Raw genomic sequence first — 135086 nt, forward strand, 5'->3', positions numbered from 1 at the left:
CAGGAGAATAGAGCATTTTGATTGGTTAGTGACTAGCTGCAAAAGTTATATAAGGGAGGCAGCTGCTCAGTTTAGTCAGATAGCTCCATTGGTAGCTCCACCAATTATCTCAGACCTAATAGGTATGATGAGTTCTACAAACCAAGATCATAATTTTTATAGAGAGTTTTAGTTATCACAAGTAATTTGCTTTAGAATGTTAACATAACCTGGCAACCTGGTGTTCTATTACCATCTTATAAAAATCCTGACAATTATAGTTCCTGACAATGTAATTCCTGACAAAGTAATTGCTGACAACCCCTTGTAAACATGTATTTAGTTTATAAGTCAACTCCCATAGTAGGCTAGCTCTCTATATTAGGAAAGTTATTCCCCTTTAATTCCCTTTATTATTTTTGCCATGGTGACCTAGGGCTTAATTTGCATTTATATCAATCCACTCTTGATTTATCAAACTATCTGTATGCCTTTCTAATGTTAGACCTCTTTTATTAAAAATGTCGGGTGTGCATAGCGCTTAAATAACATCGGGCTCGATGTACTATCATTCCAAAACATAGCGGCATTGTCAGAAGAGTTTTTGAATTTTTACTGTTATAGAAGAAAAATCACCAGAAAACCGAAAAGCAGGTACTCCAAAAGGTATTTTATGCATATGTTAAAGTGTATCTCTTCGTCATATTATGCAAGTAGTCATATTTCACCAGAAAACAGAGCTCTGTTACTGATTACAAATGAAACGGGGTAAAAGTAGGGACCAATTTCTGGCCATATCTGACTCTTGTATAGCTGCAGGTCTGTAGCTCCCTGTCTGAAAAAATTCGGATGGACGACCTGGGAGCTACTGTGCCTCCCATAGTAAAAAACTGCAAAAAATGCGCTAGTTTGGACCTGTTATCCTTTTTTTTTTTACACAAACTCTATGAAAACAAGTAGTACCATTAAATTCTTCAGGCAATTTACTACTGATCTTCACTTACTTGCCTCACACTTTCTCTTAAACATGATAACAAACCTCGGAATATGAAGTTTATTAATTCATGTTGAGATCGAGAGTCGCCATTTTTAAATGTAAACAAACTGCACCACTTCAATTTACAGGGTTGATGATGGTGTTTAAAGTGACGATATCTGTAGTAAAATGTCAGAGAATTTTTTTTTATCAAATATTGGTACAGAATTTGTTCATAAATGAGATTAATCAGTCCAAAACGAGCGCATTTATTTGTGCGCTGTAAATTGCAGGTTTTTACTATGGGAGGAACTGTAGCTCCCAGGTCATCCATCGGAATTTTTTTCAGACCGGGAGCTACAGACCTGCAGCTCACTCTTGTAGGAAACTCGGCTAGGCTAGATATTAGGACTGAAGCCTTCACCACATATCGGAACAGTTCTTCAAAGTTCATGTCTCAAAATTCAGGAGGTCCAACTTTGGTAGCTTGTTAATGTGAAAATTTTAATATTTGTGACTTTGTGTGTCGCACCCTCAAATTTGCTCGACCATTTCATACCTGTGATAAGTAACGTTAACTGTACATGAGAATTAAAAAAACTGGCATTTGGATGAAAAATGCTGTACACTGCCCATCAAAAAACGGAAGAAAAAACATTACAAAATATATTTTAAATTCTTTAATAATGCAGCTTATTTATAATTTAAAACCATTTAATATTTTACTTTCTTTTCACTCATCCTGGAGTAGGTGAACACTTTGTTTTGCTAAAATTGTGGAAGAAATGGGAGTGCTATTTTTGCGAATATACTGAAATACAATGAAGAGAGTATATAATGTTCACACCTTCACATGCAACAGTTTGTGTACACTACACAACTATCGGACTGTCACATGTCAAACACAGGTGATTGTGAGAATTACAGGAAATCAATGGCATTTCGAGAAAAATTCAAAGTATTGTACAGTTTTTCATTTACCATGAATTTGGTGTCCGGCCATGATTCCATAAATGGGGTGTATAATTTATTCCAACATTTTATCCAATTGCTTTGTTTGTTATGATTTAAACCACCAGATATTTTGTACCTTTTGATTAAAGAAATTCCTTTAAATCATTTGAAACCTTTACATCAGTTTGTACTGAACCAGAATAAAGATTCCCTATGATTATGATGAGCAAAAAATGAAAGCAGAATCAAAACATATCTATCAGCTCAGCTGTTTAAATTTTGAAAGAATCATATAAGGATAAGAAATGCAGATTTAATTTTAATAATTCTTTTGAAGGATGATTGAGATGCAAAATTGAAGTGGGGGAGATACACAAATATTACAATTTCAACTGCTTCAAGCACAGAAGTTGAAGCTGAATTTTCAGATATGAAATATGAAGGACTTGATCTCCTCCCAATATTCAGTGATCTAATGGTTCAATTCAAATATCAACCCAAGGCAAACCTCTTTAAAGATTACTGTGCTTTAGGTGTATTCTCATTCTGTTTGAATCTCAATACTTTAATAACAATACCAATAAACTCCTTCACTGTAACTGCAATACTGATTCTTTTGCAGGGCAAATTGATACATATAAAATATGATGCAACAGCAGTTACTACATGTATAGTCATGTCGAATAATTATCTTCTGACAAATACTACGCCAAACTATGTAAATTTGCCTTGCAAAAAGAGCAGAATCTCAGTTATTTTGATAGGATGGGTTTGTTAGATTCAGAGTAAGCGGATCTTCTTTGCAAGTCCCTGCTGATTTTGTGTACTGTAAATTTTTAATTAAACGCGAGGAATGAATATCCGCGTAAAATCGCGAGAAGCCCGTCTCGCAAATTCTAAAATCTCGCTGTTAATTTTGGGACACATGTAAACTACATGAAACTTTGATAAAATTTCGGCAATCGCGATTTTATGTACTCGCGATTTGATGGTAAATCGTTGAATCGCGGAATTAAGTTCTCGCGTAAAATAAGGAATCTACAGTATTTAACTACCGGTATTATCACTTTATCTGTTGAACACTTTGCCATTATGAGGCATACATGTGTATTGTAGTTGAAACTCTCCAATTTTAAAGAATATCAAAACTGTAAAAGTTCGATATTAAAGTGAAATTCTGATATCAGAATGATAGTAAGTTTGCTATTTAAAATTGAGCTGCCAAACGTAAATTTTCAGACTAAGAATAAATAATTTGATGATTTCACAACATTTTTTTAATCATACACGATTTAACCTGCAGTCAGAGACTTGAAACCACATATTTACCAAGATGGCCGCTACAAGGGAGAAAAGAAGCAATGCTGGGAATAAAATGTCCCGTCTGCTGGAAGCAGAAGATGAGGACGAGTTCTACAAGACTACATATGGAGGATTTAATGAGGTAAAACACATACTCTATGCAGGGAAATATTCACCCTCGTTTTATTTTTGCTCCTTTCTCTCTCGTTATCAGTGGGCAAATTTAAGACTGGGCGAATTTTAATGCCTCAAATTATATCTTGGTAAACGCAAATGTGTCTGGGTGAAATCAAGTCGAGTTGAAAATGCTTGCAAGTGCAGAAGGGTGAAAATTTCACTGGGCGAAAATAACTATATATCGTATACAGTACATGTACTAGTGATACAGAATGTCTGTGTACTGTAGCTATTGAACATCTTTTTTGCTTTCTATTTTAAATATCTACAATATTTAATGCATATTTATTGACTTTTATTAACTGGGAAGAGACGTTTTTAATTTTGTCTTAAACTGCTCTTTGAGAATTAACTTGAATATATTAGTGTTTTGAAAAACTGCACTGAAAAGCTATCGAAAATCTTTATTATATCTATAAAAATAAAAAAAAAAGAACCCCACATTTATTTATACAAGATTTTTGTTATCTTTGTGTACTTTAGGAAGAAGATGATGGTATCTATGAGTCTGAAGAGTCAGTTGATGAGGACACTGATTCAGATATTAGTATTGATGAAAACGATGAACTGAAAAGTGACGATGAAGATGAAAGTCAAAAGAAAAAAAGAAGAGTAGTCACAAAAGCCTACAAGGTTTGCCTCTTTTAATCCAAAGAGAAAAAACAGTCAAACCTCGTTATCATGGACTAGATGGGACTGGTTAAAACTTTGATATATATGAGTATTCGAGATATCAAGGGTGAAAATACTTTAAGTGTATCAGTGGATGGGACTTACAAATCACTTCAAGATATCCATTGTATTTGAGATACCAAAGTTCAATTGTATCTTTTAAACTTGAAATTCCAACTGAGTTTTATGATTTGCAGTATTGTAGTGATATGAATGAATTGTATTTACACATACTTGACACGTGTTTTAGGAACCACTACCAAAGAAGAAACCTGAAGAGAAGAAACCAAAGCCTAAAACAGAAAAAGTATCCAAAGTTCAAATCTACCACACACCAGGTTAGAACAATCAAATGAATTACAAATCACATATCCTTTGCAACAAAAATAACTAACTGAAAAAGATTGAACATGTGTATCATATTAGAATAATGGCTACTTTATTAAGTACCGGTATTCATGGCTGTGGCATGGAGTCTTAGCGTAAGAAACTGATTTTTGCTTTTAATTATTTTAGATGCTAATTTACCACTGTCAGTAGTATATTAAGCAATAATCGATTTAAAAAATCTCATTTGGCATCTTCTTTCGTATTAAATTGTGATGCAAAAAACATTTTTAACTCATGTTAGAAAAAAAGAAGCTCAGGAACACTACATCAGAAAAATCTAAGGCGCGGGAGGAAAGGGACAAACAGAGAGAGGCCCGGGCCAAGATGCTGAAGGACATGGCTGCCCACAAGCGGGTGTCAGAGGTCAGGAGGCTAACCCAGGAGGAGCTGCTGGAGGAGGCCAAAATCACAGAGGAGGAAAACATGAAGTCCCTGGGTGAGTGTGCTTTGGGTGGGTAGGGGGTAGAATAGAATAAGGATAAGGGAAAGTGAGTGTGCATTGTGGGGGGGGGGGTACGTTAGAGTAAGGATAAGGGTTGAGTAAGGTGAAATATTTGTACAGGTGAGTGTTTGTTTGGAGAGTTCAAATAGACTAAGACGAAGGTAAGGTGTAGTGAAGTCTGTGTGTGAGTGTTCATTTGGAAGGTCAAGTAGAGAAAAGGTGGAAGTAAGGCACTGTATGATGCAGGTTAGAAACTGTAAGATGAAGGTGAGGTACATTGAAGTCTCAGTCTTGGTGAGTGTGAATTAGGTGAGGGGGGGGGGGGGCAAGGAAATGTGAGGTCTGTTGGTATGTATGCATTGAGAGGGTTGAAAAGAGTATAAGGGGAAAAGAAGAATTCTTGATATTTTGCTGGAGCTTTTGATTGGAATCTTAAAGAGATCATTTTTTTTTCTTCATGGAAAAGAGTTTCTACAATTAAGGTTTTCTTGAAAAACATTTCATAAGAAATTAGTTTGTTCTCTTCCATTTAAAAGTTTCAAATTTTTGAATTATGAAACATGGAATGTTGACAAAAAAATATATGTATATATTTGTACATGACTGATGTATATTTATTTTTCACATATATTTCTTATAAAAGTATGTTGAAAGCTAACGCATTAATAACACCAAAACAGAAATGGGAAGGTCAAAGGTTAACGAATGGTTTTAATTTTGTCGCAGAAGTTGAACAATGTTTATCTTCTATGTCATTAGCAAAATTCATGGTTTTGCCAATTACAGCACCGGCTCATCTATTGAATTTAACCCTAAAGATGATAGAGAGGTTTAGAGAAATTAATTACATTTCCATAAAAGACAGGAAATTACAGAAAAAAATTAAATATAAAGTATTAAATTGTTATTTATTTTTTAAAGATGTATATAGCTGCAATATTGTGGACATGCAAATTTTAATAACTTTAACATGTGTTACTCAATTTATTTTTTTTGCACACACTGTTTCATTTTATCATTGATTATTGACCATTTTTGCAGAAAACTATCAAAGAATGGAACTGGAGAGAAAGAAAAGCCGAATTTCCAAACAGATACACAAGGGCCCAATCATTCGTTACCATTCCTTGACCATGCCTCTTATCGAGGAACTACCCCCAGAGCCAGAAATCAGTGTGGATGAAGACAACAGGTATGAAATTACCTTTTTTTTAAATAAAAGAATGAAAAGAGCTAAGTTTTGTTTAATATTTGGGATTTTTTTGGCCAACAAACAAGTTCATTGTGGAGAGAGTTATCTCTCTTGGAATGGAATCTGTTTAAGGTGGCTCGACACACCAATGCATTATTTGATGGATCAATGAAGAATTCTCTTTGAGAAATGATTATTCAAAAATGACACCTATATTGGCCTCTGATTATTTTATATGAATTTTTTTGTATTCTTTTTATAGAAACCGGAAACATCGTTTTAGCTGCGAAAAAGATATATCAGAGCTAAAAAAAATTTATCAATTAATGCACAATACAATTATCTATGAATGCATATCAAAAACGGCCAGATAAACTTTGAAATTTTTTTGTAAAAAAAATATTTATGAAAATGAAAATAAAGGATTGTAGATATTTTTTAAATCTATGGATAAAAACTGCAGATAAACTGTTACTCGCATTTAACAATTTCTGTACAATCATATTTCAACAAGAAATTGAAACCAAATAGTGAAATTAAAGTATAAATGGAAAATTTTAAAATCGAACCGATCCCGATTGTAATTAAACTGATCCCGAACGAAATCACATAAAGTTAGAATGAATCAGAATTTTGCAAAAATTTCAGGTTGTTTAGCTGTCAAATGGTTTCGTCATTTACTAACTTTATAATTCATATCAATTACTTAGAAAAAAACTGCAGTTTATTTGTTAAATTTCAATTTTAAAATAATTTTGATCGGGATCAGTTTTTTTTCAATCGGGATCGGTTCAAATTTGATAAATAGCAATTTTTCCAAAATTTCGCATTTTCATTTCAATTTCTTTGTAAAATATCATTGTTTAGTAAATAGTTTATGTGACTATATGTTATTTTTAAAATTTTATCCATAGATTAAAAAGATATTAAAGAATTACAATTTTGATTTTCAGAAATATTTTTTTAATTAAAAAATTAAACACTTGACCAAACGATCTTTAGCATGAATTTATTTATAATTATATTACACATTAATTGACAACAAGTTTTAAGCATTAATATATTCTGTTTGTCAGCAAAACAGTTTTTCTTATTTCACTGAAAAATACAAAATAATTTGTATAAAATAACTGAAAGCCGATATTGATCTGTGTTTTGTGGAATCATGTTTCAAAAAAGATTCTCTATCGATCCATGAAATAAAATTTTGGTGTGTCGAGGAACCTTAATATCAGTTATCTTGGTATAGTTGGGATATTGAGATAATGAATCTCAATACATTTTACAGATAATACAGGTTTTTCTATGTTTGTTGAAACTTTTGAAACTTATATTTAACTCAAGGCATCACATGGGGTATAAATGTACGAACATAAAACAAATTTTAAACATATAGAACTGCTTTACATACCTGTAGTAGCCTAGGAATGTAAGAACAAACATATATTCATGAGTTTACAGGTGTAGGAAGATAATATATTGTTGTGTTTATTGTTTAAAAACTGACATAATAATTTTACAGTATTTACACAAACATATATGTATTTATCATGACTATTCACTTTCATGGAGTTATCATTTTTGGTAAAAAAAAGAGTTATCTTTCTTTGGTTTGTGGGCATATGATATATACAAGCGATTAAATAATGCCACAAGCATTACACTGTATTTCGAATATTGATATAATTTTTTTTCAATCAATTTCAGTGGTGAAACACACAGAAGAGTTGATGAAAACGAAAAGTGTTCACGGACATTTGTAACATTTACAGACGAAAGAACCTTTAGGGACTATTTCTCACAGAAAAAGCGTAAGGTTCCCAGCAAACAGTTTTGTCCGGTTACCAAGTTACCAGCTAAATACTATGACCCTGTGACACAGACACCGTTTGCTAATTTACAAGCTTTTAAGTGTATTCGAGAAGCTTACGCCCAACAGTTGGCGGAGGAGGCTAACCAGCGAAAAAAGTAGTTCTAATAAAAATTTTGATATTATGTTTTTTTCAGCCTTTTTCTCTTTCTTCAATTTTTACATTTTATATACTATGCAGAGTTGACACCAACTATATAAATGCGGAAATATTTACTAATTAGATATTGATATTCATATAGAGACTTTTTTAGGGTACAAGGTGTTGTTAATTGCTATGCAGCATATGAGATGATAAGTTTTTTTTTTTCCTTTATACTCAGTATATATCTACCTGTTTGATACACCGAGTACACCTTTGGCAAACAAAGGTATTGTTCTAACAGGTGACACGTGCGTTCCTTAAAACACTGGATGTTTAATTATGTAATCAAAAATCAATTTAAAACTTTAATATACATCAAAGAATTTTAGGAGATAAAATAATGAAATATCTCATAGCTATTCAGTCTCCAAGATTTCTGTTGAGCGTTTTCCCCAAGACTATCGAAAGCACAATTATTTCATATATATGTACCAGGTTTAAAGCTTTCATGAATGTTAAATGCTGAATAAGCGTTCCTATTTGTGATAGTGAGCAATATCCTAAAATAAACCCATGATATCTACTGATCCAGATAAAATGTTTTGAAATTGTGTGTGAAAGTTTGCAGCTACTTGTTATTTCGGATGCTATCCCTGGTTTTTATGTGACGGCACAATCGTTACTTGTACTTTTTTTTTCTAAGGAAACTGGTTTATGACCAGCGTAATAAAGATGTACATGTATATATTAAACAAAAATTGAATAATAGTACGCGTATATATTCAATTTAATGAGACTAAATCTCGAGGGTATGGTAACTTTATACACCCATGCGCCTGTTATGCAATTGGCAGACGTGGTGCACTTCAGCGAATGATTTATGAGTTGAAATCGAACGCACTCTTCCTCACGGTGACTTTCGCTTTCTGAGACTTTCAAATAACGAGAGATGAGAACTGATCGAATTTCACTTTCAATGGAGATCTTAAAATAAAACACATCATAAATAGATTGCTTTTTGTACTGGATAAGTACATGCCTATATTTCACGGAGATGTCGTTTTGGGACACGTTTATTATCACGTGACAGAAACAGCTGTTGGTTATCCGTGATACAACTTTTATTAGAATAAGGATAAAATTGATTTTTTTGGTTGCAATGAAGTTTTAATAGCCTAATTGTAGTCTAAATATTGTCCATATTTAAAATAATAACCAGTTGTAGGGTGATATTTGATATTCCTCCCTTCCTTCCTTCCTGAATATATTTCATCACGGACGTACATGTACATACTGAGTACATAAAATCATTGGAAATTTTCTTTTTGTTATCATAAATAAATTGCATAAAATAAACTTTTCAGTGAAATGCTGTTAATTTTGAATTTTCAAAAGCATTCTGAATATCAGCATTTACTTCCCCCCCCCCCCCCACAGTTTGCATATTTACAATGTGTACATTGTTGTGATTCTGGCTTCAAACTGATCGATTTACGCATGTCTCCTCTGCATGCCATATATATTTGCAAGTAAATATGATTTTATGGCTGATCTAATGTAAATATCGACCAAGAGCTTGTTTAAAAACTGCAATGTTTTCTTTGTATTTTGAATAAGCCATCAATTTAAACTATCAGTATGTTCATGGGAATGCATGTTTATGTGTACAGTTTGTGAATTGAAAGATGCTATTAAGATGATTTAAGATGTCGACCCTTGTGTGCATCTTGTGCATATATCGTCTGGTGAAAGAAAAAAAAAGATAAATAGTTTCACCTTGATTTCGACCATCTTTAAAGAATAATTATATAAAAGAGCTGTTGAAACGTAATCATTACTTTGAAACCAGTTCCCATGTTTCAAGGTCGTTTCAAGTCCGTATGTAAAATGTAAGGCAACGTAAGCATTATGTAAGAACTTCATGACTTTGACACAGATTTTAATGTTCAAGGTCATTTGATGGTCATAATGAAATGTGTGAAACGCAAGGTAACGTAGCCATGAAATTCGAATAACCTTCCTCTATTGCTCTGTATTCCTACGCAAATTGAGATTTTTTTTTTACCATGTTTCGAATTACCAGGACAGGCATTGGATTCCAAGCACTAGACAATAATGTACCCCCATTTTTTGCACTGTGTTTGTGTTATTTTTCTCGTAAACTTTTCAATGTTGTTCATGAAATGAAATGTTTATGCAATGAAAGTAAGCATGCGTGTACGTTTTAGTTTGTTTTGGGGAAAGGGGTTTGGAAATAGCGAGCAATTTACTAGTATATTGTTCATAGTGTTTATTCACGCACAACAATGAATTTGAAGCCTCCATTGTTTTTATTTGATAATTAAAAAAAAAAAGCATGAGAGAAATGATATAACATTTTAGTTTTAGTATAATTTTTTTGAAATATCTAAAACGCTATTTACTTGTGTTACTAAATCGTTTGGTTATTCATTTTATATATAAAATAATGCACTCTATGGGTACCTTATACCAAACCTTTTCATTTATAAGTTTGGAATTAACCTATTTTTTTCACAGGTCAATGGTACCTTATTTAAAATTTAACTTGCCAAAATAGTTGTTTTGATCGATTTTGTTTTTTAAATTGGCACTTGTATATATAATTTTTCCCTGTCAAAACCACTTCAACATTTCAAAAGAGAATTTATGTTCTTTGTTAATGTGTTACGCTTAACGTTATGCCTTTCAAGATATGTCGCCTAAAAATCTGCCAACACAGTATCAATTAGTACAAGTGCTTAGCTTGAATAAATCTATCAATTTTAATATGCAATCATAGCTAAAGACAGAACAATATCCAACAGAATCTTTTATCAATATGATAAGGTGCTTTGGTACAGTCTTTTAAATGGAAAATCCATTATAGAACTGCTCTTTCTCAAATCTCTCCCGGAAAAAGAAATAAAAATCCCAGTTAATTATTGCAAGACTTTTTTATTATTTAGATAAGGAAACAAACCCTTTTCAAACACAAATCACTCTTTTTAAAGAATTTCGCATTCAGTCACACACAATTATCTTACACAATGAAATGCAGTCCATAAACATGTAGGATGAAGTTTCTTTGCATGCATACAGACATACTAATATTGATATTTCCTGTTATAATGTATTGTGGGTAAAAAAAAAAGAGGAGAATACCAAAGGCATATTGCATGGCTTAACATATTGCATAAATATTAGGTTACATGTGTTCAAAAAATAAAAATAAAATAAAGACACAACTTAAGTTGTTTTTAACGAAAGACGAAAGATTTTCTTTTCTTTAACAGAAATGAGATCTCAGCATATAAAACAGCAGTAATCTATTAATTTTGTCACAAACCTACAATGCACATATATGCAATTGCATAGAGTTTTAATATGCTTAATGAATATTGCTACAGACGTCTAAACTGAAAAAAAATGTGACATCATCGAAACCACAAACAGGACTATCTCGAAACAAAATCAGGATCCGTGATCGGTTTAAATCATAAAGCAATGGAAGGAGGGAGAAAGAAAGAAAGACAAATAAGTCCCTTTAACACACAAATATACCCATAGCGTGTTCAAGGTTTAACCGAGAGAAAAAAAATCAACAATGTACACAAAAATCATCACAGGTGTTCAAAGAATGAAAAAAATATAAATGGCATTATCTATGCCCATTTTTTCCCAATCAGGCTTCCAATATGAGATCAATGTATGTATTGGTCCGCGAGTTTTATTATCACATGCTAATCCAATTTCAATCTAGTCTGTCCCCGGCGTTTAACGCCCAAAATGCAAGGTACAAAAAAATCAGTTGCAACTGAAATTCTTCCTGATCAGTTTAAAACACAAATGCAGACAGAACTAGTTTACACACGTTTGGCAGGAATGCTTCTTCCAACATTTTCCAAATCTCTATTGCATATCAATATAGATGTACGTGGCCACACCTTTTCCCCAATAGTGCGTGGTCCGTAACGTGTATCTTCCCCCATGCAGCTTACAAGTATAGCACCTTGCATGTTGTTGATAATGCATGTAGTAAGGGGACGGTTATATCAAGAGTTTGAGACAAAAACGTCCTCTTATGTATTGCAATAGTAATCTCTAAACCCCCCCTCAGAGCAAAATCAAACCACTGTACAATAGATTTCTCTATACTATAGAAGGTTAGATTCGTTTTTAAAACTACTGTTAATCTAGGCTAATTAATTAGATATTAATTAATTATTATGCACCAATTCAGTAAGAAAATCGGTTATCTGTCTGAGATCTTTTCAATGTACAAACAAGGCACTAAAAAGAGACTATAAATTGTCTATAATAATAGACACGTATAGGCACACTGTCTACACTGCATGGCTTGTATAATGCCTATATTAAGGTTTGACTGATAAATTTTCAATAAATTCTCCTTTGAAAGACAAACGGGACGTGATATTTTGATATCAGAGGCACTTTTGATATATTAATAATATATATCCAGCTGATATCAGAAAGTCGTCTTAAATATCCGCTCCCTCGATATCCACTAAGTTTTTGAGCATCGTTTTTGCGAAGACCATTCGCTGCACTATGTCCTTGCGACAGCCATCTTGGATGATTTGCATCATGCAGTAGGTGTTGGCAGTTCTCTCGTGGTCAATATAGGTCACATAGTAGTCATTCTTCATGTAACTCATTATGATTTTGGTGTGATCATCGAAGAAATTAACCTGTAATTATCAAAAAATAAATATCACAAAATTACACATTGCAGGTGAGTAACTTCAAGTTACATAATAATTGAAAATTTATGCATGCCACGTGACTATTGATTCAAAGTCACGTGACTTAATGTGATCCTATATAAACCGTTGCTGTACCTGCAGGGTTCCATCACTAAGATAGAGGACAATGGCTTTGGAGGTTCTGAACCACTTCTTCAGGTAAACGTTCCCATACCAGGAATCGTCCGAGTCTTTGGAAAGCTCAACATGACCTCCCTGAAAAGTCAAAGAAATGGAATAATTAAATGTACATTTTAAAGTTTTTTTCCTGAAATGGTACACTAATTTCATTTCAGATTTTGATAAGTACGATTTAATCTAAAAAAATAAATATGGCGCTAACCTGGATAAGGTGTTCGTCCATGTAGCGGGCAAAGTACAGAAGGAGGGTGGTTTTCTTCTCCAATTCCTCCGGGACACACTCCACGGTGTATGATGACGACTTGTTTGTGACGTCAAAATACTGAACGGCCCTATCAAAAGCAAAAATATACACTGTAAATATGGCAGTGTTGGCTATATTTTCGTAACATAAGAAACTGACATTTTAATTCTTTTATTTATTTGTTAAAAGTCAAAATTGTTGTTTTGTTCAGTTATAAAAAAGAACTTTTGGCTCATTGTCAATGAGATTCATTCTTTAACATTTTCCCATGAATTCTTTTTTAAACGAAAAAGTTTCCTGTGGCATTCCATCTTCACGCCTCTTTCAATTACTTTTTTTTAAAATGTAGAATTTTTCTTATTTAGAAATGTTTCCCTTATTCACTTGCTTTCTCCATTTACCGGAAGAATTTGCATTTAAATTTCCGCCCAATATATAAATTGATAAATATTTGGAATAACACTTTGACAATAGTATTTGAATAATGTATTAACTAGAACGTAAGAAGATTTTGTTCAGGTCATCAAGTGGTCCCGAAACCCAAAACCACAGGTATTTCGTTATTAGAAACACAAAGGGTATCTATCGCAGAATGCATTGATGACAGAGCTAATAAACAAACAATGGCATTGCGGAAATAAATTTTGTCAACTCGGTAGCTATAGCCACATGATACACAAATAGTAACCATAAGGAAATTACCTTCCATCTGGTGACATCACGATTCTGGAAGTATCGTTAAACAGAACACCTATGACGTCATTGGAGAGCTGGAATCCAAAACCGTACTTGTTGGAATAATCCACCCATTTGGTCACCCAGACGATATTGGAATCCGATATGGATGAGGGATTTTCACGGACATCTGAAGTATAAACAAATGATAGTAAATGTACTCGTCATTGTTCGATATCGGGGGTTTTATAAAGTGGGTGCGGGTCGGTAAGGTAGTTGATGGTCATTATACCTTTGGGCATGTGTTCCAAGCAGGTGTTCAGAACATCAAGCAGTGTGACTGCTGAGCGAGGTTTCGGAGATGATTCTACAGAAAAAAGCAGTGAAAAAATTATATGGTTTTTTTTTATTAAAAAAAGACAAGGGAAAATCGGACACACTCATTGATGATCAAAAATAAATATGATTGACATACCTCTACTTGGGGGTGATTCTGAACGGTTGCCTCTCTCACCGACCATTTCTCTGACGGGAGACTTCATGGTCGGGAAAGAAGTCGGCGGAGACACCGTGATGGGGGACTTGACTGAGGGAAAAGGGGGAGGGGAAGCGATGCGCTCTGCTAGCTGTTGAAAAGAGAGATTGAAACAGTTCATTATTTTGCAAATTGCAAACATGACGATTAAACCTAATTGATTATAATTAGAAGTTAATAGGTGTGATAGATATTGATGTATTGGGATTCAGATCGATTTAATGATCTGACCTCAGTTGTCTGTCGTTCATGTCTGGGATCAGTCTGGATTTCGATGTTTCGGAGTGGTGACGTCACACGTTCCACAACATCCGGTTTGTCTGGGACAGCATACGACTTTGGTCTGCAAAATCAAAATCGTTGATATTGTTGATATTGAACACTTAAAAAACCCAAAACAAACAAATCAACCTGCTCATAAACGTCATGCAAGAATACTTGTAGTATATTAGGTATACAAATTTTGATTGTATGTTTTTGTGTTATTAATCTTAAGTTTTTGCCGTTTTTCCCAAACGGCAATCTAAATCATTTACGGCTTATAGACGTGAAGTTTAAAACGTCTGTAAAATTTTTTAATGATTTGGAGGCCATGAAATGCAAATATATATTGACTTTAATGTTGGCATGATTTCGCATGGAAAGGTTTGCACTTTAACAACAGATGTGTGTTTCATTTTTCGGGTCACTCAAATGGTCACGTTTGTTTTATGGAAGCTCGAAAGACGGGATAATATCTCGTACCAATAAAAATAAGAGCTTTTCAGAAGCTCTTTACGATCAAGTAACAGCTGCGACGGAACAATTATAGCCGCAGAAATTATCTGATATTTTATGTTCAAGGTTCATCAATGACGACCAAATGATGGTTTTATCTTGGCCAGGTAAATATTGACTCTCTCATTCATGTGCTTTGAAAAACAATCGAGGTTAATTTGTCGCGACCTCATCGACATTTTCCATGTACCCGTTTGACCAAAAGGCTTTTTCAGGTGCTGTCAGAGCATGAACAGATCAGAGTGGGTTGGAGTTGGTTCCAAACCCATCGCTCTTGAAAAATTCAAACTTATTAAATTAACAAGAGATCCGAAATATTAGACCATGGACCCTATGTGGCAAACAAAATTTTCCCCTCTGACCCCCCCCCCCCGCCCCCCCCCCCCCCCCAACCAAACCACACCACACCACAAACCCGAGGGGAATTTCTAGATCCATGAATGCAGAGCCACGCTTCTGAAGTTCTGACGCTTTCGATCGTTGCAATGACTTATCCTATCTTGCTTAAACTATGACAAAAGTCATTGGGGTGTAACCACAGAGTCAGGGCTAGAGGGATACCGGATACCCTGTCTAACATATCATGTCAAAGACTACGCGACAGATTTGAAAGTACGTTTGCAGCAAATGACAAGAATGATAGTCCTGGGAACAAAAATGTTTGTGGGGTAGAGGGCAAACGTGTAAATATGCTTAACTTATCTGTTTCTAATCTTCCTAATCGGATGAACCATGTGTATAAACATGCCTTCAAATAAATGTAATGTCAGCGCTTGTTAAAATTGTCTGCATACTTTTAAATGCTTTAATTATTGCTCTCTCTTGTTCTGCAGAGCATTTCTGCAATCTTCCTGTACAAAGAAACATTTTTATCTTATTAACGTTCTTGATCGCTTGCCCACCATTATTTTTTTTCTAAATTTTTTAAACCGCCAGGAGAAGAAAAATGCAGACGCAGGGAATAATGACATTTACATTTAAATTTACCAACATTTTTATAAATTTATGTCACGATTACAGAAAAATGATGTTCGATATATAAATCATTAATGGTTTGATATAAAAGCCTTTGCTCAATAATGCCAACTTTGATGTTTCGTTAATGTTCCTGAATTTAAAAAAAAAAAATGAAATTAGCATATTAACCTGTTAAACTTGGTGTACACGGGGAATTTTGGCACGGTGGTACAGCAAGAGGACGGAAGAGTCCTAGGCAGGAGACCAGAGCTGAAGAATTCGTGGTTAGCGAGCTCGTTAAGACTTGGTCTAAGTTCGGGCTCGTGATTCAGGCACTGGCGGATAAAGTTCTGCGCGGGAACTGACATGGTTTGCGGGAGGGTATAATTGTTGTTCGCAATTCTGACGTAAGTTTCTTTTAGGGTCGAGGTTTCGAAAGGAGGTCGTCCGACTAGCAAGGCATATCTGAGGAGACAAACACAAAATAAATCTTCATCATTATGTTTTCAAATACAGCACGATTTTTAAGTTTTATGATACGATCATTGAAAGAAATCGTGATTTGAAGTGTTTCTACTTACGCAACACATCCAATTGCCCAAACATCTGCTTCATAACTGTGACCGCGTTTCTGCAGAACCTCTGGGGCAATGTAATTAGGAGTTCCACAAACAGTCCTTCAAGAATAAAACAATATCTTGTGTTACTAGATTTATTTTTTAGTGTTACTCACCAGTTATCAGATACCCTATCAAACAGATTTCAGAAGTGCATTCAGGAGAACAAAAAACCTACATTTTCTTTTCGCCTTCGTATGTCATTTTTGTGGCTAATCCAAAATCTGCGATTTTGAGTTGCATCTTTTCATTCAGCAGCATGTTGCCCAGTTTCAGATCACGGTGAATGATGTTTTTGCTGTGGATATACTTGACTCCCTCCACCAGCTGATTCAGGTAGTAACGGACTTCCGGTTCCGCTAGAGTTTTTCTCTGCTTCAACATGTGAACCAGTGACTGCAAAATAATAATAATTCATCGTCAAAGAAACTGACTTATTTGGGTTTTGTGTTGAAAATAAAATATCTTGACTACAAATTAAGTATACATCCAAGATCACCTCTCCTTTATCAAGTCAACATTAAGAGGGATGGGTGGTCGAGGCCATTTTTAGACTATATTAATCTCCCCAATTAAAAGAGTTCTGCAAAAAGCTATAGGTAAATATTAAATTTTTTAGTGAATATTTTAGAATTTTTTTCTTTACTAAGTTCATTTTATAATAGATCATGGCTAAGAATATAATTTTTGTTCAATTTTTAAGGCAGATTAATTAGGGATCAGGGAGCTTGCAGACCTCTAAAAAAAATTCAGAATTGATGTTCATTTGCCATTAACAACATTTCAAAAGAACCACCATGAGTTTGCAATTCCAGATATCCTATGCTCGATATTAAAAACTAAGACTGGTATCTTAAATATGCAGGACTATCAGCAAATTAAACATTGTGGGGTATTTGTTGCACCAAGATCAGTAATCTTTTATACTTCACAAGTGTTTCACCACACACAGAACATATTACAAACGATGACAATCCGGGCACAGCTTTTCAGAGAGAGATATTTAAACCTTTATCTGTAAGCTCTGCACAAAGCAAAGACTGCCATGTTGAGACAATATGTGATATTGAACAATTGACTGCATTTTTAATCTTTATTCCAGAATGCGCAACAAGATGAAAAAAATAACAAACTGTGAACTTCCAATTACTATTGAACTCTGAGATTTTTTTTTGTTCGTATTTTTTATTATACTTCGTATTAAATATATACCTCATATGAAATAAACCTTAAAAAGATAGATGGGTCCCTTTCTTAATATACAATTATTTCTCGGTACAATGAATATATATCGTCTGCGTATATTATTAACAATGCCGATTATAATCTTCGGTACGCCATTACAACAACAAGGATTATAGAAAAGAGAGTAATATAAATTTTGAAGGTCTTTGTTGAAATATGAAGGGCATGTAATTAGGATAGAGAGGGGAGCCATTGTTTGCTGAGCACACCGAGTTTATTGCCATCTTTATCCCACTTCCGAACAACGTTTCTAACTTTAAAAAAAAGTGTTTATCATTTTATAGATGATAATATTGTAGTAATTTATTAAAGTGTGTTCTTATGGGATGAAGAGGACGTTGTTTGTGTTTGGGCCCTGAGAACACAGACATTTTTATTTAATATTGCTGAAGCAGAGAAAAGGGACAGGGCTAATGACAGGATAGAAGAGGGTTCCACTAATGACAGGGTGGGACGTGATGATGTTGCATTCTATACCTTTCTACTGCAATTCTCCAACACAATGTACACATTGTCTTCGTCCTCAAAGTAACTGTGAAAGCCCACAACATGATCATTCGACAGGTCCCTCTGCAAATCGACTTCTCTGGCAATCTGCAAGACAAAGAATAAAAAAGTTCAATCATACCATCTTCCCCATGACCCCCCTTCTAGAGGCACTTTGTGTTACAATGTTTTGCACACAAAAACCCTCTTATAGAAGCAAAGTTGTAATTATACAAATGAAAGGTCTCTTTGTTAATTTGCTTCTCGAGGACAAAGTAATGAGACAAAGTAAATTTAGCATACACGTTTTGCAAGTCGCCATGATCTTAAGGTAGAAACGTGTTTTGTTCCAATGGGTTCTATTTTAACTAGAACTGAATATCTTGTTCTTCATCTGTCAAAATCACTATTGCTTATGAGGTGTTTTTTTGCCTATTGTAAACATGGTGATTCGTCGGGGAGGTAGAGCTTTATTTGTTCTTTTTTTTTTTATTCTTTGCCATTGTAATACTTCATTGCAGACGACATAACACCGAAGTTCAATAGAGAACGGATAAACGGCGTAAATCAACTCTAAGGTGTTTTTGTTCGACAAATTTTGTTTTAAAGACCTACAATACTGACTTTCCGGGTACACGGGTCCATATCAAATGACTTCGGGACAAAAAAAAAAACCCGAGAGCCTGCCATTACTACCGACCTGCTAAGTATAAAGATCAAAATTGATTGGGCCACAATAAAGAAATTCGAGAGCAACCGTTAAGAGAAGAAGTAAATTGATGGATTTTGTTTAACTTCAGAGGCAGTAAAATTCTCTTTAAAACCTCCAATTTTCTGTACTAATGGTCAGCAAAATTTTGTCGAAACGTTATGTTAATGAACGCGCCTAGCAATAAAAGATAGCTTAAAACAGCTAATAAACACGGATTTTACCGACCGGGATGAAAAAAAAAAAATTAATTTCCCATAGCTCAGAAGTAGGTTATTCTACCTTAATGGGGACCAAGGGAGTAGAGATTTGGGGTCTGTAATGGTAGTTTTCTGTACAATGTAGAGCGGTCATCATTACAGATACAAATCGTTATTACCGTTTTATGCGGTTATTATTGAATAATGATATGTGTCTTACAGCAGACTAAATAACATTTCCATGTAGAACATGCGTGGTCAGGGTCCATAAAAGACGCGATATTCTGTAAACATAGCCGGCCTACTCGTATACATTCCAAGTGGGTTAAAGATTTTTTTTGTTGCATTATACATGGTCAATCAATAATGTCTCAAAAAGTCCATAAGAGAGATGAATTAAATAATAGTATTTAAAGTGATTACCAGATTAGTAAGTTTTAAAGCGGCTTGTATTACACTTTTTTTGCAAATCCTTTTATATGTAATTAGTATACAAAAATGGGATGGGGGGGGGGGGGGGTTCGATCGATAGCAATGTAAGCAATATTAGGTCTAACCCTCTGTCTCGTGTATCTACCGGAAGGCATGTTACCAACAATTGCATGGGAAAAAAAGACTACATTTGATGGGCATCAAAGAAACCCTGTGTGACTGTATTATGTCTAACAGCCATTAATTATTCAGAGTATTGGGTCTAACGTTCGTGTGCGACTTGTACAGAACAGGTATAGAAGTAGCCATAAAATCAACCTGATAAAAGTCAAAATGTAAATAAATGACCACTGGACATGCATGTGTGTATCAATAAAATATGAAGAAGGGGGGTTAGTGTGGCCAAAACAAACTGGCATTACTTTATTGTAAATGAATTGTAAATTTAAAACCATCTTCTCCCATTGTCTTTTTTGTTGAAGATTTTTATGGTGCCTTGCAAATCATCTGCAAACTTTGGCGAGGAACCAAAATGTTTAAGAAGAAGTAAAAAAAAACCCTTTATATGTATCTATATAGGGGTAGAAGAATCACTTGTAACAATTTTTCCTGCAGTGTTTACGTTTGACAGTTTCTTGTTTGTTGACATCGACCGGGGTAGTAGCCCCAGAAATCAAGTTGTCGTCTGTTACTTTTAAACTGATGAATTATCGGGGTGACCCGAGGTGGTAGACACCCCGCTGTTTGCTCAATAGCGGCCACCTCGCGCTCCAAGGAAGATTGATAATGGCTTTCCCCCTGTACAAATATCATCGTTAAGAGAAGAAAAAGAAAAAGAAGTCTTCACGAACGGCAGGCCGATAAAATGAGAATACGGGTACACACAACACAAGAGAAGACCCTAATCACTTTTTCGGGGTGGGTTGGACTTCCGGGCGAATCAGGGTGACTCATTTTAAAACTTTCAATCAATATTTTCAAAGGATTCGGGCTTTGTTTGTCCGATTCATTCAAGTTGGTTTTGGGATTTCAATGAAATCTCCGGCTCTTCAGTCCACTGTGTTCCCGAGAGTACCCTTTCTATTTCATTCATTTTATTTGATTAACACCGTTACCCAACATTTCTGAGCATGTCTGAAGTAGCTAATTCAGCATTCATTTGGAGGGGGTGTTTTTGCTTTCGTCTTAAAAACATGCTACTCAATAATGGTCCCCGTGTTACATTTGAATTACGCCTCGCTTTTAATTCTTTTATTCAATTTTACAATTACACAGATTTCCTCAAGAGGTGAAACCAGCTAGAGTTGTTTCATTCATAAAATTAAAAAAAAAATCCCAAGAACTTTTAGAATTCTTTTTATTTTCCCGTGAAGCATTACGTTTTAGCATTTCATGTCTGCAAAATAAGCTATAAAAACGGAAGTCTTTCTTCTGTTCTCTTTTCATTCCTTTATCAAATTTTACAATTGCAGGTTCCTTCAAGAGCCGAAACCAATAACCTATTCATTCACCAATGAGCCAAAAAAAACCTCTTCGAACCGTCAGATTTTTATATTTTTATTCTATGAATCATTACTCTTTGATTTCTTCTTTCTTTCCCCCCTTTTTTGTGGCATTAAATGCATTTTTTTAGGAAAGAAATCTTATCAAAGCACCATGGCCTTGGACATATGTATTGCGCTATTCCACTCCTAGCTAGATAGGACTGATAAAATCATTACGTTTCTTCTGTTACCCTCCCTCGTAAATTTCTCCAGGAAATGAACTTTCCCGATTACTACGACAGATGGAAATATGAAGTATTGCATCTTCTGGATAAGTCAATTGAGATAGGGAGGAAAAGCTGCCGATCATCTTGGTAACTGGAATTAATATACAACCCCCCCCAAAAAAAAAAAATCAAAAAATCGCGGCCCGTTTATCTGCAGATTTACTGCAAGTGTATTTAGGTCATTTTCGAACGATAAAAAAAATCTGTGCACTTTCATTTCAGTAAAATTCGAATTTGTTTTCAATGGTTTTGCATGGTATGCAATTGATATGAATATATTTTATAGTACGTTACGGTTATCAGAAAATATTCAAGATTCAAAAGCATGTGCTAGACTGCATGTATTCTGGGTTGTGCTGAATAGGGCTGGAAATTAAAGTCAAGATGCATACCTTTTGTCTCTGATGAGGTTTAGTGAGTCGCTGCTTTGAAATGATCTTTCCAGCGTACACTTTATTGGTATTCAAATCCAGAAGTTCGTAGCATTTTGCAAAACCACCCTGTAAAGACAATAAAGCAACAATACTTTATAATTGTCGTCTAGCTTGCATCTCTCTCTCTCTCTCTCTCTCTCTCTCTCTCTCTCTCTCTCTCTCTCTCTCTCTCTCTCTCTCAGATGTGATATACTGTATCAGATAAATTAATCAAATTATATGCTCTGATTGATAGTAAGATGGTGGAAAACAATTAAAGGATAAAAGCACTATCAAGTGACAAAACTATCTACCCTTTAGCAATGTCGTCGCGGAAATCATTTAAAATCTTACGCATTCCTCAATTTTTTTATCAGCATCTACAAATAACAGATCCGTTTTGGGTGTCTTTTTTTTTTAATTCAAGACTGAGACAATTTTGCCATTGATTGTTAAAATTCCTACAAAAATCTCAGCCCTCCCAAAAAAATCAATCACAGACAACAGATGTACGATTCATCAAAACATTCTTGTCATTCAATAGCAAGACCCTGGTCCTCGTCAAAACTTGCAGGTGTCCCTACTCAAATGTTCATAGTGTTGCATGCTGGATATAAAAAAAAATATACCTCTGTCACAAAACAGTCAGACAAGAGGAAAACAAAGGCTACCTATTGTTGTCCCAACAACCCCCTTAATTTGCTTCCGAGTTATGTGTGCACCGGTATGTAAAATGATTAAGTGAAGGAAATTCGAAACGGTCTTTATCTTGATATTCATTACAGATTTTTTTATTTTACTTATATATATCGTTTCCTGGATCGCATGAAAATATCTGACGAACATGTATGTATAGTATTGTTTTCAAGAGGGAAAAGATGACTGTTCGGCTTAATCATAGGGAAAAAAAATTACGAAAAATGCCACGAAAGCATGGAATGCACTTATATCGGAGAGTCAATCTTGCCAGTCCGTTCTTAATGAACTTAAAAGACCATGTAAATTGTTTCTATTCCTCGGTTTCCCTTTGTTTTTCCAGTTGATTATGTTCGCGTGACATTCTAAAAGATATTCCAAAATACAATAAGGATACCGAAGTCGGATGGGCCACCCGTAAGCAATAAACAAATCCCTGGGGATGTATGCATGCTCGACAATGCTCAGATGGAACGCACCGATGATTAGTCCATACTTTTGTCAAAGTCAGCTGATTTTGTCAGCACTCTAATTAAAAGGTCTGGGAGCATTCATTAAGGGTTTTTTTTTTGATAAGTCATCGGTTTAGAATTTTTTTTATTCGAAACATTTCCCGGGACTGCGAACATGCTGCTGCAAGCGTACGTTTCACGGATCATAAAGATGGAGCTGAACGTCAAGAGATACGGAGAGTTTGGGTTTATCATATAAATACCATAAAGCTAATATTTTGGGAAGAACTCCTAGATCAGTGGTACATGTTTATATATTTGATATATAAAACCAGATAAGCCAACGTCGTGGTACACGGATAACTCATCATATGAGATAGGATCAAAATTTTGCAAAATCTCAGGGGGCTTCTGAGTAAGCCGTATCTCAAACTGAATTAGCCCTCCTCTCTCTCTCTCTCTCTCTCTCTCTCTCTCTCTCTCTCTCTCTCTCTCTCTCTCAAAATTCTTTCGCGAAAACAAAGAAGGTCAAAAAGTCAGTGATAGGTAAAATCGTTGTTTTTTTCCCCATTACTTATGCAGGAATGTTGAGGTGACATTATTGTCAAGGCTTTTTCTCCCCAGGTAAGCAATCGATACTATTTATAGCACTGATGAAATTCGCAACATCAAAGTAAATTACGACCAAAAAAAGGCTTGAAAACAAAACGCACATAATTGCAACAAATACGAGCAAAAGCAACACATAAAAAAAACAATTTTTCGCTTTTATTCTATTTCTGCGTAAACAAACTTTTAAAAACGTTCTAGGTATATAAGCTTTTCTATTTCAATGGTTAAGAGGTTTACATTTAAAACGCGAGTATTTCTGTTTGATCGCGGTGATCTGTTTTTTCCCATGGCCAGGTATGGGTTTAGACTTTGGATTAATGTCTATATTATACATGTATGTATATATCGACTGTGGTCTATTATGAAGATATGCCAAGAATGTGTATGACTCAAATTTCAAACAAACTTGTCTACCACATAGATTTAATCACACGAGTCCATTTTCCGTGGGTGTTAAACCCCACTTCATCAATATCCCCCCCTCCAAATTATGCACGAGGAATAGTAAATCAAGATTCAAAGGAATATATAAAGCCATTGGTTTTTATCCATTAATGCGTTTCAATAACTTAAAATATAAGGTATCTGTTCTTTGAAGTTGTTTTTATTTATGAATTTCCTTTAAGATCTGAGCATAAGCATAATCTTGGCGCGTCACGTATCGCTTCATACGGGGAGTGTATAGTATCTGTCATTTTATGAATGAACCAAATCTCCTTCATGCTTGTCTTGTCCCAGTATGTGTAAGGTACACACTGTTTGTTCGTTAGGAAGAAAACTTTGTCCTCTAGCTGCGAATTGTTGTAAAATTCCAGATGAATATATCTTATAAAATACGATTAAAAACTGAAAACGAAACAACTTCTAGGCATACGGTACGGGCTTCCTACTTTCAAGAGAAAAAGAGAGAGAGGGGGTGTTCGAAATTTGTAAAACAAATTCAAGTTTACAAAGCACGGCTGCTTTTCTCCTTCGCTATGACAACACGTCCTTGAGCACCCTGCTTTGATTTCGTAAGTGTATAAATTATAAGCAGCTGAGTTTCATTTAGATTTATATTTTAAAAAACATTCTCACGACCCCGCGTTCCTAGGAGACATAAAACATTTGTATATTTATTATGCAGTATGTTTGAAGGGCCTCGGTACCTCAAAAAATCAGGCAAATGTCGGAAGAAAATTGGTCGTGTCTTGTGACAATTTTTCTTTTCAAGAAGCGTCTTCCTGCGGTTTTTGGCATTTCGATTACAAGAGTTTTTCATGCCCATTTCTCTATAGTTGTGCCATTAGAGATATTTGGGATCCCTTTATTTCCATGCGGTATTTCAAAAATTGCTTTATAGCAAAAATATAATTAATCATATTACCTATGTACATATACATTGGATATCTGAAGTCACTTATTCAGGGACAATAAAAACCACGGAAGTGTACGTAAATGCTAACCAATAATTTGTCTTTGATGGCTTTATGAATGAAAGAACCAATGACTGTATTAGGGGATCGGGGTCCACTGGCACCTGAATAGGTCCGCTGACTCAACCCCGTCTTTTCCATTGCATGCCACATCAAGCAGCCAAAATATCAAATTAATAATTCGATACGTTTTCATGTTGGTTTTGATTTCAGTTTAATGGTTGTAAGCTTTTAGCAAATGAAGTTTTCTTTCAACACCCAAATCGACTTCTCTGCCGGAACATTCAATATTTTTTTTTTGGTTGTACGTTTTACGAGTTTCGATTCCAATCAGTGGTAATTCATACAGATAATGTTGTAGAAATTATTTATCTTCGTCATTTCAGGTTAATTGCTTGAAAAAAAAACCTCTCTTCGCGGACCAAGGATGATAGGATGAAAGTCGAAAATGAGTTTTGTCTATATTTTATGGCACCGCTTAAAGGTATTTTTATATCCGCGACTGCTCTCTAGACTCAGTAAAAACTTAGTGTTTAATTGCAATATCAAAGAACTTCTCGACTCCTAAATGAACCCGTGTAAACTTTCAACAAATTGCTGAAGATTTCGATGAAATCCTTCTCCTTTTAACTTGTTACATCTCTATGGGGTTTTATTTTGGGCTAATAGCTCTATCCAAAGTAGATTTATAAACATGTAAGTTAGTACATCCCCAAGGGTTCTTGTATATAGATATTCACAACACATAGCTCTAGGCCACCGACGGTTTTGTAAGGTATCTTAAGGCCATGGTGGCGAGTCTGTGTAATTTGTTATGAGAACAAAAACAAGCTAAGGTGACAAATTCGTCAGATTTGGTAGGAATATAAATCGATTCTTAGTTCACAAAAGAAAGAGAGGCATAGAAAAGAGAAAAATAAAAATGAAATTACGCTCCATCCTAAGTTCTTAGATAAATATTAAAATTCAGAAGTGTCAAAAAGACAAAGGAAAACGCGTGTTAAGTATTGAAGCGATTTCTTCTCTCAATGTAAGCTTGATCTCTCCCTAGAGCAACAAGTGGACAATATTTAAAGCGACTTAACAATGGAATTTACTTATTACTTCTTTATTCTTCATATTTTCTTTCTCTTTTCTTTGTTATACTAGAAGAATTTTGAGCCGGTCCATTGTCCCACTTGACTTACTCTTTGGCTTCTTTATCCCTTTGTAATAAGAAAAAGTTTTTTATATACATTTTTGCCACGAGCTAAGTTTATACCGAATTCTTTGTCAGATGATGTGTATTTCTCCATTATTTCAATTAGTATTATCATAATCACATTAGTGGGCCCTGGGTCTTTCTAAACTTTCTTGCTGACATTGCATGGTTAAAAAAACCACCCAACAAACTCAACTTTTGCTCTTGACTGTGCGTTTAAATCGATGATCTAGTTTTGACAAGGCCTTATCAACAGGGTTAAACAAATTTTGAAGAAACCACTTTTTTGAGGTCTTATATCCGGTGCATTTATCGTTATGAGGGCGCCCCTAGAAGTGAAAAATGGATTTAAACAAAACTGTCTATGCAGAGATGCACGTGTGATATCAATATTTTGTCTTGGAAAAAAAAGATTCGAGATAAGCTGTGAAATATGGGGATTCTTTCTTTTTCATTCAGATACATAGTTTACTTCGGTACACAGTATTTAAGTGTTATCAAACTTTGATACAAAAACAGTTTAGATTTTTATTGTCTTTTTTTATTTTAGTTTAGCAGGAAAGTTTTAATATAATTGATATACATGTCGGTGCAAGGCTTTCAGATCCGAGAGATAGGAGTGTCTGTTCCCAGAAGGGCGAAAGTTCGACCCAACTCGCTCCCTAATTCTGATAAGACGTAATCTTTGTCTTGCACAAGGTTTGATACAAGGTTGTAAAACTTGGTTGCCGTTTTACCGTGTGTCCTCATTAAAAATTGAACATTTTTGTTGGTTGTTGTAGTTTTAAAAAACGTTTTTATGTCTATTGCTTTCTAAAGCATTTACATAGCGAATCAATTATTTTAAAGAGCAGTGTCTAGATTTGCTTGACTTGAAAAACCCAGACTGAAATAAACTTATTTTTTTATCCTCTCTCTCTCTCTCATTCTCTCTCTCTCTCTCTCTCTCATATATATTTACAAATTGTCTGGTGTCTCGAGATCAGTAGTTAATGTATAGGATATACTCAACAACAGTCAACACACGGTTCTCCAAATCAATATAATTCAGGGGAATATCAATCGACTCACCTTCCCGAGCAGTCGGCCCCTGATGTAGGTTGTGTCTGACGTTGGGTCGTACACAATGTAGTTGGGATCAAAGTTGTTGATGTTGACTTTGGTATTAGCATCGTCAATCTTGACCCCCCCATGTACGACGAACGGGGAGGGGGCTCGTGCCTCCTTCATTTGCTGTAGATGGGGGTAGGTGAAAGCTGTGGGAATCTGAGAAAACTTCGGGGGTAGTATATCCACCGACATTGGCGACGTCTCCTTTTTGTCGTCTGCTTCCACCCCGCTACCTTATTTTCATTCTCTGGACACACCGGAACAAAATTGGAATTTTTCTTTGGGAAATTCCAACTCTAAAGTCCAAGCTAGTTGGCACACTGTATTATTTTCACACGGTTTAAATCGTTGTCAAAAATCTACTTCTGGATGTATATATGCGAGGAAAAAATCCAACTGACAGACCGAATCGGCGGCAGCTGCGACAGTTCACAATCAAATCACCACTGAAAAAAAGAGATCAGAACTCCTATCAATACCCACATATGTTTCAGACTTGCCACTACTCAGCTCTTCAAATTGCAGCGCCTTGGTGAGATTTGAACTTTGATGGAGTTATCTCAAATCTCCCTCAGTTCAACTGAGATTAAAAACAAGCAACACGTATACAACATATAGAGAGAGGAAGAAAAGAAAAAACACCCCCTGACAGGGGTCTGTGGGGCATTGACTGTGTAGTACAGATTTGTAACACAGTGAGAAATTCACATAGATCTCGTGCCCGACAAAGAACTCTATATTAACCGTTATGGCATGAATCATTTACCTTGTTGAGGTGTTGTTCGGCTTTTAAAAGAGATATAGACCCAATAAAGTGTATTATTTTTCTTACCTGTCTGTATCATAGAAGTTTTAAGTCCATTCCTATAGCGTGACTTATAAATACTCGAGTATATACTACTAAACGAAGTACTAACACAATGTGCTGTTCACACACATCCGTCCCATTTGACTTTCATTTCCAAAATAACAATCGGATTTGCGAAACAGGTCAGCCAGGTTTACTATAGTCCACTTGAGCGCTGTCATGCGAGAAGAGGTAATGATATCTAAAATTAGTACCTCACCTGTGTCTGGAAACGCCCCCTTTTCCAGGTAAAATTTATCTGTGCAATTGCAATTACGAGTTTTTGCATCAAATGCAGCCTGATATAAGATACATCTTAAGTATATGATTTCGTTAGATGAAAAATTCTGCAGAAGATATTGATTTTTTGCCGTTGTGTTGTCATTGTGTTTACAATAGCTTACTTCGTGAGATTCCGTACCCAGACATATTTTCCATATAAGGAAATTTTCGCCACCGAACGTTAAATACATACACGCCTATTTTACATTATCATGCATACAGATACAAGATATTACACAGGTGTAAAAATAGACCCGACTATTTTCGAAGGATGACAACATAAAGAAAAAGTCTCTTGTATCTTTTTTTTCTGTTATAAATTCATAATAAACTTACGATTATGTAAGCCTTATTTTCTTTGTTTACATGAGTATTTTTAGCCTGTCACAGTTATAATTTTCGTGTCTCTTTATCTTGTTGATGACATAATTGATATCTATAGCCTCTGGTCTTCGGTAATTAAGCTATTATTAAGCACATTTCATGATTAATTTTCTTTGTGTTTATCATTGTATTAAAAATTCAGTTTCACAAAAAGGGAGAATTTCACCATCCATGTCAATGAATAATTTCGAGCGGTATTATTTACAGTAACCTATCAAATTGACTTATTTTTAGAAAATCTTTTAACCTGCATAAGAAACCAATGTTAATTATTTAAGGGAAGGAAAAAATTAGGGAAAATATCTTTTCTTATTTCCTGTTCGATGTGGAAGACAACGCAACTATCTTCTTCCTTAATAGTCTAGAAGAAATATTTGGAAGTAATTCGAGGTTTTTTTTTTTGGGGGGGGGGGGTGTTGTAATGAAGTTTAAACTATTTATCACAATAGATTGACTTTATCTATTCCTAAATAGTTTATAAGAAATATTTAGTAGTGATAATAATTTAAAGTTTTTTTTTTGTTTTGGTGGTGGTTGGGGGGGGGGGGGGGGGTGAAAATTTGTTGCATTCCTCTATAACAACGTAACAAGCTAATCCAAGCTTTGTATAATATCATATCCATCTAGCCTTGCTTTGCTGTATGGCGGACCGTGATTTGAGCATGCCCAGTCTTTTTGATCACCTGCTTACCTGTCAATACGACCTCATTGATTTGATTGATTGGAAACACTTATGAAATTCTTTTACCTGTCGTTATATACCTTTATCCAATGTGAACAACTATGACACACTGTTACGCCAGCTTTTTCTTTCATATGCTATGACACCAAGAGAAGTCTCATCACAAACATGGGGGGGGGGGGGATGAATACGCCAAACATGCAGTTTACAGCGCGTGCTGCCACAACGCAGAGGATATAGAAAATCGCGTACTTGTAATACTTTATATATTAATTAACAACTAATATTACAAGTATAAATACAATTAAATTTATGTATAATTCATATTATCCTATCGGCAAAAAATGGAATGGTTTACTATACCCCCCAGATACAAAGTGAAAGTACTTTAATTAAAACATATTTGATATTGTTCAAAATCTGTTACAAACTGTGTTACAAAGAGCCAATAAAACAGAATGTTGTTTGCAAACATATTTCTATATGCATGACGTATGTTTAAAATTTTGAAATCAAATAAAAAAATATATAAGAAAACCACTTATAAGACACCTGGCAGAGCGCATGCATGCAGAGTTGCACGTGATATACTTGTATGCGCATACTTACTGTTTGATGCAATTTACTGTTGTAAATCAACTCCAGCCAGACATGGCCAGAAGACAGCGGAAATATGTTAATAATAGCGTATAAGTACACGCAAGTCCGGTCCGCTCGCGCGTGATTTAGCGCGTGTCCTGGCCCCAGATCCCCTCTGAATCACAGAAAATCCGCCATCCTTATCCCTGAGGGGGAAGAGATCGCTTTACACACACACAAAGAAAATTAATAGGGATCAACTTTTCAAAGTCGTATTACTCAACGTTTCAGCTCCTTACGTCAAGTAAGCACTTTGCTATATGGTTGAAATGCGAAATCAGAAAGTCATTGTTATTATAAACCGAAATCTAATTCTCCATTCCACCAACGTGCCAATTATTTTTTCTTTCTCACGTTAGTCATTGAGGTAGAGAGATGACCGAAAATAAAATGACCACACAAAACTTAACTTTTTGGCATAGGGTCTGAGAAAGTAATAATTTTCAAATTGTACAAGTATACAAAGTGAATCATTCAAAATATGTACTTACAAGTCCGTATCAGAAATGATTTATCTGGAAGTGAGATTTTCTATTTTGCTATAATATGCTCAATATATTTTGGAATTTTTAGAGGTTTAAGAGGCTAAAACCCTCAGTCACGTGTGTGTAGTACTTTTTCAGCAAATTCCTGATTAAGAGAACACTAATCCATACGATAATAAATTAGAACAGGGATTATTCCAAAATAAACACCCCGTAGATAACAACTACATCTATTTACAGCCGATATTTACAAATATAATTTCCTCTGCATCATCGCATGCATACAATTTCCGCACCCATCAATACTTTCATCCATACCAATCTTGAGTCTTTTGAAAACTAAAGTAGCATTCAATATCTTCAAGATTAAATCCATGTCCCATCCGTTGACATTTAAAATTCATTTAAAAGTTTGTACAAATCTATCGTTTTTCAATATGAAATTAAAAAGCCCAATTTGTTTTAAAAGGGAAATAAAATTGGGCCATTTTTGGTATCTCTTCCATTTATCAGTTTATCTCATGTGTAATTTCTATCTTCGACCGTAACAGAGGTGCATTTGATTGAAACTCCTCTATTTATTTCTTGATTTGAAGTCATTATCCTACGTCAAACACACTCAGATTTGGGAGTCCAGTTTCGTGTTCAGCTTTTAAGGACTCGATCACCAGACAAAAACTATCAAATTCATCTCCTCCTAATTCTTAGCCAGCGTTTGTTGCGGACCATTCACATACAGAGCGAAAGTCGATTTGCGAAAATGATTATGATAATTAACTTTTCATTAGAAACCTTCTCTGAATGGAAATATGTCATCCGAGACTTTTTGCTCTTTCGACAAAATGGGTGTAGATTTCAGAAGCTTAATAGGACACTCGAGATTATCGTCAATGTGGGAAAAAAGCTGGATAGAAAAAAAAGAGGGGCAGAAGAAACATGGTTTGCCGGTGGTTTAACACAGCCACTCAATTAGCTTCGTTTTTATGAAGACATGGGCATCCTCCTTGCGCGAATACAACGGAATCAGTCAGAAAAGGAGGCGATTATCGGCGGTGACCCGCGGGAATGTCAGGGACCCCAGTGGGAAAAACTTGTAACGGTTCTTTCGTGAGAACGAAACCCACGGGTATTGTCCGATCCAGATTACCATGACAAAGGACCACTAAGGAGAAAGAAAAAAAAACTGTCGACCAGTGCGGATTTTATTACGCTTTCTCCCCCCACATACTGAACATATCATACAAGAAAAATATACTTGAACGGACACGACCAAAACCATCCATCAACTTTGGCCAGCGCGGTAAGCGATGTCGGTCCATTTGGCGGAAGACGCAATACTTAGTCCTAAAAGCCGCTGTTAATTACAATTGACAACATATAACAAATTACTATTATATCGTAACCCGATGACAATACCGCCCGCGGTCAGATTGACAAACTAGATTATGAAGCAGATTAAGTCATTTCAATTAAAAGGTCAGACGCGAAAAGGTAAATTGTGACAATTCACACTTGCCCCGGTAAATATTACTTCTGTGTTACAATAGTGTCGCACAATCCGCCGCGGTGGGGAGGGTTACTGGCTTTGTCCGGGCCTATTAGTTCCCAAAACAGAGATTTAGTTGCTTCGCTTTGTATTGACTCTCCAAACAATCGGTATAATTTTATATGGGATAAAATTGGCAATGAAAAGTAAACCTCTTGGTAATTAAAACACTTGTCACTATCGATTGAAAATTCCAGTTCCATCGAAAGTGATACCAAAGTTTACTTCAACAATTGCGTGTTTATATTAACCAAACTTTCTCCCGACTTTGACGCACACCCAATCCTTGCACACCTTTCAATTGTCGGCATTTCTCTTTAACTGCATGTCATATCTTTCTCTGAAAATTGATTCCAGGACCGTCTATATTCATTAATACTTCATTAATCTCGGAGTTGATATTTTTAGCACTTTTAAATTAATCAATGATTCAAAACCCATAACAAGCGCATGTTTTATTCTCTTTTTATTGGGTTTTTCTTGGTCGCACATATCTATGCATCAGCAATGGTGACCTCGACCTCCACTCCGGGTTCGATACTGATGGATGTCTGAACGACCGTCAAGGAAATATCACTAGTCTTATCAACGGGAGACAACTTCAACCAGGGTGACAACAATTTCATCTACTGTATTTAACGGGAGATAACTCTTACTGAATAACTAAACAAAAGAATCTCCACCTATCTCATATGCTTACAAACTCGGGGGGAGAAACTTATCATAAAAACTGTGTGTCTTATTTAGATAAGTTCCTTCACAATTTCAAGAAAGATCTCATCAATCATGTAAATGCTTATGAAATTGATTAGCAATTGAATCCCCAAACTAAAATGTTTGTAGTTTTATTGGTGGATTGAGAATAATATTCACGGAAACCAGGAATGCTCAATGAGTTGGCTCATGGGAAATATGCATTTGTGACAATGGCCATAGGTTTTAACAATGAGAAAACTCCATTAAATGGCAAATCTATCAGCATTGTTCACATTTGAGCTTCATAATACCCGATAACTGATTCTAATAACCCACAATATGCAAAGAGATTAAATGCATGCAGTGTATAGAGAACAAAAGGATACAATCTGCTTGACAATCTCGGAGGGACTGTGCAGATCGATGAGGCGCTTGTGGATGCGCATCTGGAATCTATCCCAGGTCTTGGAACCTTCTCCACAGGGCGTCTTCCTGGTGGTGATGCGCAGAACCTTGGTGGGCATGCGCACTGGTCCCTTCACCTTCAGGGACTTCTCCTTGGCTCCCTTGATAAGATCAGCACACACTGAGGGAAAAAGAAATATTTCATATGAAGTACCATGAAACTACAAGATAACAAGGTCTTTCTCAATTCTTAGACATAAAATTAATAGTGATTAACCCTAGGATAATGAACAGAACTTTTATTTCTAATTTAGAGCCCAGAAAAGACAACTATGAAATTTTAACATTTACAAGTGAAAAGATAATGTGTCCCAGTTTACCAGATTTTTCAAACCACACAGTAGGAATTTAATCCTAGGGTGTTTGAAAAATTTCATGGCAAGACTGAGGTGTATTAATGTCACACGCCTATGACTCATGCACCTTCGATAAACAACCGGTAAAGTTGCTGGATATCTGTCCAAGACAGAAGTCCCAAAGGTGGATCTAAGGAGCGTGTAGTCAAACCAGTGAACATTCAATAGAATTCACACCCTATATAGTGTAAAAAAAAATTTTTTTAAGTCTTTAATCTGTTGCAACAAACCCTTTTATCAAATCTATTTTGCAAATAGATTTGTTATCGCAGTTTTTAAAGGTTTGTCTCTTAGTACAAAGGGTGATAATGAAGATGGAAATGATGCAACCTATTGAACGAAAAACCATTGTAGATCTGGCTGCATTCTGGCATTCACATTTAAAATTTGTAAATAACCATTACCCTTTTCCAGACTCTTAACATTCCTGCTGGTAAGTGTAATACGAATTCTATGGATGGGGGCCTCATCCTGTGGAGCTTTGGAGTCTTTAAAGTGGGACTGCAAATCAAAGTGAAATAAATCGGTAAAATGGTAAATGTTCACTGCTATTAACCCCCCCCCCCCCCCCCCACTTCAAAGAAGATAGTACATTTTCGCTTGATACCATATAACCCTCAAACAAGACAGTAAGAAATTAGTTCATTAAAAGTGTTCTTATTATATACCATTGTTGTATATTCTGGCCGACTTAATCAAAGATAAATTATCGGTTCTTTGAACAGAGGTGAGCCAGTCGCTTCTTTTCAACACGCGTGGTCGATGTAAAAGGATCCGGAAGTGGAATGCATCAGAAAAGCTAAAGGTAACAACAGGTTTTTCAGATACAAACTTCGAAAAGAATTAACATAGCATACGTTTAATGTATGAAGTGTTTTTCTTGATTATTAAATATGTTTTAGCAGTATTTGATAATGTATTTGTCTTGAGAATCCCTTTCACTGAGTAAAGCAGAAAATATGGTGTATTAGATATGCTGAACACCCCTCTCTTGGAATGGATTAACATCAGAAAAGTTTAAGACGGATATTTACGGAAAATACTACGATAAAAAATGGTGATTACAGCACATATTTTTCTTGTGTGTATATAATTAGAAATGTTACCTGCTTACTATGCATACCGTCTTGATATTAATTAGAACGTTTAAAAATAAGTGAAATTCAATTTATTATGACAGTGACGCACGTCCCTTATTGTAATTAAACTAAATCGACATAAAATATCTCTAAACTGCTAAAGGTGCTTTATGTCAGTATAAAAAGTATGCACATCGTCTCAAGAAACGGGTTTTGTGTCCACTTCTATTTCCATTCTATTTTTGGGCAAATAGAACGGACACAAAACCCGTGGCTTGAGACAATGAAGTATGCAATGAGTATAGATATAAGGCAAATAACCCATTCAAATATACCCTTTTAAGTTAAATTCTTATTAAATAAAAATGACGAGATTTTTTATAAATTTTATGGTGTTGTTGCTATAGCGCTCTCGAGCGCTACGTTACATTTCTCAAAGAACTCATGTAATGCTTCTTAAACAACCCAGGCCAGTATGCCATATTACTTACAGACTTAATTATTCTTGGTAAAATCTGAGAGTTCATTTCGAGCACCAACAAAAAAACCCACAAGAAATATAGCATCCTACGGCGTTAAAAAATTGAATTTGTTTACAACCAATCTCATTGAAATTAGATGCCAGTTAGATCCGCTCGCTTTCTCGCTAAGCGAAAGGAGGGGGTGGGGGGGGGGCAGGGGATGTAATAGCAGTGTTGTCATAAACACCTATTTTACCATTAGATTATTTAACTATATCTATCTGATTTTTTCGGTAAATAATTCAGCCAATTAATCTCATAATCCCTACCTTTTTCAGCCGGGCTCAATCTTGTATGATATCATGCGAGAGAATTTCAGCAAAATTACATAGTTGATCTCAAACCTTTCTCTGCGTGTATAAAAATGGCTACATCGCTAGCTCACCTCTCCTTTTTCAAAGAAAAACTTGTATTGATATACAGGAGTACGCATTGCAACCATTCATACAATGTAAATGACAGATTACGAGATTAAAACCATGATTATTACCTATAATTCATGCTCATCATCTTGTCTACGTTCAATTCATCGTGTAGACAGTAACAATTCGTCAAACACTGATCGTCAAAAGATAGGGACAATTGCAACAAACGATAAATACTGTACAACCCAATAGTCCAGGATGACCCGATCGGTGAACACTACTAATTTCTAGGCTAAAATCACAGGGGCCAAGCACAGGCACTTCTTTCTGAGAAAAGTTTTTACCCTATAGTATAATAATAACATTAACATGTTATTATTATACTATAGGGTAATTTTTTTTCTCAGAAACAAGTACCTGTGGGGCCAAGCCTGTTTTAACATTAATTTCAATGTAACCATAAATAAAGAAAGGGGTCGAACTCTGACCCAGATAAAAAAAACTACCAGCTCGCTTCAAAAGCCTAATAAATCAATTATTTTTTATAACACTTGCAATATGCATGTATTTTTCAGAAAAGTAATGATACACTCATGCCGAATTTCAAGTTGATGTGTCTTAAAATAGCGGAGATATACGTCATAATGATTATTCTCTCGAAGTCGCCAGTTTATATTTACTCGAACATTTACCGGTCCAGGGCTCACGATGGGATTTTGCCTATGAGAACAGCAGTACTAGTATTGCAACAAGTCGAGAAACATTCGTACTAATCTTTTAAAATATCACATCAAACACACGCTACTTACATCCTTATATAAGGAATAAGGGATCATTCTTTGAGTATTATGAGGTGATAATTTTGGTCGGGGAGTGATCAAATCCAATAAAGCCCGAAGGGCTTTATGATAGATTTGATCACGCCCCGACCGAAATTATCACCTCATAATATTCAAGAATGATTCCTTATTACTTATATTTATATAATTTTAGGCCATCGTACGAATAAATCTTTAAATATAAATAACAAACCCCGCCTCAATTTTGGCGTCATTTGTATTATGGGTTATATAGTACAAAATCGATACGTAGTGTTATCACAGACAAAGACACTGGATAATGTAAATATATTCCGATAAAATTCCTTAAATACTCTCCAAACTGAACTTTTATTCTGCAGCCACATTGGATAATCAACTTGTTAAACACTATTATAGCTTATATTGCTGACAAACCGATTTGCAAATCAACTTCTCTTTTACACATGAATATAATGAGAGAGGACTTAAACAGGTACTGTCTAGTGTCCAATCCATTGATGTATCTATTTGCGTAATAAAATATTGGTTAAATTAAAACACATAATAAAAGTGAAAGAAATGAAATCATGCAAATAAAAAGTTCATGTAAAGCAGAGAGAGAGAGAGAGAAAGAGAGAGAGGAGGGGAACTCGGTATATTGTTGCAATTAAAAATTAAAATACTTATTTGTGAAATATAAAAAAAATTCGCAGAACCAAAAATCCCAATTTCAAAACATCAATTCTAATCTAAGACCAGAGACATCAATAACATGTTATTTATATGTCTCTGCTACGACGTTGCGCAAATTTATATCTTTTTTATAATTTTTTTTTAAATATAAACCATTTAATTTTTATGTGCTTTTACACTTTCATCATTGGATGCCACAGACTACTGACTTTGTTCTTTAACAAATTTGTGAAAGTAGGAAGAATCCTCATAGAATGGACTGGCTTAAAATTACGACAATGTACGTATTCAGGGGTTTCTTCCAGGCCTCTATATGTTTCAAAATTGAAAATATGAGTAAGATATTGCCAGTTAACATTATGAGTTAAGATCAGAGGTTACAATAAGAGAAATTGGAAATATATTGCGTTTAGTCCGTCATCTATCAGTGACAATTCATAATCCAATAATATCCGATTGTATTTTTTTCCTCTTTTTATGACCGAATTTGTCATGTTCCACGTTTGTAAGATGGCGACAAAGGTAAGAATTATATGTCAACAAATCCCGGTAGATTGCCGTATATCGTGTATTTAGGTCGCCTTTATCATTTTCCCTGTCTGATAGACATCGAGTTTAAACATTTAACTTTACAGAATTGATTCTATATAAGCCACGCTCAGTGCAAATTCGGAAAATGACAATTATGCAGAATTGAACCAAGTTGGTACTTGACGCGAGAAAACTTAATTACGACAAACATAACTATATTATGAGTTCCAATGTTTTGTTTTAAGTGTTATGTGCTAAAGAAGGAGCAATGCATGATCAGTTTCAATTTTGTTTTGATTTATTTCCTCAATTCACTATATTATATATAGTTAATTATTGGAACAAACCACTGGTCTCTTAATTTTTATCAATAAATAAATTTGTTTAATGTATGAAGAGAGAGATATATACACTATCTATATATACATTCATCAGGTTTATTATATTTATAGGTAGGGTATGTTATATATCTCTCTTCCCATACATTAAATGGCTTGTTGATAGAGATTCTGAGGCCTGTGAACAAACGGAGAAATATGTATCCTATTCAAATTGTTACACCCCACCTGCACCAAAGGGGTCCGCCCATTAAAAAAAAAAATCTGTACATGTGTAGTGCAACTATTTTGAAATAAAATCATTAGCCCTGAAATTGATGCTTTTTATGCCCCTCCTCGAAGAAGGGAGGGCATATTGCTTTGCTGCTGTCTGTCGGTCGGTCCACCAACAGTTTCCATTCATTTTCTTTGCAAAGGATGCACATATTGAAGTGAATTTAGTATACGGGTTTATCATAATAATATCTAGGTCAGTATGATTTTGGGTACAATCAAGCAATTTTCGACAGAGTTATGCCCCTTGGACATAGAAAAATTTCAATTATTTGCAGTTTTTGTTCATTTTCATTGCAGATGCACATATTGTAATGAATTTTGGTATACAGATTAATCATATTAATATCTAGGTCAAGTTTAATTTTGGGTACGATCAAGTGTAGCATTTTTGTTTCTGTTGAGTTATGTGCCTTGGACTTAGAAAAATTTCAATTATATGTAGTTTCCGTTCATTCTCATCACAGATGTTTCCAAGCAAGGGGGCATAATGACTGCAACAGCTGTCCATTGATTATATTTATTGCCATAATTTGAAACTGAGGAAAATTTTGAAATCAATTTAAAAAAATCAATTTGATAGCAAGGAACCAAATTTATACACAACAGGATTGCGGTGGTTTTTCTGTTTTTTTAATAGGTACATGTACCTATGACATTTAAATTATTTCTAACTATTTACTGTTCTTCTCTTTTCGGTTGAGAAAAGTCTCTGATTTAATATTTTATAAACTGCATAGCTATGAGTGAATACTGTAAATGCAAGAATAAAACTTATATTAGCTCTTGAATTTTTTTCTTATCAATTTTCTTTCAATAAGTACTGAAAAAGGTTTATGCACATCTATATACATGTAGTATATCATAGTTCTGTTAGCTATTCAAATAGTGTATTACGATGAAACAAATAATTTACCCAGTACACACTATTACATCTGTATAGGCATTGTTTTAATTGCAGGCACATTTTATATAACTAAGTTGTAAGAAAATAAGGTACCTTCAGAATATTTCTGCAAATTTTTAATACAGACACATATTTTCCAGAACATGTACTCTGTTTTGCTGTTGTTCCTGCCCCTCCTTAGCGTTTGCTCGGGTTTTTATGTACCTGGTGTTGCACCAAAAGAATTTCAAAAGGATGCCATTGTTGAGGTCAAGGTAAGAGATCTTCAGCTATTGAACTCTAAATGATGTCGTGAAATCTTTTTGGTTTAATTATGTTCATTTTTCCGTCATGTATTTATACAATAACTATGGGATATATATCTGTAGAATAACTCTGTAATGAAACCACGTAAAGCCTCTGAGTTAAGGAATAGAAAATGAAGCTTTTCTATCGGATGAATGAAACTTGATAATATTTGCTCCTATTAGGCTGTGAAGATGACAAGCATCAAGACCCAGCTGCCTTATGAGTATTATTCTCTGAAATTCTGTGAACCCAAAGGAGAGAGAGAATACAAGATTGAAAATCTCGGTTTGTTCATACATTGTAGTACTTCATATTTGTTCTAAATCTGTTTAAACTTGCTCCAAGAATCATTGCATGGAGACCATTTCAGTGTACAGGGTACTGTCAATAATGTCTTCCTTCACCACATCATTATTTTTTTTTAAAGTTTGAAACGCAATCTTCACATAGAGCTATAAATTTTTTGGAACTGAAGAAAATATAGGATGTTTCTTTACACCCGTGATAAAGTTGTGTCTGAAATTTATCTCATCATCATGTTACATATTGCTTACAATATATTTACTATTCAACTTCATTTTTAATTTGCAGGTGAGGTTCTCAGAGGTGACAGAATTGTCAATACTCCTTATGAGGTAACGTTTGTTTAGCATTTTAAAACACACAAAAAAGGTTTCCTACTCTAATCCTGTCATTTGTGTCTAAGAAAAGTGTATGATATATGTGTTTTTATTTCATTGTCTTCAGATAAAAATGGCCAAGGATATGCCATGCAGAGTTCTATGTAACTCTATCAAACTCACAGCCAAGGAGTCTAAACTTATGGCAGAAAGAATAAAAAAGAATTACTATGTGCATTTGTAAGTTGTTGAACATGCAGACTAATAATGGAGTTTTTTTTTTTTTTTTTTACACATGTAGCTTGTTATTTCAATTTTCTTAATAAATCAGATTAATTTGCGAAATGGCTCTTCCATATTTAGTGCAATGATAAACGTACCGATATGTTGGCAACTGTTATGAAAGATACTTTAACTTCAGTGTTTTGATTTCCAGAATTGTGGATAATTTGCCCTGTGCTACACAGTTTAAAATGATGGATTCCGACCAAGTTCAGTATGAGCATGGTTACAAGTTGGGATTTGTTAAAGATGGAAAGGTAAAAATAGAAAAAAAATTAGCAGAGAGTTTAAAAGTAGGTGATAAAAGTTTCAATTTGTATTGTCTGTGATAAGGGATTTATTAAGATGGAAAGGTTAAAATACATGTAGAAAAAAATTACCATTGAGTTTAAAAGTCGGTGAGAAAAGTTTCAATTGAATTTGTCTGTGATAATTAAGCAATTTTTATAATGTTTTAATGAGATATTTGAGAGAGTTTTATTGGACTGTCATTTTTTTTTAATATTACAGGTGTATCTGAACAACCATTTGAAAATGTACTTGAAATACCACACTGATGATGAGTAAGTACTGGCAGAAAAGACAATGTTTTGAAAGATGTATATTACAATTATTATTGAGATATGTATAATAATTAGAATAGGATTTTGGAGAGAAATTGAACATCAGACCTAAAAAAAAAAAAAATTGGCAGATAATTTTAATTAATAATTTTAACATGTATGAGTTGATTGAAAAGGGTTTGAAAAAGAACTTTTTTAAACAAAAAATATATTAATTATTATTTAGTATAGTTGTAAAATGATTTGTTCATGATGTTATTGATTTTTTTCAATTTTTTTAATTTATCTATTAAACAGTATCGACTATCGTGTGGTGGGATTTGAAGTTGAACCTAAAAGGCAAGTTTGAACATTCACTTGTTGTCATAGAAATTTTTAAAAAATTCGTTAAAAAAATGAGCCAAAAATAAGCAGCTGTAACCAATGAAACATTTTGTAGTATTGTGCTAGATATAATGATAAATTTAGTGATATCAATGTTAAATTTGAAAATGTTATTTTTTAGTGTGAAATTTGGAGAGCTGAACACAGATGCAGATGGAAAGTGTGACTTTAAGAGCAACAAGCAAAACGCAATGGTACAGCTGCAAGAACTGAATGAAAACGGTAAGGGCAAGAAATATATGCTGGTTTCCCTTCTTGCAATTGATACAAGATTTTCTTGTTCCCTAAGTGCAGTCCAAAGGGATACCGTAATGTATCGTGTATAATACGCACTCGTGTATAATACGCACCCCCCAAAGTTGACCAAAAAATAGCGAAAAAAACAGCAGGTCCTATGTATAACACGCACCCAAAAAATGGCGAAATCAACGGCCGCAATTTCCCCCAAAACAATCGATGTTTCGTGATAATTTTATAATCCATGCGCAATTTCTTTAATTTTGTGATCGGAACATAGCACAATGATGAAAATCGACGGCCGCCATTTTTCCAAATAACTATCGATGTTTAATGATAATTTTGTAACCCAAGCGCAATTACTGTAATTTCGTGATCGGAACATTGCCCAAGGGATATTAGAGTCAAAGTTCTTACAATTTTACTTAAAAAGGACGGCATGATTTACATGGGCAGTATCAAATATCATTAGACACTTCATAAAACAGTGGAAAAGTTGAAGATCATCATACATAGGGAAGAACGGCAACCGAGCTTAAAAGTTATAATGTTTACAGATATAAACCAAAACAACATCAAGAGAAATGATTTAATTGATTAATTATAGTCAAACTCATTGATTGTTGTTAAATAAACAGTCTGAAGAAACGTATGTATGTCGTATATCGTCATTATCAAGTCGTACAAATGATCGATGTATTTTTAGCAGTGTCTTTGTAAAGCAATAACGTTTAACTGCATAACTGGACACGAAGTAATCAAGTTTAATAAAATCAGAATAATCGCTAATCTTCATGCACTTGAAAACACCCTGTGAAGTCCGACACAAGACAGGTGCATGCTTCTGATACCGGAAATTGTTAAACAAACATTGACCACGCGCCGAGTCAACAGGTGATTGCTTACGTAATGGCGAATACACTGGCGATATCTAAACTTGTTTTATGCAAGAAATAGTGTTGAGAGTGGATAAATATTTCAATACATGGAAATAAAACTAAGAATAAGGTATTTCTGATGCAGTAAATTTAGTATTTAGTATACACTCATACAACTTGCATAACGCGCTATATCAGCAGAAAATATACACTCATACAACTTGCATAACACGCTATATCGGCAGTCACGTCTCCCGAGGTATTAAGAATTACGGCTTGAAAAAATGGGGTAAAATTTTAGTCCTATGTATAACACGCACCCCCCACTTTTGATCAAATTTTGGCTGAGAAAAAGGGGTGCGTCTTTTAACCCCAAGGAACCCCAAGGAAACCCCAAGGAACCCCAAGGAAACCCCAAGGAACCTCAAGGATACCCAAAAGAACCCCAATGACAAAAATTGATAAATTTTAATACCCAAGGGTCTTATTGGACTTCAAGGGTCACCTCTTTGTACCCCAAGGGTACCCCAAGGAACCCCAAGGAAACCCGTAAGAACCCCATGGAACCCAAATGATAAAGTTATTAACCAGTGATACCCCAGGGGTCTCATTCGAATCAAAGGCTCACCCCAAGGTACTCCAGTGAAAGAAATTAATAACTATTTATACCCAAGGGGTCTCATTTGAATACAAGGGTCACCTCGTAGTACATGTACCCCAAGGAACCCCAAGTATACTCATTAGAACCCCAAGTAACCCCAATAATAGAAATTAGTAACTAGTGATACCCCAGGAGTCTCATTATACCCCTGTACCCCCACAAATGAAGTTTAAGGGGGTATATTGGTTTCACCCTGTCCGTCCGTCTGTAGATGCAACTTTGTCCCCCCTATAGAATTTTTTACTACTGCATGGAACAGTCTGAAAATTTGTACATATGTTGATCACCATCTGAAGATGTGCACCTGTAATTTTTTTAGGATCAGACAAGATTTAATGATTTTATGGCAGTTTTCATTTTCTTCATTCCATATATTGTTCACTGATGTTGAAAAGTAAGGGAGGTAATCTTTACAGATTTTATTAATTAATTTATAGCATTAAAATACCCTAAAATATATTTATATAAATACATTCAAATGGAGGTTTTTTGTCTTTATGCGTTAACTAAATTTGTCTTTTATAAGTATTCTATCAACTGACAATGGCCAGAATTTTTGTTTGTCAATGATAAATTCTTAGGAGCTGGCTGAATTCATTTGTCCCAAGGGGGCCATTATCTGAGCCATGGTTTAGATGGAGCATGTGTGTATGGAAAATTGATAATCTGTAAAATGGGCAGTGGCTTTGGGGCTAATTTAAAAGGAAATAAATAATAACATTATTAAAATAAAGAAGTGAACTATTTTTAGAAGTTGTTTAAATTTATTAGTCATGCAAGTAAATTGATGAAGTGACCCTATAGGGAATTTAATTTAAATTATAGATTTAAAATTACTGATATGATTGTAGTGTTTCCGCAATTTTAAAATTGTTTGTAATATTAAATTTTCTTTCTTACATATTTTTACATAGTATGGTAATTATGGTAATGTTTTGGGAGTTTATTAAATTTAACAAGCATGTCAAAGAAAATCATATATAAAGTCCTATGGGATCAATTTTCTGATATGGAGTTCCATTGTACCATAGCAGAAAGTGAGGAAAATTTGAATCATTTAACTGCATCTGTTAAGACTCTAATTAGAAAGATATTCAAAGTTTTATCAACAGAAGAGCATTGCTTGGCTACCGGTATTTCCATTTACTGCAAAGGGTGGGATTATTGTCATTTTGTTGGTTTTTCATTAAAACAATTAAATAAAAAAAAATATCATCAGATACATTAATTTGTAAATATATTACTGTTATACATATGTATTTAAAGTGATAAGTACCCCAAAGAACCCAAATGAATCCCAAGTATACCAATGAGAACCCAAAGGATACCCTTGAGAACCCCATAGATACTTCAATGGTGGAAAGTAAATTTGATGACCAAGGCCGGTCTCATTAAAATTCAAAGGGTCACTCCTGATACCCCAAGGATACCCCAATTATAAAAATTGATAACTATTGATACCCCAGGATACTCATTGGAGTCCAAAGGTCAACTATTGGTACCCCAAGGATACCTGTAGGAACCCCAATTGCAAGGTACCCAATTGATAGAATTTAATAACCACCCCAGTGGTTGTACTGTAAAACATATTACTAATTAATACCCAATTACTCAATGGAATATCATAAAAACATTTGGGCAACCCAAGGAACACTTGTGATACCCCAATACATACTGGTATGATAAAAATAATGGCTTCACCATCACTGTTGCAATATATTTACCTACACCTACATCTCCTTGTTTATTGGTAGACAACCCTTGTGAATTTTGGGTGTCTTCCCACTTTGCTATAATTCTGAAATTTTTATGGGTGACTGATTTTAGCTAAGTGGGAAAGGTGCTCAGGTAAGGGTTTCAAAGAACAAAGGAAATTAATTACAGGTAAATTATAGTCTGTTCAATTATTGACCTTAAGCAAATTATTAATAAAAAAAAAATAACAGGCAGTTTTTTGAGATTATGTTTAAAATGAAGTAAAAAAAATTAATTAGATACTTGTAATAGAAGTAAATTTTGATAATTAAAAAGGGTTTGTTCTATCATGATTGATCGTACAAGCTAATTTTTATTATGGCTTACGGCCATCTAGTTGCCGGATGATCTTTACGGCAAAGAGTTCAGTTATCTGAACATGCGCGACAAAAAATAGTTCTATTCGAATGTTGCAAAGTTAACTGTTTGTTATTCATAATAAATATCTTTAAGCAAGATTATACTTTCCATATGTTATTATCACTTATTTTATTGTAACCAATATTGACTTTATTTAAATAAACTCGAAATCTAACGCGAATGAATATTAACTGCAGTGTTTTCCCTATAGTCTGTCCCAAGATTTTTTGGATGCAGATTTTGCACGATTACTCGATAATTATACATATCACTGAGTTAAAAAGATATCCATTCAATAATATGAAAAATTTCCAAGACATCTGCTATATTCATAGTTTTTCAAAGTCTAACAGTTAACCTACACAGCCAAAAATTCGATCCTTACGGGAATTTAACATTGGAGAAAATGGCTACCACTTCGGCAGGGGCCTGTCATTATTCACATAAGTTCGTGTCTATACGTAATTTTACGTTTGTGACGTATGTAACGTCGCGCACGTTGATCGCGTTCACGCTTACGTTCGGAAAGTTTCTGTACTTGCCGTTTAATTTAACACATCTGCTCCGAGAATAACCAAAAATATAGGCCTAATATAGTCTGCTTTTGACTTTAAAAAAAAACCTTAAAAACAAGAAGAAGAAAAAAAAGATGCCTATGATTAAGGGTGGGAAGACAGTCAAGTGTATGGAGGTAAAAATTTTTTCTTGCAACTCGAGTTTTTCCGATTTTATTGCAAAAAGGACTTCATTGTTTCTATTTATTCTACAGTATACACATTAATGATATCAACGTAGCGTAATTTGAAACCGTTTAACGGTAAAATCTTCCATCCAAATGTTTTATTTCTCCATTATTTCTTTGAGATTAATACAGTATTTTGAAAACACATAGGCCTACCTTGAAATCATCGTTGAAACTATTCCTTATCCTCAGAAGAACAACACAATTATCATATTTTAAACGTCCATAGCAATCCAAAAACAAGACCATATATCACCACCTGGACATAACACTGCAAGATTTGAATTTCAAGTTACATCCTCAACGTTTTCTTTGCCGTTTTTGCATAGAGGTATGCATCACACAGTGTCGCCATGCTTTCCGCTATGCATACTTACATGTATTATAAGCAAACAATCTTTTCCCAATTATTTCAGATCCTAACAGTGATAAGTAAATGTAAAGTTGTTATTTCGTTCAATCTTCATAAAAACGTTTGCACCCGCAGAGAGCGTCGCTAACTTCGATCGACATCGATCTCAGCATGAGGGAAAGTGTTTAACGGTTAAAGAACTGAACTTATGAATGAGGTATATTGAAACTGGGAGTATAAATCGGTAATAAATGCATAAATAGAGGGGCAATTACTACTTGTTTTAATATAATGTGCCTTCTTCGACACCTCCGCCATTATCGAATGTTGGGGATTTTCCAAGATCTAAAAATAGCACAATGTTCCCTCAATGGTGTTACCTTGGTTGTGCTATGATTGAAGTGTTTATTTGTCGTAAAAATATTGGAAACTTGAGACCAAATGTACTGAAATAAGAAAACAATATACAGTTAAGCTTGATTGCAAGTCATATACGGAAGCGATGTCACATTACTATAACATAGAGACATCGTATAGTATGCCTCTGAAAATGACTTTGTATACATGTCATGTGAAGAGAGACTGACTGCAAATTTTAGTTATAGTGCAGTAATTAATTTTAATTAAATTTGGTGTCAAAACAAGTTTGCTGTAATTGCATAGTTCTGCCTGTTTCTCCCCCCCCCCCTCCAAAGAGTTTATCTCTGTACAAAGGGAAAAAAAATAAAACAGAAGGTGTTAGAACTGCCTTGTGAATCTATATTTCTTATAAAAGCTTGTGAAGGTCAGCCTCTTAAAAAAGTAGAGAAAAATATGAACAATTATACATTTATGAAATACAAATAAAATGGAATAATACTTGTTGGTGTAGATTTCATGAGAATTCATTAATTATAGTACATAACATGCAGTACATTTCATCATTTGGTTATATTATTTTTACGCGCAGTGATTTCGCGCTGGCTGTGGCGCTGTTACGTTGCACCGTGCACCAACTCTCGCGCAAGTTCATAGTGCGTAGGATTACAAGGTATACTGATATTTGAGAGCATGTTGGTTTTAAGTGTTTTTGTGTCCTATATAAAGTTGAATGAATTTACAGTTAATGTACTTCAGTCGTTGGATAAAAGAAAGAAACAAATTGTTTCAAAGTGGAGTTTGAGTCTGACATCATCATTATTATTTTATGCAGTCTATGATTTTCCTAAAAGCAATGGTGGTTTCAACCAATTGATAAAAGAGGCATATAGATTTCAATCCTGTCTGTTTCGGTCACTAAGGTTCGATCAATCAACAAATGGGGCATGTTGATATCGGTCCTGTTAGTTTCTATAGATCTATGAATTACATGTAGCTATAGTTACTTTTTATAGAGCTATAAATAAACTAAAGTTTCCGTAAGAAATAGAGGGAATCATACTCGATCCATGTAAATATAGTCATATCAAACCCGTAAGCCATTATGGCCCTTCAGGCCTTTGATTTCATGTAAAATTACTCAATATTCATTCTTTTGAGGAGAAGGAAAACTATGACATTACTACCCCTTCTATGTCCCTTATCAAGAACCTTGAAAAAATAAACATTATATGGTTCAAGTTTTGGGCTGTTGATTTTAATAATGAAAAAAACTATAAATGTTAATTTTATAAGAAATGCAGAGGAATTATCACGTACATCATACAATTTGGCTATAGTGGTTATGATATAAAAGAATTAAATGCTCAACAACATGCATGTACATTTAGGACTACATTTTCAGACTGATGGAACTATTTCAATATTTTACCCCTGATATTCAGAAAAATTCTTGTAAAAGGACTATATATATGATATGGGCCTAAAATGGCCCCCTAAAATGAACATCATCATTTTTTTCTTTGTACAGATATATATGTGATGTTTTTACATAATGTTCATTTTGATTCAACTGCCCAGAATTTAGAAATATGACATCGTAAAGACAACCTTTTCCTGCCATTTTTGCATTTTTAGCATAAAACAGCTTGTTTTCAAGCAGTTTTTCTTTCAGAAAAAATAGAGAGCATGCTTGAACAAACAAAATATTTTAATCAGAGATGTATCTAGCCAAGGCTAATAAGTGACAAAAAAAATTTCCCTGTTCAAGCATGCCCTCTATATTTCCCATTCATAAAAAGATAAGAAAAATGTAAATTTTTGACTGATTTTGATTGAAATATAGAAATAGCGTCACTTCTGACGTCATTTTCTGCCAGTGAGTGCAAAAAAATTAAAAAAAAATAGGTGAAAAATAAATTTTACATCAACTCTTCTAAAATATAACATATTATTGTACCTGAAACACTTTCAAAAATTGCGAATAATGGGGGCCAAATTTAACTCATATCATATATATAGTTCTTTCGTACTTCAAATCACCATCTACCAGTTGAAGTGTGAAGATGGGAAGGTATCCCATTAAATGAAAGATTTTGTCCTCTCTGTTACAAAAAACGTATAGCCGATGAATTTCTTTATATTTTAGAATGTGATGCAATATCACAAGTCCGAAAAATTTATAGACAAAAATTTTTCGGCTAGACCAAATGTGTTTTAAAGTATTACATATTAGGGTATCCTTGGGGTTGTATGGTGTATCAAGAGTTATAAATCTGTATGATTAGGGTATCTTTTGGAGTTCCTTGGGATTTTTGTGGGGTTCCCTAGGGTTTATAGAGGTTTTTAGAGGCGTGTCTGGGATACCAATGAGTCCCCAGTGGTATCAAGAATTTTTAATTTGAATTATTAGGCTATATCCTTGGGGTTCCATTGGGTTCTATGGGGTATCAAGTTTTATGAATCTGTATTATAAGGGTATCCTTTAAGTTCCTTGGGGTATCCATGGGGTTCCGTGGGATACCTAATGGTGTCTGGGATATCAAAAAGCCCCGAGGGTGTATCCAGAGATATAAAATTGTGTTATTAGGGTATCCTTGCGGTTCATTTGGGTATCAAAAGTTATATTACTGGGTATCCTTGGAGTTCCTTGAGGTATCCAGTCAGGGATAACAATGGGGTATCTGTATTATTACTATTAGAGTACTATTAGGGTATCCTTTAGGTTTCTTGGGGTACCCATGGGGTTCCCTGGGATACCTTGTGATTTGTCTAGGATATCAAAGAGACCCAAAAAGTATCAAGAGATACAGTGTATCCTTGGAGTTCCATAGTATATCAAGAGTTTTAAAATTTATATAACCAATACATGTATAAGAGTATCCCTAGAGTTCCTTGGGGTATCCGTGGGTTTTGTCTGAGATACCAATGAGTCCCTACGGGTATCAAGAATTTAAATTTGTATTATTAAGTTATCCTTAAAGTTCCTTGAGGTATCCTTGAGGTTCTGTGGTGTATCAAGAGTTATGAATCTGTATTTGTAGGGTATTCTTGGAGTTCCTTGGGATATCCCTGGGGTTCCCTGGGATTCTTAGAGGTGTATCTGGAATACCAATGAGTCCCCAGGGTTATCAAGAGTTTTACATTTGTATTACAACTTATTACGGTATCCTTGGGGTTCTATGGAGTATCAAGATTTATGATTCTGTATTATTAGGGTATTCTTGGAGTTCCTTGAGATATCCCTGGGGTTCCCTGGGATTCCTAGAGGTGTATCTGGAATACCAATGAGTCCCCAGGGTTATCAAGAGTTTTACATTTGTATTACAACGTATTACGGTATCCTTGGGGATCTATGGAGTATCAAGATTTATGACTCTGTATTATTAGGGTATTCTTGGAGTTCCTTGGGATATCCCTGGGGTTCCCTGTGGTTCTTAGAGGTGTGTCTGGAATACCAGTGAGTCCCCAGGGGTACCAAGAGTTTAAAATTTGTATTATTAGGGTATCCTTGAGGTTCCTTGGGGTTCTATGGTGTATCAGGAGTTATAAATCTGTATTATTAGGTTATCTTTGGGGTTCCTTGGGGTATAATTGGGGTACCAAGGGTAAGGGGTGACCCTTGCACTCTAATGAGACCCCCTTGGGTATCAATAGTTATTCATTTCTGTTATTGGGGTATCCTTGGGGTTCCTTGGGGTTTCCTTGGGGTTTCCTTGGGGTTTCCTTGGGGTTCCTTGGGGTTAAAAGACGTGCCGGAGAAAAAGTGCGTGTTATACACGCGACATTACGGTATATTTTATTTCATAATCTTATTATAAATTCAGCCTTGTTTTGATAGTTTTATTTTTTTTTTAAAGGTGAAAATGAGATATAGGGGATATATTTTATTTCATGATAAATATAGCAATGTTTTGATTGTTATTTTTTTAAGGTGAAAATGAGATACTGTACACCTACGATGTAAAATGGGAAAAGAGCGACATCCGCTGGGCATCCCGCTGGGACATCTACCTGACCATGAGTGATGTACAGATTCACTGGTTCTCCATCATCAACTCGGTGGTGGTCGTGATTTTCCTGTCAGGTATGATGTCATACATGTATATTCATTTACCTGTAATGAAATAGGAATGCATACTTGTACTTCATTAAACCAGTTCAGAGATTGTTCTGAAAGATGAATGATGAAAATGATTTTTTTTTTAATTTGTGAGGCTTTTCAATTCAGTAAGAGTACTAATTAAATTGAGTTTTGTATAGATATGCCATAGTCTGATTTGCTCAAGAAAGAGTGGAAGAGATAAAAGATTTTTATTGAGATTTTATTCTTTGATTAAAAAACAAGAAAGAAATATTTATGGTAAGAGGTCTATGCAGAGTGTATGAATATGTTTGTGTATTTTGTCCCCCAGGTATATTGACCATGATTATGGTTAGGACTCTGAGAAAAGACATTGCTAGATACAACAGAGATGATGATATTGTAAGTGAGCTGATTTATCATGAGTTTTTAGATTTAAAAGGCAAAAAATTAAATTTCAAATAATTTTTAAAGACCACATACCGGTACACAATAAAGAAGGTGTGTGATGTGTGATTTTGATTCTTCATGATATTACTTTACCTTCATTAGGAAGAGACTTTGGAGGAGACAGGATGGAAACTGGTCCATGGGGATGTTTTCAGACCCCCCAAACACACCAAGACCCTGGCCTCTCTCCTGGGGGCGGGGATGCAGATCTTCTTCATGGCCCTCATCACTATATGTAAGATTTCAAGTGCTAATTCAAGCATGTTCAAAAAACATTTTTTAGCAAACATTTGTGTAGAAAAATATTCTAAGCTTTAAAAATTTCGTAAAATTTTGTTGTTAAAATGTAAAGCAAAAGTGACGAACTTGTTTTTCTTGACATTTGTGTACATACACGCACATTGACTCCCTGTGAGCTCAAAGCTTTCTTTATTGTCAAAAAACCTTAAATCTGTATGGCAGATATTGACTCGGAAATAAATGACAAATTCATTTTAAATGTTGTACATCCTTTTTATTACTTGTATATTTTAAACTTAGTGCTTTAAGCCTCATAATGGACATCAATCTTTGCAGTCTTTGCCATGTTAGGAATGTTGTCCCCTGCATCTCGTGGAGCTCTAATGACAGCTGGCATTTTCCTATTTGTTTTCATGGGGTAGGTTGAGATTTTTTCACACAGAAAATCACCAATAACCTTTATATTTCAAAGTTTCTTTTTGCCCCTGTTAAGTTTGAGATGAAAAAGTTTGAATGTATCATCTATTTTCTGCTTGAATTATACTCAGAACTTTTTTTAAACTTTAGAATTGATCCTTTTTTGGGGAGGGGGTGTTATCAGTTCTTTAATCAGTAAAGCATATGTGTATATATAAGTGTATATTTTGATGATAACATTTGATAAGAATATTTAATATATTGTTCTTATTTCGAGAAAAAAACCTTTTTTCCTCATTTGGCTTTTATAAATTGAGGCTCACATTTGTTTATTAATTGATTAGTGTTAATCCAAGTCTATCCTTTTACAGGGTTTTTGCAGGGTTTGTGTCAGGCAGGATTTACAAAACAATGAAAGGACAGCAGTGGAAGAAAGCAGCTTTCCAGGCAAGATTTTATAATAATTTCTTCCTAAATTGCTCATTTGCTCAAGATAACTTGTAATTTAAGAACAACAAAATGATGTGTACACATATAATAATGATTACTGCGTTAATTGCAGCCTAATGCTTTATGGATTCCAATGTAGACATTTATTGGAATTGTAGTACATGTAAGTTTAATAGCGTTAGCTACCCCATCTCATTCTTACATCTTGGTGGTCGACAGTGTTTTATGGCATATGTGACAATTTAATCAGCATAATTATGATCCTAATCGAGAATGAAGCAAAAACATCTTGATTTTTTTTTCTTAGATAAGAAGACATTTATTATTTATTTCTCTTTGTAGACTGCAACACTGTATCCTGCAGTAATGTTTGGAACAGTCTTTGTGCTGAACTTTTTCATCTGGGGAAAACATTCGTCTGGTGCTGTAAGTATGCTCTTCTTGTTGCAATTCTCTCATTATGATTAAAAAGATTTTATTTAAGCATTAAATGCTTATTTTTGGATGTCGTCGGTCCTATGACACACCAAGCGGTGCAAACAAATTGAAAACCGCACGTGAGCGTTTATATTTGTGCTCATGACACATGAATTAGCAAAGTGTATTCATAGAAAATTGAACGTCGTAGATTTCCAATGCAAACATAAAGGGAAATATACACGGAATGTAGATATTTGTACGTGAAGGCCTGAGATATTTTTTTGTCAGTTGATATATCTACATGGATTATTATTTGTATTGTGACTTCTTACAGCTACCATTCACCACCATGCTAGCCTTGTTGTGCATGTGGTTCGGTATCTCTGTGCCTCTGGTTTTCCTGGGATATTTCTTTGGATACAGAAAACAGGTTTGTGCCCATTCACATTCTAATGGTGTGTGTGACTTTGTCTGTGACTTACTTGCCAAATGTTTAAAATTAGCTTTCTTATCAATTCAGTCAAGGCTGTAGAAACTCTGAATTGTAAACACTAAAAATTTGGCTTTAAGAATTGTATGTAAAAGATAAATGAAAAAATAAGATTTTAATCGATAACTATTTAATTTTTCTTCCTTTGTAAGATTGCAATCAGTGGTCTTGAATGTCTAGATCTCCCCTGAAAAAAGTTACTATGTACATGTATCTTTTCAGTGCTTCATTGACTGTTACATATTATGTTAATAAGAAAAAACAAATTTTGATCAAGTCTCATGGAGAAAAATTATCTTATAATAGATGTAAAACAAACATTCTTTCACCATCCATGTACATGTATCTCTTATATTCAGCCCTATGAGCACCCAGTGAGAACAAATCAAATTCCCAGACAAGTCCCAGAACAGCTGTGGTACATGAATCCTGCACTGGGGTAAGTGTAATTAAAATAACAGAAGCTGTTGCAGTTGAATATCATTTCAAAAGGTCGCAACTATTGAGTGTTTTAATTCCCTTCTATGCTGATATTTAGGCAAATGAGATTGATAGAAAAGCATTATAGATAAAATATCCACCAAGTCTATTAAATCTACACTTTCTTATTTTTTTGTGATACGGACAGCAAAGTCCATCCTTTTACCACTAGACATTTATTTAGGAATGTTGATGCATATAAACATCCGATCAAAAATAAACATTTATTTGTGGATTTAATTTATAGTATACAATGAGAAACTGGATGCTAGTGTTAAAACTTTATGGGTAAATAAAATGTCTATATCTCTCTTTCAGAATCATCATGTCAGGCATCTTGCCCTTTGGAGCTATGTTTATAGAGTTATTCTTCATTTTTACAGTAAGTGGGATTATTCCTATAAATGGAATTTATGGCTACTGCAATTTGCCTTGATAAATGCATGAATGGGGTGAGGCAGAGATGGTCCATTTGACAGCTATTTGAAATGAGCTCTTTCTGTGTGCTTTGCAGGCAATATGGGAGAACCAGTTTTATTACCTGTTTGGTTTCCTGTTTCTTGTGTTCATCATCCTGGTCATCTCGGTGTCGCAGATCTCCATCGTCATGGTCTACTTCCAGCTCTGTGGTGAGGTAAGTAAAACCTAAGATATAATGTACAAATAAAAGCCCTCATAGACACGTATGGGTGAAGTTATGGTCATCTTCCAGCTCTGTGGTAAGGTAAGTAAACCAGACATATAAGGGCTGGGTAAGCATAAGAATTAATGTAACAGGTAAAAACCCTCATTGACATGTATGGGTGAAGTTAGAAGATATAAAGTGATGCAAGGTACATTCTTGGGTGTATAGGAACAGAATTGTATGTATGGGCGATACAAGAGTTAGCTGGAAGCTAGATATGAATCTGGGAAATGGAAGGGATGGATTCTCTCAGAGTTTCCATTGTGTTATTGGACCCAAGTTGTCCAATTTCATTGTACTCGATAATTTTTACAGAGTGCATGTGCTGATTGGCAGTCTTAATAAAATTGTATTTAGTTATCAAAGAATACTTGTATTACACATCAAAATATTGTGTATGAATCAACAAGTATTTTATTATTTGAAAACTTTAGCGATAATTTATGTTGGTACCATTTCACTCATCATTGAAAATGGAGAAATGTTATCAGTTCAGAATGCACTCACAATATAATGGTATGTTTCCATTTCCTCTCCAGGATTACCATTGGTGGTGGAGGTCATTCATCGTATCGGGAGGATCTGCAGTCTATGTGTTTGCATATTCAATATTCTACTTTGTAACAAAGGTAAGTTTCCAGTCTTTTTTTTTAAAGTTTGTCCCTCGTACTCTCCATTTTACATTTTGAAATCTCTGTTATTCATATAATTTGATTTGCATTGCAAACTCAGCTAGGCAAACATGCTATGACTTAGTAAAGTGCCGGGATAAAATTCATATAATACATATGTAAAACAGATAACATCTTAATAGTTTGAAAAGTGGGGTTAGGATATACAATGTATGAAAAAACATTTTATATCCAGTATAAAATGAATTTCTTTCCATATACATGTACCTTCATTTACATTTAAGACAGACTTTACATGTACATTTTTTATCAAACATTTTCTGGGTTTTTACAGTTGGAGATCACAGAGTTCATTCCCACGCTACTGTACTTTGGCTACACTCTCCTGATGGTCTTCACGTTCTGGATTCTAACAGGAACCATCGGATTCTATGCCGCTTATTTCTTCATCCGAAAAATATATGGGGCCATCAAAATCGACTGATATTGCGTGGTTTATTTAGTTCTAGATAACAATTTTTTTTATTTACGGTAATTTTTTTTCTTCTCTATTTTAAGTCTGACCTATTGTACCTGATTTTGTTCTCAATTTTTGGGAGACATTACGGGGTATAACAGTCATGACTTGGGGATCATAAGAAGTGTGGGGCGGATCAAATGAGGTGGCTGTGATTTCTGTCAACAGTGTGGAAGGATCTCATCCTTCAGACGAAGGAGTCTCTTGAATGTTAAAATGGATTATCTACGCTCATTAAGCTATGTGTCTATATGTGATATATCAGTATATATATATATTGGTGTTAAATGTGTGAAGTAGCCTTTGAAAAAATGCACTGCGTTTGTGAATGTTATTGAAAACTATGCTTTTAAAGAGGTGGAACATTGTTATTATCCCCTCTATAGAAAAACTGAAAATCTGAGCAATTGCCAGACTTTTCCACCTTAAATGCATCTGTTGCAGATCTTATACATATGTACAGGAATATTAATGTTTGACAACGATTTCCTTGCATCACATTATTGATATCTAGAACACAAGTACATACTTGTATGTATTTTTGAGAAATGAGTGTTAAGGCATACTTATTTGTAGTTGTCATGTGTATGCACAATGCACATGTACGTAGATTTTGTGAGTTTGTGGCATATACTAATATTAAATAACTGTTGGGGCCAAAATACACTCAAACCTTATCCTCTTATCTGTGGGTGATATTTTTTAAATCTGCATTTAGTTTTCATATAATGCACATCCTTGCATGTATTTTTCTTTCAACCATGCACATCATGATTTCCTTTAGTCTATATACAATGTACTAATTATTTTAATTAATGTATTTTGAAAAAATGCAAAAAAAAAAAGAGAGAGAGAAAGATTTGTTGAAATATCGACAAAGAAAATAAGAAGTGTGAAACAGAGTATATTTATTTTGTGGTGATTTGAGAATGACTTGGATGAAAGTTGATTGATGGACTTCTGGATTACCAAACTTTGGAGAAAAAACTCATTGACAGATTCAATCAGAATGAATGTTGAGATAAGCTAGTACAATATTTTAAAAGGGGCAAATTATATGTACTTAGCCATGAGTTTGTCTTATTTATTATGTTACCTGTGCATGTACAGTGTAATTCTTCTTAAGTTTGTTTGGGTGTTTTCTACATACCTATAGATAATTAAAAAAACGTTTTTTGTCAAGTGTATGTGAAGTTTTGTGTGTGAATTTGTTCATGTATAGATATGGAGTATCCCGGCATTGTAGTTTCAATTAACATAAACATTCCCTTTATATATTACATGTAATACCAATGTAATAGACAACTCACATACCAATGTAATGGACAACACACATACCAATGTAATGGACAACACACATACCAATGTAATGTACAACACAAGAATACATGTTACATACTTAGTATTAATCTTGGCACTTAATTGAGAAATCCTATGACAAAAGACCACAAACCATAGTCATTATTTTAATACCGGAGTTTCATGCGCTAGTATAGGTATTCATTTTTTCTGTCCTCTTTATATTTGTTTATTATTTTTTGAAAAGAAAACACAAACTGATAAATCTATGAACATTCTGGTATTTATCAATCATTTGTTTGTGTTACATAGATTATATTTTCACTATTATTTTTGTATGTGTTTTTTTTTTTATAAAGAAAAGCATGACCTTTGCGTGAACATCTTTTATTGTTGCAAGTGTTAATGTATGAAATGGATTGTTATAGATCCACCTTGGGGTTTTTGTTTTCTTCATGACTAAGCATCAATATTATTGACTTTCCTGTGTTACACAAATGTAAATAATGTTAGCGCTTTCATTTAAGATTTAAATATTAAGGAGTGTACATGTATGTATGAATAAACAAATATGTTTTAATTGTTTTATGGTCACTGATTCGAGCCTCGCATCGACTTCTGTTCCAAATTGCTCCCAGGTTTAAGAGGGCTCAACGGTCGTTGACATTTTTAGACTGCAATAATCTTCTTCAGAAGAAGAGCTCTATATAAAAATATAGAAAAATATGGAAATTCGAAAGGTAGAATATATGAATTTTTTCTTTACTAAATACACGTAGTAGTTTATAGCTAAACAAATGATTTTTTAAAATGTTAGGTAAATCTGATGGTTAGTTTGTCGACGTCAAACCCCCTTAAATTGGTCTAATGTTGCATTCGAATCTGTATCGTCTGCTTGCAATTTTGTGGAATTGAAATTGGAAATCTGCTGGGGGATACATAAAGTGTAACGGCAAAAATCAAGCAACTGGGTCAGTGATTTAGGTCATAATAACTTCTGGCCAGACAGTCGGGTAATTCACGTTAGAACGAATCTTGCCACTACATGTATATTATTGTCAAATTCCTGCAAGTTAGAGTTGTCAAACTTGCTCTGTAATACAAGATTTTTTTTAACACAGATAGGTGTGCGATAAATTCAAGTTATGCAGTACATTCCATTTTAAGATGTACCTTGAATGTTACTTAAATACTTTACATTGACCTGCGCATTACATGTTGTGTGTACACATATAGCGTAGGAAATATCTATTTATGTAACTGTTGAAAGCATACAATTTTTCATTGACTGGGTTTCTCTATTATGAATAGCACATAGACATTTACTTTGTTAGACTCTTAAATGTTTTACAAAAATTAATACATCATCGTTGGTGCTCTGAGTTACGTTTGCAGGGGGTTGCTTCAGCAATGGAAAAGTGTTGAATTTTAAGAAGTCATTGTTTGCACTAATCTATATTTAAAAAAATAATAATGATTAAAATCATCCGTTAGATGAGACTCTTAAACATGCTGTACACCAGTGACAGTTAGTTAATTATGAACAGGGGAAAAACCCCAAACTAGGCCATGATTGTAAAAGTGCGAGCGTCTGCAGTATTGCAAAATAGTAACGAAAATTGACCCCTTCCATTGTCCCCGCTTTAGCTTAATAAGTTTAAAGCTTAAACAAAGCGCTAGCTGTATTCGGCAATCGGAACGAGTTATCAAGAATCGCCCTTGGATTCGCGATGTACAGACTCGAATCAAAGCGCAAAAAGTACTACAGCATCGAAATATTTCTTAACTTGAGATTTCCTTTGAAGTTTTGCCTGAATCGACTGCCTATTAATTCATTATCAGAAGAACGGCGCATTTACTGTCCAATATTGGTTGTCAAACTGCCTTCATTATCTGGGTCCCAGGGGCAGTGATTTGGTCTGTGTCTTGTGTTAGGAACGTTAGTGTTTGGTCCCCGAAACAATTAGTTTATGGGCAAGCCGGCACAAGTTTGGACCATTAGAGAGACGCGAAATTGGATTATTGGTTTAAACTATAGTTCGATAATGAGAACTGTTGATAATGATGTGTTAATACACCGCGATTAAATAGAAATACAGAAAGAAGGACCATTCCTTGAAACTTATATTTACTCGCCAAAAAAACCAATATTTTGGTTCAGTGTCCCAATTTTACGAATTTTAGTTTTGAAAATTGGTTCTGGGAGTCTTCAAGATGATTCATTCAAACCTCTTATCTGACATCTTGTCGATTCATTAAAAGTATTTCCGTGACAAAAATACTTTGTAATTTTTTGCCGTTGACAGAATCTTGCGGTTCTGCAATCATATTAAAGAACAGAATTTTTTTTTTACAGTTTATTTTTTATTTTAAGCATATTTTTTAGTGACCCAAACTGGAATTTCCCATTTAAGGCCAAAGCTTAGAATTGTTTGCCACAGGCATAAAAAAGTGTTTCTTTTCGCAATTTTTTTTTATATGGACAGTGCTGTATGTAATGAATATAGCATCTAACAAAAAGAATTATATTGTTTAAACTAAACAAAAATATTCTTCAGATCACTGATTGAGTCCTTTAAAGTAAAATATGGAGTACCGAAGATAAATTTGGCGGCACATCGCACGCGAAAGTAACAAAAATCATCAAATTTTAAAGAACTAAAAGTTATATATTAATTCATTTCCGGGCAAGCGCCATCTTTACCAATCTCTCACCAGAGGGCGTATTACGCTTTGCTCAAACGAGTGAAGCTTGCGAAACGCGCCCTCTTGTGAGAGATTGCATCTTTACAATTCTATGAGTTCTTTCTCATATCATTTTAGTCTCAGTATTCGCCACTCGGAACTACTCGGGTGTATAGTGCACTCGACAATAATAGTTTGTATGGAGCGTAGCGTAGCCGAGGATTGTCGATTGGGACATTTGGTTAAGCTCAACATATTCAATGTATAACAGATATATGGTTAAACGGTTTACATGTACATATGTGTGTTTGTATTTATCCAAATTCAGTAAACTGCGCACTCATTAAATTTTTTGTATTTTTAAAACTTTATCAAAGAAGGTTATTTGTCCTTTAATAAAAATGAGGAAAATATTTTCTCAATAAATAATTATTTACTAGGAATTATACCCTAACATCACTGTATAAGCCGCGTAGATGAACGCCATAAAGATCGACCAATATACAGGTATGTGGATGGGATGTTCGATCTGAACCTAAGTCAGTTGAAATTTGAAGTTTTTTTTTTTTTCATTTGCTAATCAAAAGAGCAATCAAGAGAAAAAAAAACAAGAAAAAAAGACCGTTTATTTTTCAACAAGAAAAAATATCTAGTCTGGTTTTCCAAGTGATGTGTTAGGGGTGCATTAAACAGCAAAGGGCCATTTTCATTACATTTAAGGTGGCTATGAAATTCAACAATTAACAAACAACTGAAGGTGAATTTTTTTCAAACAATAAAACGACCTAATAATTGGTTTGTCTAACTTGAGAATGATAGTAAATTATTAGTCTGAGGCCAGATGTTAAGGTGTTTCACTTTATAAATGGAAAGTGAAGAAACAACGCCTGCTTTTCAGACGACAGGATGTACTTATACGAAGTGGGAAACAATTTACAGAGTAAGACGGCATTAGAAAACGACTCACGCAAACTTTAAGAGAATCGGACTCGGAAATCGGAAATACAAAGTACAGATAAGCCAAAATCCAGAGAGATTTGTTCAGTAAAGATGCCGTAACAAAGATAACGAATAACGAAATCCAAGATAATTAACTCTTTATCTGTTCATTCACCGAACGATTATTCTGATCAGTAAACGACTGTCAAAATGATTAAAACAGTAGAAATAATTATCAGTCTCTCCGTTATTGGTGACTCGATCCAAGTGATAAGAAAACAATATTTAATACTAGCAGATTATCTTGGCAAATTCCAGTGTTTACAGAACAGAATGGCTAATTTGTTTAATGTACCTTGATTGTAATAAAGCAAACTGACACAAATCAGGCACTAGTAATTAAATAAGACAAAAAATGTGTAAATCTGTCACCACCGAGAAAAATATCTATAGCCCAGCCTCGAATTATTAGTTCGTTCTAATACTAATAAAGCACATTAAAGATCTCGCCCTGTATTGCAATTATGTTTGAAACAAGATAGGATCCTAGATACACTCTGATGGTGTTTGTATTGTGTTAATGTATAAAGTTTATGAAACTTTCTTGCAAATGAAAAGAAAAGTACTAGTTTTGCATTGCCAGCGATATACATCTGAGAACAGTCTCATTAAAATCAAACTGAACTGAGAACTGAGTATATGAGTTTCAGATTATGCGGGTTTTTCAGTATTTGATTTTATGGGACAAAAATATACGATAAACTGAATTTTCATGTTCTAGGCTCGCTGGCTTATATATGCTAGTATACGGTTAAATAAGATATCAGACGGTAAATTCATAATCATCATAAAATTCCTCTTTTGTTTTATTTTTGTTTGTTTTGTTTTGTTTGTTTGTTTATTGTGGGGGGGGGTCATGCAGGTATGAAGGTAACAAACAATGCAGAAAAATATTACCCCGGCAGATACTTCTGTAATTTCTTTCTACAATGATCACAATCTTTATTGCACATAAGAACCATCATACAAAGCAATTTTCCTGTATAAATTTAAATTCTATTTCTTACGTTAGGTGCATGTGTTTGTAACCTATATACAATTGAAAACTTTGTTCGGTACTTTAGCAGTTAGAGAGCTTTCGGAGTATACACCTTATATAATGATACCGGGTTGCAGAGTTTCCCTTGAATCACAATATTTAATAAATCTAATTTAAATAATCTATCGAAATAAATATAGTTGTTTTGGTTTACCCGCTAAATTGTATTTTTTTTTTCATCTTCTCCTTGGAGTGTTATATAAAACATAATAAACTTATTTAAAATAATATTATGTCGATTTTCAAGAGTTATTCATGAAGGACTGTCTCGGCCGGAATTCATTAAAAAAGTTAGACAAAATATCAGGCAAAAAGCATATTCGAAGAAAACGTGGACAATTACAAAATTCAAATTTTTGGGACCACGTCTTTCAGTACTCTCAGTGCTTTGATTTTCCCCATGATATATTTGGAAGTGTGACGTCAGATCATGCTCTCCATCTAACCGAAGTTTTTATCAATCACGTAACGTTAAATATGATTCTATGCATAATCATTTTCAAATAATGTGAGAAATAAAACACCATTTAAATATTAATTGAATATTATTAATTAAAATAAATGTAGGTTTTAGAATGTTGTCACTTAATCAAATGAATACTGCTAAATAATGCATTTTTAATTTTTTGAATGTTCGCGTATCAATTTATTCTGAACACAGTCGGAGTAATTTGTAGATGTAATGTTTTGTATAAATAGATTGCACTTTGTTTATCTTCATGTGAAAAATTGAATGTTTCATTTACGTATACCATCTATAGGTTTAAAATAATACATTGTTCATCTTCACGTATATTTTCAAAAAAAAAACAAGATAAACAAAAAAATTCTGCAAATATAATTCAATTCCGTGTAGGATGAAAAATAAATATAAAAAAATTTCATGAAAGTCGGTTCGAGGATGAAAGCAGGGCAGAGTTATACATAATGTCATTTGGACATACAAATTGCTGACCAAATAAAGAATGATTAATGATGTCAGGGACACGATTAGGCGGCTCTTGACTACAGTTAGAGAGAAAATCGCAACTCAGACAACATTACCAAAGACTGCTCCTCAGATAAATTTTAATTTTCACACAGAACTGTCGACCAGACTGATCATCGGTAATCGCGAAAGAAAATAGGTTGATGTCTATATATATATATAGTGCTTCTTTCACAGTACTAGTGTCTGCATCTGTGACGTTTTTGGGTTTTTTTGCCGTTTAATTGAATACTTTTGAATAGAAGATTACAATTATAAAATTCAGTTAAACATATGCATGGAATTTTATTTATTGGTTAGTAATCAGCACAAATTTCGAAAGAGAATTGATTTTTTTTTTTAATGAAAATGTACATACATGTATAATGAATTGACCTATTCTAAAATGATATGAGGACGAGATGTGTTAAAATGTATAGGTGGCGCTTGGCCACCTATACATTTTAACACATCTCGTCCTCATATCATTTTAGAATAGGTCAATTCATTATATGTACATGGCCACCTATACATTTTAACACATCTCGTCCTCATATCATTTTAGAATAGGTCAATTCATTATATGTACATTTTCATACAAAAAATCAAGACAGGGCGTATCTGTTTGCATGAGAAAAAGGTGGAAAAAATCGGATGGAAATAACCTTGAAATTAGACAATAATTAATCCGTATCTTAAATAAAGGCATTGTATTGAGAGAGAGAGAGAGAGAGAGAGAGAGAGAGAGAGAGAGAGAGAGAGAGAGAGAGAGAGAGAGAACAATTTAGCGGGTAAAAATTGAGGAAGTTTGTTATTTAAAAAGAATTAAAATCACGGCGCATTTTTAGTCTATTGGAGTTTATGTAAGAACTAAGTTATAAACGTAAACTTTATTATAAAAGCACAGTCAATTCTACGAAAGACGAATAGGGCCATTTAAAAAAATATTTTTATCTCGTAATTACGAGATAAGATCTCGTAATTACGAGTTAATCATCTCGTAATTACGAAAAAAGATCTCGTTATTACGAGTTAATTATCTCGTTAAAACGATTTAATTATCTCGTTATTACGGGAAAAGATCTCGTAATTACGAGAAAAGATCTCGTAATTACGAGAAAAGATCTCATTATTACGAGAAAAGATCTCGTTATTACGAGTTAATTATCTCGTTATTACGAGAAAAGATCTATTTAAAATGTTGCGTTTCATTATTCTAATCTTTTTATGTAAAGTGTATGAACTACTGCAATGTCTATTGATATATACATACTTAGCATAATCATCGTTTAAAAGCGTACGCATAATTTGATATAAAATCGGATCAAGCAGTTTAAAAGAAATTTCAGAAGTAGCAAAGCAGATTGATTAATAAATTCATCGAACTGTTTATCAATAATTAAGAAGGATACGTGTAATTTGTTTTCAGACTCCAAAATGTTAGAATACAAAATCAATTATTTTTAATATACATGTACGTTGTGTATAAACATATAAAACACAAATTCGGGTAAATCGTGTATATCCATATCCATGACTGAAACTATAAAGTCATTAAAGTTATCTGTTACTTTTACGACTATAGGACTACCTGATATTTACTTCGTACTGGGATTATAATTTATATAAGTTAAATAGTAAAATTACATGAAGTTCTTTCCTTTTATTCATATAAGATAAAATGTCAAATCCAATAATTGATATGTAGAAATTAATGAAAAATGATCGATGTTACTTTCAAATATTAATCAAAATTGAATAAACGTTTCTTGAATGAAAAAGACTGAAAGGGTGATCCAGTCGAATTCTTTTCAGAAACGCACCATTTTATGTAGATCTTTTCTCGAAATAACGAGATCTTTTCTCGTAATAACGAGATCTTTTCTCGTAATAACGAGAAAATTATCTCGTAATAACGAGATCTTTTCTCGTAATAACGAGATAATTTACTCGTTATAACGAGATCTTTTCTCGTTATAATGATATCTTTTCTCGTAATTACGAGGTCTTTTCTCGTAATTACGAGATAATTAACTCGTAATAACGAGATCTTTTATAGTTATTACGAGATCTTTTCTCGTAATTACGAGATAATTTACTCGTAAACGAGATCTTTTCTCGTAATTACGAGATAAAAATATTTTTTTATGTGGCCCTATTCGGCTTTCGTACAATTCTTACTCACAGCGAAAACATTTATTTGCAATATTTTGAAAATCGAACACAACCTTATGCTTACATTGTAGATTCATTCATTAAAGCATGTCATTACATTCCCGAGAATACAGTATGAAAAATTGAATTACGCATCACATTGCGATCTTTTAGCACTTAGCCTTTTGACAATACAGATCTAAATCTTAATCTCTTTCTCATACTAGTGCCTGATTTACAATATTCTACAGTGTTTCACAATAAATCTGCTGCAGCATTCTATAAGCATGTACAGAACTTCGTCCAATCCTCCCCATCCAACATGGTTAACCCCAATTTTCCATTTGAATCTTTGATCAATTGTATGGCCAATCGTTTAGGTTCTCATGTCAAGATGGATGGGAGCGCTGGCGTCAAGGCCGCATGGAAATATAATCAAGCAATCCTCTTGTATGTGAAGTGTAAAGATAATGAATCGAACTGTCACATTTTTCTCCTGTTGTCTGAATCTCTTTCCGAAGGACACAAGAATGAAAGATAAAGGAAAAGGGATTTTTCCGCTCCTCTCTTTCTCTAACGTCTTCGACAGAGAAAGTTATGTGAGCGGATGCCATCTTACGGTGGGGGAGGCAAGTTCAAAAAGGAATGAACGCAAACGGAGGAAAATAAATTTAAAAACTAGGATTTCATAGACAACCCCCCCCCCCCTTTAAAAAAGGCTAAGGGCGGAAGGGGGGTGGTCGGGGGTGATGTTACTTTTTTCATTTCGACTCTCAGCTATTGGCTGTCACTGGCGTGGCATTTTAATACACGCTCTGGTAAATTAACACATTGCCTAGTGTCGTGCAAGAGGCGAAGTTATTTCAGCAGCAGTAGTTATTTTGAGACCAATGGTAATGTTTCAAGTTGACCGACTAATTTATCACAGAGAATTTTCCTATTCCAGAGAGAGAGAGAGAGAGAGAGAGAGAGAGAGAGAGAGAGAGAGAGAGAGAGAGAGAGAGATGATTATCTGATGGTTTGACTGTCATCGGAAGTTCAAAAAGTCAAGAACTTTTGATAAGCACTGCACCCGGTAACAGTTAATTGTTTGCGAGGAAACTCATCTATCACGTAGTGTTAGTAGAATTAGAGTATTTGTCTGATTGCATTGCATAGACTACAAATCTATTTTCGATACATAGGAATTATGAATATTATTGAAAACCATATTTCTTCCATGACATCAAGTGAATTAAAATGAAAAAAAATGTTTTAAAATGCAAAAAGAATGCTAGAGCAATCGCATGAACAAAACAGATTTTTCATTTTCTTCAAACTACATGTAATAGTTCAGAGATTGCTACAAATTAAAGTTGCGTACAGCACGTATTTTACAGTAATTACGTGGTTTGATAGTTTTGTTAGCAGTTTGGGAAGATAATTACTAGCTAGATTTCAACTGATCTCACGAAATTTATTTCATCCCGGTTGATTCTTTCAAAATTGATGAAAAAAAACCAAAATAAATAAATTATAAAAAAAAAAAAATCGCCTGCGGGATGAATGACTAGAATTAACATCATTTCGGGAATTTTATTTTCAATTTTAATTCGGTAAACAAATATTTTCATGCAATTTCATAACTACAAAGCTAATTTAATTTAAACATTACAAAATTTTTACAAATATGATATTTTGTTGATTGAAACTACACTTTTCCCCATTCGTTATTTAATATGAAGAATGGGTACAATATTACATAAATACTGTCTACAGTCTCTGATCTGAGAAAAACAAGACAATTTGTCATCCAAAGTAGATACCGTCAAAGCCACTTACATTAAGACTTCGACTGACGTCAAAGACTAGGCCCACTGACTTGATAAATTAATTAAAAAGACGACAGATTTTGGATCGGCTGGTGCCAAATAAGAGATCTAGTTGGGGGTATTGGTTTATCTACCATGTGTGTGTGCTACCGTTCAATAAAAAAAAAAGTCCGCACTGATTTTCCGACGTAACGTAAAATGATGGAGATGTCATTGAAGAGTACCATCATCTGCAATGTGCCATCTCGTGGCGAACCATGCGGTCCTAAGGTTAATTAGATGGCTGTCGATTTATGACAGACCGGATCCGTGATAATGCCAGTTTGGTGACAATTCGCGATGCTTTTCTCTCAAGGCACTAGAGCTAATCTTTTGATGTTAAATACATGTCGTCGGGTGAACGGATTTTATTCTTAGATAATTCATTTAAAATGTGTCACTGTCTGTCAATGTCTGTGATGGACAAAAAAGTCATGCAAAATGAAATGACGATTTTTTTTCAACTGATTTTTCCTTTCTCCACATACACATACAAGGGAAAGTTGTTCAAACATGAAAAATTGTTGCTCGTCGACATTAAAGACTCTATATCATACATTGGTGACGATAGCCAGCTGGAAGAACAGATGTTGTCCGTTCTTGTTATGACCAAGTTTTGTCCGAATTCCTTGACCATCACATTCGGAACCATCGCTGTCAACATTTAATAGTCAAGTTTCATAAAAACTCCCACGGTCGGATTTTCTGCGATCTATGCGACACTTGATCTATGGCTATATACTCGATTCATGGGAGAGACAGGGTGTGGAAAAGAAGGGGAGGGGGTCTGAGAGAGGAAAAACTTGCATACACAAAAAAAAGAGTCGTAAAAGCGAAACTTGTATGTACGAAAGGGGAAAGGGAAATGTTGAAATATTGAAAGGGTTGCTGTAGTCGTAGAGCCATTTTAACAAGACCGTGAGCTTTTGGTATGGTGCAACTTTCTTGTATCAAAACAAGTAGAAAAGACACCAGACTCGGACAAAATACATGTATGTACAGCAAATCAAGCCAATACTGAAATAGAAAGGCCTACGTCACATTGCTGTTTAACACAACTACCGAAAATCCAAGGTCTTGTTAAAATGGACCTACAGTTTGTATTTGTCACATTGCAATTTTTGTCTCATCATTATGATAGCACTAAATACACTTGCTGTTTTTATCAATAGTGATAAATGATTTCATTTTATCATTGATTTCATTTATAAGTGTAAGAATATGCCAAAAATCCAACACCAGACTTGAATACATATCCTTTCTTTTTGAATTGCACTTCTTGACCACTGAATGCATCGTTTATCTGCAAAAGAGAAAAAAAAATCCTGGTCATTGGGTACATATAAGGATTTTTTTTTTTTTTTTTTTTTTTTTTTTTTTTTTTTTTTACAAATTTTGATAATCTTTTCAGAAAGTAAATACTTCCTGAGGATGCGGATTTTTGTTGTTGTTGATTTATCTATTGCTCCCAAGGACACCATAAAACATTAAAATAATTGTCTCAGCCTTGATCTTTTTCAGTGGTTACGTCCCCTTGTAAAAGTGCGTTTTAAAACAATCCTATAATTCTTTAACCATGTCTATTGAAAACAAAGCATGCAAATCATTGCTGACGACATCAAAATACCTAAGTGATAACAAAAAACAGATCAAGCTTATGGGTAAAGTACATTGTAGTTTCGAAAGTGTTAAAATTCTTGTTCAGTTCCACAGGAGATTTAAATGGCAGACTTTGGCAAAATGCAATTTGGTAACATGGTCTTTTGGTTTTGATATGGTAATCTATCGGGTAAAATTGTACAGATTTGTTACAACTAATGTAAAGTTGAAAACTAAGACCATTGATATTGTTAGTAATAGATTTTTGATAGAGATAACTTTGCTGTTAAATATATTTATTTTACTTAGCAGAGCAGTATGATGTTGACTAGAAAGAATAATATTACCATGACCAGACTACGCCCAGGTTAAACCGGGTCCGTAAGACATCTGTCATTTTAACGATAGAACATTTCAGCTAGATGTTGGCTTATCATTAATAAAAGTATGTATTTCTTAGATAATAAGTTATAATGCAAACCATAGAGATACATGTCCATTAAATTATCTGACCTTTTATTAAAAATGTTTTTCGTGATAGGGGATGGGTGGGTGTTGTGAGTTTAAGAAAAGAAAAGACAGGGCACTTGTTACTTGTAAGCAGTAAGGAGAAAACATGCTGTCATATCAACTCCAGGTATTTTAAAAATAAAACTTTGGTTTATATGCACACGTGAGCGCAAAATGATAATCACTGATAGGAAAAAAAATATAATCATTGACATATTGTAGAGAGTGTATTTTTAGGTTAGTAAGGAGACCAATAGACCCAAAAAATCTTTCAACGGAAAGCCAAACATCCTAAGGTCTCTCTTAATGAAGTCAGACTTGACACTTCCGGAATCTGGAAAAAAAATTTGAATGATGGGTTTCATAGACGAAGTTATTCTTGTTTTCATCGATGTTTTGGGCTTTATTTCTTTAATTGCTTCTTTCTTTCTACTGAAGATTTTGAATGGCTACATCTGAATGGGGCTTCTGACGATAATGCGCTGGTTATCTGCCGTGGAATACAATCACATGTTATGCAAGGCTTTCCTTTGACTGCTTCAATAACCCAGTTAATCTTTACAACGAGCAATGTGAAGAAAAATCAATTTTTATTTTTTGATCAAACCTTTTTTTTCTTTAGCTTCGTTACCTTCCTAATGACAGGTCCTTTGTGGGCTCCCGTCATTTTAAAAATCTTTTTCTGGACCGTTATAGAAACATGCCAAAAGCTTACAAGAAATTGCACATTGTGTAAATGGAACATGCAAGCCCGTTGGAATATTAATTATTGCCATTCAATTATTTTCAAAACCTTTGCAATTTTTAAGGCAAATGTTACATCATGAAGTAATCATTTTTAAATGAAAATTTGCTATTTATAAATATTCTTTTTTTAAGACACGTGTTTAATAGGTACGCTTTTGAGATAAAGAATTCTTGTCCAGCTGGTCAGACCATTGATCATATGAGCATATGGGGATTTTTCGCAAAAAATCTTAGTAAAACATTCAATATTTTTTTAAGTTTAAAGTTTTAATATATTTTTTTTCCTGCTGCAGAACATGAAAAAAAACCCACCACATTTTCAACATTTCCTTGATAAAACGCAATAAATAGACATTAAGACAAATTTTTCTTAAAAAAAGAGCTTAAAACTATCTCGTTAAGGAACATAATAAAGCGTTACATAATAGTACCTATTCCTTCAAAAACGGTACAATTATATAGAAGATGCTGGTCCACACTTTAAGACAGTTTATACGGTCTTTAGTTTCAAAAGACCATCACAGCTGTCGTCATTTAATAAGTAACAAATTGACACGACATGCCCATGGGCCCAAATGATCACCGAGCAGAAATGCAGCGAGGAACCATTCGCACAAAAATACGATTTAAAAGCTGCGACTAATGCAATCGAGCGACGGAATACAGGGTAATTTTATCTAGATATGATGGATTTGGGTAAAAGGGTCAGTTCCCCGAGGTTAGGTCGCACGCTCAAGATCAACTGCTTAAATTCCAGATTTTCGTGCTTCCGCATCCTTCGGTAAATTTCGATACATGATCCTCGCCCCAAGGATCTGGAAATCTGAGTTTCACAATTTACATTTTGTCCCTTTCCTTTCTACAAGAGGGAAATGATTCATAAAATTGGTTTCGTACACCAAGAGAGAATAAATCAACAGGAATAAAATTGGGCACATTGGTCGTAAACTATAAGCACTAGTTATTCAGGTGGTCTGCAAAAAGTTTAGAATATCCTCAAATCTGTTACGGTAAAGTTAACTTAGTTCGCAGTGTGGCTATATGATATGATTACAAATATTTATCTTAATACGAAAATCTGACTTCAGTATTAACGCGTCAATCATTTGTTATCGTTATAACCGTCCTTGAGGATGAACAGTTACATAATTGGCATATTAATCTTACAAGGCTACTATTTCGCAGAATAATCATGGCTAAAATCTGTTTCACACAGCATTGAGGCTCTCATCGCCAGTTCCAGCAAACCTCTAAAATAAGTATCTTACCAAGATTGGACGTTATCTACAAAAATTTATATATTTCATGTGTATATTCGTTTTAAACACAACTGGCTTAAACCTGCATGGTCCGATATTTTTTGTTATAACAATATCAAATAAAACTTACATACCACCCAAATATTGTTGAAGAAAGTAATAGACTTTCACCTATTTACACCTTCAGAATCGGCCTTCTTTCAAAGATAAAAGTATTCAAAGTAAATAAAAATAATTTTTGTATTTGAACACAAGAAAAACAAAGAAAGCAAAAGCATCATGGGTGTGTTTAGGAAAAGGAAACGTTTGGTTTCGTTCCCCTGAGTGACTGGGTTTATTCAACAGCAGACTATATATCGATTGTTAACAAAACAAAACTATACTAATATTTAATTAAATACATTAGTAAAGCAAGAGGTCTAGGGGCCACAACGCTCACCTGAGCAACAAAAGCTGATCAAATCAGCATTGCAGTATCAAATTCAAAATATGTTGACAAATACTGATAAGTACTGAGTATAGTATAATATCTGGCACAAAAAGTTAAAAAATCTGTTCAATTTTTATCCACACAGTTTATGGTATATACGTAGCCCCTTTCGTTGTTTTTAGTTAGTGAGTGATTTTTTTCTCTTTATTCCTTTGTAAAACTTCATCCCCCACTGAGGCCCCACCCCATCCCGAGGGACCATGCTTTGTACAAACTTGAATTAACACTACCTGAAAATGCTTCCACGCAAATTTGAGCTTTTCTGGCCAAATGGTTTTTGAGAAGAAGATTTTTAAAATAAACCAACAAATGTTCAATAATTATAAATCATTCCCCCATTATAGTGTATGACCTTTCATTTGAAGTAATCTGAGTCCTCTTCACTTAGTGATACTATGTGTCAAGTTTGGTTGAAATCGACCCATTGGCTCTGCAGAATAAGATGAAAATGTGAACAGTTTACAACAACGACAACGACGATGACACCGACGACAGACAACGGACAAATCTTGATCAATAAAGCTCATTTGAGCCTTAGGTTCAGGTGAGCTAAAATATAAACATAGGTTTATTACTAATTTGTTAAAAAAAAACCATTTTTGAAATTTCATATCCTTTATTCATAGCAATTTTAACAATACCCGCAACTCATAATAAGGAGCAAGATAACGCGGTGCCCTTTTATTAGCTAACCTGAACCGAAGGCTGACCTGTTGTCCATCGTCCGTAGGTCCGCCTATTTGTAAACTATCCACAATTTTTACTTCTTCACTAAAACCATTAGTTCAAATTTAACCAATCTTGATACAAAGCATCCTAATGGGAAGGAAATTCAAAACTATAATATCATAAAAGGAGAACCCCTTTTTAAAAGGGAGATAATTACGAAACAGTAAAAGTAATGTATGTGTCTTAAAAAATCTTCTTCTCAAACACCACTGCACCAGAAATGCTAATAGTTATACCAAAGCTTGCATAGTTAAAATTCTAAATTGTTAAAATCGTGACCGCCAGACCAATACGGGGGCCCAAGAGAGGTTCACAATTTAACATAGAAAAATATTCAGAAAATGTTTTAAAACCTTTTTATCGAGAACTACGATGCTACAATTTGTGAGATTACTATGAAAGCATCTCAGATAGTGTAGGTTCTGAATTATTATAGTGAGGGGATTCTAAATTGTTAAAATAAAGACGAAAACCTTTTAAAAAGAGAAGTAATTACTAAACAGTGAAAATGGGGTATATGTCTTTTTACAAAATCTTCTTAAAGACGTTGTTTACTCAGGGTTTGAGTTCTCAAATTCAGATTGTTATAAAGTTCAATATCATGAGTAAAATTTGTTCTAATCACTAAAAGTATTTATGAAATGAATTATTATTGACAAACCATTCTATATTTTTACTATATTATGGAATTAGGCTCAAACAAAGTTGGACTTTTTCAAAACAGAGGAAATTCGGACTAAAATTTTCAGATTTTGTTTTTTACTTAAATATTTTTGGTAGTACTGTAATATTCAAAGTTAAGATTTTATGTGTTAGTGAACATAATTTTGCATATTTTCTGTTGGTTTTATCTCACTTTTTCGTTTAGATATTTGAATGGCACACACTACAAAAATATTGAAAAATGCTTAAAAATGATAAAAGACACCTTATCTCAAAATTTTGGTCATTGACCTCATATAACTTTTATGCCTTCAGAGTAAGGTCAATATACCTAGTTTAATGCTATAAATGTTTTGGTATTATCATCATTCAGTTTTTTAAAAAATTAAATCAAAAAAGTGTAGGAATTTGAAAACTGATAGAGGAAATTCGGCTGGAATATTCATAAAAATTGTGAATGAAAACTTAATGCTTTGTGTCTGTTTAGTGTCACTGCCATTCATAAACTCTATTTCATTTTTAAAAGAATTTAGCAATTTGAATTATTTTCACAATTAAGAAAATCTCAATCACAGTGTTAAATTTTCGGGGATTTTTCTTAAATTTTCAAAAAATATTCAATGGCCATTACCTCAAAAAGTAGGTCATTGACCTACTTTTTTGAAAGTGAAAAATAGCACTACCATGATAGGTCTTTAACACACAATAGATGGTTTTTCATTATCATCAGTTGAATTTTTTTTCATTCTGAGTAAACGTATACCTTAAGGATGTTGGCACCTGAAATACTAATCATAGTAATGTCAATCATCCAAAAAACCACGTGGATATAAAGATGGGGACCTAAAATGTTCATTTATTTTATTTGTGACCCATGTCACCTGCCATTTTTCGGAAATATAGGGCCCTAAACAGATATGATAATGTTCCTGAAATTTTTGCTAAAGTTTGACATGGAAATTGATAATTTGAAGAAATCTAACAAACATTTATAGTTTAACTATTATTGAGCTATGATTTTAATACAGTATGAAGTTGAACACATGTAGTGGCTATAAAAGTATAATCTAAGTCAAAGTTTAAAAACTCTTGCTTTACTGGTGGCTTTAAAGGCCAGTACATAATAAACACAACAACAGATGTTACAAAATTTTGGAGTAAGCAAATTATAACGCAAATAAAAAGAAATATTGTAATGTCATCTTTCCAAAATTTTGCATACAAATAGACTTACATTTAATGTCTCATTTAAAAGTAAAACAAGTAGGGGTCACATTTCAAAATTTTTAGATAAAGCATGAAATAAGCTAATTTAAGGCAAAAATTGGGGTTAATTTTTTCTTAACTTCTATAAAATATAAGCTAAATATGCCAAAATATATCGATAGAAATATCAAAATATTGTTTAAATATGTTTTTAAAACATTATGAATATATCATAATACACAAACTATTTAGAGGTTTGGGGCGCTTCCCATTAACATTCCCTCGCCGGCGACGTTATCGGGAAACGGTGACGTTAATGGAACGGTTGGCAACGTCACAATGATCCAACGAGGACGATTGCAGTTTAAAATTGATACTTATCTCAAAATTTGGTCTAAACATGTTGGCTATTTGCAGTTTTAATGTTTTTCGCTGAAGTAGGACAAATTGTAGTTTTGGAAATACTGGTTTTGTAGAATATGACAAGTTGCTGTCCTTTAAAAAAGGACTACAATGCGTGGACCATTTGCATGTGTTTCCAACGAAAACGTGAAAGCCTTAGGATTATCATAGATTCCACCGACTCTAGCCCTCTGCTTTTAACAACTAAATTTGTATTACTTATACAAGTATGTATAGCCCTGACTTTTTATCTTAGAATTTAAAGGATTCATACTTCTAAAATAATTATGATCTATCTGTGAATGAAGTTTGCATGTATAGTATCAGGCATTCGGTGAATTCTACTATTTGCGCACACATTACGATTCGCACTACTTTGTTAAATATGCAGTGACAGCTTTGTGTAAATTAAAAATTTCATATTTTGATGCATTTTTCTTGAGATTTAAACTTTTATAGTGACATAATTATTCAATCATACTTAAATGCTTAAATTTTTTTCGGAAAACAACAAAACATTGCAAATTATGCTAGTTGATGCATGTTGTAGTTTCGGAATAACATTATTTCATAATACTGATAGTTCATATCACATGCCAATCATTACTTTGTTTCTGTACTGTTTAGCGACGACTTTACAATTTCAGCGCCTTTGAACTTATGTGTGCGTATGGCACGGAATCCCGATCCCGATTCAGATAAACGTGTGCTAACCTGGTTCCCTGAGCTACCCATTACGGACTGGAACCAGGCTAGCTCATGCGCTGGCTGAATTTTCCCCCATAGCATCCGGTTTAACCTCGCTTACATATTTTCTGCGGGGACCTCAGGGTCCACGCAATAACCTCGACGCCATATTGTTTCCTTATCGGCAACGGTATATTGTGTTGCCACAATCCCTCGCCGGCGCCGCGCGTTCCAGCAATCGGCGAAGAAGGCAACACCGGCAAATCCGGCGATGCCGGTTAAATGGAAAGCACCCTTGGTCTGCACTGAAAAAAAAGCAAAAGTTACCGTACTCTAAAACTAGTGAATTGAGAAAATTAATCATTTCCTTCTTAAAAACCTTCCGCCTCAAAATATAGTCCCTTACTGAGCTCTGTAACAATTTAATTTTTGTAAAACAATTTTATTCAATAAAGTTTATTTGGCATCGTAAAATATGAATATACTACTAGAAATAATATGTGATGCAGAATTTTTAGACTGACGGGACCCAAAATGGCTACCCAAAACCTAAGAAGCAAACCTCTTTAAGAGCCACTGCACCAGAAAGGCCAACATGTACTTATTAAATGAAAATGATAATCATGATTGTATATATTTTCTAAATCTGGATAAAAACTACAAGTCAAGTATCACTCGCATTAAACAATTGCCATACAAATATATATATTTCAACAAGAATTTTAAACGAAAAAGTGAACTTAAAAATATTGGAAAATATTATATTAGAACCGATCCCGATTATTAATAATTAAACTCTTCCCGAAAAAAAAAATCATATAAGGTTGGAATCTTTCACAATTTTTCAAAAACTCTAAGGTTGTTGATGTAAAATGGGTTTTTTACGGATCTTATAATGCATAATTACTCGTAGTAAATTGCATTCTTTTTGTAAAATTTCAATTTTAAAAAGATCCGATCGGGATCAGTTTTTTTTCCGATCAGGATCGGTTCAAATTCAATAAATTGCAATTTTTCTAAAATTTTATATTTTTGTTTCAATTTCTTTGTAAAATATTTTTTGTTTGATAAGATAAGTGCTTTATATTATATGACTATTTGTTATTCTTTAGATTTTATCCATAAATTTAAAAGCTAAAAAAGAATAAAAATTTTAATTTTCAGAAATATTTTTTAATAAAAAAATTAAAAACTTGACCAAACTATCTTCGGCATGTGTTTTTTCATAATTATATAACGCATCAATTGAATTCAAATTAAAAGCTCTAAAACACTTTGTTTGCAATCCAAATAAATTTTCCCATTTTACTGGGAAAAAAATGCAAAAAAACCTCATGAAAAACAATTGAAAAGCCGAAGTTGGTTCCTGTTTTCAAAAAAGATTCATTATAGATCCATCAAAAAAAATTTTGGTGTGTCAAAAAAGTATTTGTTACTTATGTAATAAAGTGAAATAAAGTATAGTCTCAAAATATTTGATCAGAAAATGTATGCATTATGTATACATATACATGGACATTTAACACCTGAATTATTCCACCAGTCTCTCTCGTCCTGCAGTGGATTTGTTGGAATGTTCTACAAAACCAGCTCGTGACTATGTTCTCGTTTTGAAGGCTAAATCCACTCTGTAATTCTGGCCTCTGAATAATCATAATTTGAGCCTGACACAACTGACATCTCCTAAATTGTGTGGAAATTATCAATTTGAAAAACAAAGAACAACCGAAAATCGAGCCTATTTCCACCAATTTCCGAAGGGGATTGAGAGAACAAATGATTTGTGGGGGTAACAATTCAAATCAATCCTGGACAAAAACCGGTTCTTCATTGAACCAACGGAAAAAAGCGTTTTGCCAAGTCTTTCAAGCTGTACTTTTGATTCGTGCAACAGATGTCGCAGTGCATTACTAGAAGGTGAACACGGTAATAGCTAGGTAGACCGGTGGACAAACCCCGTAAAGAAACCAAGCAATTGCCAGACCAACAAAACGTTTAATAAAGATCAATTTCCCTCGCTTCTGCATCGTGTAGTTGCAAAACTGTTTAACAATGATACAACATGATGTTTATTATAAAATTTGTCAGTGGGACTATCCAGAATATATAACAATTTACACGTAAAGCGCCATATGCCAAGAAATAAATCCCTTCTCAAGAAAACAGCAGCCTGTGTAACTTAACTTTTTCTTTTCTCTATTTCTCTTTCGTTCGTGTAAGCTTTATTTTGAACACAATCACCATTGATTGTTGTAAAAAAAACCATTATGATACAGTTGATGATGTTTTATGCTGTGGGTTTTTTGTATCGCGTTTTTAGGTTTGGGCACTTCAATGAGTTTTGTGCTGATTGGGGATTAGGTGGTGATCAGCAAGAAATCTAATGAATGCCATTCCTATAAGCTTCGTAAAGGCGACGCCTAAACATTTGGTTCGCACTCAATAAAGGTCAAACACAAGGTTTTACATGTATCCATTCATGAACCCAAAAAACATTCGCCATAAAACATTCTTCTAAGGTGGGAATTATGTTTGAAGCTGTTCAGACTTCGGGAAGGGGTGAAACAAAACTTGGAATATCTCAAACAGACGAAAGAAGCAGTCTAAAATATGTAATAAACGATTTATATAGTTACTGATTTACATAAGATGATTCAATAAGAGTTCTTCATTAACCCGACGAGCCTTCATATGTTCACAAGGCTGAGTGATGAACAAATTACCCATCAAATATTCCTTAAAATTTTAGATGTGGGTTTTATCAGCCATAAAAAGAAATATTTCTAATGCTTCAGTTTAAATTTGAATATTTTTTTTTTACAGTTTTCCTCCTAAGAGAGATTAATAAAGTGTAAAAACATTAAAATAGCCGTGACCATATATATGCATCCAACACTCTTACGTTTAGAGTTTCATGATGTCAAAATGTAATTTTGGCAAAAATAACATGGATAAAAATTTAAATATATCAAAAAGTCACCGAAACGTTTTCCAAATAACTACGTTTAATATATACACATGTCAAACAATACACATATAAATTCAGATGACTGACATCACACACAATTCACAATTCCTCATAAATTTACGTATATACACAAAACATTTCTATACTGTACTTTATATATAACATTAATTTTGTATCAGTGTTTTTGTCTTTGTATATAAACACTTGGATTAAGATCTGCACGTTAATGGTCGGGATATGTGGATAACAGTACTTGCTCTGTGCACGAGTTGCTATTGTGGCGGTGTGTATATTGCGACGCACAACTGAACGTGGATACTCCGCTTTTGTAGTGCACGCTAAACGCCCTCCTTCTCTTGGTGCAACAGCAAGCAGCAGTAAATTCTTTTCTAAATTTGGCTGAAATGAAAATTTTAGCGAGACTCAATATCAAATTTATTTTCCCCCCAATATTTGGCTAAATTTTAAAAAATTCACAGAATCTCTCCCTCTCCCCTAAATTTGGTTGAAATTCAAATTTTTACAGAAAATCAAATTCATTTCTTTTTAAATTTAGACCAAAAATACTGAATATAATAAAGAATCTTCAAACAAACGGTTCCATGATGTGTGTATCAACATGCTTTGTTAGACATTTTAAGTTAAAATGTCTTTTTTTTTTCTTTTATCAAGCAACATCATATGCCTGATCGCGATATCTGCTGATATATACGGTTGTAATTCACATTTTATATCTACATTGTATAATCAATTAAGTTGTAGAAGGTTTGGTTATAAACCTTGTTAATAGTTACTATTTCACGCCTTGCGGGAAGATTTTCATACATTTATTCTTTCATAAATAATGGAGCAATATTTCATAGTTCTACGGTACTGAAACTGATCGAAGTAACTCCAGTCGACTTCCTTTAACGCATGTCCAATACAGGATGTATCGTATACTAAAACCCAAAAGCAGCAAAAAGCCAGGTCGCTCGCACGATATCATAAGGTCAAGATGATGCCAAAATGAGAAGATTTTATTGAGATGAAAGAAAATATAGCAGTGATTTTCCATCTGTTCAATATTGGTGTCTCCTCATTCTCAAAGTGAGCATCTTTTTCTCTATGAGTCATAAATTCTATCACCCTAGCAACCCTTTTAAAGCTTGACAACTTAAAATATTGTAAAACCCCTTTAGTATATAGATTTCTTTTTGTTACTCACCGCTCATGAAGTTATAGATAATTGGGTTTATAGAACTGTTGAGGTATGGCAACCAATGTGAAATCATCGATAAAACCTGTATCATTCTTGGGGCTACGAATCTCAGAGCATCTGCATATCTACAGTAAAAAAAGAATGCAAAAATAAATTCGATATTTAGAACTACTAATAGACTATGGTGTAGATTGAAAAATGAAATGTCATATTTAATATATATAAAAAAGAACGTCCAGATGATTTGTCTCTTAAATCGCAATTAGTATTTTAACATTCTATTTTTAAATGCATGACATAGTTTTGTTCAAAAGGTTATGCATATCCGCCCCCATTGTTTAACACATGAGAGCTACAAAGAATATTTCAACGAAGGTGGTCGAAAAAAATTTCTCCTATTGTTAGAAAAGTAGGGGGGAAATGTTTGACATATATTTAAATTCTTCAATCAAACTTGTAAGTCTAAATTGTACACGGGGAGGAAATTCTCAAGTAATTCCTTCGATTAAGACATATCGATACAAAATATTTTCAAATTGAAGCCAATGTGCCTTCGCTGCCAATAAATAAGCACTGATGATTTTCGCGGATGTTGATGAAAGCGTTTCTTCATGAAGAGTGCAAATGCAATTGGTTTAACATACGCAGAGGTAACCTTTGTTGAAGTATTACGAAGGGCCTTTGGAGAAGGAATCAGTTTTCCACTTATCAAGACATAAATTCTCGCCATGATTGTGTGGCGAGTACCTACCTGAGAATATTAAACAGGTGAACAGGGAAATAACAGACAGCAAACCCAATTACAACTGTGATGAGCATCTTGGCAGCTTTTTTCCTCGACTCAAGTTGTTCCTCCGCCCTGTTGACATTTCCATCCATCATAGGTCTATTGGCTAGAATCAGCAAGGGAAAAAGCGCAAGTCAGTCACATACTAATAGTACATACCAAGAAATATCAGAGAGAGCATAAATTTAACCTATCAATATTCGACGGTCTATGCAGAAGGGCTTTAGGCTGTTTATATCTCACCAGTCCTTTTATTGAAACACGCAAAATAAAGAGAAACCCGTAATGAAATACCTTTTTTAAGAAATATTTTATCATTTTTTGCAACGTTTTTTGCCTAGATAAATTGTTGAAATTAAATTCATTTCTTCATTATAAGAGATCTTAGCAATTTTTTGGCTTCCTAATGCATTTGTTTTTAACATAATTTAGGTTTTTACGTATCTCGAACAAACTAAAAATGTGCATGGCTTTTTAGTGACTTACATGTTAACTGTTTTATAAGTGCGTTTCCAATACAAATTGTAGTATTGATTTTTTATTTACTCAAACATTGCTGAAATTTTTGTACATTAAATGTCATTTGTAAAATTCCTTTAACATTCAAGCCCCCCCCCCCCCTTGAAACACAACTTAAAAGAACACCAATGGAACTATTACAGCGAGCATGATTATTCTAGATAGAGATGCCAATCACAATGCTGACACGTATATTGCAAAATCATTCAACAATTTAGTTTCAAGCTATCGTCAGAGAGCAGATGGACCTCTAAGGTTATCTGTTTCATTGCCACCGAAATGAACAGCAAACTACCGGACTGCAATTCATGCTGTCAATATCAAAACCATCGGCTGCACGTGCCAAAGGGAGCAATATGGTGGCCGTTTCGGAAGTAAACTTACACACATTGTAAAGTTTTTATCCCAAACAGTTTTCCGCAAATCTGTAATTTTCTATCGTTTTTCTTTCGTGTGCCTCAACAAATGTCAAACAGGTTTTTATGTATCTAATGAGATTACACGTGTCAAGGGGAAAATATATGGCGGTTACTTTTCTTTCGTGTATTGTAGGAATAAGTAGGAGCAAATGGGAGAAATCGAAAATCTGACCAAGCCTTTACGTAAATCTTTTTATAAGTATCTTCATATTTCAAACAGAGTTGGTTATATATTGATCATTGTTAGGGCATTAACTATATCTTATATACAATGTCTCCGTTTCTATTTCTTGCAATTGATATATATATATAAATTGTCTGTGTGTGTGGTCTGTTTAATTATTGTAAGGCCGGATCGAAATTAATTAATGAAGATATATATATAATGTATGAGAACAAAAGTCGTTTTTTCGTCATATTAAAAAGATATCGTCCTATTTTGTTAGGTGTCCATATAGGTAAACTTGTGTTAAATTTTCCAAATCTAATCTCTTCCAGGATATCAATTAAAATTAAAGGAAATAAAGTTTATGTATTCTTTCAATTATCAGTAATTAGTATTATGTAACTTTATCATAGCTACTAAACTCTACCCTTTAATAAATATAAACATGTACTTTAAACTCAAGACATACATAATACCTAACCTGTGACCTTAATACTAATTAGTGTATACTTGCACAAAGGTTTTTTTTCTATACTGACATCAAACTTACTGACTAAAGCTATTTTATAATTGCTTTGAACTAGAAACACAGTGTACCATTTTAGTCACGTGTTTTTCTATCGTCAATGAGGGGAAAAAATCATATTTTGCCATATTTAATGTGTCGTCTATGAAAACTAAAGTTAACTTGTTTTATGTATAATGAATGCTGCTGATGTAAATGTTGTTTTTCTCTTATGTCCATTTCACGTAGGCTGGAACATTACAAATCGTCAGAAGTCTTTGAAATTGACGTCAGTTTAAAACTTTTTCCCTTGAATCCAAGAGTATGTGTGGATTTACAGAACAAATTCCCAAGTGTATTGATCGAAACTTAATGACAAATAACTCCATACACCATGGGCACCCATCCAAGGGATGCTTGCTTTCAAAGATACTTGAAAGTGGGTTTTTTTTCAGGATTGAATATTGTGGATGAATTATTTGTGGCCACGGACCAATTATGGTGGAAAAAAAATTCCGGAAAATTGCAAGATGTTTAAGATGTATTGATATCATAAAAATTGACTTTGTCTGCTGTAATTTTAGGAATTGAGAGGTAGTGTATAATCCACCAGAAGGAAATCTTGAGAGAGAGAGTTATAGAAAAAAAGATTGATTTCACTAGACGATAGATAATTTGGCCATGGCTAATGGAAAAGTCGAACCTCCAGATAAAACTGTTATAACAATTAATATCCTTCAATTTAAATAGACATACTGACACTGGATCTTCCTCGTTACTGCCAGGAATAGTTTGAGTGCCAAGAACAAAATATGATCTCAAACGGTTTTGGAAATACACAAGATACCGCAGATTACTATTTAGTTCTGACAGGCAGTGAAGCATAAAACCACAATAATTCCGAAATACACAAATCAAACTTTCAAGATTTAGATAATTGTTACGTGTATATTGTAGTTTTCTTCCAAATGACAAATTTTTTTTTAAAAAATCATTATATGTCGATCAATAATACTTCTGTAAAAAAAAAAATAGGGTAGAAATGACTTCTTTTGGCATTGACTTTTTTTCATATCCTTACAATTATTGGTCGTAGAAATTTTAAAAAAATGCCTGATTAATGTTCTTAGAATAGATCATCATACTTTAATATATAGCTAATAATATATAACTTTGCCATCTTTTATATTATCCATCTGTAGTTGCAATGGGATCCTGGGTTCCGTTTACTTATAACCTAAAGGTTTAAATATGGATACTGAATTCTCGGCATGGTAGTTGGTGTATAAGTTTAGCATTATTTTTTCAATTGCAGAAAAATAAGCACCCACTGAAAATTACTATAAAAAACACGTGTCAGAACATTTGACATTATTCATTGACATTATCCATTATTTATTGACATTATTCATTTATAACTAATGAGGTTGTTTCTGGAAAAAAGTACATTTCGAGTAACATGCAGTTAAAACTGAACATTTTATATTTTGCATCCAGATCAACAAGTAGGTAACTATATATAATTAATATAGAATTGGAAGAAAGGGGGGGGGGGGGGCTCGGAATTTTCCCAGACGAAAAAAAAAAATAATCATCGCCAACTCTAGACTTTGCTACACATCACCCTAGCTTCTGGACAGTACAAACGTTTGCTGCAAGAAAGCTTAGTATTCAATTAAATGCAGGCATGTTCAGCGCTCCTCTGTACGCAATTACATATTCTCTTTATATTAAACCTTTTCTTAGTTGAGAGGATAGTTCGTCCAATACGGGAAGCCCATTTTCACAATTAAGGAATAAGGAATCATTCTTTGAGTGTTATGATGTGATAATTTTGGTCGGGGCGTGGTCAAATCCAATAGAGCCTGAATGGCTTTATTATAGATTTAATCACGCCCGACCGAAATCATCACCTCATAATATTCAAAGAATTATTCCTTAATATTCATATTTATATAATTTCAGCAATTGTACGATTGAATATTAGAATATTTACATATTTTTATGATTTTCATTTCTTTCAGTTATGCAAACCCCGCTTGCGCCCCAACAATTCGTCGTTTGAATTTACTGTACTGTATATTACAAAATCGATGCGTAGTGTTATCACAGAGAAAGACACTGGAAAACGTAAATATTGCAGGATAAAACTATTTGCTTACTGGTTTGGGAAGGGGGTTGTTAAACAAAAAAAAATGTGTTTTACTTGAGTTATGTATATACAAAGTACGTGTATAAACAATGTATGCTAAATTTGTTATTAAGGATTCGCTTGTCTTGGCAAGTACAATGATAAACAATTGTGCATTTGCATGTTCATTGCGATCAAAGTAACCATTATTTATTTATTTATTTATTTGATTCTTCTCAGTATGGACCAGAAAGACACAATGAAAGCCCCAAGAGGAAAATACCTACCTGACTCTATAGCACCTGGAATTTTACCAGTCCACAAGACTACTGCAATCATGCTGTAGGTGACAGTCATCAATACTAACGGAAGTAGGTACATCAGTACAATAATGACTGATTGGTATACCACCTGGTTCGTTTTGTCTGACCACTGAGGTCCACAAAAGATCAGTAAGTCTATGTACTGACGCTTTACAAAGCGTGTCAAGTCTGCGACGATCACTTCGGGTAAAGCCAACAGAAATGCAATGATCCATATAACGAGAATGATAATTTTGGCCCTCCTTTTGGTGCTTTTGAAGCGAAGCGGATAGCAGATAGCGTACCAGCGCTCTACGGAGATGGCACTCAATGTAAAAACCGACACAGCAACAGACGTCGTCTGAAAAACACAAAAGAATGGGAAAAGAAAGCTACTCAAATCTGTAGACATGTTTGTAAGCCTTTTAACATATGTAGAAGAGACTTGGGTCAGAAACAAAATCTAACGATTATTTTGTGTTGAAATTGACTAATGATGATTAACTATTACAATAGTTAAGTACATGCATGTAATTTTGCAGTCAAACCTTGAAAATGAATAGATTAATAAATACAAGTGCACATTTGACCAAAATAATAGTAATGTATTTTGAAAGCCCTCCCCCCCCCCCCCCCCCCCAAAAAAAAAAAAACACCAAACAAACAAAACCAAACGTCCCTCCTAAAAAGGAAAGCAAGAAGAAAAAAAGAGAAATCACAACAAAATTAAAAAAAAAACCCAAACAGTTGCAGTTATCATGTTCAAAACGATCATACAATACGTGTAAGTTGCTAATAATTTTGAACACATTTGTTGGAATCTGATTTTTCGGAGGCTATCTCAACATAAAGGGTGTAGAGACAAGTCGCTCTCTGTTTGTTTCCGGAGATTATCAGTATTTGTACAGTGCATAAATATTAAAACAACTTCAACAATAATGACTGTACCCCAAAAAAAAAGTCGTCGCTAAACATGGGCTGAAATATCGGAAACATTTTTCGTGTATTATTGTGGTTAAAGGATTTTTGTTGGACGTAAGTCAATATCGGATGCCCACAGGAAAAGTTCATCAGAGTTAACGTTGTAGTTTTAACAATTAAATGACTATATTTTAACACCTCTTGGAAACTACGAGTGCAAAACCAAATGATGAAACATGTTGTTTTTCTATCAATTTCGATATTATATTCCCTGTTATTATGAAAAAAGGGACCTGATCATTCTATTACTGTTACGGAAACTGATCACACTTTAACACCCCTTGGAAAGATAATATGTGGTTTTATTACAGAAATGAGGAAAGCCAAACAATCAAGGGTTTTGTTTGACGGAAACAATGATTCCACCGATAACGGTTTGCACCTTTGCGTTTGATACGGTTGTAAGAATTCCCAGGCCAGAAAAATCGCATTCGGATTAATATATAATTACAAAAATATATTTACACGTATATCCCGCATGTATCTGGTTTATTACTCATAATTGTTTTTCTGTCTGTTGCATTCATTCCATGCTCTTTGAGCCCCGGTCGATAGAACCGTAGAACTATCAGCAGGTAATTTGCGTATTTGATCTCTTGTCGCTCATTAATGATGAAGATTTTGTTCAAGTTTTCGGTCTGCTGTGAATGCGTAGGAATACATACTTTACGACCGAAGCAGCTCCCCTATACGGGAGTTTATTACTCCATGGTCTAGCTCAAATTAACACACTAGAGAAATTGTAAGCCATTTCTTGTAATGAGATGCATGACGAGAGAATGTAATAAAATTCATCACATGAAATTTTAAAATGTCGATCTGGCTGGATGGTATATTAATAGATTTTTTTTCACGAAGGAAGATTATAATTAATTTTTTATACTTTATTTTAATTATTTCTTTATAAGCAAACTAGTTTTGTGTTTATTACCGATATAATACTTTTCAATATATCAAAAGAATCGACCACACAAAATGCCCCTTAAATATTTAGACACAGCTGAAATTTTCAAAAAGAATCTTACGAGAAAAAAAACTATAGAAATAAAACTGTAAGCTTTACAGTTGGTTAAATTGCAATTTATTCTTCTCGTTTCTGTACTATATTAGTATGTTTTAGGGAGTTCCGTATTTCAATAAGTTATTAATTATCAATTATTATCAGTATTATCAATTATTAATATTAGTGCTTCAGAGATGAAGGACTGACACGGAATTGCTTTGGGCTTTGTTTTGGGTTGATTTATCATTATGGATTCAAATTGCAAAATACGTGTCACATCAGTAACCTCATATATATATATATATATATATATATATATATATATATATATATATATATATATATATATATATATATATATATATATATATTGATATTTAAAGCGGATTAGAAGGAAGTTATACATCTGTGCATTTACATATCATATGTTAGTGAATCATGATTGTCGTGCACTGCCTTGTAAAATTGATACATGTATCTATATCATGAAATATATTTGAACACCTATTGTAAAATCCATACGTATTTTTTTCCCTTTTAAATGAATATACATTAAATTATCTCCACTCGTACTACAGTAAAAGTCGCTTTCCCTCCAAGTTTACCTCAATCAGATCTTGCACGGCTTGCTAAGATCTAGCATAAGGTGTCTGCACTGGCAAAAATTTCGTTTCTTTTTTCCTACGTCTTTTTGAAAGTTGAAAATGGTTATATGCCTTAACTAGATTCATACTTTAAAAAAACTGACTTTCACGAGCACAATTCCCACAAGAAGCATAAAATTCAGTTCCATTTTATGCTCTCAAAATCGTTTGTTCTTGAAATTTCAGTGCAACTTAAAAACCCTATATGTGAATCACGACATCAATAATGGATAATTTTGCCAGTTTTTCCTAGATACAGCATCTTGTTTTGTTTCCTCTATATCACATTTTTTTCTTCTCGCGTTGATGATTTCTGTTTTAACTTTAACATTTTAGAAAGCAAATATAAAGTTTTGCTTCAAATTACTAACAAAATTTTACAAGCATCAGGCCTATACCATTTTTTTTATCAACTTGTGAAAAAATTGTTAAAAATACAGCTGAATACAATGTACAGTGTCTCCAGAAAACCAAATCATTTTACGTAATGATAAACATTATGAATTCAAATCCGATTATCTTAAAGCCACATCACTAGTAATCGGGCTCTAACGGTTAAATATGGTTCAAATTACTGGATAAAGAGCATGGATGAGCTTGGCAAAAAAACCAAAACAACAAAAATCAACTAAAAAACAAAAATAACAAATCCCTAAAAACAAAAATCGAAAAACGAACGTCCCATTTCAGTAAAAAAAAAATTGTACTGATCTATTCGAGTTTTATAGACAGAGTTTCCAGGACTATTGGCACCATTTAGCGTGCAAGAACACTATAATCCAAACCAAAGCAGTTCCAGGTCGGGTTATGATTTTCAATAGATCTGGGGCAATGCTTTGCATTGTGTCTAGAAATAACCGCCCCGCTTCATGAAGTTGCACTACTCTTCCTTGCAGTCTATTCAAAAAGTTTAATTTTGATGGAGAGCAAAAATTAAACACTTTGTTTATGACTAACCCCACAACATAAAAAATGTTTATGAATAACATTTTTTCTTCAAAATAACTTTTAAAAAATAAAAAAAAAAATTATCAAAATGAGGTCATCTGTATTACCGTTTAGTGCGGAGTTAATTAAATTTCACATTCCTGAACATATCCCGGATTTAATGATTCTGGGTCTGTAGTTTCTATTGGGAGCATCATGATTGATTTGAATTTGTAAACCCCTTAACCACATATTGGGATGTGAAGACATACAAATTGGCTTAATACACTAGTAATAAGCCCCTCATATTTTATCGTCTTGTAATCTTTTTCATGTTCAACCGCTTTCAGACAAGACAAGACCTTATTCCGAATCCGAACCCAAACATCATGAGAACCATCATCAGGAAATTACCTCCCTTGAGAACAAAAGGATGTTTCGCCCCTCAAGTTGTATTTGAGACAATGATTTTTACACAGAAACATACTTACGCTCTCTTTAAATTGTTTCTTTAGCCCTATATGTGGTCTCCACTTGATTCTCTTACGATTCGATTGAAAACCCCCCTGTGGTATTTTGAAGATTTCCTCAACCCGACATTTATATGCAATTTTCACGTGTCAAATTACTAATAGATACGCGATGTAAGCCAAAGACGGTTACAACATTATTCAACTGTCCATCTGTCTGTCCGGTTTTGGGGGGTTATTTAAAATTTTTTTTACTTCAATGTTTATCTAGTGTTTGCCGGGATAAATCAACGAAATTCATTTGTGATAAATCGTTTAGTCACGTCTTGTCATCAAAGGGGGTTCGGTCATAGTTTCGTTTGTTACTTGCTGAAAAAAATATTCTGTAATCTTATATAAAATGAGTAGCGAAAAACACAGGACAGTTATGAATCTCCCTCGAAAGATATGTCCAAAATGTAACTTATACAATACATAACCTATGTTAAAAAAAAACAAACAAACAAAAAACAACACATGCATTGTTTGCATATCCAAGAATCTTGAGTTCCATGCGTAATTCGATGATTTTATAACAATAGATTAAAACGTTTAAACGCTCAAATTGGAAAGTTTTTGAGCTGGTTAATAACGTTAAGACTTTTTGAGACATCCCCCCTCCCTTTTCTTAAAACCCTTTTCCTTCTCTTCATATTTTCAAAATCTATAAGCTGAAACTTTCAATGAAACATTCCAGGGCTCATAGAGTTTTACAGGCTTAAACCTATCGAAAACAACTTTTTATTGCTTCAGCATAAAGCTGTTCGATTTAAATTTTATTTTTGAATTTAAATTACGCGCACTCAATGATTGCTGCCATGCAGTTTATATAGTATATCTTAACATTGTTTTTACATACACTGCCACAGTGCAAACAGCATGATGCCTTGTCGATTTTACAGCTATCATATTCTAAAGTCTTAGCCGAGATCTTTTATTTTTATCCAAGAATTAAAAAGAACCGCGAAGAATTGACAAGAGTGACAGATTGATTGACAGCGAACACAAAAACAAACACTTAAAAAAAACTTTATTTATTTTACAACGATTGATAAACAAGTTCTACAACTTATATTAATATCTCTCGTTGGCACGGATGTTAGCGCGAGGGGGTCATTGGTGTGGGAAGAAGCCGGAGTACCCGGAGAGAACCCACGTGTCCAAGCGGGCGACCGCCAAACCCTATCACATACGACCTCTGTCGATCACGGGGATCGAACTCGGGTCGCAGAATACATTTGTTTGATATCTGAAGTGTGAAAAAAAAACCCGAATTAGTAGTGTATGAATTGTTCGAGTTGATTACGAAAAAATCCAAATGAGCTAGTAGGTGTTGTGTGTGTGTGTTTGTGGGTGTATAAAGTAATTGTACAATATCACCTCGATCACGACAAAATGAAATGTAATATTACAACTGATCTTTGCTGTAAGAATTGTCCATCACATTCTGTAAGTCTTTGACGAGGTCATCCACAGTTCAAGCTATATCAAAATCAAATTTTTGGCTAGCGTTTTCATATTCATTCAAACAACATAGCATACAAATTTTACTACCCTTGTCTTCGAAAGAATAATTTTTTTTTTATTAAAAAGGTTTTACGGTTGTGGAATGAAAAAAATTACAAAATCTAACCTTCGTTTTATTACAGGTTCGAACTAAGCATACAAGTGTTTCTAGACGTTTTTCAGTTGAGATTTGAGAGTTGAGAATTGAGAATTGGCAACATTCGATTTGACTTCCTGAATTCGATATGTACAGTGTATTGTCATTTAAACACGTCACATTTTGATGAACCGAGAAAAAAATCTTCCATATTTACTTATATAAGTTGTTAATTATTGTGGAATTCGTTCAATTTATGCGATCGTGTAGTCTCAATTGGATCAAGGGGGTCTCTCACACAGAGTAAACAAAAATCCATTTCACCGATGACGATCTTAAACAGATGAATTTTTGCGCAAATTCAGCAGAGAAAATTCGTTATGATTGTCTTGGGATTCGTAAAAAAGATTATATGTTACGTAGCTAGGAAAAAAAACCTCTTGTTTAGTGTTGGTAGTTACAATGACCTTGGTTTGACATTTCTGAAAACTCTCTAATCCGTTCTACGATGACAATTTATGGTTTGAATACGTAATGGTTGCAATTGTGAATGGTCTTAAACAGGATATTAGGTTGAATGTCACAACATTCCAAGAATGTTTGATGTGTCAATTTCAAATCAATCAGATCCTACTAATATAAGAAAATGTGGATGTTAACATTTTACAATGGAATAAATCAGCAAAAAAAGACAAATAATTATCCCCAGTCCAAAGATTGGTAGGGGTGGTGTTATTGGATAAATGTTTTCTAGTGTGAAATGTCACGCGAGAGAGAGAGAGAGAGAGAGAGAGAGAGAGAGAGAGAGAGAGAGAGAGAGAGAAAGAGAGAGAGAGAGAGTTGTTTAAACGTCGTTGTCATTTTTCAGCCTATATGATAAATTTTAAATCTGATACAAAAAGAAAAAAAAAAATTAAGGACAGAGCCAACTTAAAATCTATGTAAATTATATAATGTCTAATTGCTTTAATGAATTAAATATTTGTGCACATTGATTGACATGATCTAACAATTAGATGGGTGAACTCGGAAGAATGTCATCAGCTAAGCTTGTTGACAGAAGAACAATCAAACTCACTGCAGAAGCGTTCTTTAGCTCCGTGAAATCGCATCGCTAGAGATGAACTTGTCTGATAAGTCTTGCAAAGTACATAGTACTAAATAAAAGAGAAAAAAAACACCATTCGGTGTTCATTTGATGCGGGAATAAACACTCCCCCTTGCATCTCCATGATAGCTTAGGTCAACTGGTGTGGTAAAGGTTTTTTTGTATGTATTATTTACATAAGGACTTCTTAATTACAACTCTGTCAAGCTTTTGTTCTCCGAAACTGCATGATGGTAAATATATTAATGACACAACCCAGTGGTTTTGTTATTAAGGATTCCATTATGCAAAAAGGTCTTTTTATTCCAGTAGGAACAAAAGTTATATGGCAAATATATACGACCATAAGAAGAATGTTGTCTCCTTTTCCATCTTCTCCGCACTTAAAAGCAAATTAAGACAGTTCATTAGTACATTTGAACATAAACATCTCTTCTCTGACGAGGAAATTCGGTTAAGTCATATCACACAATTTCAGCGTTAAACTGTTAACTCAAGGGCAAATTTATTTCTCTTCTTTATAATTGCCCCTCTCTTCCATCTTTTTCCGCATATAATATCAATATCATTTTTAGCTCTTATACATAATTTTAGTATGCACTATGATTTTTATGGAATTTCTCATCTTTCCTCTTAACTATTCCTTATTAATGACGCTGATGTCATTGCACCTTAACTGGAATATCATTTGATGACATCATCAACATGCACTGACGTCGTGCGTACCTCGAAGATATAAACTGCAGTCAGGATGAATAAAAAACATTACATGTACATATTTCCTTCGCAAAACGATTTTTATAAAAGAGCAAAAATAAGAAAAGGATCGAAAATTGGTAGTTTTTTTTTGTTGTTTTAGATGATGTGCAAGGCAGAGACTACAGGTGAAACGGCGCACCAATAATAAAACACTTGCAAGTACAACAATAATACAGTAATCCGTGCAAGGTGTTGTTATCTGTAACCAAGAGGGGAGGGTGAGTGTATTCCATGCACCATCAGGGAGGCAGGGCTGGCGCATTCTTTTTACCACACACTGCTTTTATTAATGTTGTTTTTTGTTTATTTTTGCTGCCCACTGTCATGTAATGGCCGTCATCTATTTATTCTAACATACCGCGGATTGTCGACACATTACCAATGTAGCGAAAGCAATTTGTTGCTCATTGAAATGTTGAGACCCTTAAAAGCTTCTGTTTTATAGATAGGGTTTGCAGAGACAAATTAATTCATACACGATATAACTTACGGTATACGTAATAATCTGTTTCGGCTATTTCAGATTGTATAATAGTAATTCTATGATTTTGGAATTGCCATTACTTTTTATTAAAGTAATCATTTCAAGAACAGTGATATTAATTCATTCGAAGTTTGAAAGACTTACTTAAATTTTAGATAAGATAGTTAAGATAAGTGTTTTCTTGTTCAACTATGGTAGATGGTTTGGATTATGATGAAGATATTCACACGTACAGTTCATGTACTAAGCTAAATTGGGATTAACAACCCTTTGCCCTGAGTCATTTAAGGTCATTCTAAATACTTCATATAACAATTATTATTTTACGCCTATTTTCACGGAAATAACAAGGGGATTCACACCTAGAAGAATGTGAAAATAATAATGGTGAAAAAAAAGCCATCTGACGACATCCCTTTGTTTATTAAGACATGTTTCAATTGCATTCGGCGAGAATCTTAAATGAAGCACATCTTTTGATACACAGCGTGTTTATTTCATGCGTGAAAGACGATTAGTACATTCTGAAGCTGTCACCAGAAGCTGTCACCAGCTGCGTTGTCCGATGTCAAAACATGTACAGGTGAAGGTGCGGCAAAAAAAGCATTTTCCCTGGAATTATTTTTTTATTTTAATTCTAAAGAGAAAAACATGTACTTCGAGGGGATAAACGTATTTAATTGGTCAACTGCAGCAATTTTTCTTTGAGGAATATTGTCTGATTGCATACAATTAATGCTGTTAAGATTAGACTCGAAATAAAAGGAAATCACAATCCCATCAGCGTCTATCCGGCAGCAGAAAATGATCTCGGTAAATAGCGAGATTCTCGTAGGTACGTCTAATCAACGAAGGAGTGTGCTTAAAACCCTCGTAATTAGCAGACGTTATCAGAAACGGTGAAAGCATTCAGAAGAAATGAAGAAAGAAATGTTTTAAGGTCTTTATAGCCGACACAGATCAGACAAAAAAATTCTGATATCATATTTATTTTATTTTTTATCTGCTTAATCTGTTCATTTGTGGAGGCATGCTTTCTAGATGATATAATAAGGAATTTATGTGGCAATAATAGGAACAGAAATATGTGAGATATTATAAATATATACAACACCTGAAGCTTTCAAACTGTCATTAAACCTATCAGATATATCATTACCTTATCAAATGTTACAGTTATATAGATAAAAGTTGCATATGTTATCATGTGCGGTTGTAGCCAACGATCTTTTTTTTTTTACCTTGCGAGATATGTCATCCAATGTAAACAGTTCACTCTACTTTCTAAACAGAAATTTAATTTGCTGCAAGGTGGATTAGCAATAAACAATACAATCTTTGCCAAAAATTACAAATTAAATCGTGTAGGATTTATGTTTCACACCAGCATTTTATAAATAGATCCAGCGGCATCATCCACATTGTCGATAAGAAGTTGACAACATCCACCGGTTATTAGTTGCGAAATGGAAGTAAAAAAAAATCTTTATTCTTTCCGATAAATCAACGTATCGAACTTATCATGTTTTTCCCTAATTCTTTTAAAAACTGTCCATGTTCACTTAGTGCACTATAAATCACTGAGCTTTTTGAAGGCCTTTCATATTTCAATGGTTCTTTGAGTTTGACCTTTTTCTCAGGACAACCTATGAATACATTTTCTTAAAATTTTAATGAGCATTGCTGATGCATGATTTAAAACAAAAAAAAAACTGTTTCACTATTTTCAAAGAATTGTACTGTGACATTTAATGTATTCCTGAATTATGAAAATGATATATTCTTTTCTAAGTTGTGCATGGTGACTTCTAACCAATTCTTTCATGTTATAAATGATTGACATCACGAACATCGTGTGTTTCTTCGTCAATTCTCGCCAGAACCTCGTTAATCTTTCTACAAAAACTGGCGAAGTCGTCATTACGTTTGACTTCAACCAAATATCAAAACGAATTAAAAATGACATCCGGGGCAAAAATGATAAAAATGGACAATGCTTATGACGCACTGTGCGATATTGAATAAAAGCTCCTAAGCGGAGAAATATGCTGCGATAAGTTAGGGCTAAGTGGATTTTCAGATACTTAAAATAAGCCCATAAAACAACCATTTCTGTGATCTTGTATTTGATTTATTTGCCCTCGATCGTTGGATTGTAAAGCAAACTCTACGAAAATAACATATTTATGCATACCTACTATATGCCTTCTTTGGATTGAGATAACAAAAAATTATCATTGCATGACTAAACGTATTGTGAAATAAAAATCGTTTAAAGTGCAGCGATGTTGATCAGTGTAATTACATTTGGTTTTGTCTTAAGCAACTTGACGGGATAAAGAGGTTTGAGCGTTACTGAGGAAACTCGCTAGTAATTGCTTTAAATTCCTTTGTGACGTTTTAGAGTCTCGCATGTACTCTACACTCATGCGCGTCTAGTCTTTGGTTTTCTAAAGTAAATTAAAAAATGTAGAACTACACTCTTTTCTCGTAAAAGTCTAGTCTTTTGGTTCGTAAAGTTCATTACAAAATCAAGAGGTTTTTTTGTTGTACATGGCGGGTGATAAATGCTTTATACATGTATGATATCTTAATATTCTTCAATAAGGGACGATGCAGTAATGGCTTAGTGCGCCTCTTCTTGGTACATGGAACATAAATTACATGCAATAGTTTGTTCTATCTTTTGGTTGTTAGATATATTTTAGCGTGTTAATGCCTCTTACCTGCAAGAACAGTGCTATTTTGCACATAGCAAATCCAAAATACCAAGTTTCGGTGACATCACTCAGAAGTGTCGGCGGTAGGCAAATGATGATCACCGCCAGATCAGCAATCGCCAAATTCACGATGAAAATGTTTGTCACTGTTCGCATGGACCTATTTCTCCACACCGCGAAACAGACTAGTACATTTCCAGAGAGTCCCACTATGAAGGTTATGGCGTACAGTATGATGATGCCCCACTCCCAGTCGTCCGGAAAAACATAGTCCTCCAAATAGTCCAGGTACTCTTCGTCAGGGCGACAGAAAATGTCCGTACATTCAATTGGAACAGAGGAATTGTCACGCGTTCCCGATAGGTTGGCTGGAATATTTGTTAAGTTTTCCATCATTAATTTTTCAAAGTGTTCTTTTACGATGAACAGCGCAATGGCATCCTCCGTACCCACATCAGTCTATAAACATCAACATATTATGAAATTAAAATTCTTATCTATCAAAGATGAAAGACTTATATAAAGCATAGGTAATCGCCGCACATGAATTTCATATAAACGAAGCACTTGACATTCTGATACACATGCTTTGATTTTTTCCCTTCTGCTCGTAATTAGTTATTTTAAAAAACAAATCTGATACTAGAGGACATGCGTTTGTTTCATAGGTGGTATCTTCGCGGAAGCTATTATCACTTATAGTATGTCCCTCTTCGCGAAGTGAAACTGAGCGAGAGATGGAATCAACCTCGAACATATGTTAGCCCCGAACAACATGTGGTTAGCGCAATCCGCATTCCCATTGGATGGAGGCATTCGATACACTGGTTACTGTAATAGGGTATTATGATATTTAAAATAACACAGTTATCCGGCCAAGTAATCAGCGGAGTTAAATAGTGAAAAAAATCTCATTCTTCGTGTGATAGATCGATTTTACCGATTTCTTTTAGAGAGTTGAAATGTTTCTGCTCTATACGCCGGTCTCATGGGGCTTTGGATTTTTTCTTGATCTGGGCCAATTAGTGGGTACCTTCATTCACACGTTAATACAATATGCATACGTCGACGTGGATTATGTATGGCGACTTCACACGGCAGAATTCTACCACTATCGCATATAATTGTAGGTGGAAAAAAATGAAGACCATTAATTTTATTCCCACTGTTACCTGGCGGTCAATGTTCATCAACGTTAAAACTTTTTGAAAAAACAAACAAACAACATGAAATAGACTATTTCTTCGAAGCTGCACAATTCGTTTAACTTTCACGGTTAAAATAACGATGCTGTTATTATGTATTTTATACCTATATTTGAAATACATTGAGGCTTCAGATATCCGGACGACAGATATCGGGACGCTTCCAGACGTACAAAAAGTACTTGACATCAAATACTCATTCATAATTTCATCAACGTTTAGGGCAGAAAAGGGTTTTAAAATGTTTTGCAAACATCTGTTCAAGAAAAGTGATGGCCTTTGAATTTACGACACCGATATTTTCGATTTATCACTTTAATATAAATCTATACCGCCCGGATTTTGAAGGGACCGCCCGATATTACTTCCACCACTATTATCTATATCTAGAAAAATGAACGAATGATTGAATGAACGTTCTTTAAAATTAATTTCCCCCGTGTTCAAAGTATATAAAGTTTTCAGATAGAATATATTAATGAGTTTAAAAGTGATTATAAATTTCAAGTCCAGATAGGAACAAAGTTCGTGTAAAAAAAGTTTAAAACATCAGTGGCAGTATATTGATTTTATATCAGGTACATCAAACCAGGTTCTCTCTCTCTCTCTCTCTCTCTCTCTCTCTCTCTCTCTCTCTGAGAGATTGATTTCTATGTAATGTATAATAATTTGTTCATATAATTGTTCATTAACGGAATCCAGACAGTTTCTGATAATAAAAACCAAAAGAGCTATTATTCAAGACACGGTGTTGTAAAGTCCCATTGATGATAACTCTGTAAGTATCTTTATCATAGCAGGGTGATCACGTGTATAATTTCTCTCTTTGATGAAGCATGAAGCGTTGACAGATAGACATATAATTTTATTGCAGCTTTAGCCTTAAGTATGTGGGAATAAAAAGACAAGAATATAAAAACAGTACCTTTTCCCTCGTGTGATTCAGGCTCTCTTTCATGTTGATCATTGCGGAGGCATTCCGCTAGTCTCCGTGCTGAACAAGCGCTGATTTCGAGCGCAAGTAGTTCAAGAAAATAAACCACACTCAGTATTGGATTCTTGTATCAAAATGAGCTTTGATTGCGATTCTGTTTCCTAACTGAGTAAACAAGCAGACAATATCGAAAAAAAAAATCGCATAATAGTTAAATGACGGGTATAGATATGAATCGGAAGAAATTGTGCACTAATTCTGTTTAAAGATATGCTTTAACCTGCAATATTAATATGCGTTAATAATTTCTGTACGTTTTGCTCTGAAACAATGCGTTCCGAACAATGGCGCTACACGGTACTGGTAAAGTTTAAAAAGACACAGGTACTACCAGCTGACACACAGTCAAAAGATTTTGATACAAACATGTACTTAAAAGAGTTCAATATTTATACCTAATTAGCTTTCGAACCGAATTACGATTTTTTTTTTTTGGATTTTTTTTTACACAGAATACGACGGCACGCGCTCGTGAATTAAGAGGTTCAATACCAAATTAAGACTCGGTCTGGACACAGATTTAGATGGTGTGGGGGAGACACACGCGCGTCATCACTACCCATGCCAAGGAAAATGTTACATCTTACGTAAAACTTACAATCAATCGGTCACGAATGATCTGTTTTCTTCTATCTCGGTCAGGTCATAAAACTTTGTGTCTTTGTATATACGTACTTGACAGCACTGCACTGGTATCTTAGGGGCCAGCTACGTAAGCAATTTTAAAAAAAACCTCTTTTTTTTCAAAAGCACATTTTATGTTTCGGTCAGGGTGATTATTGGAAAAAAAGTAACTATATCCATCTCAAACCAATTCTATGTGTATACATGTAGTGGGCATTGAATAGCAATGCATGTTGTATAACTAATACTATAGACATTGTGTCGTTATATATCAATAGTAAAACTTCACCTCAATGAGAATAAGAGATTACATCCCCCCCCCCCCTCCTCTATCATCTAGGTTACGTAAAGTAGTTAACTAATAACTCCGATAAGGCCACATAGCATTCCAGGATAATGAAAAACCATCAAACCTCCAAATATATTACGTGCAGGAAATAACAAATTAATGTAATGGCGTTGAAAATTATCATTTTAAAAAGAAACTTATCCCTACGCGTGGCGATGATATTTGTAAAAAAATAATTTATTTTAAACAACTTCAATCAAGCAGGGTGTCTAATATCAATAAAAAATTGATCTGATCTCTTACATACTAATCTACCATCAAGCTCCCTCACAAAGACCATGTGAACATATCACTGTTTAAACCCAACACTATAAAACTCCGTAGATACCCTCTCGTTCTTTTCAGTCGAAGCTATTGCTAAAAAATAAAACATTTAGATGTGAAGAAAGCCTTGAATTTTCCTCCTATTTATTCAATGGCATCTGTAGGTTTCCTTATTAATTTTTTAAGATTTTTGGCCTTTGATCAAAGTAATTAACTTTTTTCATATTGCGGTTCAGTTGAATGGTTGAATGCTAGCATGATAATTCTGGTCTGCGCATGAAACTCAGACAATTCACCGTAGGAGCAAACTGACCTAGCAAAAGTTGAAAATCTAGATCGTCGGCAGTTTAAATATATATAACTAAGAAGTTAATTTGATTAAAGATCATTACTCAATTAAAGGGGAGATAACTTATATAGCGTATAGTATTACAAAGTATTCACACAAAAATGAGTTTTTACAAATGTTTATCTAATGTTTCTAAGATAAAATGTTTTATAAAATTAAATCAAATAGCAAGTACTTTTTTACTAAAAATATAAACATATTATTCTAAAACTCTGTTATTTAATATTTTAGAATTGTCTTTTATTTGCTGAATTTCTAGATTTCATCTTTTTTTCTTCTTTTTTTTTGGCGGGGAGTGGGGGGTGGGGGTTGTGAATCTGATATGTGATGGTGTAGCCTAATAAAAACAATTATTTTTCTTTATGTATGAATTTTTATTATTTTTAAATTCACTTGTATATGATTTTTCTTTCTTTCTTTTCTTTTTTCTTTCTCTCTTTTTTTTTTGAATTCATTTAATCATATTGAATTCTGTCTTTAATATGGCTCTTGCTGCTGAACTGCAAACATATCGAAGAAAAAAAATTGTTTTTGGTAAGGGACTTCTATCCATTCATCAAAACTAGTCTCTCGGATTGAGCAAAAGGAGAGAAAATTGGCGCCGGGTCCTTTATGTCAATTTATTTTGTCCTAGAAATCGTTACGTTTTTTGAATAACTTCTTGCTGTTAGAGAAAAGAAAAATCACGAAAAATAATCAACAAATTGATAATTACGTCCAGCATTTTGATAAGTAAATCCGGGCATTATTGTGATTATTTTCCTCTAGCATTGCGTGTTTTTCTTGAGAGTAAGTGGAAGTGATTTTTATTGGCAGGCGGGCGAATTATTAAATATCCTCTAAAAATGGCCGGCGGCAGCGGTTTTTCGGGGTTTTTCGGGTTTTAGAGAACATGCTAGTTATAGAAGTTGTGTTTGCTGATTGAACTCTTCACCATTGAATCATAATTATCCATCGTTGTGCATTCGATGCAAACACAATCGCTTTCCCAAAATCACGCGAGATATTTGTCAACGGAAATTATGGACTTTATAATGTTTTTTTCTAGGTATAAATCTCAGATGTCATGCTCAGCAAATCTTTTTATTTATAAACGTTGACGTGCATGTTTGCATATCTTTTTTAGAATGTCGCCATTGTAGTCTGCATTGAATATTTTTTATGCAACCTGCTTCGAAAAAAGTGTTTGACGAGTACAAATGATGTCTTTAGGCCATAACGTTGATTTGTTATGGGCAGACGATTCTAAGCTTATTGACTGCTGCTTTCCAAAAAAACCCCCAGAAACAAACAGAAATAATTAAAAGCAAGAAAATGACCTTTCTAACCCCCAACCCTCCAAATTTAGACCTGGTCCGCTTACGCCTTAGCTAGTCTCCCAAACAACAATTAAGAATAATACTTGCGATGTTAAATAAAGAATGCCTTTACAAATTAATTCAAACTGCAAAAGCTAAATAAATTCGATATTGTCGAAGCATATCTTACCATATTAAGTATATATATCCAGGATTACTGCGTAGTCGGTCATGAAGAACTTTGCACGACACATCGCAATTTCATCCTTTAAATATTAGTATATATAGTTATAAATCACGTAAATAGAAATTATTAATTCAAATCAAAATTAAAGGGTAAAAACTCAAAACAATTTGCCATTGATACTCGAGTTTTTTGGGTGGAAAAAATGGTTTCTTTATCGGGTGAATGCTTGGGATAATTTTAACAGATAACCTTGACCCAGAATCGATCGTAGAAATATGGCATCCGAACTTACTATGAATTATTATGATTTGTTTTTGACGGCGATGTTTAGATCGATGTAAAATTATGGGCACGAAAGACAATGAGAGAGAGAGAGAGAGAGAGAGAGAGAGAGAGAGGGAGAGAGAGAGAGAGAGAGAGAGAGAGAGAGTACAAATGCATAGTAAAATTGCATTCTCTCACCAGAGGTCGTGCTACACAAGCTTCGCTTACACCTCTGATAGTCTGTCACATGATCAAAACAAGCTTGGCGAGCACATGGCATTGTTGATTCGCTTCTTCTGTACAACCACCTTGAAGGGAAGTTATCGACGGGCGATGACTTTGAGGACACTTTAAAAAACATCACATGAGATGACAGTGCTGCTGATTTGTGTAAAATCATCGCTGAATCGGTAGCGTACAGAAACTGATTTTTCAAACATCTGTCAAACTAGATCATGTGATCATATTTTAATGTTTACCTCCGCAAAATAGTTCTCCCAGTAACGTTGAAATAAAAATAAATAACGGCGTCAAAGATTTAAATTTAATTATTCATAATCATATTCATAGACAAAAGGAATAATTACATAGACTTGAATTACATTTTGCCCATCGTTTAAGTTTGTTCAAGAATCTTGTACATCGGGCGTTGACAAAGGTGTAAGCGAAGTCTGTGTAGCACGACCTCTGGTGAGAGAATGAGTAAAATTGGTCAGACTAATACGGTTAGAAGAGAATGAAAATAAAGGGGTAGACATTGCTATAAACCATAAATCCACACAGTATTTTACAAAGCTTTAATGGCGAGACAATCAGCGTTGTATTTGTCTGTTGAACTTGGTTAATGGTACTTCTGTTTGAAATACTTGCAAATACATCCTTGTGAGGTGCTTAGAAAAAAATGCAGGTCAATTTGGGTTTTCAAATGGTTCGAACACTACGGCGACAGATGGATCAACATTTGTTTTCAGGTCTCGAAGGTCTTCATTTAGGCTTTATACAACTTGTGGTGGTGATTTAGATTCCAACAGAAAGACCCAAGGCCAGTATAGCAACCATTGACATCATTTTGCCGCATTTTCTCGTAATCGTTGTTTTCCTTCGTTTCCTCAAGGTGGCGTTTTATTTTCAAGCCACCCCCCACAGCTTAGTTTTTTTGTCTTCCAGATTTTGGTGGCATCCAGGACAATAACTTGCAAAATCCGTGACCGCTTATACGATTGTTTTTGCACGAAGCCAACGGACAAGTACTGGATATTGTTTTGAGGTTTTGTATAATTATAAAGGATTTATGGGCAATGTTAAGTTCGAAAGAAGCTAGAAAGGGACTGCTTCAAAGTTAAGCCAGATTGGTACAAGGCGTTTGTACATGCTATTGCGTTTGTTTTGGTTCATTACTGAATTGATAGATTTTGTACATGGCATGTTATGTGGGCGTAGGGTAGTGTCGTTTCAATTAAACAATTAAATGATTTCTTTGTTGTTTCATACAGGATATAACGGATGCAGATATCGCAGAAAAAGTACATAAACCTTCAAGATTTTATTTGTGTGTGCCCTCATTGCAACTGTTAAGACCCGTATGGATCAACAAAGGAAGCGGGTTTTTTTTGTATTTACCTTCAAAGTATTCAAAGAAAGTGAATGAAAATGAGCAAAATATTTTATCATTTATCAGTTTATTACGTAGATGAAAGATGAAGTACATGTCATGTAGTTGACCCATTGGTTTTAAATATGAACAAATATTTAGCATAACATTGACCAGCACTCCTTCAATAGAATAATGTCCTGGTGAGAGTTATTTCCCTTATCAGAGGGCCATTTTACCTTAAAACAAAATTCAGGCTAGATAGAAGACGCGTGACAAAAATGAAAACTCCACATTTTATATATGCAGAAGTCCGTGTGATGTGCATTTCTTAAACTGTAAATCTTTTCTTTAAAAATGAAACATTCATATTCTCGATGGGACTTGAAGTTCCATGCAATCTCGCACCCCTTTTTTCTCTTTTGATCCGCAATTGGATCAGATTGCTTTAAACTGCTGCGGGTTTTTTATGACATGCTTTCGTTCAATAATGTGCTTAAATGAAGTGAGGGAGAAGCCTATGTCCAAAAACATTTTAAATCAGACAATGCACGCTTTGATCGAGTCTTTAAAGTATTAAGTTGAAAGCATTACTAGATAGGGTTTTCCTCTTAATGTCTGTGTATTTCCTTGTGTAGCAATTTTGTCCCCGAGACACGGATTAATGACTATTTTATGGACCGGGCCGTTCATTATCTGATTTATTCTTCCGACCAATATCAGGAACATTAAATTCAATATCGTTACTCCAGTTTCTAGCTTTTTTAGAAAACTATATAGACCAATAAATACGGTAAATGCGTGTTGATCAATTACACAAGGAATCAGGAAAATATATCCTTTTTCTACGAAAGCTGCTGATTAATTTTGATCACCAGTATGGGAGAATTAAGCTATGATGTCATTTCCTCTTCCGATCTTGTAAATATGTGGATTCTGTTCTTTAATTACGAGCCCCTCTTTCATGCTTGGAATTCCTTTTAACTTGAATACATAACTACCAAATTGTTCGAAGCGACTTTTCTTTTCAAATTGCAAGACAGAGGCGTTAGCAAAACAAAAATTGACGTAACACAAGTACTTATTTGGAAGGTAACACTTTTTGGCCCTGAAGTATTGATGTGCTTATAATGCCTTTATGTTATGCAGAGCCTCTCCTTTACGATAAATTAGTAACATTTGTAAAAACACCTTTTTTGTCGAAGATTGGATATAAAAATATAATATATTAATGCACATGGCTTAGTTAGACCATATGTTGCCAGTCGTTTATTTTAAGTACAAGCTTTTCATTTTACTCAATATGTTTTTAAATATGGTACAATCGGTCTAAATCTCTTAAATTAACAAAAATTGATCTCTCGCCTTTTTGCATTTCAATTTTATCTAGACATAATCACTTATATGAACTGTTTATTAAATAAAAATTATCATTTGACAGTTGTAGTTGTTAACTTTACATACTTAAAGTCGAGAGGCCTTTAGTCTAAGATGGTGCCAAGTAAAAGACTTGATTTCTTTGCAATGTGGTAGAAATTTTTAAAAACTGACTTAGCCGGGAAGCGCCCATAATTTCGTTACGATGTTTTTCTACGACTCTGTGGCATGCATATATAACCACTAATGTACCGATAGATATCCGGTTAAACGTCAGTTATCTACGTCATGGTCTCATCACTATGTCATTTATTGTCTTTAAATCATCATGAACGAGAGCATCACGATTGTTCCATGTCTGGCGACATGTACGGTCAATAAGTACAAAAGTAAAGGACAATTTTCATATAAACAAAAAAGTAATAACTTCGTACGAAAGGAAATGTGAGGGATTCTAAATCACCCGATAATTGTCTCAGGGAGACAAGTAACACGTCTCCTTTACAAAAGAGTTTCCGAAACGTATTTTGGGGGAAATTCGGGAGGTCATGTTTTCTTTGCTTTACTTAAAATATTTCGATTAATTCGGATAATTATGTGAGTTTTTTTAATTGTTGTATATATAAGAAACATGAAGTACGATTCTGGCATAGCAGATACTTTTATGACTACATTTTTAACCTACTTGTTGGATGCATTAGAACATACATGTACATGTAATACTAGAAATAAGAATATGCTATGCCCCATGGTATCATCTTTTGATTTTAAAAGTCATTACATGGAACTATTGCCGTGTGTTTGTAATTAAGTTAATAGTGAAACAAATTAAAAAAAAAATATCTTTTGACACAAGTTGAGGAGAGGTTGAAGTTCGATCGAAGATTTTCTCTCCTACACTTAACTCTACTCAACAATTTTTTCACCCATCTCTATATACTGGGCACCTATCAAAGTAAATGGCGTAATATTGTTCGGATAAATAATTAAACAGTGACGACAATAAATTTAACACCGCATTACAAAGGAAAACAATTAAATTTATAGATCGATTTTCCCGCTTTTTTCTTCCGCTCAGCAGAACAATAAAAGCCTCACGCTAGTAGAAGAGCATTTCGTCACTTTGATTTAAAAAGTTAAATATAAGATATGAATAAAAATCAATAATGTGTAAATGATACTCTTAAAGTGTCAACAGATGTGTTTGCATTGCTAACGGGGACTTTGACTAGCTAAGTTCACGTTTAAAAATACACAATAATTAATAGTGATTAATCGTTACCAGAACGAGGGCGTCTGCTTGTGATGGAATGCATACGACAAAGCTACCTTGCCAATGACCATCAAATATCAACTTTAAATTCAAATTTAACAGAATTGAAATACTAATAGTATTCATTTTTTTAACATACGTCTGTTATGAAAATAATTAGGGGAGACCAAGGATAAAAAGAATATCTGCAGAAACTGCAGATGATGCAGTGATCATGCATTGTTTTGAAACCTTAATCAAAAACAAAAAAGAAGATTGCCACAACATTTTTTTTAAATAATCATAAGAGTACATGTCTGCAAAGGACAACAGCTTCTTCCTTCTCCGAAATGTAACGAACCGTTTTTTGATTTCATTAAATCCGACCATTTGTTTGAACCAAGTTCAATTTGAAACATTTGCCGTAAGTTTCATCTTCTTTTAAAGTCTACAGACTGCTCAGTGGAAACTAAAAAAAATGTTCCACAATCTGGCAAATAACAGTTTTTATTAGAATGAAACAAAACGTTGAATAACAAGCCATTAAACACAACAGGTTATGAAAGTTCTGATATATGGCGTCAATCGCCAGGAAATTGATTCGAGGGGGTGAAAAAAGATCACCACTTCTTTTCTCCCCGCAAAACTCGCCAGATGTCAAATTTATCATTTTGCTTGGTTTTAAAGGAAGCATAAAAATTATACTATAATTTTAAGAAACAACGTAAAGAAATTCTTTAATTTTACCGACTTCCTAAAAATACTTTCAAAGTTTCCCCCTCAGATTACATGTATTATGATAACGAGAGTGCATTGCATCGGTTTCAAATTGTAAATCACAAAACAATATTTCGATTGAAATGGGAGTTGGAAAATTAATGGGTTACTGGTGCAGTGGTGCCTTCATCGTTGAATGACCATGCACAAAATATATCGAGGAGGGGTACTGCATCTTATGACAACGAATTTATTCTTATAAACGGACAGAATACACTGCATGCGCGTAGAGACAAATAAATTTCAAGAGTTTTGTGGTATTAAAAAATAAATTTTCTTTATTCTTTATTCTCTTCACTGAAAGGATCTTCTTCTTTTTTTTTTTTTTTTTTAGAATTTTACAGTTTAGCAGTTACCAGTTTTTAATATTTTAAAAAAACCATTTACATCAATATTTGTTAGGAAGAATTATTAAATGTATTTTTCAAAGATATGGAAGTTACCAAAAATTTATATAAAGTCTCTTTGATATTTTAAACTCACATGGCTATCAAACAACTGTTTAAATGGGCATCTGAAAAAAACTTACATATTCGACAAAAACATAGACTATAATTGTTTATTATTTTTACAATAAATTTAAATCAATGTCATTTTATTGTATGTTTTTTCCATATTCAAAAAAGAAACAAAATTTACTTCAAAGAGCAATCATACGATCTTTTACATTGATAATTTAAGGTATCGTTCAAACTTCCATAAACTATGAATTTGCTTCGTTTATCAAAATTCAAATTTATTTCCATCCAAGGTCATATTACTAAAACCCGATACTTCACAACCATAATGTTAAAAAAAAAAATTTGACAATATTGTCAAATATAAATCTTATATGCAATCAATTGACTTGATTTGTTTTCTTAAATTGTCAATTACACGTACACGATACTTGGCTTTTGCGGCCTTTGTATTTACAATTCGGTGAAATAACTAGTAAGCCAGTCAACGGTTGATAACTCTTATAGGCCAATAAAACGACGGGTCTTCGATTCACTTAGCAGCAAAACATCAATAATTGGCTTTAATAAATACATGTAGAAAAAACAAATTCAATTTTTTTTTTGCTCAGGTTAAAAACCTTTATCCTTTTTTTAGGATGTAATCCCTGCGGACCGTGCTCTTGATGTAGCTCAAGTTTTAATCACAAAATAATTCAAGCAATTTCAGCCTTTAAATTATTACTTATGACACCTACGAACGATGTAAAAATCATTTATTATATAAAGGGTTTGAATAAACGTTAAGATTTTTATTTTAAAAAATATAATGCATTTAAATTAATTTAAAAAAAAAATAAAGAAATGTGGACAAATTAATTTATGTTATATACATGTATTAAGGATTTTTTCATGGCTATCTGAAACACAATTATCTTTGCAATATTTATTGAATGTAAAAAAATTCTTAAAAAGTATATGGACATACAGTTTATTCTTCTTTCAACAATTCAAGGTTGTTTCTTGAGGCCAAGGTCACAGAACCAAATAAGCGCGGAAACATCGGTCTGTTTCGACAACGTTCTAGTTTTAATGGATCAGTCCTGAACGGCATTTCATTGAAATCAAAATATCAAATGTTACTTTTAGCAATTTCCCTCTCACAGAAATAACCAACAAAGAAAATTGTTTTGAAAAGCAAGGATTGGATTTCAAAACACAAAACGCAATCGATAAAATGAGCAAAAAAATGACATCAAACTAGTCTCACGCAATGCAGCGGCTCTATAGAATTTGAAATTTGTTTTTTTTCTTTCAAAAATGTCAAACTTACAGTTTTACGCTTGCATAGGGACCAATTAAATCAACCATTTTACGTAACTGAAACTATTTTTTCAATCTTGCATCAACCTGGAAAATGTGTTGGTTTATACCCTTAAATTGGGTCATTTATTAGGTGATCTATTTTTGGACAGTTTGTTCATCCCAAGATCGAATTCAGTTTAAAACACATTCTTTGGAAAACATATAACTTTACAGCATTATAGAATCAGACAATATCATTCATCAAATGAAAAGATTTTGTAATATCAAGAGCTTTTAAAAATTGTTTTCAACACTCAAAGAATGACCTGAAATAAAATCAAATCAAATCGAAGTTCAATGTTTCTTGATCTAAAGATGAAATCTTCATAGTCATTTTTTTCTCACGAATCCAAGATAAAAGATAGAAGGTATGAATGTTTTGGGTCGGTTTTCATACTTGGTGAACTCAAAGGGCTTTGTCTGATATAGTTCAAGGCAAAAAGACCATAACGGTTAGCAGATATATATATATATTTTTAACTTTTCAATGTTATTATGGGTCTTTAGTCATAGATATACATTGTAGATTGACTCTCGTGTTGTGCCGAAGGTTAACCTTGGGAATTCCCTTTCCTGCTTCTGTTAAGATAACTTGGACCTTTAGTCATAGATAAACATTGTAGATTGACTCTCGAGTTGTGCCGAAAGTTAACTATGGAATTTCCTTTCCTGCTTCTGTTAAGATAACTTGGACCTTTAGTCATAGATAAACATTGTAGATTGACTCTCGAGTTGTGCCGAAAGTTAACTATGGAATTTCCTTTCCTGCTTCTGTTAAGATAACTTGGACTTACTTCTGGTAAACGCTCAAGAAAACGATACTAGTAATCTGTACCTGTATACGTGTTCAGTATTGCACGTTTATCTAATATCGCACGGAGAACGTGATTGGGATAATCTGCCCTAAATGGCAAACGCTTTTCCATTCGATATTGTATTTAAACTATCAGTTGCCATTTGTTCGGGTTCTCCGACGACAACAACCATCCGGCAATACGTACAGCAAACAACCTTAACAGTGAGCTATAACATCCAATCATACGTTCTCCGCGGTTCCTTTCCATATCTAGAGCTAATCAAAGAGAAGTTCTTGAAGATGGGCATCTCATATCTCTCTTACTTTCATCAAACAAACTGTTTGATTCTTTTCGTATCAAATATAAGGTACATTCTCTATAAGATAAGCGAGATAACTCTCATTGTGATAAATCATCATTAATTCTTCATAAAAGCGAATACAATGGATTACAATTAAGCCAATAGACATTGTAAAACCTCAGTGCATTGGTTATCTCTCTACAAGTGGATAACCTTGTAATTGAGTCACCTTTAAATTTTTCTCTGACTTGCTTCTAATTCCAGGAGGGTATGGTGTGATTGTTGAAGGGTGTGTTGAATCTAACCTTTCGCATTCTGAGATTAAGAAGAAAGAATGAGATAACACCTTAAAGGATATAGTGGCCGCTTATGTAACATTTCATTATTGACACCCGTCCCAAATCGTTTCAACCACTGTAAGGTTATGAAATGATACTATCTTCTATATATCGGCCTTAACTGTGTAAGTTAATTGAAATCAATTTCGCATATTTAGTTGATAAAAGTAAAAACAAGAGGCCAATAGGCCTTAACCCTCACCTGAGTACGATAGCCCATACACAAACTTGTCGAGGAGTCTCATATATGCATTTAATTAAGTTTCATTTTGGAGTTTAAAAAATTATATGATTGTAATGAAGACAACCTGTCTGCCTGAAATCAAAAAGGACTACGAAACCTATAATTTTAGCGAAAATTTTATAAAGATCATAATAGAGTGCATGACCTGATATTGGAAAGGTTGAAAATAATTTCCCCATATTTGTTAACTTTCAAGATAGGTTTTAATATATATATATATATATATATATATATATATATATACTGTCGCATTCAGTTTTATTTATTTAAGTATTTTTTGCTGTACCAAGGCTTTATATATATATATATATATATATATATATATATATGCTAGTAGACATGTTTTATTAGAACAACCTCCCATTCCCCATCCCCAGGGGCAGACGGAAACTCTCCCTGTGGGCATTTAAAAAAACCATGAAATAGAACAGCTATATATAACATTAAAGCTTAAAAATTCTATTGTACTACTGTTCCAAATTGAGATCACATCAGGTCCAGCATCTGATTTTTCATCCTACAGACTTTCACAATGCATCATCTGGTATTAATACAAAAATCATTTTTACATGCACTGTTTATTAGTGATTATGATTAGCCAATTATTATTTTACTGTTAACGAGTCTATTTATTTATTTCAAGACTTCAAAAACTGTTCTTGTTTCAATAAATAAAAAACTAGCATAGTTTTCATGATCATACATCTTCTTAATTACATTATATTTAATGATTAATGACTCCGTTATGAAGAAGTAAAGGAAGATTACTTCATTATGAAGAAGCAAAGGAAGATAACTCAATTGAATTTCACAATATCTTAACTTTGATACACAGCTTCATTCTATCTCTTTTTCTAAATACACATGTATGTGAATCATCTCATTTCTTTCATTGAAATTCCTTAGCAAAATGAAATAACAAGACAATTATCCCCCCTCCCCCCCCTCTCCCAGCCATAACACTTGCTTTACATGTTGGTGACATAAAATATTATAAAAGATGACAGCTTAATTTTTTTTTTCTAAATATTCAGTAAGTTTTTATTCTGTGTCAGTAGACCTTTTTTTAAACATTCTCTATAAATTAACACTAAATGACTATGCTTTTAGCCACACCCTACATTAAGAATCCCAACCCTATACACTATATGAGTGTTTAGGCCCCGCCCTAAATTCAGAACCCCTACCTCGGGCATGTCGGGGGACATGAAATTTAAAATGTTGGTAGAGGCCTTCCTGGTCTACAAAATTATATGAATTTAGTTTTCCCTACAGGTGTGTGGGAGTAGAAAAGATGATTTTTAAATGTTATATGCATTAACACTTTACATCCATTTTTGCCCCGCCCTAGAGTCAACACCCATTGTCTAGGGGACATAAAATTTACAATTTAATAGAGGACTTCCTGGTTAACATAATTATGAAGTCAGTCTTTCTTACAGATGTGTGAGAGTAGAGAAAAATATTTGAAGAAATTATATGCATTTAACACTATATGAACATATTACCCCCCCCCCCCCCCAACAGCCTGAACCCCTGATCAGGGGCCATGAATTTCAGAATTTAGGTAGAGGAGTTTGTGAATATCATAACCATGTATTCAACTTTTTCCCACATGAGTGGGAGTAAAGAAGAAGATATTCTAAGATTTAATAAATTTTCACCATATGGCTACACTGACCCCGCCCTAGGGCCTTAACCCCTGTCCCAGTGATAATGAATTTCATAATTTAGGTAGAAGACCCCATGGACATCAAAACCATGCATTTAGTTTTTAACAAATATATGTGGGAGTAGAGAAGAAGATTTTCTAAGATCTAATACATTTTTACTATATGGTCGTATTGGCCCCACCCTAGATCATGAACCCCTGAGCAGGGGTCATGAATTTCATAATTTTGGTAGAGTACTTCGTGGACATCATAACCATGCATTCATATTTGTCCTCACATGTGTGGGAGTAGAGAGGAAGATTTTTTTAAAAATTGGGTTTTTTTTTTTGCATATTTGACCCCGTAAGTGGCGCCCTGGGGATGTTAGAGCCGTGAATATTAAAATTTAGATTTTTCTTTCCATAGAAATGCTTCACACCAAAAATGGTAACAATTGGCCTTGTATTTTTCAAGAAGAAGTTAAAAATGTAAAAAAAAAAATTAACGCACAACGCACGACGACGGACGAAGACCAATTGCAATAGGTCATCTGAGTGACTCAGGTGACCTAAAAAAAAAGAGTCCCCTAGATATAAAACTTTTAAGGGCCTACATACAGTAAAACGACGGGGAAAACTAGACTTAAAGCAGACTATTGCATGGAAAATAAGAAATCCAGGATAATCCGACAGGACCAGGCATACAAGTTTATAATGATGTAGTTAGTGTAAAAAGTATGTTTCCTAGGTGCTGTTTATTGAGTCCGGGTAATAAACTTACAAGTAACGTTTTGGTAGCTAGCGCTTAATGCTAGATCAGGTTGTTGGTTCACTGACTAAATTGGGACAAAAGAAATAAACAGTTCTTTCACGGATCTGTTTTATTGACAGTAATGCCGGTTTCAAGAATCTGAGATGACGACTGTTTGCCGTCCGTTATGTTCTATCAAGTTCCTTCAGAAGTCAAATAACTATCATTATAACTTCCGGTTCCTATTTCGGGTCTGCTTTATTTCGCGTCTCATCGCTGAAATACCGATCGTAAGGCTTATTTTAAAAAAGCCAATGCTATAATTATTAAACAATCTTGGTAGAGATGTGTGCAATGGCTTTACTAGAAAATTGTTACATGTACATATATTTAATAAAGTCTTAAATATTTGACAGTTTTTCGTCTACGAAAAGCTTACGTCTTAAATCGTCTTACGTTGCCAGACAATTAATAATGAATTATATACATGTAGTTCCATAAGTAAATATAGTTGGCAATAACTTTCATAGTGCACATTTGATATGCGTGTTTCTTTTCAGACAGAATGTACAACATAGTAAATAACAGCTTATTTTCCCACAAAGATAAACGTCCAATAAAATTGACGAGCATTTATACGAAGGCTCAAGCCTAAATATCTTTAATCTGGTTGTAAACAATGTATTTTTTCGGAACAAAGTCGCATTTTTTGGAAAGAGTCAATGAAATTACGAAATGCGATTGACGACAATCGCAATTCTTGTAAACACAGCTTACACGACCAAGTCTGTGGCAGCCATTGGTTCCAGCGCGTCCGGAAAGCGTCCTATCAAAGAATCTTGCATCAATGAAAGTGAACAACGTCATTTATAATTAAATACTCGCTATGTGACTTAGTGAAGATTCCGAGACAAGTGCCAATATGTACTAAAGTCATGTGCCAAACGAAAAGCTTTTATGTCTGTTCTCCTAACCAAAAACTCAAAATATTTCACTTATTCGTGATAATGTAACGTCCTTTTGACCTTTATGGTGAGGTTGGTTAATTGAGCCTCAGTCTCGGTAAAAAAAAAATAAACAACAAAAAGTTGACGTTTAGTCCAAAGTTCTTCAATCATTCTTTGTAACAGAATTGGGAAAACAAATATCAAAAACAAAAACACATAAATAATGTTAAGGGATTGCTATAGGTACAATTTTTGAAGAGAACTAGAACATGAGATCAAAATCATTATAATACATCTGATAAACAAAGTTTGTTATGAATAAGCCCTTTTATCAACTGCAAAAATATTGATTAACAGGTATTAACCGCAAATTATTCCATCCGCAAATTTTGTTTGGTGCCAGTCTGGTTAGATGGTGCAATTTTTAAAATTCCAGATTAAAACAAACCTTTACAAAAAAATTTAAAAATATTTCGTTTATCTGTGCATTTCCGCAAAAGATTACATTTATCGCCGTCGCGCGCTTGACTTTCTAATTAACTCTTTGATAAATTTCTTTATCTTTAAATTGGTTATCTCGGCATCTTGATAACCTAGCTAGCTCATTTTGATATGCCGCATCTTATGAACTACAAACATAAAAAGATCGGGGGAAAAACTAAGTTGTTTTTGCATCACCCTGCATGCTATACGAAACTTGGTGTTAATTCTCTATACATTGGTTTTGTGTCTTGTGTATGGGCTTGCTGCAACTATATTCAACAACGAGTCGTTAAATGTAGTGAAATAGCAGGATGTATGCCAAGCAGCAGTCTCCTTTGTACAATCAGTATGGAATAATCAATCGGGAATATATTATGAATGGGTCCTTCCTGCGCAACGTCATTTAGCTCTAAACAGTCGAAACATTTAAAAAGCAGTACTTTGAAAATGCCATTGCACTAACTTAAAATTCTTTCACATTGTGAAACATTTAACTTGAATGTTGGAGGATTTGTGATTTTTTTTTTCGAACTTTGCGGCTCCCTCCATAAAATTAAACATGGAAAATATAACTTTGTCAGCTGAGACTAAATGTCTTAACAGTTGCCTTCATTTGACCGGCTGTATTACGGGCGAAATGTGCAAAAATTACATAGAAAACGAATACATTTTCCCGAACTTTGTAGAATGGATCTATATCGGACTGTACATTATTCTTTTCTGTAGCGGAATAGTAGGAAACACTTTGGTGTGTTATGTCATATACACGTGCCATCATATGCAGACCTTTGTGAACATCTTCATATTCAACCTGGCCGTGGCGGACTTTCTGGTCATCTTTGTGTGTCTTCCCCCCACCATGATGGCTGACGTCACAGAAACGTGGTACCTGGGGGAAACCATGTGCAAAATTGTCCCGTTTCTACAGGTATGTTTTCTTCCAAAAGTGAAAACGATCTGTTAGATTTAATTTTTTAAAAGTTGTTACCAAGTGAATAATTGTCACGAAATAAAAAAAATTGTTGTTGAACGTCTTATCTGCAGCAATTTAATCCCAAGAAAGTTTAAATTAAAAAAAAAAACTACGTTTAATTCGATATAAAAAGTTAATTTTGACGAGAATTACTACAAAACTTGAGGATACAAACTGCTGACCATGCTTTACAGGAAGATTAGTTCAAATTTGCTCGACCTCATAAATCAAGCTAATTATAAGTGGACTAAATGAAGAACAAGATGGAAAAAGAAAGGATCGAACATGTCCTTCGCAAGCAATTATTTAATCAAATGCCAATGTTTGTCTCCATAAAATGAATTCCCGTATTACACTGCTGGAAATTTATTTATACACAGGCGTTGACAAACAAATCTGGGGGGGGGGGGGGGGGGTTTCCTGGCGTTTTTCGCTGCAAGGAAATGGGTAATTTAATATGTACTTGTAGATCTTTTTTACAGATGTTGGTTTAATTATAGTGTATTACATGCATTGTTTCTCTTATCACTGACCCGTGCTGAGTTATTTAGTTTGCTGAGACAAGTAATTGAGAATTGAGAGAGGTTAGATAACTCCACCAAATACTGCAAGGTGTTTTTGAAATTAAAAAAGAACTAAAAAAAAAAAACTTAATCTTTATTGGCACGAATAAAATAAATACAGCTGAATCTGCAAAACAAAAATGCTATTTAGATTCCCCCCCTATATTTAACATAAAGCAAAGCAAATATGTTATTAACAAAAATTTGGAGATTTGCAAAATGTGGGAGATCTTTTAAAGGGGCATTTTCACGATTTTAGTCTTTATTTTTCCGTTTTTAATGTTTAAAATGCATCAATAATGTATGTCAAATGTTATGAGTAGGATACGGAGCTCACGAATCTTTGTTATGTAACAGCTCATGTTATGGTTTTGTTTACATTTTGAATTTTTTAGGTAAAGAGCTAAAATGAATGTGATAAATGCTTGAAACTGTTTATTTATGTTCAACACTAAGCAGATATAAAAAAAAAAGATTGAAAAAAAACCTTTTTACAGTACATTGAACCTTTGTCAACAAAAACATTGCACGAGCCTTGTTTACGTGACAAAGAATTGTGAGCTCTGTACCCTGCTCATAACTCTACATACAAATGCCACTTAAATTTGGTTGATCATAAGAATGCCTTACGGAAGCATTGTACACTATACAGATATAACAATCAAAATTTGACCGAAATCGTTAACATTGTCCTCTAAAATGCAAGATTTTTTTGTGAAAAGAGCTGATAGATTAAAGGAAAATTTTATGTTGCCTTGAGCATATGACTCCTGAAAAAAAGAAAAGGAAAAATCAATTGGTAAATCTGGTCAAAGTAATCCCACTTTTCCTCATTTGATTGACTTAACTTGTTATGGTTGATCATAGCAAGCATTTCTTTTTAAGAGATAACGCTCTTTTTTATATTAATGCAAATTACTGTATATTCAAATGGGCACTTCTTTCAACGGAAATGACGGTTGGAATGTTGGAGTGAAAATTCAGATATACATGTTATGGTGCTTATCGTTAATGTGTGTACACAATTTTCATTTCGTAAAAGAATTATCTGGTCTCTTAAGATGATTTTTTTTTAATTTTTAAATTAATGTCTTCTTAAGTTTTGAGGGTTATTTTTTTGGCTAAGAAAGATGATGTTAAAAATATGTTCCAGCAATTTCAGACATCCAGTTGTATTTTTACGTAAGAAAAAAGACATGAAATATTAAAAACCATAAAACATTTTTTTTTCTGTAATGCCAGAAGAGAGCAAGTCACTTAGATCAAGGATTTATTCATAAAAAACTATAACAGTAACTATTAAGCCCCACAAATGCACGTATTTGCTCTCACAAATTCAAATTATGTAACATATTGGCCATATCACTGCTAGCCGACGAACGGTAAAATATACAAAGAATCGATTTTAAAAGATTGAAAATAAATCAGTGTCTAGTAAAATAAACTTTAAACAGCGAAATAATTACAAAAAATGAAGACGATATACCACATTAAAATGTCAGTGGTTGTGAAGTGCGACTGTTTGATATATATTTCAAAAAGGCAGTAGCTCTTTCATTAAAACTTTCAAACAGTTCTCAGACGCATCCAAATCTAATTTTTCCTCTCAAAGTCTTCGAATTATAAACACGAATTTGATCGCGATGTAACGGAATGTTTCAGAGCGATTTTTTTTTTATTCTTGTGTTAGAATCTCTATTCCATATTGATCAATTAAAGACGAACAAGCTATTCCTCTCCATTGCTCGACGCTTGATTGTCATCAAGATTTAATGATGACGAAGCTACAAGCTTGAGCCGTGTACATGGATGTCAATTACCCTTCAAAACAGATCTAATGGCTTCTTTTGTAAATTAAGGAGGCGAAACACATAAAAGATAGAGTATTATGAATGAGAAGCATCAAGCACGGACAATAGTTTTGCAGCATCAAGTTCGCAGACCCGTAGAAGAAATATGGATAAAACTATCGTAATCTCTCTCAAGTTTTGAACTTTTAAACTCATTAACTGGTGTTCAACCATTAAGTTTACTGCTATAAAGCAATATATAAAATTAATCCTTTTTTTTTAAACCAACAATATCCCCCCTCCTTAAGTTGAAGAATTTGTGTTGTAAAATGTACAATAGGGTTGAGATTATTGCAATTCATTTACAATGTGTTTCAATTGGCATAATCAAAGAAATAACCATGTAAATTAAATGTCACTTAGGAATTCATTTTTGCAAATGTGCACATATTTGTCTATTGAGGACGTTGGTTACGTGGCCCTGGAGAAAAGAAGGCTGATTACTTTTTACAAGTTTTAGTTACAAATACGAATATCTATAAGGTAAAATGAGATAACTCGGGATCGGTGCAATACCTTAAGTAAACAAAATGGCATTAAATTTTGCATTTAACTCGATTTTAAACTTTTGAAATTACAAATTAAAAGTCAATTCATTTTTCACGTAAACAAGAAAATGTTACAAAAACACACACAGTTTGTTGCAGAACGCGAATATCCATATATTGGTCTTTGGTTAGCAAAATCAGCTATATACATCAAATGGCATCATAAAACTCGGTTAGGGAAAAGTAATATACAAGATTACGACCTATTGTGAAGGGGTTTGGAACGGTCTGTATATTAATATGATACAGAAGTTATAAAAAGAGAATGCTGTTCTATTCCACCATAAAAAAACGATACAGCGTTTTATATATGACAGTCTCCAATGTGCCTTATGTAGAATGCCGTCGATCCTAGTGACGGTTTATGGGGAAATAAACACCCGGAAGTGGGAAGTTTACTTGTTGCAGCATGAACTTGGTTCTTCTTGATTGTTCTTAATGTGCTCTAACCTTGTTTAGTGGTCCCGAACTCTTAAAATGTATTTCTTAATAAACTACATGTAATATGATGTATGAAACAGTTGATCAAATTGTATATTAAGCATAGCAGAGTGAAGAAATTAAATAACTATAGATACAACCAAAAGGTCTTCGAAAACAATTTCCTAAATAGTTTTTGGCTGTTCTGTATGCTTGTGTTTATCTTCGAGAGCAAGTATTGAGGTACCCGGGTCGAGGTCAATGATACAAGTATTTAATACAGTACTATGTGTGTTGGTGTTTTTTAAGGATCTTTAAGAATACTTTTCAGAAATTTACCGATTGCCGCTGAAACACTTCTGAATTTGATTTTGGCTCAAACGTTTGCCAGTTAACCGTAAGGTTACCATATATGCCTTCAATTTGTTATTTATAGAACTACTGTTCTAATCGACGTACCGAACACTCTTTCCAATGGAAAAAATGCAAATATTGAAAAATCATACTGAATTATTTTTAACTGAAATAAATTGAGCAAGCTCAATGGATGCAGTCAACCTTTTCAGAAGAAAATCCACTTTCATTGTTAAATAGTATTGTCATCTTTCTGCGTGTATAAATGAGCTAAATCCCTCACAGATTTACTCAAGGATTTACTCACAGAGTTCCTGACCCTCAGAGGTGAAGGTTATTCTAATTTTAGATACTTAATTTTTTCGGGGTGTTGCCATTACTTTGCCCAGTCTTCTATAATGATGCTCAAAAGCCTTGAGCGGCTGATAATTTAAACCTGTTTTACGATTGCAATTTGCACCGTAATAAGATTACGTAACCAGAAAATGCAATAAAAATCAATCGTTTGCTTTGCGTCAGTGTAATTCATTACCAAATGAATTAGTTAAACAAATATTTTGCCAAGGTGAATGACATTTTGATGATGTGAGCAAAATTACGAAAAACGCAATGGTTCACGCGAGTTACATAACAATTAATAAATGATACATTTGTAAATCAAATAATGTTTCACCTTCGTTTTACCAAGCTTTCCTTAGATTGAAATAAGATTGTTTTTGGATGTGCTCATCAGAGTTTTAAAAGCTTTAAACTCTCAGGAATAATCAAGCGCTCCCCGATTGGTGTGTTGCTTTACGGTAAAATCCGGGTAACTAATCTTTAAATAAATGGAGCATATTATTGTCGTTTTCTTGCATTTGTAATCAAACAGACCAGGTATTCGTTAGTATAAACATTTATTAAACGCAACTAAGCCTGAAGCAATAACAGGATGCGAAAAACAATTTTTTGTTTTAAACATTAAATTGTGATTTTGATGAAAAAATAAAAATAAAAACGAAACCTCCCACACAGCATTTACACACAAAATGGGTTAAATTCGTTAAAAAGTAAATGCCTTAAGGTTCAAACACTGCGAAAGCAGGAAATTTCAGTGAAGTTTTATATCATCAAAATGGGTTAACTTGAAAATCATGACTACAAAGGACAGTGCTCTGAGACGAGTGCACCGAACAAAGAACATTCAAGAATTGGCCTCAACGTACTGATAACTGAAACGAGTTGAAATCAGATCTCGAACCCTGCTCCCAAATTTTAAAGGAATATCTGGGGTGGGATGGGGGTCTTCTCGTTGTTCCTTTTACCAGACTAGTAAATTTGAGAGTAAATCATCGAAACGTCCATAAATTAGCGACACACTTTGTAAAATATTTCATGTTGTAGAATAATCATTCATATTTTATCAATATAAAAAGTCGCACAAAAGATAGCCTTATACAAAGCCTCAGAATTAGTTTACTTTTTGATGAACGAAAGATCAAACACTTTCATCTCTTATACCAGTACAACTCATCAACAGTAAATTACAAAAGCCTGGAAACCTATGACGAGGATGCAAATTTTATATAACCAAAAAAAAACCGCAAAAAATCCTGTTTTAGAAATAAAACATTCGAGCAAAAAAATCCTCAGGGATTTGTTTCCCCTGTAATTTATTTACGACTGAAATCGAGACCGTAAATTCTGGTTAAATCCATTTATGTGGGACAGTGACAGGAGATGTGGATATTGTCCAGCTATCGGTTTCCTCATTGCTACCTTTCATCACCGTAATGTTGAAGCTCTCTAATTTACTGACCGGGTCCCATTTGTAATTATTATAGAACTATATTCCCAAGTCGAATATCTGAAGTAGCTTTTAATCAATTAACAGTTTATCAATGTTTCCCCTCCTTTAAGATAACTCATAGGTAAACATCTTCCGGCAAAAGCATTGAAGGGAAAATCAACTGTAAATCCCCATTAAGGAGAGTAAACAAAGATATACGTAGAACGGAACTGATTTATGAACAATATCTGAACAATCTGTACGGAAATCAGTGGAGCGGATGTGACATCACGAAATCATTGAATGTTATTTTTCGAAACAATGGTGCAGTCAATAAGAGATAAAAGAAATACTCCAAAATAAAATTTACTTTGACATTTTTATAGCCTGGTGATAAGACATTTGTTCTCGACTTGATTTATTACGCTTTGTTAATCAAATATAAATGTTGACAAATTCTCTAATAGTTTTTAATTAAGTTAAAAGAAGAAATTACTCATCATTTCTCTCGCCCAAAGTGTCCATGATTAAACAATCAATGAAATGCTATTCAAAAAGGCATTTAAAAGTGCAATTTATCGAGTTTAAGTTATTAAGGGTTGTTAAATACCCAGAAACTCAAAAAAAATGGGGGTTATTAAGTAAAAAGCCCAGATTTTTAGGTGGATCAAAAATGTCAGAACAACCCAATGCACGGTGAGTTATTTTTAAGACGGAAAATAATTCCAGACCGTTACAAGGATAAACTGGGCGAAAAGGGATTTATGCTGCAGCAATTGCCATAACTCAGTTATCTTTGACAGACCCTTTCTTTACCTTCAATCTCCTCGGATTAGCACTAATGTTGTACTGATATTTCAATTAAAACCATTTTAGAGAGATTCAATGATTAGATAATATGTTACACCGAGCCGGCGAATTTTACCTTTATCTGAATTCAAGTGTCGTTTTTTTTTCGAGCTCTGTCAAATATATTTAGAATTAAGCCATTAAATGCAAATCTGCAGATAATTAACGTCGGAACTGTTCATGCCAAATGTCCAGTGCATGCTAACATATCTTAAAACAATACAAAGTGTCTACTACTTTATGAACTCTCGGAATATTTAATAAATAACAATTCTTATTTTAATAAAAAAGAAAAGGAATCGTTCTTTTTCAATTTTTACAGTATTTCGTGAAATACTTCTATTTTTAAAAAGACTCAGACGGCTATATATAAACGAAATTAAAGGAAAGAAAATAAGGTGGAATAACACTTCTGGAAAAGTCACTTAAATTAATAGTAAATTATTTGATTATGAAAGATAAAATGATAAATAAACCGTACATATGTTAAAAAGTAAGCGAAAAATTTGCAGTTTGGGGATAAAAAAAATGAATATCTACAAAATTCAATTCAGTAAGTAACAGACAGACATGCAGACATTGCGGGATTTAAACTTTGGATGTACGAATCAACACTTTATCCAATCAGATATGGATTAAGTTACTTTTTGCCGTTGATAAAATCTTTTTGATAAAACGAAATGTCGTTTCGATCAGAGGTCAGCCATTTTGTGATGATAGGTTATTCTACCTTACTTATAAAATATTTAATCTAGTAAATTACTTCTGTGCATGTAAAATGTAAATCGTTGTATCTCTGTTTCCATTCTTCCATGTACAATATCTTTTTAATTGTATAAATAGATTTGTTTTACGCACTCTTTGCATAGTTCAGTATTACAAGGTTCTTGAACAATCTATGGGAACCCAAATCAGATAAAAAGGGTAATTAACACATCATTAAAATAAGGAGAAGAGAGAGAGGGGGAAGAAAAAGTTCGACGGAAAAAAATCTATATTAAATCATGTCATATATTGCGAGAAAAACAGTTTTCAGGGAGGCCCTTAATCTAAATTGTTCAAGCAAAATGGCTATCATAATCACCAGACTATCTGACTGCAAAGAAAACATTATTTTAATAGTCAAGATTAAACAGGATGATTAGATTCACCAACACTTTATGACTGCGCTACAGCTTCATATGAAGAATACTCGGAAGACTTTATATTAGTCGAACAGATTTAACTATGAAAGCTGCTTTGATCGGCAACGAAATAGCTAAACGTTGTATAAAGTTACAACAAAGCATCTCTCTAATAGGATTCATGGTCTTTTAATAGCTTTATAACGATAATTTATCCAACATCATTAACAAGTACTTAAAAATAAATTCATAAAGAGTGTAGGTATTGTGCTTGTGACGTCATCCTCCGAGTTACTAAGGAGAATTTTTTCTTACAGCGCCCCCATTTTTTAAATAATAAAACGCGCATAGCAAGGTCTGCATCCCGGAACATCAAAGATTCTACGTATGCCACTTTGCAAACATTTCCTGGCTATTCTAAATGCGTGTGGCCATGTAATAACACATGCATTGTTAGCAAATCGAACGCAGAATTTGAAAAATTGCAGATTGTTCCACTGGCCTTTCATATCTGCTGTGTCAGCATTACCATTTATGTTCTTGTGTCAGATCAAAAACTTGAAATACAATATTAGAACAAATTTAATCAGAATGGCAACAAAGTGCTTTCTATCTCAGCAAAAGAGTCGCATAAAAGCATTGTATGGTAACAGCGACCCATTTTCAAGATGAAAGTTACGCACAGTCTCCTGGATGCAGAGTCCATATGGTGGTTTGGTGGCAATAAAGTAAAAATTCTCTATGGAGATTTCCGGAATCAGTCGATCTGAAATCAGCGTTTGCGCGCAGATGCGAAAGTCTAGCAATTATATAATTTTCCGAATCTGAAAAGTGAATTATGTAATAGAACAAGTCCTCGTTCATGTAAAGTGGTGTTCTAAACATAAGATCTCATTCATTAAAATTAAATAAGCCAATAAGGCTTAAAAAAAATTTCAGTAGCCTCCATAATAATATCGAACAATCGTCTATTTCTTTTTGTACTGATCGGCAATAACGATTTGTACATGAATTTGCATGCATTTACTCGCTTTATATGAAATCAATGAGAGCTGTAAATAGAACAGTGATATACTTCATACATGTACTTTTTTTTCGCAGTTTATAAGGCTATGAATCTAGCAGTCGTTGAAGACGAAAAAATGCAGAACCCGAGTGTTATTGATATTTTTTCCTATCTTTTTTTTGTTCAATTCAGTCGTAACTTTATCGTGATTTCTCTAAAACTTTTGCGATTTTAATTTTTCATTTTAAATAAGCAAATATTTCACTCGACAACTATCGTTCAAATATGGTCAATGATTATAAATAACACCATCGAATTATTAAACTATAAAAGAAAAATATTTTTTTAATCATGTCTCTTTAATAAAATGCAAGGGATCTTTATCGTGCTGATACCTGAAGATCCTGCAGACATCTGAGGCATCTGTCCCTAGAACCTCTCTCTATACAATACCTCAAATCTTTGCGCTCGTTTTACATATGTACATTTACATGTAGTTTATTTTGATCCAGTTCCTAAGAACATAACATTCGGGAATTTTCTATTGAAAACGATATACTGTGGTATATATATAAATTATTAGATATATAAATATTCAAGGGTATCAATTTTCGTGGATAAAGTGAAAATGACAGTTTCAAGTATACATAAATTCGTGACCAATAACCCTATCAATACAAAATGTTAATAGAAATTGTACTTCATTGAACATTGAATTTCATTGTCCTTGATGTTATTCCATAGTTCTTTATAACCACTCTCCCTAATTTCTTGTTCGAAACGATAATTAAAGTCTCAACTGCAAAACATGTACTTTTTGCCACAACTGCAAAAGGGGTGCGCTACTGCCGTGTTTGGTCCTTTTGAAACCTTTTAACATCCAAGACCTGCACTCTTTTTATTTCCAGAATAATTGTTTGTCCAAACCAAACAGTCTGATGTTGCAAACACTGAAATAAAATTTAAAAAATCAAGGATGTTTTGGGGAAAAACAAATGATTAATCACCCACTAAATTTTAAGAATTTTACTTCCTGAATGTCTGCATCAAATATTACATACTAAGTGTAGCTCGCAGATATTCTCAATATCTGAAAAGAACTTTGATTAAATTTCTCGATAGTTTCCCGACCTCTCTTTAAGGATATGATTTACAACTTTATCTTCTGTGTGTTTTGCCGATGGCATTTTTTAAAACGCATGCACTGCATAAACGCTGCATAAATAAACAACAAAAGATCAACAACACTTGTAATGCAAATGTTGCTTTGAAACACCGTATTAAGCGAAACAACAAACTCTATACAGGCCTGATCAACCAATATTTACTTAATTCACAGAAATCATAGGCGAACAAATTAAATCGGAAACAAATCAGCAGTTCACAGTGCTTAATCCTTGATGTTGCTTTACTAGTCGTTCGACTTAGATACATAATTGTAACCATAATATAATTGTAACAAAACCCTGTTCTCGATTTTGACAAACAGCTAATTTTCTGACCGATTTTGTGGAAATGTGTATGTGTCACCAAAATATCGTTATACAGCCTTCGTCACTATACTTGTCTTAAAATTCTAAGACATACTTTTAAAGTAGCTGTGAGGTTTGTTTATGTGTAAAAAAAAAAAAATTACAGATCACGTGTACACTTCACTTACATGTACCGATTTAAGCTAGGTGCGTCGTAAATTGCAAAGAACTACATATGAGTCAAATTTGGCCCACTGGTACATTAAATTATTATCTTTTTTGAAATATAGTCGATATAATATATGATTCTTACCTATTTATTTGATTTATTTCCACTCATTGGCAGTATATGACGTCAGAAATGACGCTTTTTTTGTAATATTAATTAATCAAAATCAGTCAAAAACTAACATTTTTCTTATCTTTTTTTGGAATGGGAAATATAGAGCGACACTTTGATCAAAAACAAACGTTTTGTCATTCATAAGTCTTAGATAGATACATCTTTGATGAAAATATTTTATTTGTTCAAGCAATCGCTCAATGTTTTCTGAAAGAAAAACTGTTCGAAAACCAGCAGTTTATATGCCTAAAAAAATGCGAAAATGGCGGGAAAGTTTAACTTTTTGATGTCATATTTCAAAATTGTATGCATCAGGATCAAAATGAAAATTGTGGAAACAAATTCACAAGTATATCTGTAATAAGGAAGAAAAGTATTACAGTAAACTGATGTTGTTAATTTCAAGGGGCCATATTAAGCCAATATCATAAATCGTCCTTTAGCGCATGTACGGAGGATGGAGCCTAGATATGCGGCGTGTCATCCCAAATTTTTCCGTTGAGCTACTGTTTTACATCTATCAATCGATTAGTTATAAGGAACTTTTTGAAATGGCATTAAAAGTTGAATATGTGTGCCAAACTTAAAAGAGTGTAAAACTTAAAACATGGTTCTAACTAAACTGAAGTTTTTGGCAGACAGAAATGAAGACAGGACAAAAACATAATGCTCCCGGTCTTCTATTTTTTGGGTGGCAGGCCGTACATTGTACTTAGACGACTAATATGTCCGACTTTTTATAAGTAAAAAATAGTACATTATATATGAATTTCCTTCAAAAAGCTTAAGTACAATTTTTTAATTTGTATCCAAATGTTTCATACATTTCTTTTATTCAACACCTGGATTTCATTATTTTCCATTGCAGCATAATTGCAGCTGCACATGCGTTCGAGTTGATATTATTACGTTATATATATGCCCACATGCATCTCTCACTTCCATGAGTATATTATCTTGTTTTTTCCGCCAAAAAAAAATTGATGAAAAGGTTATCTATCTAGCTAAGCAATTAACAATACCGCTTTCTTTGAAGAGTTGCGAAACAGTTCTATTTACAATATATGCTGAAAGAGGGAAGAATGCATGTGAGTTGGAGGTGTATAACCCCCCCCCCCCCCCCCCCCCCTAAAAACAAGACTTGTGTGAGTAGCAATGTACCAACAATGAGTGGCCGCATTTAATTATAACCAATCAATCTTTTCAATCATTTTAACCGTGAACTTCAATTTCTCAATTTCCCAATTGCCTTTGATGTTGACCTTAACAATGATATATAGTGACGTTATAAACAGACAGACAGACTAAACAAATCATATTTCCCATATTTTCAATCGCTGGAAGATCATAAGTGTAATTATAATATGATATAATGTTGAACGAAACGTGTCAAGTTTTTAAATAATTAAGACATCACTGATAGAAAATAATTCCGATTGACCATTTTCAAAACTTTGAAACGCCCGGTTATAATGCGATAAAGCGATATTTGTATTAAAAAACTGTATTTTTCACCGTCCTGAATTGCAGATTTTTTTAAATTTTTTTTTTAAATCGAGATTTAAGCCATTAAGCTGAAAACCTTTCTTTTATCTGTTTTATAATCACAAAAAGCCAATTTATGAAAAAGATAAAAGTGTCGATTTGCTTAACATCGCTGTCAGATGAACAAAACTACTGTTAGCGATTTGAATTTACATACGAAAACCGTGATTAAAGGGTGGTTTTTTTTTTCAAGAAGAAATCAAACACTGTGGTAACTGTGTGTCCCTATTTAACGTGCATTTACCTTACTCGCCATACTTTAAACTCTTAGTAACATGATCAGTATTATCAAAATTAGTCGTTAAAAAAAGAATGAAAGAATGAATTTTTAAGACAGTGTTTGCAAATTTTTTTTCAAGCCATTGAGATAACTGCCCCCCCCCCCCACCCCAACCCCATTTTTTATTATGTTAATTTTATTGAGAAGATGTACAATGTAACTGGACAGCAGACACATTCATTTGCATTCTATGAAAATGTTCACAACAAAACAAAAACGTTATGCAAATTTTTAAAAATAAGCTCGATCTTTTTTTTTTTTTTACATAAACCTGTATTTTTATATCCAATTTCATTATTGTACATTTCTTAAATTATTACGCTTCGTTAACAATGCTAGCGGTAATATCATTAGGACAAGGATTCCATTTAAAATGCAAAAAAAAGGTAAATTCAAATGCAGCGTAACACTAACCCCACATTCACTCTCCCTCTTTCTTTCATTTTTAGTTACATGTAATTTCATGATTAAGCATTTCAAAGAGGGTTTTGGTTGAGCTTAACTTTGAAATTTTGGGGGAATACTTTTTGCGCAGTAAGGAAATGACAATGTAGCAAACATGATATTTCAATTATTTTCTGTCAAAGACTTGACGTGGGAAATGACTGAGCACGCCATGAATGGTCGGGGAATTACCATGTCCAATTGAAATAAAACGTGTTTGGAATGGCGATAGCCAACTTCGTTAGACCTATATTCATCTTTACAATGATCAGATTAAGACAGTTTGATAGCTTCACCTTTAAACAGAACGGTCTAATTTTCGAGTCAACTTTAGCAAAAATTCACCAAAACAAGGTTACAAGTATACTATTCAACCATTTACGAGTAATTTTACCATTTCCATACTTTGTTGAGTTTAAAAAAAAATAGACCCAAATTTTTTTTGAAAATCCTGATCTCAGACTGATTTGGTGTTGGTTAACATTTACGACTCGTTAAAGTATTTTCTCTCTTTCGCAAGTAGATGTATGTATATATGAAAATGCATCGCCGGGGCCATGAGACATCCAACAGCAAAGAACCTTATTCGTGTCGGTACAATCGTGGGCTCGAATCTAGTCACCTTTCTTCTACAAGGAGACGCTTCATGAAAAACCCATCTAATATCAGAACACTATTGTTTCCAAAGATGATGTTTAAGCACTGAGTCAATTATTAACTATGTAATGAGAGACCCATGGGCCTTATCGCTCACCTGAACCCAAGAACTCTGATACAACAATACCAACCGTTGTAATACAACAGTTCAGAAACTAGCATGCAATGTTAAGTATGATATATAATGTCATTCATAAGAAAGTCTTTAAAAATGTATATTATTATTAAATGTCCAAGAGCAGTCGGTTAAATATTAATTCACATTAGATGAAGATACAAATAAACGTAAAACAAGCGGTTTTTTTTTTTGTTTTGACGACAAAACTTGAGGGTCAGACGGAAGTACCACGTCGAACTGTTATGAAATAGGATTTAGCTGTTTGCTCAGTATTGGTGTGTTGCTAGGATTGTCTGCGTAATATTTAATTGCACGGTCCTTTTACAGTGTTAGAAGAGGAAATGTTAAGGCTACGGTTTAGAAAACACAAACAACCGGCATGTTCTTGATCTGTTTTATTACCTTCCATAGCGATGCTAAATAAGCATAATCCCCCAATAACACCACTGCAACCCCAAACATCCTGTGCTCCAGCTCTTTCCAATAAGTACAAATCTGTATCTTTTGAGAAATTATCCCAAATTATTCTATTTTGAAGGAAACATCTTCTTTGCTTCATCCTCAAAACAAAGGCTTAAACATGTTCCCAATGCATGCCGCTCCGTAATCGAATCAACCGTTGTGCTGGGTAAAAATTACGTACGATTACAAAGCAAACTTCCCGGTCGTTTATAGAGATATGTTTATCAGTTTGGAAAAAAAAAAGTACGTTGGATATCCCGACTATAGGGCTTTAAGAAATAAATCCCATTGTTCCTGAGACATGATCCGGTTTCTTTCTACTGGAAATCCTTTTGATTTAAAATACGGAGTTTGTTTAATCCAATATTTTGATGAGTTATCAATATTACCAACAGAAGTGCTTGTATGTCGTGTCCTTATTATTCATGGATCCAAATTAAATCACTATCTGCAACCATTAAAATACATGTAAATAACTGAAATGTGCAAATGTAAATGGGTTTTTTATTTTCAAATGTTGCATTTTAAAGCAATATTAAAATATTGACAGATATTAATAGATGCATGATCTAAAAGAAAACTAATTTTTTTCAAAGATCAAAATAAAAAATAAGTTTCTTATTTGTTAAGGGTCCAGTGCAAACAGCAGATTACAAGATTTGATAAGATTTTTTTTTTATTATACTTTTCATTTTTTTTTTTTGGTCTAATGTTTTAATTCTTTTTAGAAATAGTTATTCCCCATGGACTGTCATGTAATGAATAATAAAACCATTAAGTTTTTATTTAATGCCAAATATCATTTAAGGTTTATGGGACACTTCCATGTTCTGACGTATTATTCATCGAAATAAACAATAAAATCAAATGTAATTCTATGAATAGTTTTTTTTTTTTAAAAATTACATAACAACGTGGCGCAGTGGGTTTGAGGGTTCACTACGAATTTGTAAGTCAGGAGTTGGGATTTTAGGGATTTTTTCATTTCCAAAAATTTTTAAAACGTATTTTTTTATTTAATTTTTGTAAAATTTGAAAATTCTAAACCTTTGAAAGTATTTTGATTATAATGTACTTTAATCCACATTAATATAGACTTTATTCCACATTAATATCGACTTTAATCCACATTAATATCGACAGATGTCCCAATACCACATTAACTGAATCGCATATCATAGAGTTCCACGCTCATTTGTATTAATTTGTTCACTGTATTTTTCACATTTAAAGCTTATCGACTTTCATTTTTGTTTGTGATCATTAAAGTGTGATCTAAAAATGGCGAGTACCCTTGATAGTTGACTCTAATGGCTGTTTTATCAGATACTTTTTCCCTAAAGTTGCAACAAAATATGATTAACTGCTGTTAAAAATGAAATCAATATATATGCACTCTACGTCTTGTGATTTCCCTCATATTCATTGAATACGGTAGTTTAAAGATATCATATATTAAAAACAAAACTAAAATTGCATTACAAATTATTTATAAACTATCTTTTCAATATGTCACCTTAATCTTAAATTCTTCTCTTTCAGACAACCTCCGTGACCGTCTCAGTGCTAACATTGTCGGCCATTTCAGTGGAGAGATACTTCGCCATTTGCAAACCTTGGACAAGAAGGTTATCAAAGCGCTTCATTGTGAGAGTGATCGTCTGTATCTGGCTAATCGGATTTAGTGTTTCCATACCGGACCTGATCTTCTACTCGGTCACGACCACATTCCATGAGAGCATCACTTTCTATTTGCGTTACTGCAGCCGACAGTGGACATCCAACGACAACTTGATTTATAACCTTATTATTTTGATAGTTCTCTATTCCATCCCAATCTGCCTCATGGCATACACATACGCAATTATTTCTAAACAACTTTGGCGGAAAGACCTACCAGGAATCGTGGAAGCAGGTTTGATGCTTCTTTGATATTATATTGAATTGAATAAACGTATCAGTTTATCAAGTAAATTTTTATGAAGTTTAAAGATCTTTTGAAATATCAAGGTTTTCGGATGCCATTTTTATTTAACTGCAAAAACATTATAGTCTACATTGCATTTAATACTGACGCATATCAAATTGAGTAATAATTTGGAGTTAAGGTATATTCGAACCATTCAGTATTCAGTATAATTATACTGAAATCTGATTGGTTCATACGCACTTTGTAATCAGTTCTATTACCCTCAGCGTTAGCAACACGCTTGGCAATGGATACTCAGTAACACATGCGCGTAATTTATGCGCGTACGGCTCGCCGTAGAATTCACTTCTTTCCGTAAAGTTTTCAATATAATAAAATAAATAGTGCATGTTTTGGAGGTGGGGTGGGGGTGGGAGGGGGGGGGGGGTTAACAGTTGAAATTGACACACCTCGAAAACCATTATCAACCACGGTTTCGCGTCGGTTGACAATGTTTTTCTCGGGATGTCAATTTCAATTGTTACCCTCCCAAACAGGCACTGCTACTGTTTATATATTATGATAATGTATGTTCCAAACATTTGCTTTCCATGCAAAGAAACATCCTATAAGCTTCTAGGTAATCCAAACAATGTTTTTTGGAGGGTTTTGCATGCTCTTAGTGCAAGCATTTTGTTGAAGCTGATAAATAAATAGGGACATTTTTATTGGTGTCTTCTGTTGTAAATTAAAGAAACCTAAAAGCTCTAATGCTTTTTTTTCTTACATTGACAAGCTTCAATGGCCCTAAACATGTCTGCATTTTTTTATGCTTTCTATCAAACAATGTTGACCCGAGCTAGTCTGTGATTTTTCAAATTGGGGGGAAAGAGGCCACCCATGTGAACAATACTTTCAATTAAACATTGCCGGAAAAGAATAAAGTTACCTAATGTATGTAACATTTGTAGGGCATATGATAGCTCATACTTATGAAGAATTTATAAAGTATACATTGGTTTTCTCAGCAGAACATCGTCCAATGAACAAAATGACGTCATCGGGGCCAGAAAGCCAACTTCGATCCCGACAGAGGGCAGCAAAAATGCTTATAGCTATAGTGGTTGTGTTTGCTGTTTGTTATCTTCCGGTCTATGTACTGAATCTAACAAGGTAAACAATGCAGTGGAGTAAATACAATTGTGTAAAGAACAGAAGTGAAAAAATGGTTATGTATGGGGTTTTTTTTTTCTTTGTTTGAAAATCAAGCAGCGTTTACTTCTTTTCATGCTATACACTTAAATCATTGATCTGAGAAAAGAAAAAAAAAACATTTCTTGAACAGCATTTAATAGGAAGATGGATAACTATGTTAATAAAAATAGGTCGTGTGGATGTACTATTATAATAAGCAATTTCTTGCAGGCGTGATAAAAAAATGTTTACAAAAAATAGACAACATTGCGTTCGATATAAGAAGCCTGTGTGATATTAAGAGATCAATCATATTGCAAATATTTTTTATCAGATCGGAAAGTTTTAACAATGTTACGAACGGAAAGCTTGAATAGATCACGGTATTGTTTTTTTAGATCAGACAATCGTGTCATAGGTTATGTTGTTTACTCAATGAAAAATGTATACTTTGCTCTGATTAATTTATAGAATCACGGCATCCTTTCAAGAAATCCCAGCGAACTGGATCTCCATCATTGTGCTTACTTCACATATCCTGTGCTACGCCAACAGCGTGGTGAATCCTTTCATCTACAACTTTATGAGCGGTGTGTATAAAAAATACCCTAATCTCTTTATAATCACTTACATCTTTGTCGAGGTTAAAATACAAAGTCTGTTCCTTTGCCTTTTATTTCATCAACAAATGATGTAATCGAGTATGAAAGAATGTGGTTTGTTAGTTCCCTGGCAATAATTCATTGGTTTTAAGCTCTGTGATTTATACCAATTTGTGTTTCGATACACAAAAAGTTCTTTTTAGATGTTATTTATGGTTCCTGGTTGCGTATAATGGATTATAACTGCTTATTATATACGAAGTGATTTTTATTGTCTTAATTGTTCTTCAAGCATTTCAGTTTAGTTAAGCTTACTTAATAATTACCAAGGGTATTTCAAATTAAAGTAAATAAATATAAAAAGATCACTGGTGTCTTTCAGTGCCCTTATCCACTAGTTGCAACCGTTTTAAATATTTTAAAAACTTATTTTATCATATTTTCCCTTTTGTAAATTGAAAAGTTCAAAATAATTGTTTTACTGTAAGCCCTTTGTGATTTATGTTTACAGCAAAGTTTCGCAAAGAGTTCCAAGCAGTCCTTCGATTGTCCAGGTGCAGATGTTCCAGCCGGAAAATCCGGATACCCTCGGTTTTGACGTCATCCAAAAACAAGAGTTCCCTTCCCAGAACCGAAGGATACGAGCTGAATATCGACAACTCCAAACAAAGCTGGATCAAATCGTCAACTATAAGAAAGGAACAAAATCCCCAGGAGAAATACGGATGAAATATGATGAATGTACAACCCAGATATTTTCTTTGGTCTAGGTTAATTGGATGAGGAGTCCAACGATAATAGTGATGGATGACTTAATCCGATTATTAAGTCAATTTTCATTCTACACACGGACAGAATATGATATCAATGGATTTGTGACTCGTGACGTCCTCAAAATGGATTTGCTTTAATTAACTGATTTTTTCTTAGAAAGATGATAAAATTTGTTGACATGACAGTGCGGATAAAATGATTTGTTTTTCTGTGTTAATTTTTGTTTTTGTGTAATTATGTATAGGTCACGCGGTGTATTACAAAAATGACTTTTTATATGTAAAATTGATGACATAAATATTTATGCTTACTAAAAATGAGGAATTCAAAAAAAAAGCAATCCTAGATACAAATATTCATAAAATGTATGCTGTACATAATTTCCACTCCTGCTGAGTATAAATACATGTACAAAATACACTGGTAGGGTAATTGAATGAAGGCTGAATTAGGATACATTCATTGGATTCATGTATTTCTCTTTAAAATGGTTTGATCATATTTATTGCATGGGCGTGTCGAAAGGGGTCGGGTGATAATTCGCAGTTTTAGCAATTATAACTGTTCAAACCTCAGAAGCAGTCCGCATGCGCAAACTTATAAAGGTCGAATATTTATTACATATTCAGTTTAAAAGCATTCATTTAAAGTTGTGAAAATGTAGGTTTTATTTATAGGAAGAATATGGCAGGACAACCGGCTTTTTTGTTTTTTAATTTTTTATCAATTTTGTTAACTGTATCATATCTGTTCTTGGCAGAATCATATAAAATACGATAAAAACAACCCAGATTTGTTTTTTGGTTTAGTTCTATTTGATGAGGGGTCCAGCGATAATAGTGATTGATAACTAAATTGAATTATTAAGGTGGTATGGGACACCTCCATTATATGGCGTACTTCCTATCGAAATAAACAACAAAATCGAGTATAATTTTATAGATGTTTTCTTCCCCATAATTGTTACCTAACATAGTAGTGCAGTGGGTTAGAGCGTTAACTACGAAAATGTGTAAGTCAAGAGTTGAAATCCGTTGGGGACTTTTATTATTTTTACCTTTCCAACAATATTTAGAATATAATTTTGGGTTAAATATTGTAAAATTTTAAAATCTTAACTGGTAGGAGTATTTTGATTATAATTTACTTTTAACTCACGCACAAAATAAAATGCACATTCGGGAAAGAAAAATGTATTCAATTTATTTAAAAAATAAACCATTAAGTAGCAACAGTTTTTTTTACTGCGTTTAGTTATGGCGCGGTGATAAGCCCTCTTGAAATACAATTTCTTTTCTGGGAGATGCTTAACAACCAACAGATTTAATTATCATAAAGAGCTCATAAGCTGATAGAACCAGGACTGCGTTCAAAATCGTAGCTGCTAGCCCAGCCGCTAGGTCGTAGATATCTAGGTCTATTGAATGGACCGCTAGGTTAGCCGCTAGCTCTCAGATTTGAAGTTAGAAGTTATTAACTAAAGACTATATACATCGACATAATTCGTTAATTTCAAGCGGAAATATACATGTTAACATTCATTTTAGCTGATAGGCTAGCCTATCGTTCAACTACGTAGCCCTACGTAGCAGCTACGATCTTGAACGCAGCCCTGTGTTCGAACCTTTTTTTTATCATACTATATTTACAATTAAATCTTTATCTTACGTTAAAATATGTTCAAATCACGCCCCGTCTTCTACTGTTTTATAGTTCTCTATATGTAGCATTTAACGTCAATAAAAAATTGAGAAAATGAACGATTTTTATAAAACATTTGTGTATCGTCACAAACGATTATGTTCAGGTGCATGGATTTCGGGGGGGGGGGGGGGGTCAAGTATACCGGTACATAGCCGAATTTGTGGTGGGTCGCTCATGTTGTTTTTTTGTAATATTTTGCTAAAATTTTATTTGCTATATTCACGCCATTGTCAGCATACTACTGATTTGAAACATCAGCGACATTTTGTTCGCTAAAGAAAACATCCGCCAATATTACTGCTATATCTTTGAACAAGCAAAACGCCAAATTTAACACCCGCTAAAAATGACTGTAGACAGTTTTTGCACAATTTTGGCAAGCAAAACACCAAATTTAATGCCCGCAAAAAACCACGAAAACCTTTCAGCAAGCAAAGCACCAAATGTGATATCTGCTTAAAGTTGTCTCCACTAGAAACTGGTCAGAGGATGTGTTGTTGCATTTATTATTTTCCACTACCTGTATTTTTTATGTACTACAAGATAACTGGGAGAATGTTGAATTCCTTATTTATTTCTTTGTGTATTTTATGAATGTATGCTTTAGATATTGTATACATAGATATTTTGACTAAGGAGCCATCATCCTTTAAAAAGACATAAAACCTATATATACATGTAAATTATATTAATTTTCGAGTTGTCGTATTTTTTTTTTAACTGAACAGAAGTGATATCTTGAATATTTGTAACAAATGAATGTTTTTATTGTTCAGTATGATTAAAAACAGTCTTAAAAATAGGGTTCTTTTTCTATTTTTCTAATATTTATCAAATGTGTTTCTATTACTTGTATATTCTGGGGGAAATCTGGATTCATTGAAAAATCTACACAGATTGGCTTATCATTGAAGTACGTGTAGACAGTGATTTTTTCTATCTACTGGGTGCATTTCGCTGTCGATTATTTTTGATTTTATTCTATATCCGCCATATCAATAACTTTATTACTTTACAATAATGGCCCAGATTTTCCTGGAAGTAATAACAGGGCTTTGTTCAGTTTATTAGCGGGGCATTGGTTAACAATTCGGCGTGATTTCCCGATAGACATACGGGATAAACATCGGGGCTTTCCCCCAAAGGGACATCACTCTGCATGAAACAAATCAGGCGAAAGTTAATTTGTCGAACCACTTTTCTGTACTAATATAATCGTTGTAAAGAGTCGGTTTTAAGTGAGTATAACTAATAATGCGGCTTATATTGATGTAAGGGTATTACCGCCATCAAGTAAAGAACTACTGCAAAAAGGGATTTTTATAATAAAAATGACCTACAAGTACCTTTGAGACATCAACCATCCAGACGAAACCACACTTTCCAGTTTATTGCGAGTCCAGGGTAATTGTACGTATAGCTCCCTCGTTTTTTGGGGTTTTTTTTCCGTTTGTGTCTTTATATTGTGGTGTTCATTGGCTTCAGAACTTGTATTTGTATACCTATCATGTAGACCTGAGTAGCAGTTTTTTAAAATT

The 135086-nt window shown here is 33.8% G+C and overlaps 6 protein-coding genes and 1 non-coding gene across 10 annotated transcripts; 3 read left to right on the top strand and 4 right to left on the bottom strand.

The window, feature by feature from the left end:
- Window positions 1-537: 537 nt before the first annotated feature.
- On the top strand, window positions 538-8081 carry LOC128168227 (vacuolar protein sorting-associated protein 72 homolog). Of its 2 annotated transcripts, none has more exons than XM_052834414.1 (7): window positions 538-645; window positions 3213-3353; window positions 3872-4021; window positions 4311-4398; window positions 4692-4886; window positions 5934-6084; window positions 7792-8081. In XM_052834414.1, the coding sequence occupies exons 2-7, from the start codon at window positions 3243-3245 to the stop codon at window positions 8054-8056; spliced, it is 960 nt and encodes a 319-aa protein (XP_052690374.1). In that variant the 5' UTR covers window positions 538-645; window positions 3213-3242; the 3' UTR covers window positions 8057-8081. The 2 variants fall into 2 exon arrangements, with proteins under 2 accessions (XP_052690374.1, XP_052690375.1); XM_052834415.1 differs by having other exon boundaries at window positions 539-633.
- Window positions 8082-10974: 2893 nt separating this feature from the next.
- Window positions 10975-30425, bottom strand: LOC128165708 (serine/threonine-protein kinase PLK1-like). 2 transcript variants are annotated; one of them, XM_052830494.1, is made up of 14 exons: window positions 30295-30425; window positions 27452-27936; window positions 21984-22091; window positions 18471-18587; window positions 16927-17144; window positions 16713-16808; window positions 16321-16596; window positions 14629-14740; window positions 14338-14488; window positions 14155-14229; window positions 13890-14052; window positions 13146-13275; window positions 12899-13018; window positions 10975-12748 (listed from the first exon to the last, which is right to left on the bottom strand). In XM_052830494.1, the coding sequence occupies exons 2-14, from the start codon at window positions 27680-27682 to the stop codon at window positions 12539-12541; spliced, it is 2007 nt and encodes a 668-aa protein (XP_052686454.1). In that variant the 5' UTR covers window positions 27683-27936; window positions 30295-30425; the 3' UTR covers window positions 10975-12538. The 2 variants fall into 2 exon arrangements, with proteins under 2 accessions (XP_052686454.1, XP_052686453.1); XM_052830493.1 differs by lacking the exon at window positions 30295-30425 and adding an exon at window positions 28323-28507.
- Window positions 30426-32806: 2381 nt separating this feature from the next.
- On the bottom strand, window positions 32807-34688 carry LOC128165709 (40S ribosomal protein S20). Its single transcript, XM_052830495.1, has 4 exons — window positions 34541-34688; window positions 34277-34373; window positions 33438-33637; window positions 32807-32906 (listed from the first exon to the last, which is right to left on the bottom strand). The coding sequence occupies exons 1-4, from the start codon at window positions 34541-34543 to the stop codon at window positions 32850-32852; spliced, it is 357 nt and encodes a 118-aa protein (XP_052686455.1). The 5' UTR covers window positions 34544-34688; the 3' UTR covers window positions 32807-32849.
- Window positions 33822-34016, bottom strand: LOC128168407 (small nucleolar RNA SNORA53). Its single transcript, XR_008241346.1, has one exon. It is a non-coding gene; the product is annotated as a small nucleolar RNA SNORA53 (small nucleolar RNA).
- Window positions 34689-39519: 4831 nt separating the features above from the next.
- On the top strand, window positions 39520-57602 carry LOC128166232 (transmembrane 9 superfamily member 4-like). Its single transcript, XM_052831258.1, has 20 exons — window positions 39520-39633; window positions 39850-39952; window positions 40259-40302; window positions 40415-40527; window positions 40724-40826; window positions 41080-41132; window positions 41430-41471; window positions 41638-41738; window positions 50793-50945; window positions 51274-51344; window positions 51495-51627; window positions 51969-52050; window positions 52421-52496; window positions 52842-52925; window positions 53254-53349; window positions 53769-53848; window positions 54208-54271; window positions 54404-54523; window positions 55114-55203; window positions 55541-57602. Exons 1-20 carry the CDS (start codon window positions 39523-39525, stop codon window positions 55688-55690), a joined length of 1869 nt encoding a protein of 622 aa, XP_052687218.1. The 5' UTR covers window positions 39520-39522; the 3' UTR covers window positions 55691-57602.
- Window positions 57603-77995: 20393 nt separating this feature from the next.
- Window positions 77996-97068, bottom strand: LOC128168185 (orexin receptor type 2-like). Its single transcript, XM_052834360.1, has 6 exons — window positions 96875-97068; window positions 94751-95203; window positions 83992-84367; window positions 79929-80070; window positions 79184-79302; window positions 77996-78375 (listed from the first exon to the last, which is right to left on the bottom strand). The coding sequence occupies exons 1-6, from the start codon at window positions 96914-96916 to the stop codon at window positions 78200-78202; spliced, it is 1308 nt and encodes a 435-aa protein (XP_052690320.1). The 5' UTR covers window positions 96917-97068; the 3' UTR covers window positions 77996-78199.
- A 15760-nt stretch (window positions 97069-112828) lies between these two features.
- Window positions 112829-132771, top strand: LOC128166744 (orexin receptor type 2-like). Of its 2 annotated transcripts, none has more exons than XM_052832080.1 (5): window positions 112829-113517; window positions 128908-129280; window positions 130303-130447; window positions 130940-131058; window positions 131582-132771. In XM_052832080.1, the coding sequence occupies exons 1-5, from the start codon at window positions 113149-113151 to the stop codon at window positions 131797-131799; spliced, it is 1224 nt and encodes a 407-aa protein (XP_052688040.1). In that variant the 5' UTR covers window positions 112829-113148; the 3' UTR covers window positions 131800-132771. The 2 variants fall into 2 exon arrangements, with proteins under 2 accessions (XP_052688040.1, XP_052688041.1); XM_052832081.1 differs by having other exon boundaries at window positions 130306-130447.
- The last annotated feature ends 2315 nt before the right edge of the window (window positions 132772-135086 follow it).

The sequence above is a fragment of the Crassostrea angulata genome, chromosome 10 (genome assembly GCF_025612915.1).
Source record: "Crassostrea angulata isolate pt1a10 chromosome 10, ASM2561291v2, whole genome shotgun sequence".
In the NCBI taxonomy this organism is placed as follows: domain Eukaryota; kingdom Metazoa; phylum Mollusca; class Bivalvia; order Ostreida; family Ostreidae; genus Magallana; species Magallana angulata.

What these genes read in the sequence shown, in the direction of transcription:
- LOC128168227 (XM_052834414.1), top strand. Translation starts at nt 3,243, where the DNA reads ATGGCCGCTACAAGGGAGAAAAGAAGCAATGCTGGGAATAAAATGTCC. An exon ending in CATATGGAGGATTTAATGAG is followed by an intron (nt 3,354 to 3,871) that starts GTAAAACACATA and finishes TGTGTACTTTAG; the next exon opens with GAAGAAGATGATGGTATCTA. An exon ending in GGAAAACATGAAGTCCCTGG is followed by an intron (nt 4,887 to 5,933) that starts GTGAGTGTGCTT and finishes CCATTTTTGCAG; the next exon opens with AAAACTATCAAAGAATGGAA.
- LOC128165708 (XM_052830494.1), bottom strand. Translation starts at nt 27,682, where the DNA reads ATGTCGGTGGATATACTACCCCCGAAGTTTTCTCAGATTCCCACAGCT. An exon ending in GGGGCCGACTGCTCGGGAAG is followed by an intron (nt 22,092 to 27,451) that starts GTGAGTCGATTG and finishes TTGTCTTTACAG; the next exon opens with GGTGGTTTTGCAAAATGCTA. An exon ending in TTAGTGATGGAACCCTGCAG is followed by an intron (nt 12,749 to 12,898) that starts GTACAGCAACGG and finishes TGATAATTACAG; the next exon opens with GTTAATTTCTTCGATGATCA.
- LOC128165709 (XM_052830495.1), bottom strand. An exon ending in TGTTAAGAGTCTGGAAAAGG is followed by an intron (nt 33,638 to 34,276) that starts GTAATGGTTATT and finishes TTTTTCCCTCAG; the next exon opens with TGTGTGCTGATCTTATCAAG. An exon ending in CCGAGATTGTCAAGCAGATT is followed by an intron (nt 32,907 to 33,437) that starts GTATCCTTTTGT and finishes ACGGTCGTTCAG; the next exon opens with ACATCCATCAGTATCGAACC.
- LOC128166232 (XM_052831258.1), top strand. Translation starts at nt 39,523, where the DNA reads ATGTACTCTGTTTTGCTGTTGTTCCTGCCCCTCCTTAGCGTTTGCTCG. An exon ending in GATTTGTTAAAGATGGAAAG is followed by an intron (nt 40,827 to 41,079) that starts GTAAAAATAGAA and finishes TTAATATTACAG; the next exon opens with GTGTATCTGAACAACCATTT. An exon ending in TTCCTATTTGTTTTCATGGG is followed by an intron (nt 52,051 to 52,420) that starts GTAGGTTGAGAT and finishes ATCCTTTTACAG; the next exon opens with GGTTTTTGCAGGGTTTGTGT.
- LOC128168185 (XM_052834360.1), bottom strand. Translation starts at nt 96,916, where the DNA reads ATGATCAACATGAAAGAGAGCCTGAATCACACGAGGGAAAAG. An exon ending in AAATAGCACTGTTCTTGCAG is followed by an intron (nt 84,368 to 94,750) that starts GTAAGAGGCATT and finishes TGTGTTTTTCAG; the next exon opens with ACGACGTCTGTTGCTGTGTC. An exon ending in TATCTATAACTTCATGAGCG is followed by an intron (nt 78,376 to 79,183) that starts GTGAGTAACAAA and finishes TTTTCATTTCAG; the next exon opens with CCAAATTTAGAAAAGAATTT.
- LOC128166744 (XM_052832080.1), top strand. Translation starts at nt 113,149, where the DNA reads ATGGAAAATATAACTTTGTCAGCTGAGACTAAATGTCTTAACAGTTGC. An exon ending in AAATTGTCCCGTTTCTACAG is followed by an intron (nt 113,518 to 128,907) that starts GTATGTTTTCTT and finishes CTTCTCTTTCAG; the next exon opens with ACAACCTCCGTGACCGTCTC. An exon ending in CATCTACAACTTTATGAGCG is followed by an intron (nt 131,059 to 131,581) that starts GTGTGTATAAAA and finishes TTATGTTTACAG; the next exon opens with CAAAGTTTCGCAAAGAGTTC.